General features: G+C 39.3%; 12 protein-coding genes and 1 long non-coding RNA gene across 23 annotated transcripts in view; 6 read left to right on the forward strand and 7 right to left on the reverse strand.

Annotated features, from left to right (window-relative positions):
* The window catches only part of LOC135618897 (stem-specific protein TSJT1-like), a 3,711-nt gene extending 1,312 nt beyond the window's left edge, over positions 1–2,399 (reverse strand). The window contains exon 1 of the mRNA XM_065120306.1: positions 2,114–2,399. Within this exon, the coding sequence (XP_064976378.1) occupies positions 2,114–2,316 (203 nt within the window). The 5' untranslated portion in view covers positions 2,317–2,399. The remainder of the gene's footprint in view (positions 1–2,113) is intronic.
* A 4,583-nt stretch (positions 2,400–6,982) lies between these two features.
* Positions 6,983–14,792, reverse strand: LOC103993500 (uncharacterized). Of its 3 annotated transcripts, XM_009413589.3 has the most exons (11): positions 13,970–14,790; positions 13,799–13,861; positions 13,505–13,589; positions 13,314–13,423; positions 13,159–13,224; positions 11,692–12,168; positions 11,544–11,612; positions 9,363–9,524; positions 7,992–8,202; positions 7,524–7,859; positions 6,983–7,434 (listed from the first exon to the last, which is right to left on the reverse strand). In XM_009413589.3, the coding sequence occupies exons 1-11, from the start codon at positions 14,573–14,575 to the stop codon at positions 7,334–7,336; spliced, it is 2,286 nt and encodes a 761-aa protein (XP_009411864.2). In that variant the 5' UTR covers positions 14,576–14,790; the 3' UTR covers positions 6,983–7,333. The 3 variants fall into 3 exon arrangements, with proteins under 3 accessions (XP_009411864.2, XP_064976379.1, XP_064976380.1); XM_065120307.1 differs by lacking the exon at positions 9,363–9,524 and having other exon boundaries at positions 13,970–14,791; XM_065120308.1 differs by lacking the exons at positions 6,983–7,434; positions 7,524–7,859 and having other exon boundaries at positions 7,998–8,198; positions 13,970–14,792.
* An 8,438-nt stretch (positions 14,793–23,230) lies between these two features.
* On the reverse strand, positions 23,231–25,074 carry LOC135618898 (flavonoid 3',5'-hydroxylase 1-like). The gene is made up of 2 exons (XM_065120309.1): positions 24,173–25,074; positions 23,231–24,094 (listed from the first exon to the last, which is right to left on the reverse strand). The coding sequence occupies exons 1-2, from the start codon at positions 25,055–25,057 to the stop codon at positions 23,468–23,470; spliced, it is 1,512 nt and encodes a 503-aa protein (XP_064976381.1). The 5' UTR covers positions 25,058–25,074; the 3' UTR covers positions 23,231–23,467.
* A 1,500-nt stretch (positions 25,075–26,574) lies between these two features.
* On the forward strand, positions 26,575–30,985 carry LOC135618193 (probable magnesium transporter NIPA2). The gene is made up of 9 exons (XM_065119054.1): positions 26,575–26,690; positions 26,816–26,974; positions 27,214–27,270; positions 28,305–28,395; positions 28,484–28,644; positions 28,887–29,014; positions 29,094–29,231; positions 30,078–30,170; positions 30,329–30,985. Exons 2-9 carry the CDS (start codon positions 26,848–26,850, stop codon positions 30,470–30,472), a joined length of 939 nt encoding a protein of 312 aa, XP_064975126.1. The 5' UTR covers positions 26,575–26,690; positions 26,816–26,847; the 3' UTR covers positions 30,473–30,985.
* Positions 30,986–32,114: 1,129 nt separating this feature from the next.
* LOC103993497 (GDT1-like protein 4) lies at positions 32,115–39,131 on the forward strand. Its single transcript, XM_009413584.3, has 9 exons — positions 32,115–32,335; positions 32,420–32,488; positions 32,569–32,694; positions 32,783–32,881; positions 33,028–33,100; positions 35,142–35,227; positions 36,155–36,238; positions 36,519–36,578; positions 38,779–39,131. The coding sequence occupies exons 1-9, from the start codon at positions 32,234–32,236 to the stop codon at positions 38,965–38,967; spliced, it is 888 nt and encodes a 295-aa protein (XP_009411859.2). The 5' UTR covers positions 32,115–32,233; the 3' UTR covers positions 38,968–39,131.
* A 3,747-nt stretch (positions 39,132–42,878) lies between these two features.
* On the forward strand, positions 42,879–44,474 carry LOC135618899 (uncharacterized). The gene has a single exon (XM_065120311.1). The coding sequence runs from the start codon at positions 43,231–43,233 to the stop codon at positions 44,194–44,196; it is 966 nt and encodes a 321-aa protein (XP_064976383.1). The 5' UTR covers positions 42,879–43,230; the 3' UTR covers positions 44,197–44,474.
* Positions 44,475–48,478: 4,004 nt separating this feature from the next.
* LOC103993494 (small ubiquitin-related modifier 2) lies at positions 48,479–51,525 on the reverse strand. The gene is made up of 3 exons (XM_009413582.3): positions 51,351–51,525; positions 48,776–48,925; positions 48,479–48,689 (listed from the first exon to the last, which is right to left on the reverse strand). Exons 1-3 carry the CDS (start codon positions 51,426–51,428, stop codon positions 48,618–48,620), a joined length of 300 nt encoding a protein of 99 aa, XP_009411857.1. The 5' UTR covers positions 51,429–51,525; the 3' UTR covers positions 48,479–48,617.
* A 564-nt stretch (positions 51,526–52,089) lies between these two features.
* LOC135618900 (uncharacterized) lies at positions 52,090–57,472 on the forward strand. Its single transcript, XM_065120312.1, has 5 exons — positions 52,090–52,316; positions 52,768–53,083; positions 53,523–53,601; positions 55,562–55,680; positions 57,089–57,472. Exons 2-5 carry the CDS (start codon positions 52,769–52,771, stop codon positions 57,323–57,325), a joined length of 750 nt encoding a protein of 249 aa, XP_064976384.1. The 5' UTR covers positions 52,090–52,316; position 52,768; the 3' UTR covers positions 57,326–57,472.
* A 1,406-nt stretch (positions 57,473–58,878) lies between these two features.
* LOC103993492 (oleoyl-acyl carrier protein thioesterase, chloroplastic) lies at positions 58,879–62,132 on the reverse strand. The gene is made up of 7 exons (XM_009413580.3): positions 61,757–62,132; positions 61,015–61,148; positions 60,823–60,936; positions 60,066–60,161; positions 59,733–59,820; positions 59,552–59,620; positions 58,879–59,393 (listed from the first exon to the last, which is right to left on the reverse strand). The coding sequence occupies exons 1-7, from the start codon at positions 62,081–62,083 to the stop codon at positions 59,139–59,141; spliced, it is 1,083 nt and encodes a 360-aa protein (XP_009411855.2). The 5' UTR covers positions 62,084–62,132; the 3' UTR covers positions 58,879–59,138.
* A 453-nt stretch (positions 62,133–62,585) lies between these two features.
* LOC108953535 (uncharacterized) lies at positions 62,586–67,771 on the forward strand. Of its 8 annotated transcripts, none has more exons than XR_010489209.1 (7): positions 62,586–62,756; positions 63,123–64,833; positions 64,914–65,015; positions 66,281–66,347; positions 66,461–66,518; positions 67,188–67,282; positions 67,429–67,771. It is a non-coding gene; the product is annotated as an uncharacterized LOC108953535 (long non-coding RNA). The 8 variants fall into 8 exon arrangements; XR_010489208.1 differs by having other exon boundaries at positions 62,587–62,943; XR_010489211.1 differs by adding an exon at positions 66,592–66,680 and having other exon boundaries at positions 62,589–64,833; positions 67,244–67,282.
* A 965-nt stretch (positions 67,772–68,736) lies between these two features.
* LOC135618902 (probable inactive ATP-dependent zinc metalloprotease FTSHI 5, chloroplastic) lies at positions 68,737–115,275 on the reverse strand. 2 transcript variants are annotated; one of them, XM_065120313.1, is made up of 20 exons: positions 114,132–115,273; positions 112,685–113,153; positions 105,486–105,686; positions 105,088–105,381; positions 104,691–104,960; positions 103,906–103,995; positions 103,591–103,722; positions 91,451–91,624; positions 90,640–90,761; positions 85,300–85,501; positions 84,175–84,303; positions 78,431–78,613; positions 74,603–74,722; positions 73,543–73,728; positions 73,362–73,436; positions 71,297–71,356; positions 71,058–71,165; positions 70,425–70,505; positions 69,525–69,640; positions 68,737–69,422 (listed from the first exon to the last, which is right to left on the reverse strand). In XM_065120313.1, the coding sequence occupies exons 1-19, from the start codon at positions 115,058–115,060 to the stop codon at positions 69,569–69,571; spliced, it is 3,897 nt and encodes a 1,298-aa protein (XP_064976385.1). In that variant the 5' UTR covers positions 115,061–115,273; the 3' UTR covers positions 68,737–69,422; positions 69,525–69,568. The 2 variants fall into 2 exon arrangements, with proteins under 2 accessions (XP_064976385.1, XP_064976386.1); XM_065120314.1 differs by lacking the exons at positions 68,737–69,422; positions 69,525–69,640; positions 70,425–70,505; ... (2 more) ...; positions 73,362–73,436; positions 73,543–73,728 and having other exon boundaries at positions 74,616–74,743; positions 114,132–115,275.
* Positions 95,420–96,759, forward strand: LOC135618182 (uncharacterized). Its single transcript, XM_065119042.1, has 3 exons — positions 95,420–95,758; positions 95,837–95,955; positions 96,043–96,759. The coding sequence occupies exons 1-3, from the start codon at positions 95,425–95,427 to the stop codon at positions 96,496–96,498; spliced, it is 909 nt and encodes a 302-aa protein (XP_064975114.1). The 5' UTR covers positions 95,420–95,424; the 3' UTR covers positions 96,499–96,759.
* A 1,524-nt stretch (positions 115,276–116,799) lies between the features above and the next one.
* Positions 116,800–121,775, reverse strand: LOC135618903 (stearoyl-[acyl-carrier-protein] 9-desaturase, chloroplastic-like). Its single transcript, XM_065120315.1, has 3 exons — positions 121,559–121,775; positions 118,325–118,823; positions 116,800–117,665 (listed from the first exon to the last, which is right to left on the reverse strand). The coding sequence occupies exons 1-3, from the start codon at positions 121,681–121,683 to the stop codon at positions 117,105–117,107; spliced, it is 1,185 nt and encodes a 394-aa protein (XP_064976387.1). The 5' UTR covers positions 121,684–121,775; the 3' UTR covers positions 116,800–117,104.
* Between the last annotated feature and the right edge of the window lie 2,003 nt (positions 121,776–123,778).

Below are 123,778 nucleotides of genomic sequence, written 5' to 3' on the forward strand. Positions count from 1 at the left end.
TACGCTCTAATAATTCAACTGATTAGATATGGATCATGTTACAGGACCAGTTCAGGCTGTGAGCTAAAATTCTACAATATTCTGGAACCACTTTTTTCTTTGTGTAATCTATGGATCAAAATTTAAGGTTAAACCACAAGCTCTAATCAACAAAGATTAAGAGATATGTATATATATATAATTGGCCCCCGCTAATTCCTGGCTCAAATACGGTACTACTGCATGAGGATGTAATTGGGGGAACCTTTTCTCTAGACTTCCACAAAAATAAATGATGTGATAAATATGATTGCTAGGGCTGACTTCGGATTAGCAAAAGAATATGCTTAACCTGGACCTAAGTTATTTGTCGACAGGTCAGAAAAGCTTTAAACTGTAGTTAGCCCACTCAACTATAGATGATATTTATTTCAACTGGAAAAATATTCATAATCAACTTTTTTGAAAAGAAGTAATAATATAATGCTAATAAACACAAAATGAAGCTTTTCTCGATGAGTATTATACAACAATAATAATTGCGACGTCTCAACAACCCTGTGATTAGAGAAAAAGAAATTATGTTTAGAATTCTATGTTGATTTATGGTGACCTATGAACATTAAGACAGCGATAGTTTAGTTGGTAAAGATCTCAATTCTTCTTAGGAAAGAACTTTATGTTCAAGTAAACCTGAATTTGATCTGTTCAGATTCACCCCCTCTAACTTCATACCTAATCAATTAGGATGGGTTTGGGTAGATAAAGCAAGTGTGGATCAATCATTGCCACCACCCCCTAACGTCATGGCATCAATAATGCAACGTCAAAAGTGTAGAAGATCCATGTGCAGAAAAGAGAACATCCACAGATCAGCTAAGTGACCCACGCTTGAAGCTAAATGTCATGCAAGCGACCTAACGTTGGACTGAGGGTTTCTTTAATTGGAGCCTAGTTTTAAATGAATGAAAATGACCGACAACACCATTACTATAAGTTAGAACAGGCATGAACTTCCTGTCAGCGGACATGAACATGTGAGACATCATCACTATTGCAATTTATTATTATTTTTTCTTATTATATACTATCAAGAACCATGTTGTAAGAGTCAATAATATTATAATCAAGATCTTTATAAAGTAGAACAAAACGTAGTATAAAACACCCGTAAATTTCATGTTTCATTATTACTGTTTTTTATGCTTTTGCATATATCTACCCTTGTAAATTATTATATATCACCACCAAATACAAACACTCTCCATATAGATACTCCTATTGACAACCATTCAAAGAACTCCTATAATTATTATTCTAATTATGGTTAATATTAACTAATTTGATCTAAAATTTCTATAGAAGTATAAGCAGGTACCTAAAATATTCTTTATATATATATATATATATATATATATATATATATATTACATATATATACATATATGTATATATACATACATATACATATATATACATACACACACATGTATATATATTACATATATATACATATATGTATATATACATACATATATATATATATATATATACATACACACACATATATATATATATATATATATATATATATATATATATATATATATATATATATATATATATATATATATATATATATATGATTTACTGGCTACCACAGACTTACGGGCAATCAAGTTAACAAAAGAATGAATTGCTACCAGTTCACCATCTACCAAACCACCAACCAGTCTTGTGATTGGACAAGTCAATGGCCCCCACGTGTTTCTCCTTACCCAATCATTAGCTGGCAGGTTTCAAGGGAGTGAATTAATAGCTCAACAGTTAAATCCCTCCCCTCCTTCCCCTTTCCCCTCCGCTTCAGCGTTATTCGTCCTTCCCCTTTCTCCAGCAAACAGATCAGGGACGAGGGTCTGATGCATCATCAATTAGTGCTGTCCGCAAACTAATCTCAAATAGATCTGAGCGATCTCTTCGTCACTAGTGTTGGACTTGAAGACGCGCGTCTCCAGGATGCATCGGGACGCCTTTCTTCTTTCTTTCTTTCTTTCTTTCTTTCTTTCTTCCTTTCTTGTTGAGTTAGGGAATCATGAGCATACGAGGAGGGGAAGAGAGATGGGGGAAGAAGAACCTGGGAGCGAAGGGGGACTGGTTGGCGTGGGAGTAGGCGAGGTGTCCCAAGTCCCCGATCTGGATCGACACCGCGGGAGCGAAGCTCCCGAGGAATCGGTTGATCAGCTCCGACGCCCGTGTCTTAGGGGACGGCGTCCTGCTGCCGGCGGCCACCAGCTCCGCCGGCACCTCCACCACCTCCCCGCTGAACACCCCCAACATGACGATCGTAACCGACTTACCCTCACCTGTGTGGAAGAAGATAAAGAGAAGATGAGACGATGGAGGGAAAGGTTGCCTGCCTGCCTACCTGCTTATATAGGCAGAGCACTGCAGCTGAAGCTGCAATCTGTTTGTTGCTCTTTACAATAATAAGATTTATTTTTTTTATTCATAATAATGTTAAAGAAAATAAAATTCATGCATAAAATAGAATGATTTTTTTAATTCATAAATATAAGAATTTCTTATAAAAATATCTTTATTATAAAAAATTTTCATAGAGCTCCTCTGATCAAGTGAATAGATGATTTTACTTCTACCATTGTCGAACTCACTGGTGCTTTTGTCGAATCTTCGTCATCTCTATTGGTCTCCGTTCATTGATCGCACTTATTGAAAATGAGTCTATCATCATCGTCGCTCGTAGTCCTCTACTATTTGATCACGGGCGAAAAAGAAGAAGGCGTAGCTCACCCTGGCCTATCATCTCCATTGTTGATCACGAAGGTTGCATCGTTATTACCGGATGAGTTCGACGAAGGGGGCCAATCGACGAAACGAAGGTACGACCAGGGTTGAGGGGTGATCAATAAAAGTAAAATGATCATTAAAAAAATACACTGTTAATTTTTTTTAAAATTGTGGAGTCATCTTGAAATCATCCATAATAATAATAATAATTTAATAAAAATAAAAAATAGCCAAGTGAATACAAGGAGGGGGAAGTGATTATTTAGAGAGATAGTGTCATGGAGTGCATCATGATCATTCGTGATGTGACGTGTTATCAACCTGGGCGGTGATCTCGAAGCTTAAGTGCACACATGAGGTTGTCTCCCCCTTTTTTTTTTCTGCGTACTGTTCTTCAATAGTGTAGTGTGATTTTAGTAAAATATTGGCTTTATAATGATGTATTTGTGTTACTTATCAAGATTTTAATGATTTATCAGGAACAGATTTTAACCATTGATAACAAGATTTGAGGATCAAATTCTTTGTTAACTGTTTCTTATTTAAAAAAGATAAAGGTATCAACATTTATTTTGAATATTATCGGTCCAAAAAAAAAGACTAAAGGTAAAATTTATTAAAATCCCAAATTATTGCTTTTTATGATAAAATTACCTCTAACTTTCGTCTTATGGATTGTCGCCTTCGTTTTGTCGTTCTATCACGACCACTTTCACCTTATGTCATTACCCTCCGTATGGTTGACTTTGTTCGTAACTCTTGTTCTCGCCTACTACTATATAGAATCTATTAAGATGCTACCTCTATCATGCCATTCTTGTTCTTGATCTTGATTGAGGGGAAGGAGGCAACCACGATGGGCTTTCCCTTCCCTTGCATGGCTATTGAGTTGAGCATCGCTCATGTCTCCTTTGAGTTCTTCTATTCTAATTGAGCGACTACGAGGGACATACTTTTTCAGCAGCATAAGAGACTTGAAATCTAAAAGGCAAAAGAGGAGGCCAAAGATACGATCATCGAAGATGGCATAACAAGAGATGTACGAGACGAAGGCGAGGAGGAAAATAACAATAGCGACACAAGCTATGGTGAAGACGAAAAGCAAGGGCCTCGATAGTGACCAACGTGGGGGTAATGTTTTTTTTTTTTTTAGAAAATAAAGGATGTTTTACTGGAATAAAATAAAAAGAGATGTTGTGTGGAAAAAAGAAAACTTTAAATTTTTTTTAGAATTTATCCCAAATATAAAACATAAATTTGGTGGCCCCCACAAATGGCGGCTATTACGTTGCGTCCTTCGACTAATTAGATCTGAGATGAAAAGGATGAGAACATGACAAAGACATCATGATTTTAGCATTTTGATTTCTGTGGAAAGATGCTGTTTGTACAAACATCATCGATGTGCGATGTGAATTCTGTCAGCTACTGTCACTGCCGCTGGTTAGGTCACCAAACCAAGAGAGGATAAGAACAACTTCTCAAAAAGCAATCACCATCTCAACATTGTCTTCTTTTTTTTTTTTTTTTTCTTTCTTTTCTTTTTTACCGAAATATCTCACAGATTATAAGCATTCGTATGTCGCATGCAGATATGCGTGAACAAAATTATATGAATCTCGTGTATACCAGAAATTAATTTCGACCCCTTAGATTGGCCAATTAAATCATTAAAATAATGAAAAATATTCACTTCCATTCTCTTGTGGAGGAAAACTACATGAGTGATTTTTCATTTGTGTGCTCTATCGTTTCTCGTTATCATGTGAAGGCATCCTAATTTTATTGCTTAATCTTGATTGGGATGCATCTATTTGCCAATAATATCTAACCGAGTTAGATGAGATTAGTTGCATTGTAGGGTCTGATTTTAAATTATTATCCCTATTTATTAGATATAAATCAGAGGTGTACGTTCATATATATATATATATATATATATATATATATATATATATATATATATATATATATATATATATATATATATATATATATATATATATATATATATATATATATACATATACATATATATATAATATACAAAGATATATATTTTAAAATAATAAATTATAATTATAATTATTTGTTCATTCTTAGTGTAAAATGAATTTTAAAAAACTTACAATGATTATATATATCCAATTATCCATTATCAGTAACTTGAGATCAAGCATCTTCGGTCAACATTTTAAATGGAATGTGATCAATATGTTAATCAATAGGTTAATTATCTTATCGAACCAATTATCTAGTAATCGATATAACCAGAGATTAGATATACCAATGAATAATATTAAAAAATAAATTGATAAGGGACAATTTGGTCGGTCGATCATTGGTGCGATCCATAGGCTCGTGAGGAATTATCCGCTTTGGGCGATGGTGTACCCATACGATTTTATCCTTTCATAGCACCAAAAAGCACATTTGAGGGTAAGAGAGATTTAACGGACTTATAAGCTCTTGGTTCTCATACTCCTCAACCAATGTGAGACTAAATGACCTTATCATATATCATAGTGTTAAGACCACCACTGCACACATCACTACCTTTATGTTTGTAAGACCTCAAATCCTTAAATAAGAAATTTTATAATATTTTGATTTATTCCAAAGCCAATGATTTGAATGAATTTACAAGGATTATATATATATATATATATATACCACTATCATCAACTTCAATTTAAATGTCTGGGATTAATAATTTATTTTTTTTAGAAAGAACATCAAAATATCATGTTCAGCTCGAAAACTCATTTGATATATAAAATTAAAATAAAGAATTTATCAAATCACGTAAAATATGTTAAGATCAAAAGACATCTGACGGAATTCTAAATTGTGCAGAATATTCTAGTGGTGGCCGCCACGAGACACGAAAATGAAGTGCGTTGTCATGACGTATTATTATTATTCTATTACAATCTTTGATTGTGACCCAACGCCCACGGTATTTGGCTACGGACAAACCAAGGAATCTTGGCGTGCCATGGAGGAGACGAAGAGGATTTAGTTGTCTTCATGGACTTGGATCTTTCGAGAGAGAGAACACGACTCCTTGGCGAGGTAGTCTCATGTTTGATAGTGCTTTCATCTTGGCTTCAGCACTGTTGTTGATGATGTGATGTAATGTGTTGTGATTTGATGTGATGGCTACCACCACTTCATCTCGAACCTCTTTGGTCAAATACTTCCGATTAAAGCTAATTCATAATTCATCAATATGCATATACGCATATACATAAAAGATATTCTCGTAAAATTAAAACCTAGTTTGCGTATGCTATCCACAATCTAATCCAATCCACACATCGAAAATGGAAAGAAATTTGCATCATTTAAAATTTGTGTATTTTAAGTAATATGATTTTAGAAATATCAAACTGAGGTAATTATTTCATCCAATCAAATGTTAAGCTGCTAATTGGGTAAGATCATAACACCCCTGATTTAATCATCTTGATATTTATGTTCTTCATGACAAGATACAAAAGAGATTTCAACAAATTATTATAGTTGCCTACGATACAAAGACACTTCAACAAATATGCTATCATACGTAGAAAGGTAAGGAATAACGACATCTATTAGGTGGATCACATGGTCACAACGAGGGTCTGCTGTACCGAACTGTACCGCCTGGTACGGGCGATACGTACCGGTCTGATAGGTTGTCGGTACGTGGACTGCTTGTTACCGGTCCGAGTGCACTGTAGCACTATACTGTAGCACTGTAACAGTTCTACAGTACTAGTACTCGGCACACCTGGGTGTACCGCTCGGTATATCGTACCGTACCGATACTGAGCCCAGGTCAAAATACCGGTACGATACGATATTACGAACCTCGATCACAACAGTCATAGATACTTCCAAGAATGCCATGTTCCATCAATATTTGTTTTCATGTGTTGGAACATCATGGAAGTCGATGATGTGAGAGAAACTTGCACGTAACTCTCAGGTGCAACCATGATCTGAATAAGGAACAACAACATCTGATTAATATCTTGAATCGAGGTCAAAATCAGTGAATAAAAACCACCTTATCATTTCAGCAATGAGACTGAAGCGTGGCGAAGAGAAACCTTCATGAAGTCTTTGAGTCATCCCAAACATGATGTGTGCCTTCGATTCAAACTTTCATATCTCTAGAATAATCAAATACTAAGCACCTGGTCGTGTGTTGATATCGAACAAAAGAATATAATGAATATAGCCAAGACTTGCAACCACAATATACATTTCCAATGACTAGAACTCACAAAGAGGAAAGAAAAGAAGCATCGAGCGTAAGAATGGAGAAGGACACACCAATGATTGTTTCTAAGATCATTCTTCCTCATTTGGGATCGATAATGTTGCAACGTAATACTCGGCTTCGTCTGTTACGTGAAGACTTTCTCGAGTGCTCTTGGATTTATTAGATAACACCTGCGACACTGCAGTTTCATCTAGGAAAGAGATTGTCTTGACTGGGTACCCGAGCGTGTTTAAGAATCTCCTGCTTCCAAATTCCAGATGTGTCTTGAACTAATCAAAATGTAAGTTTGGGAGGATCATGAGATATCCGATTGGCCCACAGGTTTGCAAGCTTGCCAAAATAATAGTTTCCGCTCCATAGCACCATTTTCATGTCTGTTTAATATGGAACAACAAATAAGTCCACGGGAGAGAAGTCACGATGAATAACCAGAATAAAGAGTTCAGAATCATCCAGACTGTACCTTGCAATTCTTCCGTGGTCAACAGTGATATTCTACAAATCGTTTTGTCATGATTAAAAGAATAGTGGGAGAGATCAAGGTCACCAAGATGTTTGATGGATGAAAGGAGTCGTTTGGCCAAAACGGCATATTCTACACCATTGGCATCAGAAATGGTTTTCAAAGCGTTCTCCAGACCAGAGACAGTCCATGCTTCAGCACACTTATCTAAATTTGTTAATAATTGGCTGGAGACACCCCGATTCAACAGTATCCAAGGTTTGTAAAGTTTCAAAGAGACTCTCAAGACTTCTGTGACTCGATAGATCTCCCCGATGGCAATAAAATATTTTACTTCTGCAGGGAATTAAATATTGGAAGGAGGAAAATTAAATATCTAGAAGTAACAAATTTGCAAAATTGGCTAACTCAAAAACAGAGGAAGGTTCCAATTTATGAAATATAAATTCAGTTAACATGAATGTGTACCTTGAAATAATATTTGCATCAATTTTTGTGCTCGAACCGACTCTTGCAAAATTATGGCACCATGCTGCAACTCTTGAACACAAGCCACACTTATAGCAGACCATGCATGAATATAAGCATGCTGTTCCTCTCTTGATGCTAATGCCAGAATACAAAGTACTGAGTTGGTATGTTCAAGAAATTCAATTGCTGCACATAACTCTTTCCCTGCCTATGGAAAGCAAATTAGTTTCTGAACACAGTGCATGTCTTCATGGATCATGCAAGAATATTTTAACAGACCTAATTATTGGAAAGCAAATGGTCTTTTGTTCAGATTTCCATTGCCATTATTGATAAGTTCTACAATATAGAAGAAAATTTCCACCAAAATTAACTGTAGTACAATTTGCCCTTAAGAATTCCATCTTTTTTGCCACTGTAAGGTATTTGCATTACGAGACCAAAACCAAAAATTTAGAAGGGGGTTGATCTGAATGTTCCTTTCACTAAGGCTATAATTCCATATTAAACATCAAAATATCAGAGACGTACAGAAAAAAAATTCATCAAAATTAATTGTAGTACCCTTTTACCTTAAGAATCCATCTCTTTTGCCTCTCAAAAATTTGCATTACATGATCAAAACCAAAAATCTGAGAGGGGATTGGTCTGCATGTTATCCTTTACTTTCTGAAGATCGTCCAGGGTTTCATCAATAAGAAAAACTCTTAAAACTTGACTAAGTACACTGTTTATTTTTTGGTACATTTTCCTTTCGCTTCTCAAGAATTATGTTTCCTTTGACCCCAGATCTTTGTATGTTAGCATTCTAGGTCTTTTCATTAGTTATTCGGATAAGTCTTGTCCTTTAAGTCTAATTAAGTACATTGCATAGGCCCACCTTAAAAGTTGTACTACAACAGTAATCAATCAAAAAGTGGTGAAAGTGGCTTAGATGACATGACCAATGATCGTGTCCTATGAAGTCCGGGTCACATATTTTATAAATATGATGAGGGATAGTTCTCAAGTAAACAAAATTTTAATTTTTCAAGAAAGAGCAGCAAAATTCCTGAATAATAAATATTGCCTATCATGTCACCAATGGAAACAATAGGAAAGATAATAAATTTAAAACAGATTTGGTAAACATCTTGTTACAACCATCATGATTAATTGGGAGAAGGATCATCCATGCACTAAATTGTTCATCCAATATAAAGATGTTAAACGTTCATGTAAACAGATACAATCCACTTTAGAACATATCATAATAAGTTTTAAGTCAATTTTCATATGCCAACAAATGCAGATTAGATAAGATAAATTTTGATCTGCAAATAATTAGCTGATTCTTCCATGTAAAGCATAGGTTTAAGGAGTGCTTACTGATATTATTCTTTCTGACAGGTGATATTCTTGCTCAAATGCTCGAAAGTTTGGCTCTTCTACAGCTTTAAGCAGTTGACTAATGCAAACATTTTTTGATAGGTGCTCTCCTACTTTGGTATTTTCAGTACCCTTAACTTCTTCTAGTTTCTCATAAGCTACCTAAAGAAAGGAGGGGAAAATAGTTGTAAGTGTAACTCAAACCTGTAAAGCAGAACTGACAAACTAAAATTTCTTTTAAGAAATCTTACAGTATTCATTCACCATGAAAGTAATGAGAGGTCAGAAAATATAACTTGCAAGAATATATAAGATTTAGGAACTTAAATTGTCCGTTAGTCATACTCAAAGGCAAGCAGAGGAAAAATAAATGGCAAGCATGCTATGACATGTTTTTAGATTAAATGAATAACAAAAACTACAACTTGAGTTGTATTTTCTAAATGTATTAGAAATTTTTAAAAGCAAAAGAAGTTCATTATGCATAAAATTATAAGAAGCCATGTGTAAGCTATTAAATATATTTATCTCTTCGGTTAATACGAGTAATACATGAAATTAGATCTTCAAGAAGAAAGAAATTTTCATGAAAGAAGTTTAATTTCATTATTCTTTCTCCAGAATTTGAATGATCAACGCCAACATTTTTTCAAGGATAGGCGAGCTGTTAAAGGCATGGACCTTTTTAACCATCGGCAATTTTTTGTGGAGTGGTATAGATTAACAAGGCATGGGGATATTATTAAATTATGACTCCAAAGAATTTTGGCAGTTGCTACTTGTATAATATTCATTGTTGAACTGTATCCTATAACTAGTGTAAATCAAACTTCGGTTACAAATTTAATACTTGGGCTTCTATAGGATCTCTTATGGTATAGGATATGCTATTTTGGAGTTCTATAAGGGACAGGTATATGTAGCTATAGATTCCATGAAGTTACTGGTTCCTGTATCCATGTTGGGCACTTTCCCAGCATGGCCATGCTGCATCCTAATTTTTCTTTTTCTTTTTTTTTTGCTGAAATTGATCATTGCTTGGTCATGGAGAAAACACTCACCTACATGGCTTGATGCTTATTGGACAAAGCCATTGCTATCTCATGAACTTCTCTAGATGCATTTGGTTTAATTTTTGATGAATATGTATATTGATGTGTGTAACAAATTTAATCTAATTGAACACTTCTTAGCAAGGTTCGCCGTACTGTACCGTACCGGCGTTTCGACCTGGGCTCGGTATGGTACGATACTGGTGTACCGGGCGATACATCAGGGCGTACCGAGCGGTACACCCTGATGTACCGAACAATTTTATATATTTTTCATACTGTAGCAGTGCTACAGTATAGTACTGTAGCACTGTAGCACTGTAGCGGTACCGGGCGGTCCGTATATCGGTAACCTGTCGGACCGGTACATACCGCCCGGTACGGGCGGTACGCTTCGACAGACCTTGCTTCTTAGTATGTTTCATGACTTAGCTTGAGCCATGATCATTATTGGATTACTATATTAACTTACAATTACTATATATATATTTTTAAAAATAATTTGAATTTTTATTGCTTAATATTTGATTGGTACTCAGAAAATGTATATTTTCTGGTTGTATTCATGATCATATCATATCCTGAATTTTTCAGTATCGCTGTTTAATGGTTCCGCATCACATCATGCCCACATATCGGTGTCAATTTCCGTGCCCATTAAGGGCCTGTACTTTCCCATACCAGGTGATGCAAACCCTATACCAGGCATGCTGTTTACCCTGGTTCACATATCAATAAACTGTAAATACTGCCTGCCCGTACCATACGAACTGCACCGAGTGTTATTGCAAACCTTGTTCATAATACCATATTATTAAGAAGGGCCATATATCTTTAGCATAAGAGATGAAGACTGAGGAGTAATTTGTGCTATAAGAAACATATTAGAAAGTGAGCTAAGGGCATCAAAACAACTGGTTAATGTAGAAGCAACTACAGATTTGTCCTATTGTTAATATAACTTGAAGATGACAATATACTTCATATATAATAATTTACTTAATATTATGACTCCAAAAGTAAGTTAATAAGATAAAAATTTCAAGGCAACTGACTTATTAAGTTAATGAAATGTAAAATTTTTCAACATAAAGAAATCACAGATTATAGATTAACTCATGGCCCTCACCTTAATTTCTTCATATATTTCTTTTTCTTTAACTTCTTCACCAGAAAGAGAAGCAACTTCATATGCATTCTGAAATTAAAGGCATTTTTACTTAACAAAATTAATGAACATAGCAAGAAGCAAGCATATATAGTTTTATGGCACTAACCTTGAGATCATCAAGATGGCAATTTAATAAGGAAGCAGATCCATCTTTCAATCTACAATAAAGAGCTACAAGAGAGTTGTGTGTCAAATTAGTTGAATCATTTTTATCTATTTCACATGCAGAATCCTGATTCCTGACCACTACTTCTGAAGTTTTTAAGAACTCGCATTGAGTTCTACCAAGATGATAATCTCTCTGCACTGAGCTGACCATATCTGAGTTTTGATGCTTCTTTGTGGCATCATTTGCAGCACAAACAGCATCGTCCTGATCAACCTCAATGAACATTTCCAGTGTGTTGTTAGTAAGCCTATCGGATGAGGTAAAAGTTATATCTTTAGTTGAACTCCCCACAAACATTGGCTCACAAAAATACCCATTCAGGTCATTGAGTCCTAGATCAGCTTCTTTTTTAAAATTGCTGCAAGAATGAACAGGCCAGTCAACTAGGTTACTTTTCAACACGCTTCTGGTAGCCTGCAAATTATAAAAGAAAAGAGAGAGGACTTATCAGATATAAATCCACAGAATAATTCCCCTAAATCACATTTTTTTTAACAATTAACTAAAATTTATGCTTTCTTATATGATATAAACAACTAGGGTAATGATTATAATGTTGATAAAATATAGTGGGCGAAGTTTAAGTTTGCACTAGTCATGGTTTGTCTAGATCAAGTTATCAATTGTTCGTCTTAATTTAGGAGTCATAATTCCAACTCAGAATGCTTAGTGGTATCCAGTATCAGCAGGTCTATGCAACTATTAATCAGCTGTAGTAGTTAATCTATTCAGGGGGCATTTAAATTGTGTGTTTTAAGCAAATGGTACAGCACCATTCTAGGAAACCAAAACAATTATCTGAAACATTACAGTATTTGATCCTCAACTGACTGAAAGGGGTTTGATGACACATATTTAAGCTCAGATGAACAGTAAAGTCAGATAAGCAGAAGTGTTTCTATCTGAGTGAGGCAAACCCCTTCTGCATTAACTGGTACAAGGGCCGTGTTCCACCCATTCTGACTCTATGAACCTGATTCAGAAAAATGCAGACACAGGATGACACACCATTGTGTCAAAGTTCAATGATGTTTATTACATTCAGTGAATTTTAAATACTATCATGTAAAGCAGATATGAACTTAACAAAATTAGGCCTTTCAACACGAAGGAAGCCAGTCATGGAGTATTTGGCCCAAAAATTTATTTGAGACAAGGGAGATAAGGCCATATTGATAATGAACAATACTCAAAAGAATGTTGTTTCAAAATACACAAATTATTACTAAGTCACTTATGGTTTACCAAACAAATTATATTTTTTTCAATGTAACAAAAGTCTAAGATATTAATAGGACAGGCCATAAAAAAACAAAATACTTGTACTGAGGACAGCAGAAATGGGGTTAAAAGGGAGAGGGGGAACAGAAAAGGTGTTAGCATAGCGAAAAATCACATGCCAACCTCAGTTTCAGTGCTGAGACCCAGCATCTTTGTCTCAGCATCTTGAATCATTGGTTCTTCATGGCTCTGGGAAAAGATTAGCAGACTTCATCTATTAGATAAACAAATTATACCAACTACTGATGTCAATGCTAGAGGAATAGGAGAAACACAACCTTTTGTCCCAAAGTTGATACGACTTTGTTCTCCATAACATTATCACCAAACTTCCAAAACTCCTCTTCACCTCTTTTCTCGCCATTCTCTGGGCTGGAAAACCAGTCATCTGTGTTTTGGGCATTTCTTATTTTATCATGAACAACCATAGGAAAACTAGCATCAGAAAGAAAGCCTGCTCCATCTGTACCTCCATTACTAACATCTTGTCCATCACTACCAACACTGATCCAACCATTTGCCTCTTGATGGCCTTGTGACCCAATTCGAAGAACCTTCACACAGCATAAGTGTCATATGACAAATATACATCACAAAAGCTCCGAATAAGAATGCAATTACTTACTTTTAAATAGGAGAGCAAATATGACAGATATATTCTTCGTAGAGAATGTCCATATTCTAATGCTAGTTGGAGATGCAGCTAAAAAGCGAGAACAGAAAACAATACAGCGGGCAACATGAAGAAGCTGCTTCTTCTCACCTCGACTTCACCCACAGCTGCAACGCCACGAGGCCCAGATTTCTCCTCTCGTATACCGTCTTCCTGATACAATTATACAAAGAGCGGTGAAAATTGATCAATCAGCTCCGAAGAAAAATCGATGTTGAACCATGAGACCACCATACAAAAATGCATCATCATTATCAATACCATCATCAACTTGAGCACCGAATTGGGCGACGAGGAAGAGGCGTCCTTGTATTCCCAAGAGCTCTCGCCGGTATCGTCCTCCTTTCCCTCAGCCAAACGGGAGCCGATCCTGTCAACGCCAACCGGTTGGGGGGCATGGCCATAGAGACTGGTGATCAGATCCCTCAGCTCTCCGCCCGCAACCGGTCCGTTGTGATCTGTGGCCGGACTCGAAGAAGACAAAGAAGGAGAGCAGAGGTCCAGCGGCTGGAGGGGCTGCGGTTCGTTCACCTCCTCCTCCTCCTCCCCGAAAATCGACAGCGGCAGCGCCCCTCTGGGTTTCTCCCATTCCTTGACACCCACGATCTCGTCGACGACGACGGCGGCGGAATGGGAAGGGAAGGCATCGAAGGGGGGCGGCGTAGCTGGGGATTCGAAACGCTGGGATCCGAGCGGGCCGACGACAAATTCGCCCCAGTCGTCATCGTCCTGCTGCCGATGGGGTGGGAGAGGTTGGTCGGAGGAGGCGAATATGAAGTCGCCAAAGCCGTCATCATCGTCGAAAGAGAACAGATCGGCGGGGGTGGAGAGGGTGGCAGCAGCAGCAGCAGCGGGAATCCCAGGCATGGTGGCCTCGCCGGACAAGGGAATGAGCTATTGGCGTCGGCTGCTTTGATGGGTTGGGTGGCCAAAAGGGAATTCGTGGTGCCGCCACAAAGGACGATCGGTGCGAAATGAGGTGACCGTCGACGAGGCCACAGGAGAGTGGCTGACAAGGAAAGCCCACCTTTCGCCCGCCGACGCTGAGCGGGGCTCACTGAAGCCACGCTGTCGCTCCAATGCAATGCATCAATTTGCGCGCCGTTGTTGGATCTTGTTGATCGGATCCGGGTTGGATTTGGTGTAAGTTCATTATGGACCGGTATGAGATGACGCGTAGCCCAATCAAACTTATATCATGTGTATTGATGAGGGTAATAATGGTGACATGACGCGCTACGACGTCAGTCATGACTAGACGACACTCTACCTGGAAGAGGGCAATAATGTCGACACGATGGGCGCTGATGTCACCCGCTCTCAGACGAAGACTTCATCGTTGTCTGACCCAACGCGCTCGACCGAGGCAGAGGAGAACGACCACCGAAGCACGCTCATACCCTGCGGCAGTTCGGTTCCCCACGCAACGTCAATGGCGATGTCAGACTGTCACGGACAAACTTCTAAACAAGATGTTTGATGTAATGCTCATATATGTCCGTGTCTCTTGGCATGTTCATGCCTTGTACAGAATGTAGAGGGGCGGTCGAAGGCTTAATAGTCCCATTTTAGTTGGGTTGGTGGCCTCTTTAGGCTTGTAAATAAAGGTTGTGTCATGTGGACACGTGCGAGAGATTCTCGGTCTGTAATGGACCATTTTACCCTTTGTTGTGCCACTGTTCAGAGCTTGAAAAGTCTGTTTGTAATTTGCATTTTGTCTATGAAGTGTTTTTTGGAGATGTTTGCTTGTGGATCCCGGTTGAGGCGTTCTCTCTAGCCCGTTCTCTCTTTTGTTGGTCCTAAGGGACAATGGAAGACTTCGGGGAGGCTGACCTTTGCGGACGGACACGCAAGAGTGCCGCACGACTTAGGCAAAACCAGCTAAGTCCGTGACAAGACACAATCAGAGGTACGATCCTGCCCCCCGCAGGCAGGCACGTCAGGTAACACTAAATTGCCCTATAAATACCCCCGAGTTCTAAACGAAGGGGGAGGACACTTCTTCACTAAAAAACTCCTTCCACATCATCTAACTTGATCGTCGGAGGGGTTGGGCCGAGCTTCCGACCCGACCTGTGTGCAGGTACAAGGGCGAGGTTGCATCTTCCTAGCGCCGCGGAAAAGCTTTACTCCCCACGCAACGCTCCCGCCCGGACCATCGTAACCGGCCACCCCAGCTGTCCCGAGGAACGCCGCGCAAGATCCCCGCGTATTCGGACCCGAACCAAGCCGCGTCGGCTCCGAGGCCACAGCATAAAGTTGTTTACACCAACATTTTGGCGCTAGAAGGAAGGCCCACGAATGTCGAGCGATCAGCAGATCCACTCTGGCGAACCCACAGCTATGGGGTTGCGTCCGGTCAACACCCCAGAAAAACATCCCCTGCGTGATGAACCCCGAGACGAACGCCCTGCCATGACATCGGAGCGCTACTGGCGGTTGTTCAACGACCCGGGTTTGTCGCCACCCGACGCCCCTGTCGGCCCGTTGCTTGTTTCGCCCGAAGCCTTCCACGACCTCGGTCATCAAGTCCGAGCACTGGCAGGCGTGGTGCAGACTATCATCTCGCTCATCTCCCAGCCGACGCCCCCACATGTAACCCAGCCTCTGCAACAGCTGGAGCCCCCTACCCGGACTCATGCACCACTGCCCGAGCTCCCTACTTCGCCTCGAAACCGAACAGTCCAGCCCGGGAACCGAGAGGCGGAAGACACGTCGAGTCGCCCAGAGCCTGAGGCGCTATCCGCGGACTCGACGAACGCCTTGCGAGCCCAGTTGCGCCTCGTTAGTCAACGCCTCGACGAAGTACAGCAGGAGGTTCGCAGGTCAAAAGGAGAGCTCAGAGCGGACGGACACCAAGGGTCCCCGTTCGCACCCGAAATACAAGATCAAGTGATTCCACCACACTTCCGGCTCCCTTCGCTGGACGCCTATGACGGTGCCACTGACCCTGCGGACCACGTGGCCGCATTTCGCGCCCAAATGGCGCTATATGGGACTTCTGACGCCTTGATGTGCAGGGCGTTCCCAACGACTTTGAGGGGGCCGGCCTGCGCATGGTACAACGGCTTGAAGACCGGGACCATCACTTCCTTCTATCAGCTCGCCAGAGACTTTGAGCTCAACTTCCTGGCCTACGCCCGACCGAAGCCGTCCGTGGCGTTGCTCCTCGGACTCAACCAAAGGGAGGACGAGCCCCTCTCCCATTTTGTGAACCGTTTTACGACGCAGATCCGAGGGCTCTCAGACGCTCACCCCTCTCTGTTGATGCAAGCATTCATGATAGGTCTGCGGCCTTCCAGGTTCTTCTGGTCTCTGGTGGAGTGACCCCCCGCAACGGTACCCGAGATGCTCCAGCGAGCAAGCCAGTTCATCGCCGTAGAGACATGGATGGCTGGGAGGTGCGAAGAGCACAAGAGGGTCAAGCCGGAGCCGCCTCGGCAGCAGCAATCCGCCGCGTCTCGGCGTAGGTTGGACAGATCCGACCCGTCGGCACCGAGGCCCCCTCTCCCCGCCTTGAACTCGTCCCGAACAGAAATATTTCTCCACGTAAGGGAGAAGGGACTGCTCAAAGAGCCCTACCCGATGAGGAGTCCGCGGGAGCTGGTGGACCGATCGAAGTACTGTCGCTTCCACCGGCAGCATGGGCATGACACTGAACAGTGTCGGGAGTTAAAAAGGCAGATCGAGGATCTCATTCATAGAGGACATCTCAGCCAGTACCTTCGGCCGGACAAGGAACTCTCACCGCACCCGGAGGGTCCCATCGAACGACACATCGACGTGATAGCTAACGACCCTGCATCTAGCGGGGATTCCATGACCAGAAGAAAGGCATACGCCTGAGCCGCCCCGGCCGAAGCTCCCAGGCACGGGCCCGAGCCCGAGGTTACTTTCCCGGCCGAAGCATCCGACCGATCCGAGCACGACGATGCGCTCGTGATATCAGCTAGGATCGCCAATGCGCAAGTAAGAAGGATCATGGTCGATACTGGGAGCTCGGCCGACATACTCTACTTCGACGCCTTCCAAAAGCTCGGCTTGTCCGGAGACAACATGAAGCTGATATTCTCGGCACTCACCGGATTCATCGGTGATTCGATCTCACCGCTGGGGGCAATCACTTTGCCCTTGACCCTGGGAGCCCCACCGAGGTCGAAGACAGTGATGACCACCTTCTTAGTGATCGACCTCCCCGCTGCATACAACGTCATTCTCGGCCGGCCGACCCTCAACAAAGTTAGAGCCGTCGTCTCAACTTACTACCAAACCGTGAAGTTCCCGACCCACGCCGGGACCAGAGAGGTCACGGGAAGCCCCCGAGAATCCAAGCGCTGCTACCTGACCGTCGTTTCGTTACACAAGAGAGTGAGGGTCGAACCGTCATTGGCGGACCCCCGGGAGGCGAAGAAGCCAGCCCCCCATCCTGAGCCGAGGGGGTCCACCATCGACTTGCCACTGCTAGAGGGTCGGCCAGACCAGACGGTCAAGATCGGATCGGAGCTACCTGAGCAAGTACGAAGGTAGCTCATCGGCTTCCTACAGAAAAATGCCGACGTCTTCGCTTGGTCGTCATCTGACATAACGGGCGTCGACCTGGAGGTCGCACAGCATCACCACAATATTTCACCCGACGCTGATACAAGAATTGCTACGCTTCAAGCGGGACGGGACCCTCCCTCCTGACGAGGCTACGGCTCGGCGTCTGCGTCGTATGCATGCGTGGTATACCGAGGTGAGTGGACGGCTCTATAAGCAGTCCTTTACATACCCCCTCCTACGGTGCTTGGAGCCCGATGAAACCCGGATGGTTCTAGCTGAGGTCCACGAGGGAATCTGCGGGGAACACATCGGCGGGCGGACCTTGGCACACAAAATACTTCGCCAAGGTTACTACTGGCTGACCATGTGCCAGGACGCGAAGGCTTATGTACAGCGGTGCAGTTCGTGCCAAGAACACGCCCGCACACCCCGGTAGCCCGCGGTCCTGCTCACCCCCATCGATTGCGCATGGCCATTCGCGTAGTGGGGTTTGGACCTGCTCGGACCTTTCCCCCCAGCCTCGGGACAGCGGAAGTACATCATTGTGGGTGTGGATTATTTCACAAAGTGGGTTGAGGCCGAACCACTGGCGACGATCACGGAGCGGCAAATGGAAAAATTCGTGTGGAGGAACCTGGTCACTCGGTTTGGCTTGCCCAAAACCATCATTACAGACAATGGGCCCCAGTTCGCCGGTAGAAGGTTCCGCGAGTTCTACGCGAGCCATGGAATCCAGCTAAGGTTCAGCTCGGTGGCTTACCCTCAGACGAACGGGCTAGCAGAGGTAACCAATCGGTCCATTCTAGACGGGCTCAAAAGAAGAGTGTCCGTAACCCGATCGGCTTGGATGGACGAACTCTCGAGCGTCTTGTGGTCATTACGCACCACCCTCAAAACCACGACGGGAGAGTCCACCTACAGCCTCGCGTTCAGGACCGAAGTTGTCCTACCGCCCGAGGTAACTATCCCCACCCTTCGGACAAGAAACTACGATGAGGGAACTGCAAACGAAGGGCTTCGAGCCGGCCTTGACATGCTCGAAGAACGGCGCGCCGACGCACACTTGAAAGCCCTCTCTTATAAGAGAGCTGTCACGAAGGTGTACAACCGGAAGGTGCGACCCCGGCCAATCAAGTTAAACGACCTGGTCCTTCGCAAAACCGAAGTCAGCGACCCGACCCAAGCGAGGGGGAAGCTAGCCCCTAAATGGGAAGGACCTTATCGGGTCGTCGAGGCAACCCGACCAGGTACATATCGGCTCGCGACAATGGATGGTTCTTCTATACCAAGAACATGGAACGTCCAAAACCTTAAGAAGTTTTTTCCCTAAGAGAAGAAGAAGTTTCTTCGCCTAAAGGAGAAGAGATTTTTCGTCTGAAGAAGAAGAAGCTTTTCGCTTAAGGGAAGAACAAGAAGCGGGACAAATACATGAGAGAAGAAAGATTTTTTCATTTAAAAAACTAAGATCACAGGACTTGACCCCGACTTACAGGACTCGACCTCGACTTACAAAATTGACTAGCATGTCTACCTTCTTTACAATGGGATGTCCAGGCGGTCGTCAAAGGGGACGTCCTCGGGCATGTCTACCTCTAGATCCTCGGGGTGGGGAGTGAAGGGATCTTCCTCCACCTCGAGGCCGGGGTGACGAGCGTGGAAACGGGACGTGGCGATTCGGTATCCGTATTCAAAGGACACCCGCCCCGTCCGCGTTAGCCCGAGTTCGAACCCCTTGGACATCTTATATGCCTCAAGGAGCTCCTTATCCTTGGCAGGTCGGAGGTGGGCCTCCTCCGCCAGCGCTTCCGAGGCCGCCCTCGTTTCGGTCTTCACCTCCTCCAGCTTCTTACCGAGGGCGCTCGCCTCCGTCTTCGACAGGCGGAGCTCGGTCCGCTCCACCCTTATTGTTTCTTGGAGCTCCTCGTTTGATTTCTTAGAGGCCTCGAGCTCTGACCTCAGGCGAGCCGCCTCCGCCTCAGAGTCCGCCGCGCGCTTCTCGGCGGTCGCCACAGCCTCCGGGCCGGCCCCGGCACGGGCCTCCTCGACCTGGCGGCAGAGCTCGACGTTGCGACTGACGAGACCCCCAATGATCCGGCCAGCGTCGCGTAGTGAAGGCCTTATAAGAAGAAAGACGGGTCAGGAAGAACAGCGTTGGGGAAACAACCCGAAACGGGAAGAAGGAGAAGCACTTACCCAGGTCAAGGACTTGGCAGACTTGCCAAGCAAAGCCTCCGAGGGCAGGGTATACAAATCCCAAGCCATGTCGGGATGAAGTGCGCCTCGAAGGAACGACGCGGAGGAGTCCCCTCCGGCCCACACCTTGTCCCCTCGGGACAGGCATCCCCAGTGGGCGACCAGGGAGTCGCTTGCCTCCCCGGTCGGGATCTCACCCACCAGCCGCGACAGAAACGACTCCTTGTCCCCGACAGGCAGCCGGCACAGGTCGCGCACGGAGGGAGGCCGCGGGCCCTTCCCGGTCGCCCGCCGACTAGGCCCGGCCTCGCCCCGACGAGGGCCCGCTTCAGCCCCCCTTTGAAGGTGTTGCCTTCGCCTTTTTCCGAGGATGCTCGGCCTCGACCTCCAGCGGTGCATCCTTCGAGTCGGGCTGCAAGTCGGCCGGCAGTGCTGGAAGGGGGGCCTGCGACGCCTGACCGCCTAGAAGCGATCGAAGGTTTACCATTTCTGCAAGGAATAGGAAATGCATTAGTACCAGAATTGAGCCATGCAAATGTCCGAACCTAGCGTTACTGACGAACCCGGAGGCGTCGGGCTGAGACCCGCCTCGATCAGCCATCGCTCGGTCATATTCCGGAGGGCCTGGGAGTTACGGAGAACCTCTTTAAGCCTCCCCAGATCCCGGCGCTCTGCTTCGCTCAGTCTCGGGACGGTGTTATCGACCCCCCTCGCGGACCACCGGACTCCGAAGCCCCAATCCCTCACACGGCTGATATAAAAAAACCTCCCCTTCCATCCTTTGTTGTTGGAAGGGGCCCCCCCGACTCGGAAGCCCGCCCGGGCAGATAAAAAATAACCCCCCGGCCCCTTAGAGAGACGGCAACAAGAACGGAATAGGTTGAGGGTGGGAGTGATGTTGGCATGATGGCATTCCCCCAGGAACACCACTAGGTAGCGCCAAGTGTTCGGCGCCACCTGGGATGGCGAAATCCGCCAGTGGGAGATACAGGACACAATGAGGGGGTGAAGGGGAAAACACAAACCCGCCTCCAGGGCGTCCAGAGCCAAGGCAAAACCCTTCGGGACCGGGTTATACGCCCGTTGTCCCGATTCGGGCGCGCTAAGCATATAGTCCTCCGAGATACCATAACGCTCCCGAAGTCCCCCCAGCGATGACCCACTCACGGAGGAGTCTAGGTCATGCGGCCACATCAAGGCCTCGAGGGCCCGTGCCGCTTCCCCATCAGAGGATTCAACAGGGGACGGAGGAGGACGTCCCTCCCTGGCTCCGTGGGAAGGGGTAAAAGAGGAGGAAGGAGAGGATGTCATCCTCACTAACCTTAACTGAGGGTGCTACAGGAAAGGAAGGGCGATGCAGGAGGCGAGGAGGATGACTGGAGGGAAGACGGCAAGATCCGAAGGAAGAAAACTCAGCAGCGAGAGATGGGAATGAAGCCGGGCGTTCGCTATTTAAGGGAGATATCCCGCCAGAACTAGCGCCCCTTCGCCTCCCGAGAATGGGCGGCAACCCACCCGCGCACGTGCGTGACCGTCACGTCAGAAATGCCAAAAGACGCCCCGCCTTAATAAAAACATGACGTGGCAACCCCGCTGAAGCGGCAGAACCCTGACGCCTCGATCTCGACGCCCGAAAGCATGCGACAAAAGCAACCAGCTCCCCCTCAGAAAGGAAATCAAATACGGTAGCTTTTCAACTCCCGCTACTGCTAAGAAGGCAAGGAGGGAAAGAAGCACAAGTAGCTTCTCGGGCCCGCCGGACCATGCTGTGCTCCTTGGTCGCATGGTGCCCGAGACCACACCTGCGCGGTCAACCCGCCTGCGTCGTGCTCCTCGACCGCATGGTGCCCGAGACCACACCTGCGCGGTCAGTCCGCCTACGTCGTGCTCCTCAGCCGCATGATGCCAGAGACCACACCTGCGCGGTTAGCCCGCCTGCGTCGTACTCCTCGGCTCTATGCTCCCCAAGACATACCTGCGCGGTCAGCCCGCCTGCGTCGTGCTCCTAGACTCCTTGTTCCCCGAGACCACCTCCCTCGCCGTGGCCTGCCCACCCGAGGCGAGCTCGACCTCATGTCGCCCGAGACCACTGCGGCACCAAAGGACAATAGATGCCTCAGACTCCCCCTATCGCAGTGACCGACGCATAGCTTCTTCTAGGGAGAGAATATGATGAGGGTAATAATGGCGACATGACGCGCTACGACGTCAGCCATGACTAGATGACACTCTGCCTGGAAGAGGGCAATAATGCTGACACGATGGGCGCTGACGTCACCCGCTCTTAGACGAAGACTTCATCGTTGTCTAACCCAACGCGCTCGACCGAGGCAGAGGAGAACGACCACCGAGGCACGCCCATACCCTGCGGCAATTCGGTTCCCCACGCAACGTCAATGGCGATGTCAGACGTCATCAGAGGTACGATCCTGCCCCCCGCAGGCAGGCACGTCAGGTAACACTAAATTGCCCTATAAATACCCCCGAGTTCTAAACGAAGGGGAGGACACTTCTTCACTAAAAAACTCATTCCACATAATCTAACTTGATCGTCGGAGGAGTCGGGCCGAGCTTCCGACCCGACCTGTGTGCAGGTACAAGGGCGAGGTTGCATCTTCCCAGCGCCGCGGAAAAGCTTTACTCCCCACGCAACACTCCCGCCCGGACCATCGTAACCGGCCACCCCAGCTGTCCCGAGGAACGCAGCGCAAGATCCCCACGCATTCGGACCCGAACCAAGCCGCGTTGGCCCCGAGGCCACGGCATAAAGTTGTTTACACCAACACGTATCATAAAGTATAATGAGCTCGAATTTTCTCATACATCAAAATTATATCATAGGTATCATAAAACATCATAACATAGAAGAAAAGATGCCTTCAAATCTTATAGAGTTCATATGGTAACTTCGACGCAGTGTCGCAACAGACTAGTCTTACACACCCGATCGACCACTATCTTCCAACCTTATTCTTAAAGGTGACGGACTCATCCACTGTTCTGATCATCTCCACACGTCGTCGATTACTCGTAGATGCTCGCTTCCAATCGAGGGCTCACCATGGCCGCCACCGGCACGGTCTTCTGCAACGCGATCCCAAACGTCTCGCCCATATCGAGGTTCTCCCCTTCCGGCAGATTCCAGTTGAAGGCGTGGATCAAAGAACCCAACATATACTGGACGAGCACGACCCCCATGCGCACGCCGGCGCAGATCCTTCGCCCGGCGCCGAAGGGGATGAGCTCGAAGTCGTTGCCGCGCGGGTCCATCTTGGATCCCTCCGCCGTCATGAACCGGTCGGGATTGAACTCCAGCGGGTTTTCCCACACGTCCGGGTCCCTCCCGATCGCCCATATGTTGACCAACAGCTTGGTGTTCTTGGGGATGTAGTAGCCGTTGACCTCGCACGCCTGGGTCGAGATGCGCGGCAGGTTGAGAGGGGTGGACGGGTGCTTCCGGAACGATTCCTTGCATATGGCTTGCAGGTACGGGAGGTTTGGTATGTCGGATTCCTCCAGACGCCGGTCCCGGCCGATGACTCTGTCCATCTCCGCTTGCGCCCGCTTGAGGATGTTCGGGTTCAGTAGCATCTCCGCCATCGCCCATTCGATCGTCCCTGTCGAGGTGTCCGTTCCTGCAGTGAACAGATTCTGCAACCAGGAAAACCACAACGTGATGCCGTGTCAAAGAAGCGCTTTTGTGGACGAGGAGCAGAAAGGTTTCGTTACCAAAAGCAGGGCCTTGATGTTATCGTTCGTCAGTTTCACCTCGTCCGGACCGTCCCGGTTGGTCAGCACGGTGTCCAGCAAATCGGGTCTCCCTTCACGGTCGCTTTTGGTCGCCTCGTGCTCGGCCACCATCCTACTGAGCACCGAATCGAACTTGTTGTGAAGCTTCTTCATCCGTCGCTCCAACCCCTGCAGGTCCATCCACGCCACCGCCGGGATGAAGTCGCCGATGTTCACCTGCCCCGCCAAAGTCATGAGCTCCACCACCATGTCCTTGAACTCGTTCGCCTGCGTGTCCTTCGTCTCGAACACCCGGCGACTCAGTATCACCCGCCCGATCATGTTCGCCATGGTGTAAATGAGCATCTCCCCCAGCATCACCCTCTCCCGCTTACGTCCCGACGCTTTCATGGACCGCAGCATGTGGCCGACCTCGTCGCGCCGCACGCCGCTCCATGCGTCGAGCGCCTTGTTGCCGAGCATCTCCAGGTTGCACAGTTTGCGCAGCAGCTTCCACTTGGGGCCGTATTCCGCAAAAACAAGGTCCTGGCCCTCGTAGGCGAGCCTGATGGGGGCGGCGTCGACGGGGCGGTTGGAGAAGTAGGTATCGAGGGTCTTGAGGAAGACGCGAGCCGCACTCGGAGTAGAAGCCACGACCACGCCGAACTGCCCCATTTTGAGGTGCATGACGGGGCCGTACCGCTTGGCCATGCGGGCCAACGCGACGTGCGGCGCGCTTCCCAGCAGCGGGAGCGCACCGACGACAGGGAACCCTCGCGGCCCCGGCGGTAGAGCACGACGAGGGAGGAGACGCCGAACCACGTACCGAAGAGCATAAAAGAGCGCGACGCATGGAAAGAGCTCGCGCAGGAAGACCGTCGCCATGGTGGAAGGTGGAATCAACCCTGTCTTGTGGGAGCGAGGGTGGCACAGGAGACCTATATAGATCTGTGTGTCACTTGGAGACTGGTAGCCGTGGGCAAGGGCAATCACGAGGGGCGACGGATGGGTACTCCACCCGCAAACGTGACCACCTGTCTCGGGCCACTGACTTCTGCTTCTGTTTCCTGACCTTCCTGTGGTTCCAGTAACTCCTGTGGGCCAGCGGATCAAAATATTTAGGCACAAGAAAATAATTATCTTTCTTTTCTTCCTCCATTTCTATTTAAAGGCGTCAATTAATTTAGTTGATAAAAAAATAATATTATTTTAAATACTAAACTCAAATTCTACTTTAATAAAAAAATATTTTTATTTAATATAATCCTAAGAACTTGATTGCCCAGATAAATATATTTAACATTAAAATTTATTTACAAAGGCAAATCTCATGTAGTTTGTCCATTAAATCAAATCATTAGTGGACTACCTACCGAAAGATAATAATAATATATGGACAAAGACTTCTTGTTGTTTGAGATCGATTAGAATCGTCACCAGTTATGTTGAGTACTCACCTAATAAATACTGCACAGACAATCATTTCGATGTGCCACCTCCAGCTTTGACCTTTAGTTGCTGTTCCATTAATGCATGGGAAGCACACTTGTTTGTAGAATTAGGGTTAGTGTGCTCAAAGGTGATCTACAGTTACTATGTTAGAGTTGAAAGTATAATAATACTTCATCAGGTAATTTTATTTAGGATATAACCACTCTGGTCGGTAAAACACTTTAATTATTAAAGATAAAGGTTGAGATAAAATAAAAATATAATAAATATTTATTAAATAATTTAAAAAATATACAATAATTCTACGATCTGGGCATGAAAAGTGAAACAACACATGATTTGTTATATTTGTCGTCGAACCCTTAGGTAAATTGGCTTTATGATGTCGATTGATTTCGCTTAACACCATGATTAGTTCCATATCAGAAATGGGATAAGATGATGATTAATTTGATTGATGCATTATTATTAATATTAACTTAAATATTTTAAGTTAGTAGTTTGAGCTCATTTTACTAAGATCAATAAGTTAGTTATTTCGTTCTAATAATCGATATCAAAGTCTAATATTAGAAGAGCATGATAGAAAATTCGAGTATGAAAGGTCTAATATATCAATTATCTCACTCTCAATATTTAATTATTATGATGATGAAAAAAATTATGATATATATATATATAATTAAGCCTCTATGTATTAAATTTACTTACATGCTACCGTGATTAATGTTGTAATTAAATATATCCCTAAATATATATCACGGGAATCATATTCCATATAGTTTCTTCCAAACAACCAAAGAAGGGTTTGATGCATCATGTAGCGTCGATCCCGAATCCAACGAACACGATTCGATCATGTCTAGGTTCGCCCCCCGTGTGGGAGACTCACACGGACAACTCGAACGAGTAATAGCGAGGGAATCGGGGAGAGAGCTCAAAAGGCGGAAGCGGGCCCCCTCGTTGGAGGAGGCAACGCCGAAAGAAGCTGTTGCGTCGCCTCCCGCCCCCCCTCCATGAGCTTCCTCCCATCCGTCGATCCTCCGTCGCCGCTCTGATCGTTTTGGTGGGTGTTGCTCGCGGTTCCGGTCGAAGAATCCGGCGTCGTAGCTCTCTTTTCATTCATTTATAGGAAAAATGGCGTTTGTTGAGTGTCGGCTTTTATGTTGGGGTTCACTTTTTTGGATTCAGGGATCTAGCTTGGACGATTTGTGTGTTCAACGATGGGAGTCTCGGTGGACAACATTCGGGGTCTCGTGCTGGCCCTATCGTCGAGTCTTTTCATCGGGTCAAGCTTCATCGTGAAGAAGAAAGGGCTCAAAAGGGCCGGGGCGCATGGCGTCAGAGCAGGTCTGGTCTTTCTTGGTTTTTCTTCTCTTTCGTTTCCATTTCGTTACTATTGATCTGATCACGAAGGTCGATCCGAGACGTAGTTAATTACGATCACATACCAGGAATGATGGTTTGTGCCTTATGGAATCATAATTCACTATCGAGGAGGCATGAAGTTCTATATTGGATTAAAGTTCGTTTTGTTGCGGATATGAAGAAGTGATTGAGTAAATGATGTTTTCCTTTCAACATTTCAGGTTCGGGAGGGTTCTCATACTTGTACGAGCCTCTCTGGTGGGTTGGGATGCTTACTAGTAAGTTCAATGTTTGGATTTGATATCTGTAAGAATATCCTAGTGTTCTTAGACGTGATCCATATCTATTGGAGACATATCATGTCATCATGGAACATACTTTCAATTTCCTGGTTTATTTCTTGCGAATAAAAGCACCTTCTAGAGAGCTGTGAAGACATGCACATATTCGCCTTTTTTTTTCTGTAGTTATTCACCTGGTCAACTTGTTGGTATGAGACTTGTGATCATAATTGGAGTCATGAATGTTCGGTGTTGAAACAAGTACTTGGCATGGCAAACTGAATTTATGAGCCAGGAGTTTGGGTTGTTTGGTGATGGTTTCTGAGTTTTAGGCACTTTTTTTTTTTTTTCAATTTTCTAAGAAAATAGTTTTGGCATTGTTATTGCTACAAATATATGAGCAGATGTGAATAGGTTAGCTAGTATTAGGCTCATTTAAAATCAGGGGAGACATTATTGTGGATTTTGTCATTTACAAAGATGATTTTTCTCTCAAAATTTATTAACGTAGCGAAAACTTTTTCTGTGTCAAGCCCAACGGCTAAAACCGTGTAATGCATCCTAGGAACCTGGAATGTTTCATTGAAGGATGCAGACCCTGCAGATAATGGCTCTACTTTGGTGGTTAGTAAGAGTGTCATCATTTCTGCCTAAAGGAAGTATCACTTAGGTAGGGCTGAATCGATTGGTTCAGGGCTGATATAGGCTAGAACAGATGGGGTAACCGATAGCTAACATAATTTGTGATATAGAACAAAGAACTTTTAGAAAGATTTTAGATTTCATAGCAAGCTGACTTGTTGCATGGTATGTGCTATTTGGCGTCGATTGACATAGGTCATGCACTTGGCATACATAAAGAAAAGCTTCAAGTTAATCTCTTGTGCAAGCAAGCTCCCAGATTCAAGTTCATGTATATTTTGTCTTCTAATTGACCATATAATTTTGATTTTATGCAGAGGATATTACTGTCCCAGATCTATCCTCTCAACTTTGGTTATTTATTTATGTATATGTTTTATTGTCTACAGTGATACTTGGTGAGGCAGCTAACTTTGCTGCCTATGCATTTGCTCCGGCAATTCTTGTAACTCCTTTAGGAGCACTGAGTATAATTGTCAGGTATGGTAAACATGACACTACTCTCAGGTTTAGTAAGTTCTAAAAGATCAATCTAAAGTGTGTCACTAATATGAGTTATTTGATGCAGTGCAGTGCTAGCTCATTTCTTTTTAAACGAGAAACTGCATATATTTGGCATCCTTGGGTGTGTTCTTTGTGTGGTTGGTTCTGTTAGTATTGTTTTGCATGCTCCAATAGAGAAAAATATTGAATCAGTTAAGGAAGTTTGGTACCTTGCCACTGAACCAGGTAACTCCAGTCTTAAATATTCTAGTTGTCTTGTCATGTGTGTTTGCTTAATTTTTTCATGTCCAATATTGATTCCTGTACTGAGGTTAAACTCCTTTGGGTTTGTTTAAGCATGTGTTACTTATGTATGTTCCATTTAGACCTTTCTTTATACGCTGAATTTGTAAAAACAAACTTTTCATGTTTTCAGACTCAGAACCTTCAGCCTTTAGTCGACTAACGAACTGTTTTCTCTTCAACAGGGTTTATCGTTTATTTCTGTGTGGTCATGTTCTTGGTTGTTTTTCTCATCTTCCACCTAGTTCCACGTTATGGGCAAACAAATTTGGTGGTATATGTTGGAATTTGCTCACTCATGGGTTCCCTGACGGTATGTTCAGTGTTTGTTAAAACTACGGATGTGCATTTGTGCTTTCATCGCTGAAATGCTCACTAGGTTGTTGGTGCAGGTTATGAGTGTAAAAGCAGTGGGCATTGCGTTAAAGCTAACATTATCGGGAATGAATCAATTTGTCTATGCTCAGACCTGGTTTTTTACAGTTGTTGTAGCAATCTGTTGTCTCATGCAGATGAATTATCTGAACAAGGTAACCCTGATTTTGTGGGGCATGCATATGCTAATACAGAAACTTGCTTGACAATAGCATTTACTAATTTAGCTGGTACTCAGATTCAGTGTGCAGGGATTTCAAGAAAAAAGGTTGTCTTAAGCTAAAATAACCACATGAAGTGAATACATTGCTACAGAAACATAACAAATTTGAAGCGTTCGACCTACATACTTCGCCATACAACCTTTTTTGTTGTCATATGATGAATTATAACGAAAAATTAAGACACTATGAATGGTTTTGCAAACAAGTAATATACACAATTGATTTTAGAATAATGAATATACACATTATGCAGTGCAGAAAAATTCTATGGAGGAATTCATTCCATCATTTGCCAACAGTAAGATAAATTGGTTGGGATCATCATCGATATTTCACCTACATGCTTGGATGGCACCATATAGTATAGAGCTTGTGGCTTAATGCATCCATTTTTTGTTTTCATCTAGTGATTCATGGAGTCCATATGACATGAATGATTTACCATTTACAAAAAGGTTGATATTCTATCCAGGAATATTACTTATTTTAAACATGGAGGATTTGCATAAATTTAGTGTGTTACCTACAAAGGATTCTGAACTTTGCTCTCTCTCTCTCTCTCTCTTCCTTTTCCCTTTCTTTCTCCATCTATCTTATTTATTTTCTGAAGGATACAAAGTTTGCATGTTAATAGAGTTTATCAAATCAAAATAAGTATGGCATGTTCATTGTGGTGCAGTAATCAATGAATGGATTAGTTTTTCTAATACTATCAAGTATCTTTTCTACAAACAGTTTCAGCTATGCTTATTGCAATTGTTGGATTCATCCATGCAGGCACTCGACACCTTCAATACTGCTGTGATATCCCCAGTCTACTATGTGATGTTCACTACTCTCACCATATTGGCTAGCATGATCATGTTTAAGGTGTTTTTTTTGTTGTCTTCCTTTTATGTTTGATTGTCAATGAATCTTACTTTTGTTGAACCTTCTGATTTAACTCCATTTTTCAGTTTAATTTTCAGTTTCTTCAGCAATAACTGTTTGTCTCAGAGTTATTGCTAACTTAGCTAGTTATGAACCAGGATTGGGCCTCCCAGAATGCTTCCCAGATGGTCACTGAGATATGTGGGTTCGTTACAATACTCTCTGGTACTTTCCTTCTCCACAAGACAATGGACATGGGAGAAAGTACTCCCATGGAAACAATAGCCCTGAGTGACTCCTAGAAATTCAAACAAGTAATTCATCCTTGCTTCGGTCATTGATCGATCAAGTTTCAGCATCAAATTACTCCATCAAATCAGATCGTCCCACTGAAACTCCTGTGCAACTCTTTCCTGAAAAGAACATCAAGAAAGCCTGAGGAAGATGACAGTCCCTGATCCATGCTTGGGACATACTCTGTATTCTCAATATCTTTGTTCTGGATTTTGACATGCCATAAACATGGTTGACTGACGAAGAATGCAACTTCTACCGTCCCAATTTAGTACAAGGGACTTCATCTACCTATGTGTATTCGCTGTCAACAACTTGATCTGGAGATAGAAAGCTTCGATTCTTTTCATCTTGTAACAACTGATGTATGGTCTGTATCTTTTTTCATTGTTCAGTATATTTTTGTCGCATGATTCTACTTGTATAGCTGACTTTTTCTTCTGGAAGAAGACCAGACAATTAATCAGACTTGTCAGAGAACTGATTCCCAAACCAATGTAGCTGAAATTGTTTTCAATAGCATGATTGACAAGCTCATCAGATCAAGGTTGACTCTTAAGAGTCTGAGCTCTCTTTAAAACTCTTGCAACACAATGCCAGCCATGTGACATCAGTGTGTGTATTATTTGCCATGGTTTTAGTACTATGTTTTCAGAGAGAAGTACATGTTTCAAAGTTCATTCAGCATTCTGATTCCCTTACAGTGAGTTATTATGACTGCATGAACACAATTCAATCAGTTGACTAATTGAACATTTATCTGTCTCTGTATACATTTATCAGTCAGTTGGACATGAGCTTGACTCAATCTCATGTCCAATTGATCATGAACAGGTTTGATCACTCTCACCATCTATCCAATTTAGTCGTGCTTTCCTCTGCATTTATCAGTCCCCACGTGCAGATGATCTCAAATGGTGGAGACTCGCCTGCAATCTCCCAACCCTTCCATTACACGCCCAACTTCCACAAGTCAAAATTGGATCTCACTCCGTGTTTCTGACCTAAAAGTTAATTCGTGGTTAGTTCTCAAGCCACACTTTTGACTTTTGAACCAGCTTTTATATCATGTCGGCTATAGTCTTAACAATGATTATTACAAGACTAATAATCATAATATTTATTATCTGATGTAAAATTCAATGATAAAAAAAATAGTATTATAGTTGATCATCTATAGATCTCGAATCATAAAAAATATGACATAATAAACTAATTGAATGGATTTTACTGAACACAATAATTAAAATGTTAAAGCTTTTGTCTACTTCATTATTTCCTCATTCCTTCTACTACTATTAATATTACTATATTACTATTATTATTATTGTTATTATTATTTTAAACACAAAGAGGAATTAATATGTACTATAAATAATTAGATATACAAATATCTTTTTCCCATAATAATAATAATAATAATAATAATAATAATAATAATAATAATAATAATAATAATAATAATAATAATAATAATTTTTCCTGCCATTGGCAATTGCAAAAATTAATTCTTATATTTTTTAAAATTATATTGAGATTTTTATATTTATAAAAGTACAATATTTATTTACTTATTTATAATGATTGAGATGAAACATATGTAATTACTAATTAGCCCGTATAAAAGAGCAGAGCACTCATATTAATCGTATGAGCTAAGCCATTGGTATAGATCCACGCGAGTTCTTCAAAGCCCCCCCTTCCCTATATCTCTTCTTCTCCATACCGCAGGCTTTGGATCTGAATCTAGGGTTTCAGCTCCAGTCCCGATGGATCGCTCCCGCAGGTTTCCTAGATATGGTCGTCTCTCTTCGATTGCTCTGTTCCTCCTCATCCTGCTCGCCTCTAATTCGTCTCTAGCCTTGGCGCAGGTAATCTCTTGATCCCTTTTCTTGTTCGGCTGATCGTGATGCGGGATCTTTAAGGTAGTTTTGTCGATTTTGCTTATGTTTCAGGAGTCGGAGACGGATAATGGCGAGAACGCATCGGCCGTCTTGCCTAAATCTTTGGATCGGCGCACGAAAGTGAGCGGATCTTTGGCGTTGTAGGTGATTTTGTTTTGTCTGCGTCTCCTGATGAAATGGGGGGTTTTGTTCTGCTGCAGATGTTGCTTCGCCCGTTCCGGAAAGATGAAGATGCGAGCTGGGAGGGCGTCGTTTCGTTGGACCAAACGGGGCTGGGCCTCTTTGATGCCTTCTTCGCTAGCTTTTCCATGATCATCGTCAGCGAGGTGTGATGATTTTAACGAGTTCCGGTCTTGAATCGATGTCTGTACTAATGTCAGTCGTCATGTTGTTGTGATCATCTGTTCCTGCTAGATCGGAGATGAGACCTTTATAATTGCTGCTCTTATGGCGATGCGCCATCCGAAATCAATTGTCCTGTCCGGTGCACTCGCCGCCCTTTTTGTGATGACGGTGAGTGCCTCCTTTGCGGCTTCCTTCTTGTTGAGATTCTTGGTCTTCTGCACTTCCTCTTTGATATATTTTATGTAGTGTAAATCACGCTTCTGAAGCCTTGTGCGTTTTTGAATGTTGCATATCGCAATTGCCTGTTGTTCTAGGTACTGTCAACTGGACTTGGTAGGATCGTGCCCAATTTGATATCGCGGAAGCACACCAACAGTGCAGCTACAGGTAAAGTTATCATTCAACTTTTCTCATTTATCTTTCTTTTGCTGCAATTCAAGTGCTCTCTGTTCACCTTTATCTTTATCCACATCCAGTTTTTGATTTCTTCAGTAATAGAAAGGGGATCTGCTGAGAATGTGAATACACCATAAGTGGTTTGTCATTGCCAGTTGATAATAATGCAATATATCAAATCTACTACATCCAACCTTATGTTGGAGGGGAACAAATATAACTACTATACCACAGCTACCTTTTGCTACACAACCTGACTTTGTGATCTAGTAATGAACATTGATTGACAAAGTTTGATTGAAGATCCCAAAAAGGAATAAGGTAATACTTGAAATTGATTGAGAAAGTTTTCTTATTCTACAAAGATCGAAGTCCATTAGTGAAGAATGATATCTTCTTTGAAGAAGGAAAGAATAGTTGATTAATTTGACTATATGTAATTATATACTTTTATTTCTCTATTTTGCTTTCTCTCTTTGTACTTTGAGTCTATTAGAAGAGGGAAAGAGATTGTGAATGAATGAATCAAAGCATGAAATGAATCAATGAATGAATAAGTCCATTTCTCACCTTCTATATAAGTGGTGTGAGACAATATTTATTTTTCCTAATGGTATGAATTTATTGTGCACATGTAATATGTGTGGATATGCAAGACCTTCATCCCGAGTATTACTTCTAAAACTAGAACCAGTTTAGTCGTTATTACTTTTCTATTATCTTTTGGATTAGTTACTTTCCCTTTGTATCTCTTTTCCTTCCTTTATTAAAAAGAAAAACTCTCTGCATGTCATGAATTAGTCCTACATCAGAAGCTCTTTATAGATGTGCATTTTGAGTGCCTGAAGTATTGACATATGTGTGGATATGTGAGACCTTCATCCTGAGTATTACTTCTATGACTAGAACCAGTTTAGTTGTTATCACTTGTATCTTTTTTATTATTAACTTTCCCTTTGTATCTCTTTTCCTTCCTTTATTAAAAAGAAAAACTTGCTCTGCATGTCATGAGCTAGTCCTACATCAGAAGCTCTTTCTAGATGTACATTTTGAGTGCCTGAAGTATTGCCATAGATAATGTTGCTTCAGAAATTTTCATTCCTGCATAGTTTATTGGCCTATGCATGTTTTCCTACATAATGTGTGATGAAAAGTCAACTGACATTCTCAAACAATTATCTATAACTGACACAATTATTTCTTTTACTTCAAAAACCTCCTAATCAAGATACCAAAATAGATTTTTTTATTGCAGACATATTAGCCTAATACAAATTCAGCGCATGGAAGTTCATTTTGTACTATGTTCTTCTATTCTTAGATTAAAGGTCTAATTCGGATCACATTTTGTCAAGAAAAAATGATCGTCTATCCAATGTGTTGAGAGTGATGCGAACTGGCGCACTTTTTCAAAATTTGTCATGTTCGAGATCTGAGGTTGTTTGGGGTGCTTCTCTGACTTAGATGAGTAGATTGACTCTCGATGCGATCCTTGACGAGACTTGCAAACCTTGTGTGGGGCTTACTTGACATGGTCCCTCAATGTTCAAGTTAGTAATTGTTGGAGGTTGGAAAGACCGAGGAGGTCAAAGAAGGTTTATAGAGAGTCAAAAAACTTGCATTGAATTTGAAAAGGCCCCTATTTATAGCTAGGGGTCCCTGACCACTTATGGGACATATTCTCTGGATAAGAAAATTATGATTTCTGAGAATATTTTCCCCAAGGATTATGCTGACATGGAAAACCTCACTGGCTTGTTTTGTCAATTTTTTTGGCTTAAAAAGCTCCACGTGTCAACTGCCAGTTGGCTGAGAATATTCTTCATATCACATTTCATTAGAATTTGTATTTGTTCAATCATGTCATTGTTTTCTGTTCTGTCATGTCATTACTGCTTTGTGAAGTCCACTTTATAGATTATTTCCCTACTCTTTGAATAATGTCCTAATCAGGATTGTATTTAATTTGAGTTTGTTATTTGTTGTTTGGAGCATCTCACAGTAATAACTTTCCTCTGTCTACTCCACACAGTGCTGTATGCATTCTTTGGGCTGCGATTACTATACATCGCCTGGAGATCAGATTCAAAGACATCACAGAAGAAGGAAATGGAAGAAGTATGCTTCTGTGGTTTGATTTTTTACTGTAAATATGATAAACCTATAGTGGCCAGTATGCTTCTTTGGTCTGCTTTTTCTGTAAAAATATCTGTTTCTATTATTTCTTTATTGCATTGTTCTTTGTGGTTGTATCAGGACTCTGCTTTTGTTGGCAGTCAACATAAGTTTTGGGATTTTGATTCTTGCTTAGGATGAAATTGCATATTTTGCTTGAAGTTTTTAAAACCTGTCTTTGCTTTCTGACTTCTCAACCATAATATTTTAGCATATTCCATAGATGGATGCTGCCATATTTAAATGGAACTTAGGTAACTGTGGCATTTGGCAATTATTGATGGTATGTGGCTTCAGAATGCCTTGACTTTATATATTTAGTGTGTTGAAGTGCATTAGCTATATAGTACAAGTAGTAAATCATCATGGTTGTTTTGCAATTTTTTTATTTCTTGCCGGTATAGACATAAAATTCATCATAATACAATTAAAAAGTGGTATTTGTGTATTTATATTGTCTACTTAACTTTTCAAACTTTATTGAATATAAGCTCCATCCATATTGACTTTTGTGACAGTCTTCAGCTTATCTTCTGTGGTGAAATCTTATTTCTTTTCCCCTCCTTTCCCCTCTTTTTTTGTGTCATGGTGTCACAATTTTTGAATGGAGAGCACTGATTAAAACTTCTAGAGCATTGTAGCTCAAGAATTAACAAGTGATTGAAAAAGAACTGTAATTAGATATCTGGTATTTAAGTGCACATACATCTTCGTGATATGATTCATATTTGCCTGAGCATGAGTAACTTTTTACAACTTCTTGTTAGTGTATATACATTTCAAATTGCCAGATCAGCTTAAAGTTACTGCATTATCCCAAAAGCTTATGAAAAATTTCTAGTTGTTAACTTCAGTGATCAACTAATGAAGGTAGAAGAAAAGCTTGAGTCAGGGCAAGGGAAGTCAACGTTGCGCCGCTTCTTTTCAAGATTTTGTACGCCAATATTCTTGGAGGTTTGGATCACTCATTAATTGTTTCTGGGTGATGCCCATCACTTTCTGTATGTTTCGTTTTGCGTCGGATACTATTGTATGTCTGGGATGTTTCGTGGTGTTTGAAAGCTTATAATCTTTGTTCTTTGTACGTAGATGTAGAGACTACATGGATGCCTATGAATATTCTGGAACATATTAATATTGATGCCTTATCTTTCAAATTGATCATTTTTTGCAAATTAACTCGAATATAGGAAAAAATTTGACTTTTATTGATAAAACTACCTTGTGTATGCAGTCATTTATTTTGACATTTTTGGCTGAATGGGGGGATCGCAGCCAGATAGCAACTATTGCGGTGAGCTATCTATCACCTTTTATAGAGTTTATTTCCTTATGGTTCATACAACTTTTACTTGACTTAAAATTTGTATGTAGCCTCATCTGGACATCTGAAATGCATTTTTGCTACTCTCTAATAATTGATTATGTGGATCAAGTCATTCAATTCATGGTACATATTAATTTTGCAATTTCTTGCTGCAATTGGTCTAAATTCTTCACTAAGATACTTCTGAACCTAAACTAATTTAACTGGTCTGCTCATTTATATGTTTCTATTAGCTCTTCAATCTATCTTCCATGATAATTTTGGAGGATTTGTTTTTTCTTTATGAAGTTATCACCTTTTTTGAAGTGTATATGCTTGTGAATAAGAAATGTTGGTTGCTAATTACATCTGAAACATTATTGAGTATAACTTTGTATGTGTTATGTTGCTAGCTGGGACACTGACCATGAGCTCATTCCAAACATTCTTTTGCGGTTGCCATGAATGTTGGGTGCATGTGTCCAAACATGAAGTACATGAACATTTCAGCAGAAGAATTCATGGCCTGGTTTTAGACCTGTCTCATGTCAATATCAATGCTTAGAGTAAAATCAAATAGGCAAACTAAGAAGCTGAATTGCAAAATCAGCACATCTACCCATTGGTGTTGCATGATACAGGCAAATGAATTGGTGTTAGATGCATATCCAAGTGTTTGATCTGGATATAGATGAGGACATATGGGTAGATGTAGGAGACTAACGTTGATAGAATGTGTTATATTAGAAGACGAGTTAACAAGAAACCTTGGAAGCCAAAATGTCACACCTTGAATATGTGTTTATTCCTGAGATATTTGACGGCTCCCCGTAAAATGTGAGAGTCAGATAACACTTTGCACAGTAAGATTTACTATGCAAGTCAGCAAATAGTATTTTTAACCATCTAGTGTAATAGACTTTGAAAGTTGGTAGGAATAGTATAAGAATAGGGTATGAGCCTGTGAGTGTAGGATTAAAAAAACACTAAGAAACTTGGAAAAATAAAAAAATTGAATGGCAACTAAAACAGTGTTAACTGATTTTTTGTAGATGCATGTGAAATGTTGCTTTAAAATTGTTAACTTAAAAAATGGTTTAGGTCTAATAGTCCATGGTGCTAGGGTTTTTAAGCTGTCACCAAAGAGACCTCTCAGACTCTTCCATCCTCTCTTTGCTTGCACAGACGTGCATGCACCGCATTGGCATTTCAAAACTGGGGACTCGGTGAGTTTCTTTTCTTTCCTTTGTGCTCTTCTTCTTCTTCTTCTTCATCTTCCTTATTTGTCTACAATGGGATCAAGGAAATTTGCTGGTTGCTGAGAATTGGTCCATTCCTGGCTGATTTCTGGCATCGGCTAAGAAATAGCTGACAATCAGGATTGCATGGCTTTGGCAGATCCTGATTTAGATTGGCCAATCAATGAACCATTGTTTGAAGCATGGTTTGAAATTACTATAAATTAATTGTTTAGGTATTGTTGCACTCCGAATGGCAAAACCGTAGAACTTCGTAAGACACTGCAATTTTGTGGAAGAATAGTGATTTCGAGTAAATAATGTATGTTTATTAGAACATGACATTGTTAAGAGGGTGTACCATTTAAATTTATTTAACTGGCCACCAACATAGAGTTTGCCATGCCATTATGCAGGGAGTCATAGTTACCTGATGCTCGATTTTAGAAGTGCCCAGAAAATGTATATGTATTATGCTTATTTTTTTCGTCTTTGTAAGTTGTGTAACTACCCCAAAAGCTGCAAAATTTCTCAAGCATCATGAACTGGTGATTTTCTATGGCTAGAAAGCAGGGCTTAATGTACTCAAGAACTCTCCTGGAGTATAATTGTAGCCGTGCAGCTTGTTTCCATCCCATGTTAACTTTTCTTCCATCGAAGGACTTGGGAGGTGGGCAGACACTATGATTAGTTAGGGCAAAAATGGATAATTAGTTTAATCTATCATATTTGGCCTTTGATTCTTTTGAATACCTATTCTTCTCCACCAATCTGATTGCACACCAGGTGCCAGTTACTCCTTTTTTTTTTCTGATCAAAGCACCTGTTAATGTGAACAGAACAAATAATCCTCTACTGGAATTGCAGAGGCATATTCTACCTACATGTTTATCATCCTTTAAATTTCTTTGTTTGATTAATTAGAGCATGTCGTGTTGTGGATCCTGCAGCTGGCAACTCACAAGAACGCAATTGGAGTTGCCGTAGGCGCAACTTTGGGTCACACTATATGTACAACATTAGCAGTGGTGGGAGGGAGCATGCTGGCATCCAAAATATCACAAAAGACAGTTGCTACCATTGGCGGCCTTCTGTTTCTGGGGTTTTCCTTATCATCATACTTTTACCCTCCATTGTGATACAAAATGTGCTGATAATTTTTATGATAGGCATTTGTTACAAACCAACCCGGATATATGTTTTGCTATTTTCCTTTTCTCCTCTGTATCACAGATAAAATTGATTTACATGTCTCAAGTTTTGAATCTGTAAAGAGGGCAGTAGTCAAAGTCTTGTGTTCTCAGGAATTCGTTTCAGTACATGGAATGTGGAAGACCTTTGAAGACTGACCTTTTTGAGTGTAGCACATCCACCAAGGGAAGAGGAGGGGACAGTGCGCTTCTTTGATGTGCGTCCCAGCCGCCAGCAGTGACTGAGACCGTGTCCAAAGTCAATGGCATGAAGCGTTTACTTTCATGGGTAAGTGTTAACGGCATGCAAGCAGCATCATCTTGATTACTAGATACCCTTGCGATCATTTCAGGCATGCCCATGCTTGCAAGCTTTTGTGTTTCTTTTCACGCCAGTTGTCGGATTTGAAATTAGTCCAGAGTTAATTTGGTCCCAATGTTTCGGCTCTATTTTTTTTTTCTTCTTTCCTTTGATAAATTAGTCTGGTACATCTATTATCATATCATTTTGATGAGTGAGTTTAGAACATCATCATATGAAAGAATGTTTTAGGTATTGATATGGTTATTATTTTTGATCTACTTGACATGTAAAGTCTAGTCAACTTGATGATGATGATGATGATGATGATGATGATGATGTGCCAGTTGTGTATATCACGTTAAGAAAGCATCTGAAATGAATATTTTTTTATTAAATTAACTCTATATATAATTAAGTTTTGTTTTTGTTTTTCAAATATGTTCTTATTTTGAATAAAATAGAGCTCATATAATTAAGCTAACTCTCATACTTTTTGTTTACAATATTTTTTTTCACTCGTAATGAATGAACAATTATTAACTTGACCTTGGAAGAGTATTTTTTTGGACAAACTCCTAATATCGTATTTTTTGAACAAACTTCTAATATGATGATTATGCGAGCGTTTTCTATTCTTGAATTGACACTATATAGGATAGGGATGTTCTTTACCCTTAGGTTATGTTAGGATATGACACAATGGATATTATTATTTATCCGTTAATTCTCTCACGTTTAGTTAATATTCTTTCCCTATTCCAAATGCGATAACATATGAAAAATGAGACAGGTTATATCAACTTTGTCATGCACACTATCGACGATGATTCCATAACGATCATCACTTCCGTTTCCCATCAACGAGTCCAGAATAAGTTATTATACCCGTTGAAACCTTCTTTCACTTCACCCAACAAGTCCAAACTCTGGAAACCATCATCCCTATTTTCCAACAATTGATACATCCAGTGGTAGCACATTATTTGGCTACTCATTAGCCACAAGGTGATCTCATCATTCCCTACTGGGAATAAAGAACTTAAAGATGCCAATTCGGTTCAACCTCCATCACACTTACTGGAATAAAAAAATACGGACTAATCATATATTACAATATGTAGTTAGATCTTTTTATATCATAATCTATAAATTTTAAAAAAATTATATTGAAATCTCTATAGTTATAAAAGTGAAACATCTAAGTCCATTTACCATATCATTGATTTTACTAATGAAAACACAAAAATGATAGATAAAAAAATAATTTTAACGTCCCAATTACGATTACAATAGTGATGAACAATAACGTCGTTGGAGGTCACGGGTGGTTATTGTGGATGAAGAGGAAAAGTGATGACAAAAGGTGAGACAAAGGGAGAATAGGAAAAGGATAATGCAAATGTTGACGTTCTGCATGCATCGATATTGATATAGTTGTTGAGTGACGTCGAAGCAAATGCAGAGCAATGAAAGGATCGCTCGACATCTGCATCAGTATTGACGTAGATGCAGAGCAATAAAAAGATGACAATCTACTGTGACCTAGATGCAGCCTTCCTTTTTTGGGCATACGATGAGTTCACTCATGACACCAACTTCCTTACGGTTCGCCACATCAATTAGGTCACCAATGCCGCTTGCCACTCCCTCGATGCCGGTTGATGCATCTCTGACATAGGTTTGTGACAGGTCTGCCCCCTTTCTGCTTCCTATGATCTCGATCTTGCTACCTACCCTTTGCACTCTATGGCTTCCTGGTCTTCTAACTCTAGCCTCTCTATCTTCGAGTCCACGGTGGCACCTCGAGCGAAGAAGCACATAGATCGTCGATATACAACCACGAAACAATGGTTCGAGGTGGTTGAGGAGAGGGTGGAGGCTGTCCCACTAGGTTGGAGCCGAAGGATGGGGTTGTGAAGTGGCGTTGACGCAGTTGCTAAGCAACCTTTTTGTCTCTCTACATCTGCGTCAACGTTGTTCGACAACTGTATTAGTGTCGACACAAATGTAAAGTATTGAGATTTGCTTCGTCCTCTTCCTTTGCCTCAACTCTCATCGTCGCTCTTCCTCTTTATCTACAACAGCCACTTGCGACCCTTAATGGCATCACCATCCGCCACCATCGAAAATGTAATTAGGATATTGAAATGATCTTTCTGCCCATTGTTTTCATGCTTCTATTGATAAAACCAATGATGTTAGGGCAAATGAAATTAGATGTTTCATTTTCCTACATATAAGTATTCTAGCATAAAATTTTGAAGTCTAAAGATTGATATGCTAAAGAGATCTAACTAAACGAGATAATATATAATTAGCTTAAAAAATACCTTCACTGATGAAACGATAACCTTATCCGAACTACAAGAAATAGATAAATATCTTGATGACAAGTTGATTGTATTATCAAAATATCTACTTCTTTAAGATGATCGACTAATACTCCCTCGAGTTAGTCATGTCATGATGACTACTTCACAAGTTGGTCTCATTGTCAAGACAATATACTTGGAGATAATAACTTTCTCAAGATGACCGTTTCATTGAGACATCTTAAAGTTGGTTCATCATCCAATCATCCTCAAATAAGATTTAGGTTAACCACAACTTCATGCCAGCTAGATCATGCCTTTGACGCAACCGAAGCTCCACTTGGCCAGATAAGATGACGGGAGCATGTTGGTTATAGGGGAGACAGTGAATTGCTCAAGTTGGAGCGTATCAATAGTTGCAATGAGATGATTACAAATCGACGAGGGTGACGTATAACTTGGTGTCAAAAAGATAAAAGAAACACATGTTTTGGACCAACTAAGTCTTAAGGCCTGATGTTATCCTAAACAAAAGAAAAATAACAAGTGATTTTCTTTTATAATTAAGTTTATTTTATGTATTTGTAACAATTTGAAGTGGTCCTAAGTGGCCCTCATGCATCATCAGTCCACTATTTTCTTTTTATTCCAGGCAAAAGCCTCAAGGACATGTCAATCTCTAAAATAACAAGTGATTTTCGTAAATTAAGTTTCTCATATAGCATACATATTCTTGCAAAAATTCTAGAATACTAAAAATAAAAACAATTTGTATTAGCTATAACTCTAACATATCTTAGTATCTTCTACAAACTTTTTTATGATTGTAAAAATAGTATGAATGATTTTAAGTATTTTTACGTAAAAAACTCATGTAGAACACAGTCAAACACGAAACCCATTCAATTCTCTGAGCGAGGATGACGACACCACGGATTATATGCACCTGAATACTTCTCTTAAGATCGAGCCCGATCCGAGCCGTCCATAGTTTTGCCTAATCAACTCCTGATCTCTAGGGATCATGCATCACGTGCGAAGCAGCCGCCAGTCTAACCGGTAATAACCGTCAACAGCTGGGTTGGGATGTGACGCCGTGACACTTTCCACGTTTCCCATGTCACTCCGTGGGGAACGGAACACGTCGCGGAAGACGCGTTCCCCTCCCCCGGCAACTCTGTCCTCCACCACCAGCCACAGCGGAGGAGGACGAGGAGAGAGAGACAGAGATATGACACGTATCTGTCCCGTCTCTCTGGCACACGATTCAAATCGACAAGAAAACAAAAACGACGAGAAGGCAAAGAGGTACCGACCTTTTCTCCTCCTTTTTCGCTCCGACGCTCATCTCTCCTCTGTTTCCTACCTTCCACCTTATCGTCGTCGTCGACCTGTGTGAGACGGGCCGATATTTTTGGCTGTTCTCTTCGTCTTGGAGGAAGAGGGATGTTAGGGGGCCTTTGCCCGTGGACTCAATCGGCAACGATGCACTCCTTTTAGATCCAGGCTTCTCTCCATCTCCGTTGCTCCTCCACCGCCATCAAGCCTTCTCGCTTCGGGGACGAGCCTTCTTTGTTATGAAAATCGGATCTTGGAATGGAAGGGAGCGAGCTACTGCAAAGTGTGACGTCCTTGGAGAACGTCGATTCCTCTGATCTCTGTGAACCCCTCGAGGTCCGGGAGGAGGATGACACGAAGCCATCCTGCGGCCGAGGCAGCGGCGACTTCGCGTGCGAGAAGAGGGAAGGCTCCGCCTCGGGCGGCGGAAAGAGGCTGTTTGACATCATCCAGCAGGTGCGCAACGCGGATGGGGATTCCGGCAACGGCTCCAGGTGGAGGTCGCTGACGGACAGCCTCCGCCGCGCCGGTGCGGCTTTGACGGCGGTGTCCTCCAGCCAACCGTGTCCGATCTCCGACCCCGAGGTCGCCGTTTCCATCTGCCGCAATCCCGTCGTTTCCCGCAACGTCTCCATTAGGAACCCTTACCCCATCTCGGACCCCGAGCTCGTCGTCTCGTCCCGCTCCAACACCGTCCGCTGCCGCTCCGTTTCGCTCTCGGTCTCCGTTAGGAACTCCGAGCCTCCCGTCCAAGAACCCATGGCCGTAGCCGTAGCGGCGGAGGAACCGCCCGCCGTCAGCAAAGAAATCAGCGGCGGCCATAAGACCTATCCGGGCGACACCGACGATTCCTGGGCGCCGGCTGCTGCACCATCAAAGGAAGAAGAGGAGGAGGAGGAAGAGGAAGAGGAGGAGCAGCCGGCTAAGATGTCCCTGATGGCGTTGCTGGAGCAGACGGATATGCAATGGGGCGGTAGCGAGGAGGAGTTAGAGGCGGAGGAAGAGGAGGAGGAGGAGGAGGAGGAAGTGGCGCAGGATAAGCCGGAGGGTGGCGGGGATGGGATGTTGTACGTCTGCTGCGTATGCATGGTGCGGCACAAGGGGGCGGCGTTCATCCCCTGCGGCCACACATTTTGCCGGCTCTGCTCCCGGGAGCTCTGGGTCAGCCGCGGCAACTGTCCCCTCTGCAATGGCTACATTCTCGAGATCCTCGACATCTTCTAGCTTCTCCTCCCAATTTCCAACGTCCACCACCACCACCATCACCAATTGTTCTTCTATAATGACAATGTCCCGTTTCATGTTGCTAAGACTGTTGTTGCGTGTCTTATTCAATGGTCATCGTTCCTGGATTTTCCTGATGCATGCCAAGATGGGAGAACAACATGTTAGCGAAACAAAATGTTGGATTTAGCGTCATGTTGCTAAATGCTGATGTATAATGCTGGATTTAGATATCAATGAAACAAAAAATTGTATACAGGTCTTATTGACCTTATTAATTGACTTGTTCTTATTCAGTTCATAATCAAGTGCATGCATTGTACAGAAATTGAATAGATTTAAGATGTCAAATCAGTTGCCAAAGCTTGGTGGCTGTAGTGTTAGAATCTGAAGACTAATGTTATATCTGCAAATGCAAATTTAGCTTGGAGATTATTTGAGGGAACAATAATACTAGAAGTTGTCCAAAGGAAGATTACAAAATATTTTTTATTTTTATTATAAGACCAAAGAGAAATAAAAAAATGAAAATATCAAAGATGAGATGATCCCATACACCAAAATACTGAAGATCTTCTGTACAACATTAACTTATATTTCTTTTCATACCAAACATTAAGTGCATCTACATTTTATTTACTTCTTATCTTGGCACAAGCAGTCATGGTCTGGGCCAGTGATGTGTCTTTGCTAGTTCTACGAGTGTCTCATCTGTCAATTCCATGTTTCTTTTCTCATAGAACAGTAACATAAACTGATGATTCACATAATGCATGCTTCTCAAGCTAAATACATACCTGTGCCTTGATTTGATATCTCATTCAAAAGAAGCTTGTGATGTGTCAAGGTTGCCTGAGCTTGAGCGTACTTCCAGTAATTAACAGATTCATGCCTGATGCAAATGTGAAGAACCTGATCATTGATATCCAAGTATTTCAGAAAATTATGATAGCATGAATAAAGATAATTACATCAGTTGTTGGCAGCATGTGATCCTACTTAATGTAGGTCTGGAATTGGGACCTTGAGCCTGGAATTTAAGTCATTGTCAATTTTTGTGTTTTTTAAGCATAAATATAAGAAAGATCAAATTCGGGCAACAAAGTCCAACTTAAAATCTAAATCTTTCCAGCTACTAGCTCCAGGCAATGAAGACTGTATTGAAGTAATCATTTTTCTTTTGGTTTGTACTGCAGAATAGTTCACAGTTTCTGGCATGTACTGGTATTATTACTTGGTTGATCTTTGTTCAGTACCCATACCTAGTAGCTAAGCAGTTCCATCAAAATCTAATGGTTTTCCTTTTCATTTTCCAGCACTACCCACAGAACTCCACAGGATAGCCATATAGTCTTATGCTATTCCCCATCTTAAAGCTATTTTTTCTGTTAAAATAGACTACATATTTCAGCATTGATGATTGATCACTACAAGAACAATGCATGATGAAAAAATGAACTGACAAATATCACATCAGAAAAATAAACAGTCAATTAATTGAATCACAGGAGCCATGTCTATAAGCCAGACCAAATAAATTCTTGGTCTGCAAAAAGATCCCCAAAATCAAGTTTGGCTCACCACAGCAACAACTCAGTAACCACTGTTGACAATTAGATATTTATCAAGAAAAAAAAAGAGATATTGACTTGGAGAAAAATAACATCAGGTAAGCAATTTATGTGGACAATGCATTCCACATCAAGTATTCCATAATATCACAGAGATTTGAGAAAAGAATTCTTAATGTCTTAACACAATAATTCTTACCTTATCATTTAGATTCAAGAATACAGTTGATCATGAAATAAGTCACCATTCCAGAGTGTCAAATAGTGATCGAACAATCCAGATTTGATAGTTAGGGTTCCCATGGAGGGACCAACAGAAGTACTGAAGCAAAGCCTAATAAATATGCTTTCATGAGAAGTTAGCAGTAAACCTAATCCACGCAAGAAAAGTATCATTTAGGTGGTTCTGAATTGTTATTGCACTGGAAACGAGGAAACCCAAGCTGATAATGCCATAGGGTGGGGGGGATAAAAAAGGAACTAGGATGGAGGTGTTTTACTAACATGCCGATGCCTTTAGAATAGTAGGGCATGAACCCACATATGGAATCAAAATATGCATATTATTCTTAAAGGTTAAAATGCATGTACTCTTTCAAGTCTAAGCATCAAGCAAACATCTGCAAATATGCCCTTCTTCCCTACCGGCAGCATACATCTGACTGAATTAAGCAGTGCCTGCAAAAGGGCCATAAATGCTAAAAAACGATGCTGCATAAACTCTTATTATAGTTAGGATTAATCGGCAGGCCATGAAGAATAACTGAAAAAAAATTATGATGTGTCACAAAACATGTGCTATTTGTTAACACCAGCATGTTTCACTTACAAAACTCCAATGTAACAGATTAGTTGAATGTTAAGATAACTTCTAATCCAAAATGCAAACACTGAGTTTCTACTAGACACATCATCTTCTGACTTAGCTCAATGTTAAGGCTTTGCAGAATCTGGATTAGGATTAAAGGACTCCAATATTCAAACCTCTGATTTTTCTAAGAATCACTAGGATCAGCTGCTGATCCGATTGATCATTCCATTCGGCTACTGGATCCATCTTTCCAACCAATCAGTTGTCAGCTGATCATCCGAAATGCACCAGTTTCAGATGATTGTGCTGTACCGATACAACTTCTGACCAAACCCATCGATTCAGCCTGATTTCCAACCACTCTTGGTGGACAATTTAACATTTCCAAATAAGAAAAACCATTGATCCAAATTGGGAATCTGACAGATCTGGATGCCAAGTCCTGACCTTTACCAAATTTGATCTGGTATATTACCGTCCTTATCCATGATTATATATAAACATAACTGATGCAACTATGATAGACTAATATGATACAAATAGGAAAGCTTTCAAGCGTAGGCATACACACAATAAAAAGGATCCAATGGTTTAAGATGCAACAGAGTAACTTTTTGCAAAGCATGGATACAAACATTGGATACCAAGCATCATAAAGGTCGATCATACCACCGATATTAGAAACTTGGTGTCCCTAATCTGCGCAATCTATGATGGGAATGTGCTCATCCAGCATGTTCAACAAATCATCTTGACAATGGCATAACTCATCCCAGAATATGTGAGAGAATCCTGCGGAATTTGGAAGTCCATAAAAGGCACAGCCATGACCGGGCGTGCCCTTCATACTATAATCATCCACTGCTACAAGAATAAGTAAAAGATTCAAGATGTACCATAAAATCAGTACAAATGAAAGCAAGCTTCATAGGAACTAATGGCTTTGTTGGTGAAAGCTATAAACGACATTAAAGAGGGTAAAAACTTGAACTAAAAATTAACTTCTGAAAGGAATTAAAAATGATCAGTAAAAGACGGATAAGCGAAGAAGAGAGATAAACAGAAACCGAATCAGAACATACTCCGTACATTCAAGACTCCCAAACTCGTGAAAAGGTCCTGAAGAGAAAGAGAGGGAGAGTACCCATTTCGATCTTCATTTCCGACCATGCGAAGAACACCAAGATCGGATGACGTCAAAGAAATCGCCACCGCCACCAAACGGACCACCTCAATCCAACCTTCTGTCTTGTAGGCTCCATGAAATACTACCGTCACCAAATTAGACATAAGTAACCCAAAACAAGCTAGCATCGCAGGAACTCACTCGTTACCCTTGCCATTGCGACCATCGACCCCCATCGTTCTCCGATTCGACGGCTTCAAACCACAGAAACATCACGGCTCACGTTCGCAGGAACAAATAAAAACCTAATGACGATAAAAAGCGCCAGGCAGAGCGAGTAATGTCACTCTCCGTTTGAAGGCGAGCAGTGAATAAGATAGGTTGATCTGGATTCTAGTAAATAGCATATATATATGTATATATTAAAATTGTTAAATAGCTAGCTATTTAGTAACTTTTGTTGACGACCATCTGTCCGTACTGTTTCCTTAACGACCATCTACCCTGAGTGACCGTATAAGACGTAGAAAACTGAGGCGAGCTTTTCTACGAATGACTTAAGATACTGCCTCCTATGTACCCGAATTGTTTACCCAGAGAGACGTCGCAGTTTCCAAACTCACCAATCCACGCGTCAAACAGGCAGAGAGCCGAATAGCGTATACACTGGAAGAGAACGCATCCTTCAAGGAAGCAGCTTCTCGCCTACATGATCACCAGATCGTCTGGCTTCTTGGCGGCTTCGAGGCCGTTGCATAATTGGAGAATGGAAACTAAAAACAAACGTAAACACCTCGCAACGTTAATCCATCCAAAATAGTAGTTCATACTTTAGAACAGGCCATTAAGTTCAGTAGCTGCCGGTCGTCTTTTACACGGTTCTTTACCATGGCCAAAATACAACTGATGACGTCTACGCACTTGGCAGGCCACCCCCGGTTTGGTGCAACATCGCATCAATCTCATCCCCATCTTCCATTTCAAGCTGCAGGAACATGAGACAAGATCGTTGAGCGTAAATTATGGTTAACAGTGACAAAGAATTGATTTAAAGCTGCCGCAAACGGTTACTTCATCAGGAGTCTGTTCCCCCCGTAGTCTACGGCCGTCAAACAAGAAAGCAATGGCATTGAAGTCCACGGACTGGCGATCGCAGTAGGCATTCATGAGCTTCTTCAGCTGAGTGCTGCGCTTGATCCTAAAGAAGACCTCATTTCCATCCTTACAACACAAAAGCAAGAAATTAGTAGAGCACTGATGGTGGCATATCATAATAAAACACGATCAGAAAAATGTAATTTCAAGTCCTCCAAATTTTAGCGCTGGTTGCCTCCACTATAAAAGAAAATTTAAGGCAAACGCAAATAGGATCCACCACCAACCAGCTTATTGAAGAAGTTCAGCTATGACAAGAACAATGCTGAATATTTGAAGAGGAAAACTATAATATTAAATATCAAGATATGCTGAAAAATGTTCCAGCACTAGATATTTCGAAGAAAAAAAGAATCCATAGTCACTGTTTTGTCATTTGAAGACAATAAAGCTGAACTGGGAAAGGCATATAATATGTATGATGCTGATTAGCTATGCAGCTATTATATCAGCCCAAATAGTTGTATCAGCTTTATTTTATACCTAAAAGAAGTTACATATAAATTAACTTACGGCAGATAATATCCAAAGCACAAACCACGTGTATGCCAGTATAAGGCATAGAAATAGTTAGTCTAAACACTATTCACACTTTGGACATAGATCCAGATCAACCATCCCAATTCACAGTGCTTTTCATGTCCAAATTCAAGATAATATGCAATCCAGATAGCCAAAATTGTTGACCCAGTATCATAGAACTCAAGAAAGAGGGGAAAAGATGAAGAGGCTATAAGAACTGAATCACACAATAATCGTTGGCCTTGCAACTTCCATTAATTTTAATCATGTTATCTCAATAAACAGTTATGTTTCACAATTTTCAGAAGCTTTTATGATCTTGGCTCTGGAAAATACTGTTCTGTAATTTCTGTAATTTTGACACGAACACATTGTAGTTTGTGCAATTTTCATACTTTTAACTCTATTTGTTAGTTTTAAAATTGAAGTTCTATGCTACCTTATTTCTAGTGTTTCTATAATGATGAAAAGAATGGTTTCACTACTATGTAATTCCCTGATTAATCCAACATTCATTGCACAAAGGATTCTTATATATATATATATATATATATATATAAATAAACCACTACCCTGCATAAAAGTGGACCTCATGAGTAATTTTTGGATTTTGGGCTTCGGTTGTGACAGTTAACATATCAAATAAATAGCTCACTAAAACACTGTACAAGGCAGAGAAGATAGTTAACATTAATTTACCAGTGTTACTGAAACAATCCATGCAAATAAAAATTTCTACTCATGACCAAAGTGCTGCTCCTGAGCACAACATGATTCAAAGTATGAAATAAAACAAATAAAATGCAAGATATCCTAAATCTCAGGCTCACAAAATGTCCTTCCAAAGCAAATAAAGATACAATCAGACTGACCACACCCACTTTGGCAAACTGAACTTGTGAGAACAAAGCTACTAATTATGCAAACTCCTTTTATCTTGTCTTTATTAAAGAGACACACACGTATAAAAAACAAAGACAACAATAACAAGCTATTATGTCCCAATTATTAAGGGTCAGGTAGATGAATCTTTTCCGGCCATTTGTTATCACTATGCAATGCATTTTATGTATATAACACGCAACTCATCAATTAATTGCTTGATATAAATTGATACAAAGTTGCAAAGTTCAATTTCTTGGCACAGGTTAAGAGATCACAAGGTCTGACACCAGGACACAGGATAAGAACCCCCAGTCAATGAGCTTAACTTCTTGCCAAGCTTAGTTTAACCAGGAGCAAACGCCAGTTTAATCTCAATAGATTGCAGTTCACTTGTAAATCTGTGTCTGATTCAAACCTTAGTCCCCCAAGTTTCAAAATAATCAACATAACTTGCAAACTAATTTGTGTCATGACAGAATAGTCAATTGGATCAACAAGCTTTTCTATCTAGGACCAAAAACAACACGAGAAGACGTACATCTCAGTTCTCGAGGGAAGGCTACAAGGTTCTTTTCCCACGTAGTTTTGGAAATTACGGTAGGAAATAATTCAATATACAGATGATGCATGAACAACAACATAAATATTTGACAACAGCACAAAGAGTTCAACAAAGAACTCATCATAATACCTACTAAAAATATCAATTAGATACCATGTTGTTACATCCAGCATAATCCACAACTACATAGAAAATTTCGAGTATCAATTTGTTTGTAGACCATGCATTGGCAGGAGATTTCGACTGACAGCATAGGCATCACCCCAAATACCCAAGCAAATCAGAAAAAGCTCATGTTTTTGGCAAAGATTTCAGAGGTAAGCAATCTCGAATCAAACCCCCAAAAGGAACACACTAACGAAACACCAAATCTCTAAATCGACGAGAGCTAAATCTTATAAAGCAGAGTAATCATGCTGATTGGCGACAGAAGAACATTACAGCCCACAAAGAAATCCATTTTATCGAAGAAAATAAATAAAAAAGGGAAAAGAAGGGAGGAGGCAACAGAAGGAACCAAACCTGCCCCTTGACCTTGAGATTGATGTGCGCCGACTGATCCGCCGGCTTCTTATCCTCCTCTTGCCCTGGCCCCGACATCACTCGACCGATCCCGCGCTCCCGACCCTTCCTTAGGGTTTCAATCTCACGACGCTTCGCCTGCCGTAGCCGAGCCGAGCTCCAAGCGAAGGCGAGGCGCTCCACCACGGATTTAAAGGCGGATTTCAGAGTCCGAATTCATAACCTTTCACGTCCGCCTTCGCGTGGTGGGATCCTGCGGACGGGCTGACGGCGACCGATGGCGTTCCCATTGTTTGGCCGTCCATTGTAAAATTGGACGGCCTCGATGCATCACGTGAATTCTGTTGTCACTTCTATGATTTGATTGAATTTATTAAAAATTAAAATAAATATATTATTAAACACGTGAAACAATTTTAATAAATTTAATAAATTAATTATCCAATCAAATGGATTCCCGACGAATAATCCAATTCAACGTTATAATGAATATTTTATCGAAGTAGATGCTGACTTGGTAAAGACTTTATCTGTCATCGAAAAGTTAATATCTGATTTTGACGTAACAGCTTATAAATTTACAGGAGCCGTTGGATTTGCAGACTCCCAATCCAACGATCAGTTGACATTCATGGATTGCCGTTGATTTGAAGGGAAAGTCCAGATGGACGAAATCCAGCGGTAGTGCGGTCCGCTGCACGCTCTCGTCACCAGAGACGTATGTGCTCGTCTCAGGAACTCAGGCCCAGCGGTCCGTGTCACCAGTCGTAACTTATCCGGCGATGGAGGCGGCGATCTGAGGATCCGTGCGCTGATTGAAACGAAGGGAGCGAAAAACTCGCTCCTTTTTTCGCCTTCTTCGATCCATCTCGATCGTCTCGTCAAGACCCTACACCTCCAAAGGCAAGAACTTCACGGACAGCGTCTCCGTTTCACTCGATCCGACCCCAAATTGTTTGATCCGCGGTGGGTACAATTTGTTGATGGTTTCTTTCCTGTCAATTTGCGTTTTGGGGTTCTCTGAATTTATGCTCGGATCTTCTCCTATTGCTTTGCTGATTAGGTATGGTACGTCTTTTCTTTTGTTCTTTCCATCTTCTTGTGGATTTTCGATTTACGTGTCGCAATCAAGTTCGTATTTTTTGCCGACTCGGGATAATTGGGGAAAGCTTTATCTTTTACGAAGTTCTTTTGCAGAGTATTTCGATGTCGCTCATCGGTTGTACGATTTCCTCTTTGGTTGGGTCTGTTCGTTCTCCTTATTCCATTGAGAAAAGATGAAAGAATAGGCGAAAGAATGCTTTCTTTTGCTATTTCATCTTTTGTTTATTATCGTTCTTGTGAGAGGACTTTGGATTGTCTTTTATGATGTATTGTTTTTGGGGAATTAGGGTTTTACTGTATGGCTGACGTATAGCATGAACACGCTTGGACCATCGAGGAAAGGTACAAGGAGGCACGCGAGGGAAGGTGTCAGTCGTAAGATGGTTCTGAATTTGGACCTCAACTCTCCTCCGGTGGAGTGCCAACTTCCTGAGGGGACTTCCGGTTGTAGACATCCACGGATTTCTCGAGGAACATCTATTTTCGTTGATCCTCAGTCGGGTAATCCGACCGGACGGCAGCAAGGGTCTTCTGCGCCATCAAACGATTGTTTAAATGGTGGTTTGATTGATGTAGAGCTGATAGAGGATGAGGTCGTGATTCTCTCTTCCCCGAGAGGTCTTCCCCTGGTACTTGCTAGTTCTTGGCTTCTAATATACTTGTCTTTGGAGGGGGCTATATGTCGTATGAAATTATGTTAGCTTCTTAACTGTCGTATGATCTTTTCTACTGTATTTGAATACCTCATTAGCCTATAACACTTATCTGCATTTTTGACCATGATAGAATTTTTATGCTCGATTTTAATTCCTGAATAGGCCGAGACATTAGCTTGTTTTTAGCATATATGGACATTAATTAAATATTTGAAGTTATGTATTTAAAATATTGTAGTACCTTGAATTCCTAGGTGGGCCAGAACACTTTTTGTCACATATTTGAACATCGATATAGCCTTTGAAAGTTTTGCACCATGAGTCATGTTTCTTGAATTTTAGGTAGGTGCAACACTTAATTTTAGCGGATTTGAAGACTGATCTTTATTCAAGTTTGTTCTTATTGGATTAGAGGAGGAACCACTCCAGAAGAGACCACCCTGTGACAGTGGTCCTAGATGAAGATCCAGAGACAAATTTGAGACGATCAGGTTAGTGTATGCCAGTATTGGTATTAAATGGAAACTCTGAGACCAAAGTGCTTGTAGAAATTTCTTTTTAATATGAGAATCTGCAAATTAATACTTTAGATAGTCATTTATTCTCGTAGATGAGATTTTTCCTTTTTGGCTTTTATATATTTATCGTTCTCTAGCAATCCTGAATCTCAAATCCTCATCGCACATCTAAGAAGATATTTTTTGCTTGATATTGTGAATTGAAGTTCGTACATTCTTCTTTTGTTTCATTTGCAATTAAACATGAACTTCATTAGTGGGTACATTGGCTTCATTTGACAATTGCAGTAGATGCTATATATGTTTATTGTGTAAAAAATTAAAAGAAAATGATATTTACACTCAAGGATTGATATACCTTATCTATAAAGTTATAAACTACGGATGGGATAAATGAAGTTGAAGTGTTTTCTATGCACAGGGATGGTAATTTTACTGGCTAATCCTTTTTTTTTTCTTTGTCAAGAGACCAGTGATATATGACAAAGCCATCTTATTTTTCTTACCATCCTGAGGTGTTTGATCAGTAAGAGTCTGGCTTATTCAACCATAAAATTTTTAGAAAGAAGTGCGCCAATGCCTCACACATCTTTCAAGGGTTCCTTCTTGATATATGTTGTGATATGTAACCATAGACTTACATGGATATCTTAACACTAGATGTTGTCCTTTGAATTATAACATATACAAATTGAAAAACTATAAAGTAGAGATCCAACTTAATCCATCATAGCCTAGTTCAATTTTACTGGGATCACAGTTGTGGTCCTGGATGACTCATTGATCTGAACAGTCCAATTCAACCTGGTTCATATTCATGGATAAGGCTGTGGATGATCTAATCTGGTCTGATTTATAGAGATTCACATTCCAACTAAGAATTTATGTTTGAAAAATTTTCAAACATAAGCTCACTATTTTTTTTTTAATGAAATCCATACAAAACCAAATTGAAATGTTATGGTTTGGTTTGTACTCTTAATTCATATGGCTCAATATAAAAATAACCTTTAGTATCCATGGTAAGATGTTTTCAATCTCATTCTTGTAAACTGGTAGAGATGAGAATGGTATGGATGGCAAAGACAAACAAGGGACTCACTTATGATAATAGGTGGAGTTTGGGCTAAAATATAATATGAGTTGATAATATAGATAACTTTCTTTAAATTGTTTGTCTTAAAAGCCAAGCCGAGCTTAATGACATAGTTGGTTTGATGGTTTAGAGAAAATAATGAAAGCTGCTACATGTATATAAAATGCTAGGGAGCTGAAGCCTTAATAATTTGTTCCTTTTTTGAGCTGTTGTGCATGTTTAATCTTTCGTCCTATTCTCTGTGCTCTCTCTCTCTCTCTTTCTCTAGATTTGGTGTCTTGACAGGGATCATCTTGTCCTATGTAGAGAGGATGGATGTTATGAGGTATTTTATGATGGATAACAATGGTCCATTGCACTGCACTGGCATGAAGCGAACTGGTAGTGATAATGGCACCGACCTCTATTTATAACCATGAGGACTTTTCAAAATGGGATCCTAGTTATTTATGGTTTATAAGATAGACACCAATTCTGGCATTGGCTGCAAGCTCTGGGTTGTGTTGGTCCAATTTGATTGGATCAGATTATTCTTGAAATTGGAAAGTTATTTCAAAGTGAAAAAGATAAGATTTAAGATCTATATTAAAAATTTATAAACTAAGAAATTATGAAAGGTAAGAAAACTATGAAATTGGAGCTCTAGCAACATAGTCAACGTGACATTAAAAGATGTGGAGTTGTTTATAGGAAATATCGATACATGATTTAGATTGGAATTTAATATTAATTTGTTATTACAAGTAAAATCAAATAGGGTGGTAAATGGTGGTTAAGAAATGTGCTATTGTGCATTCTGTTTCTTTGTTAGTCTGACATTTTGAGTCATTATGATAGGCGAACAAGTGGTCAGATCATCTTTGAACACCAGCAACAAACGGTATAAAAGTTCGACAAGCACGGCAGTTACTAGTTATGATCTTTATCTTGGTTTGGAAGAGGACTACAATTCCAAGGTAAATATGTTTGGTTGTCTTTTTTTTTGTGTAATGCAGTATTTTACTTTGTTTGATCTTCTGTTTAGCTATAAATAATATTATTTGAATTGTAAATGATTCTATGTTTTCATGTGTTATCTAAATGACATTCTAGGGGGGTGCTTGATTATCTTTCGGAGGGTTACTAAAGCAACTGGCTGAACTGTATTTATGAATGAGCTTAACTATCTAAAACAGTTTTGAGTTGTTGATCTACCAGTAGTCATTATTTTCAAACTCAGCTTTTTTTTTTGGTTGTTACAATGGCTATGGATCATTAGATTTATTGTATCTGGTTTAGTGATATGTATTGCTGTGCTTAGCACTTCAGCTTAGCAGGTGTCACATTTGCTTTCTCTTCCTCATTTACTTGGATTCTGAGAACCAGAGAAAGAATGAACAAATGGCCACAACCTATGAATTTGCCAAATAAGAGTTGGTGCTTTAATCATACAGCCACAAGATTGGTTGGTGAACTGCCGTCATAGGTCTTCCAACTCAACCTCTAAATGGCTGTGTTGAATGGCAATTCTATCTTTTGATTAACTAACTATATGAACATAAAGAACTAATTGCATTCAAACTAAAATTAGATACATATCAAACTATCTCAGAGCTGGCAAACTCGAAACGTAATAGGACTGTTGGTTTTTTAACTTTTTGCTTATAGTTATTGTTTCTTTATCATTTGTAACTGTTCCAATATTCTTTCTGGCAAGTGCATTTGTTGTCAAGTCTGCTCACTATATGAACTTTCCTCGTACCTAGATTTGGTCAATGTCTGTCATCTTGTTGAGGGTTAGTATGTGGGCTGGAGTTGAATCTGCAAGTGCAGTCCCATCTGTTTTCTCAAGTATAGAACTTTATAAATGTAGATTTTTGCAAGATGCTTTGTCCGGCTACTGTTTTCCTTTGGATCATTTGCAAAGCACTGCTGCTTTCTAGATCTTCCCTGTGGGAAGATGGTCAAATAGAATTGTTTGACTTCAGGATCTTTGTCATGTCTTGTGAGGTAAACAATTTAATATGTGGATTTGATGCAAGAGCATAGTCTTCATTTTAATATTTCTATGACAAGTAGATTGGACTCTTTTCACCTTTTCAGGTAATCACAAGTATGAATAGGAATTTAACTACTATGATCAGTATACTGAATATGAATAGGAATTGGACTACTAGATCAGTATACTGAAACTCTTTTTTTTTTGTCGATTCAGTTGCCTATCAGATACATTGGCTGTTTAATCATTACTTTTTAAGTTGTCCATCTTCACAACCATGAAAATCTTATTGCTCCCTCTACCGTCTTATTCTTTTGTTTTCTAGTACACACTTCTGCTACCATTCTCGTTAAATTTTAAACTCGATTTCGACTTGTAAATTGCAGAGGAAGAATATGATGAAGTCTAAACTAGAGCCTGCGGAGGTAATTAGGAAGGAACCTGCCTTCACCTGCCCTGTCTGCATGGATGCATTGGTGGAGGCAGCATCAACCATCTGTGGCCATATTTTCTGTCTAAAGTGCATAAAGGCCTCCATTCAGGCACAGAAGAAATGCCCAACCTGTAGAAGGAAACTCACTAAGAACAATTTTCATCGTGTTTATCTTCCATTTTCCGATTGACACGACACCGATTAGGTCCTTTATGTTCTTCATGATTTTACCAGTGATTCTTCCAGGTCCAAGAATGTTTTTCAATGTAGTTCAGGAACAATGTGATGAAATATGTGTTCAGGAACTACGTAAAAAATATCCATCTCATTACAAGGATGATGTGCTCTTTGTAGTGCTTGCTAAGAAGATGAAGTCTACATAGATATAGATTTTATACCCATTTTTTAAGGTCAAATATTATTTAATTTTTTGCTTGGAATGACACTAGTGAATATAGTGAACTGGCAGTAAACATAATTTGCTAGAGTAACAATTCAGATTCCCATTTCTTGTTCTTCAGGATGGATGAATTAAGAAATATTGTATTGCCTAAGAAGAACATCCCAGGAAATCTTGGTGATTTTTGTATTTTTAGTGAATCACCCAAATTTTGGGGGCCCTATCTGAAGGATCATTATGACAATTTTTTACTCATTTTGTTTAATCATGGAAAATAATCATGAAATTAATAGAAATCTGGTGTGTATCCAACAGTAATTTAAATATGAAGATCTTACAAGAAATTATTGGTGAATCACCCAGACTTTGGGACACACATGATAAGAGAAGTTATGTCTCTTGTACTTCTAATATGCCATCTGATCTTTAAATGACTGGACTTAGTAAGAATGTCAAGTTGTCAGTTCTGATCTCAGAAGCAGTCCTTTTGGTTGCTTGCAAAAATTCAGTACCGTCATATCAGTGAGAAGTTCCACCAAAGGATCATCCTGGGGAACTGGAATTGGATATGTATACTTTATAGGACTGTTATAATTTGGTAGGCATTACCTTCAGGAATATCCCCATTGAGAAGTTCCACCAAGTGTTCTGTAGGAATTACCTTGGGACAGTGACAAGGATCTTCCTTGGAAATTGATACATAATGTAATTACCTCTCACACATTATTTTGATGGGGACTAGAGATTCTAATAATTTATGTTCAATGAGTAGTGTTAGATTCAAAAAGTAGAGGATTCATAATCTGATCTAGTAAAATTTTGATGTCTTTAATCTCAATCTTTACCACTTGTTTTTCCAAAAACAAAAAAAAAGGGAAAAAGCTTGTGAAAAATGCACATTGAAAGGCAAGCTCAGAAGGCTCAAATCCTTTAATTAGCTAAAAACACAAATCAAACAATTGAATTGCTCAAGATAATGTCAGCTCAAATCAAACACAGGCAAAGATTCTTTGATAGTAGTTAGCAAGCTTACAGAAAGCAGAAGCCAAAGTTGCTGTGCAATTTGAACCTCCTAAATGCATCCACCATAAGGGAAGAAAACAGAAGGAGAGATATGTGACCACACAACCTATTTATCAGTAAACTTGTCGAACCCTCATCTTCAAAGATTCATTCTATCTGTCAAAGAGCAAGAACAGTTTGCAGTTTCTTCATAAACTAAATTAATTTCGCATACCATAATCCATTACCTTTCTGTTGTAGCCTACAGATCCAACTGGAACTACCAAATACAAAAGTTCTCAGCCCAAAAAATTAGATTCTGGATACAAATTCCCTCAGTCTTAACAAACTGAATAATTTATTGGTCTCCAAGCATACATTGGTTGCTACACCCAAATCTTACATGGCTCATTAAGAAAAGGAATCAAGATCGCTTGCTTGACAGTCCAATGTCCTCTCGGTAGAGCAATAATAAGTATGTCCAAAGCTAACGCAATATCAATGATGAAATTTACCAGGTAAACATGCAACATAATTAAAATAACTTAACCAACCAGTTCTCTTATCTGCTAGCAAAAACTGGTGTACATGAACCAAAACCTTAACGAATCAGTTTCCTCCACTCTGTCCGGCCTCGATTTATTTCAAGACCGGTGCCAGACGATTTCAAGAAATGCAAGAACTGCTGGAGCTCCTGATCATGTGGCTTTGTGGTGGCAATCCCATTTGTGCTACCATTTTCCGCAAATTCTGAACTGGTAAGTGAATCCACTGCATCGTCATGTTGGCATTCTCGCCTATAATCTAGAGTGATTGTCTGCAGCTCATGGGTGTCAATAATTTCTTGAGGCATGCTCTGTAAAAGGATAAATATAGGATCAGCTGATGAAAAAATTCACAAAATAACATTAACAAAGTGGAGAAAACTGAATAAAAATTGCTGGTACCCTAGAGTGTGTACTGTAAATATAACATTATGCATAGACATAGTTGCATTAGATAAGAAGCACATACTTCAAGGACCCATCCAATGTAAGTCACATTGTTTACATGTTGGTTCATGTCCAAATCAGCTCTTCTTGGCTGCGTTTTTCAAATGGAGAATGATTAGAGTAACAGCTCAAAAGAAAAGCAGGCATATTCTGTTAGCACAGGATTACGAACATGAGTTCAATTAACCAAATAAAAAGCATACCACAAGTCCTAATCTTGAATATTGAGCAGGATCTGCAAGCTTGGGAATTTTCTTCAGGCTGCCATTGTTTTCTTCTGGAAATGATAATCTACATGTCATAAGACAAAAGTTTTAGAAATATAACTTGCAGTTCTAAAGAGCATATACTGGGGGAAACAGCACTGCGTTTTAGGCTAAGTGCAATCACTGATGTCTTATATAACTTCATAATCCATCTTATTTCCTCCCTTTTCAAAAAATAAGATTTGATGCAATTCCATGGATTTGGCATCATCCCTCAAGAAGTTTCAATTCAAGTAAACAAATTAAAAAGAATTTCCAATATATGCTTACCTAGGAGTTCTTGGACAAAACACAAGATATTCTTCCCTGACTTCATCACTTACTCGTTGAAGCTTCCGTGTGTCTTGGTTCATCATTACCCACTTGCTGAAGCAAAGATGCATAACCAAAAGTGAGAAGCAATACACTTATTATCATCACCTACAAACATAGAGAGAACGATAGCAATACTATAAAAGTATAAATAACATAGCTATTTATGCCCAGCAGTAACTCTCTCTCCCCTCCCCACCCACCCCACCCCCCCCCCCCCCCCCGCCTCTTGCTACCTCAGCAAAATGAATACACTTCTTTTCCTCACTTGTCCACTCAATGCTTCCAAACTTTGTAATCCCTTTAGCTCCTCTTTGACTATATATCTTGATGTGCATCTCCATCCCTCCTCAAACAAAAAAGACACTCCTTGGGAACCATCTTTTCATGCCCTACTCAAAATCATTTAATAGCTTGTAGGATAGAACTATATCAGTTTTCACAATCAATTTTAAGAACACAGCTAATTTTTTGCTTAGGGAGAATTCTTTCTGAAAATCAAAAGGAGAAGCATAACTTGACCGAGTTTCTGTTCCTGATGGCACTAATCAACTGCTGAGATGTTGCCATCACCAGTTCTACTAAACAAACTGTGAACTATCATACAATTGCACTGAGAAACTTATGCATCTATGTACATCGGAGGCTGTAAAATTTTCAACATGCAAGAACGACTTTTTATCTTATTTAACGTTAGGTACAATCAACAAAGTACCTTGTAGCTCTTCCAATTACTTCACCGGTGGCCAAATCCTTGAGAATCCAATCACGCCTGGTTCCAATTCTTCCCTCCCCTTGGCACCATGTCTCTATCTCAACCACGTCACCCCTGGCAAGAACTATGACGTAAGCCCCAACCTCCGACTCAGAATTCAAGGAGATGAAATGCACATTCCTAATAACCCACCAAGCAGGATACTTGTATATCTCAATGTGCATGCGAGAAGTCACCCATATTAGGCGGAGCTTCCTCATGGTAGGCGTCGTAGCAAATCCATCAGTGGAGAACCCCACACTCTGTGCATGGTTGCATCCTACTTCCTGCAATCCGGTACAAATAAAGAACAATAGATTCTTGAATAGATCCAAAATTTCAGCTAAATTGGGGGGAAAACATAATAAAAAAGTAGAAGCATGAATTATGAAGAAATGGAAGATGAAAATTCTAGAAATTATGGAATACAATTGAATCAATAAAGAAATACAAGTCGTTTGCAAAGATCTGCGCAACCAAATCTAGCATCAACCAGAATGCATATCACAATCACAAGTTGCACAAACTCAAATCACTCGTACCGACTAAATGGAAATTTTAGTAAAGGTCAAACTAAATCAATTAAGATAAAAGCACAATCATAAAGCTAGTGAAAAAAAAAAGTTAAACTTTACAATAAAGGCGAAATTTTTGGAGAGAAGTTTCCAAACCCCAACCTCAGTCGTACCAAATTCAGCGAGAGAAATCGACATCGTAGAAGAAGGAACACAAATCGAAGTCTCTTACTGACTCCAAAATCCGAGCGGACGAAGGAAACCGGAAGGGGGGAGGACAGCAAGGTGATTCCAGATCTAGACAGAGCTCATTTTTCTAATGTCTTCGAAAAAGGGAAAAGAAGAACAAATTGCAGAAAAGGTGGGATCCGAATGAAGACCTGGAGTAGATTGGCGATCGTCTCCACGGTAGCCGTCTTGTTGATCCCCACCTCGTAGCACCGCACTACGAAGCTCTCCTTATACGACAGCCCATCCGGCACCAGACTCCCCAGGCGCAACCGCTCCGCCAGCCCCTTGCCTTCTGCCCCGCCCACCGCCCCCACCCCGGCGACTAGCCTCGACGCCGCCTCCTGCCCGGGGATCGCTCTGGAGGAGCACCGAACCGCCGCCCACCTCCTCCGGCCGCGGCATTCGGCCGCCGCCACCGCCGCCTCGCTGTACCTGATAAGGCCCGCCGCCGCGCAGAATCGCAGCATCTCCGCCATCCAACGGCTACCTCGTGATTCGCGTCACCTCCCTTACAGCACTCCACGAGGCGCGCCCTTTCCGTCGCCGCACATCAGCGCTTATAGATGACTCGTGGTCGATAGGACCGATGTGGAACCGATGTCGGCCGTCCGATTGTTGATGAGCGGCCTTAACGGGACTTATAATACGACGGAACGGGAAGCGATCGAAGCAGTGGTGTTACCAACCGAGGTGGCAGTCCGAGATCACAGGATGAGCACGAGAACGCGATGATCAACGGTCAGGATGAATTGATTGGAGATGGATGACATCCCGGCATCTGATTTAATGCCTGTCATAATAAGTACATTTAAAGTCACGTGATATGTTAGTGCAGCAATGATGATGATGGGATAGTAACGATGGGTCGAACATGGATAATTCTAGCCCGTTACTGCTAAACCGACAACCCGAATCCAATAACATAATGTCACTCGCCGTCCAATGACGATTCCGTCGCGGCCTAATGCTTAACCCATCTCGTATTGACTACGAGTTAAGTCGCAGACTCCATCAAATAAATGATTTCCCCAAATCATATACCTATAAAAGGGCGCAGCTCTCTCGACCATCCCTCCGTTCTGCAACTCCTCCAGGAGCAGACACCGACCGAGTCGGGCACAAGCATCGTTCAGAATGACGAGGGAAGAGGTCCTATCTTTATCCGATGTCTCTGATTCTTTCCAAGAAACAGCCCTATTTACATGTCATGGTTCTTCTTCTTCTTCTTCTTCTTTCTATCTTTTCCGGTCTAAGTTGAAAAGATTTCGATGTTCACGTTGGTCGTGTAAGCTTGCTTGGTGTGGAACTAGTGGCGAACTTGTTGAGACTCATAATGGTGAGAAAAGAATCGGTCGATTTTTTGGTGCAGTTCTTGATGCATTCTCTGCAGACTTGTGTTTCACATGGAAATCGGCTTGTTGGAGCCCTAAATTTTGTTTATAATTGAAATCAATAAGATATTTCTTATTTTCTAAAATCTTATTCAATAATTAGCTTATATATATAAATCCTCAGAAGAAAAGAGCAAATAAGGAAAAGAAGAAATCAACACAAAACAAGACGGCCATTTGAGATAGAGGGGTCATTATCGACAAGTGGACCAATTGGTTAGATCATAATTTAATGCAAAGCTTTCTTTTGATTTTAAATTTGAAAAAAAATAAAGTATGAGGTGCTTTCTTTTGATTCTAAATTCTGAAAGGTCCCCGGTAAATTAAATGCTGCGTCACTTCAAATTTTAGTATTTTACATATATGTCATTGCAAATTCTAACAACACCATATTTTTTCCTCGTGTTTTGGGCACTCGTTATCGAATGCATTGGTTGTTCCTTCTCTCCCTCTTTTTTTCTATTGATCTGCTATTTAAATGTCTTAGTTGTTGGATGTCTTGTTTAATTGTTTCTTTGATTCTATATACGTTTAGTCTTTTCTCTAGTGTTTCTTTTGAACTTTCTTTTTCTCTTGTGCTTTTGTTCTGCACAGAATTGCATCCGAGGAAGATGAAGCCAAACTCTATAAGCCTTTCTCATTCTTATATATGCCAGGGAATAAGTATTTGAGTTTAGGTGCTTAATAAGGGAAGTAAATATTAGATTTTAGGTGCTTTCGGCATTGAATACGAGTGTAATACCAGTTTGAGTCCTAACGCTCTTGCTTCTTCTGCTGACTGCTTTCATTCTTTGATTTGACTTGTGCTAACGAGGATAATTTGAAAGTAAGAAATGATTGTTTGACTTGCACTAATGGAGTGTAGTGGGTAGTCCGGTTATGATCTTATCTTAAATGTGCCTGGAATTCAATTGGGTAGCAACGTTCTTAAAGTTTAGTGCCTAGCTGAGTTCTTCTTGTTTAGAGGTCAGGAGTTAGCAGTTAGGTTACCACAGAGTAAGATGCCAGCAGTTGGCTACCGCTACATAAAATGTTAGCAGTTAGGTTAGGTTCCGCTGTTCTATTAGTTTTGCACTCCATTCTATTCCATAAGTGAGTTTTAGAGTAATAAGTGAGTTTGTCGGCAAAAGCCTTAGTGATTAAAGGAAGCAAAGAAGGTTGTTTGAGAATGCTTATTCAGGTCATAATATGGTTGACTTGAATTTTTCTGATGAATATAAATTCCATTTATTCAGTTTTGCTTTATTCTTTTCCTAGAAAATTACATGTGTTCATCTCCTAACAAGTCTTAACAATCTCTATTCTGATCTAAGTATTCCTTTTCTTGTATACTACTTGGTGCTGATTTCCTTAACCAGTACCAAGAAAATCTAGTCTATACAATAATTTCAATTTTCAAGGGTACAATATAAATCTTAATTGATTTATATGATATGATTAACTATGTCACCTGTTTACACATGCAAATTGTTCTACTGACGGAAGCATATAGCCTTTCTCTAACCTTAGTTGTTTTCAGGAAAAAAATGAGTTTTATCTAAGAGCTTATTGGCAGTCTCAGTTGGAATAAAACCAAAAGAAATGGTAATTGAACTTGTAAAGAAGGCACTTACAATATTGTTTACATTTTTCTTTCTTCATTTTAAAAACTCCTAGTATGAACTAATAAGTTGAAGATGACTATTTCCTCCTGGTTATGTTGTTTATTGTATCTCCTTCCTTTTCTGTAATTTCACTGTAATGCTTTTCCACTATGATGGAATTGTTGATCAATGGAGTGACTTTGAATGGAGTGACACTGCAGTACATATCTCTGCAATCAATCGAACCAAATGGTAACTCAATGCACATTCTTTTTCCACAAACCGAAATTGAGATTCTCTTCTCATGGTAAAAACCTATGTGCATGTTACAGGTGGTTTGCTAAGCATTTCTTACATCCAGATATAGTGGCTGAGTATAAACACATCTTCCTTTGGGATGAAGACATTGGAGTAGAAAATTTTCACCCTGGAAGGTTGTTTCATCATTTACATCTTTTCATGATAAAATGTTTGATATGCAAGATACGTTGCAAGACCTTAATGACCAAGTATTGATGCTCCAGTAATGAGTCAGTAACGGTCAAATTTCAACTGTTTTGTTTGGTACACAAGTTGTATCACTTGATACAACCCCCCTAGCATATACTACCTGGTACCAAGCAGTCCGCGTCTCGGTCTTCTGTCGGACTGATATGTGCTGCCCGTATCATTCCATTTCGGGTGATACATCAATCCTTGATTCAATGTAAACATTTATTTTTATTTATTTATATAAATTTTAATATGATTGAGCTACATTTGTGTCAAATGGTTCTCGTACTATTTATTTATTTATATCGCTGATACAATTATTCTCTTTGCAAGTACTATTTCCAAACCTATAGATGCCAACCGCCGGTTAATTGAGTGACTTCTAGATTCAAGTTTGGCCACCTTTAAATTACCAAAACTTGTTGTATCATATAAAGTTTAATTTGGAGAATGAAGCACCCTGGAAATAAATCTGTAGGAACTATTAATTAATCAAACAACAAATTTTTATTCACTGTTTCTTCTTATAGTCCTCGTAATGACCAAACATTTCATGTCCCTCTCAACAGCATCTAGTTATTCTTATACGGATAGTACACCTCACATTGAGGAAACAATCTCCATGAGCATTTGAAGGCATACTATGACCATAAAAACAAATTAACTTACATTCCATGAGCAACATGTCAAAATAGCTGCTATAGCCCAGGGAAATTCCCAAGCTGAAGTTAATGAAACAAGTTAAACTTTTGAAAGATCAAATTGAACTGAATGGGAGTAAAGAACAACATACATATTAAAATCATGACAATAACTTGTATATTCAAACATGGTTGAATCACATTTGATTTTCAATTTTTTAAACTGAAATGAAGCATTCAATCAAAATGAACCCAAGAAACCGAGATGAATACCTTGATTAGATTTCATTATATTATATGACCATTTCAATTGCACATTTTAGTTATACTTGTCTCAAGCATTCATAGAATGATCAAGAGTGTAGTGCATTGTAGATGATCATGATTCATATTTTCTTTGCTATCAGTTTTATCTATTTTTCTTTAATAGCCATTTAGTAATACCTTATCGTGTGTGACTCTATTAGCTTTTATTTTAAATTGTAGTGTAATTAGTTGCTCTTCTCCCTAGAGCAAACTTAAGTTTATTTTGTTTTGTTTTTGCATTGAATTGGTTTACTTTGTAGGTTTGTGGAAATGATGGTTCCAGTTTTCACAAAAGCTGCTTGGCAATGTGCATGACATATGATCCGAGTATTCTGTCAACTGCCCTTATCTTCACATCTTGATATTAATTAATAAAGTTCAAGACATTAATGTCAATACATATTTGTACTGGGTTTCATCAAATTCGTTTCTCTTTGCAGAATGACTTGCGTCATTGGTGGGGGGTTTAGACATGAAATTTGGTTACTGTCTGCTCAGGTAACATTTTGCATAACCAAATAGTACCAGTTAATAATTTGTGGCAAGATGACACCTATTTACCGCTTAATAGGGTGATCGGATTATAAATGTTGGAGTCATAGATAGTGAATACATCATTCACAAGGGGACCCCTACACTTGGTGGAGATCCTGAGAAAATGTGAGTGAAAACAAACAATCACTATCTGATTAGAGATGTCTTCTTTTATGCCTAAAAGATGAGTAGCTTATATATATATAAAGGAAACATATGATGAAGAGCTGATAGTATTCATATCAAACTCACTAGTCTGAATTTTACTTCTGGAGATCATAAAGCCATTGGAGATCATCTGTTATTTCCTTCCCTCATTTTTCTCTAGCTTTTTGGTTTCCAAGGTCAAAATGCTAGTTCCTTTGGTCATTGAATTATCTCAGAAATACTCGTGACATAACTAGGTCCTTATTTTGCTTGTTTTGATCTAGTTAGGCTCATAGTCGCTTCGTTATTGTTGATGTTCTTGTTATGATTAGCTTAATTGTTAGCCATCGATATAAGCTGTTGTATCATGTAATTGAAATCACAATTTTTCGAAATCACAATTTTTCTTGATCCTCAATAGTTTATAGTTAATTTATATTGAAGCCTCACGCATGTCTAACCTATCAAACTGCCTTCAAGTGGCAGATCTTTCTACTTCGTTGTCCATTGATCGTGCAACAATCTGACACGGATACTTGCAGGATTCTAATGGATCATCTACCACCGCTCTTAGAGCTGCTGTATGTATCACAATTCATTTATAATTCCAGAGTAGTTGTTGGTTTATGTTTGAGCATAATCTTAATCAACCATGTTGTAGTACAAACGTTTCTGGTCTCTTTTTCTCTTCACTAATATTTCCTGGGCTGAGATATCTTGGTTGCAGGTGATACATGGTTGCTACCTGAGCTGGGTATCTTTAGAAGGAGATGGCAACAAGCAGTGGAAGAAGATTAAGTGCTGGATTGACCCATACCCTCGAGCTTGAAAGATACATCAATTCATTCCACCATCTTCTCAACTTCGGTAAGAACACAACGCCAAGTACAATAGTCATCTACAACGCCAAAGACGATGTTACTCCATGTATTAAGCTTACATGAGGTTCTGCTATTCGGATATCACCAAGTATGAAAATATTTTTTTCCAGTGAAGTTGACATTTGTAGAGTCCATGACACCATAAGATGCCATTTCTTTGAGATCTATATTTAAGACTTGGATTGTACAGATCTATCTTTGTGGATGTACAGATTTAACATGTATTAGTAGATGAACTAGATAGCAAGTTAAATACATTTCCATCAAGCAGTTCGATCCGATTCTGATAACTATTCCTCTCAAACATTAGAAATGGTAGCATGTCTTAGTAGATGAACTATAGCAAATTAAATACATTTCCACAGCAGTTCGATCCAATTCTGCCCTTAAACATTAGAAATGGTAGTATGTATTTGTCGATGAACTATAGCAAGTTAAATACAATTCCATCAGGCAGTTCGATCCGATTCTGATAACTATGCTTCTCAAACATTAGAAATGGTAGTATGTATCAGTAGATGAACTATAGCGAGTTAAATACATTTCCATCAGGCAGTTCAATCCAATTCTGATAACTATGCTTCTCAAGCATTAGAAATGGTAGCATGTATTTGTAGATGAACTATAGCAAGTTAAATACATTTCCATCAGGCAGTTCGATCCGATTCTGATAACTATGCTTCTCAAACATTACAAATGGTAGTATGTATTAGTAGATGAACTATAGCAAGTTAAATACATTTCCATCAGGCAGTTCAATCCGATTCTGATAACTATGCTTCTCAAACATTAGAAGTGGTAGCATGTATTAGTAGATGAACTATAGCAAGTTAAATACATTTCCATCAGGCAGTTCGATCCGAGTCTGATAACTATGCTTCTCAAACATTGGAAATGGTAGCATGTATTAGTAGATGAACTATAGCAAGTAAAAATACATTTCCACACAGCAGGCATAAAGCAGGCCCAACATTTTGTCTGGTGATTCAGAGAGAGAGCAACACCACTCCTGACAAAGACTACATACAAGTGATGACATTTTGAAGGACCATTTATTATTAATCGAAAGGGCATTATGAAATCTCAGCCCTCTTTGTCGACCTTGTATTGTTGGTGAGCAAGTAATAGAAAAAGGCATGCACAACACATTTGAGTCGAATTAGAAGTGGGGCTTGCTGCTGATCAATCTTAATATTGAAGCCAAAATGATTGCTGATATAGTAGATGGAATACAGGGCAGCATTTCTCATCTCTTAAGGCATATTAAGCAACATAATTGGACTATGTTAGATACATGAATGATATATTATTTTGCAGTAGGCTTCTGCTTTTGGAAACGCAGAACAACATAAATCTGAGCTGTGAGACATACCACTAGTTTGGTATAGAAAATCAGTCAGCCTATTGCACAGAACTCTTGCCAATGTGATGTTTAGAAAAAATCAACATGAAACCTTATCCCTGCAGGCAGAAAAGTTCGCTTTCCATGACTTGAATTCCAGCCAAGCAAAAGAACAACCTTACTGTGGCACCAATGTTCTTGAACACAATAATTTCTCCAGCCTGCAACTTCGGCATGTTTTTAGAATATTAGTAGTACCAGTTTGTGAAAGCTGCAGTTGATACAAATTTGACACGACGGCAAAGGTGCCCCAACTCTGGTTGATCAGAAAAACTAATATTTCTTTCAAGTTGCAGACTTATTCCTTGAGATGGCTTTCAATTTGTACAAGTCATTGGCTAAGCCATGGAAAAAACACTCCCAAAGATGAAAGATTTTCAGTTCAAAAGACAAAATTCTATAGCCAGATTCAGTCACATTTTATAATCTTCCTTGTCCCTGAGACAGGAGATGAATTAGAGAATGCTGGTAAAATTAGACTAAATGAAAATATTATCAAGTGACATAAATATATACTTCAAATTTCAGTCAAACTCATACCTATTGTCCTAGAGGAATGTGCAAATTACAAAATTGCAGCCCCTTTATGTTGCAACCCCCAAAAGGTCCAATACTTCTGCATCCCCACTTTCATCAAGAGAGCTTCCAGATTTAAGCTGCAAGGTGAGAAATTTTGGTTACTTCTAGCCTTGAGCTAAAAAGCAAGATGTCTGGTTGTTGCATCCAAACTAAATTATGCTTAATTCAGGAGATCATAGGAAACAACACCAAGTAATCCACATAAATGTTGTCACTCAAAAAGTATTTTTGCACCAATTAGCAATGTTACAATCAAAGCTGGCATAGTAACAAAGCTGAAAATAGTAATTTAGTAGGGTGCTGAAATTTTTTATGTAATCTGAGTCAATCTCAGTTCATGACAACTCTGGACCTAGTCGTCTAATTATAAGGAAGCATCAAAATATGCACAAATGTATTTGTATTATTGTCCTAGGAAAAGATTTTAAAAAATTATCCGTTGCTTGAACTAAGTTTTCTGATCCTATTAGCAATGAACAAGATATATGTACATTACTACATATGTATGAAAAGCAAAAATGTACTAACCTATATCTTCATAAATTATTAGCAATAATGTGGTGCCACGTTTCTTCATATACAAGTCAAAATTTCTAATATTATGAGTTCATTCTAAATGTTAGGATTCCACAAAGCATTTGAATATGGAGAAAACAAGTAACTTATTTCTCATACAAAGCTCTTATACTAAGCTCTAAACTCGTGATGCATCCTCAAATGGATGTGTTTACATATACATATACATGTTATTCCTTCTAATGCATTTGCCGTGTCTAAATTGAATGAACAGATAGGTAATTTCTCTCATCACATTTATAAAAGAAAAACAAAAGTCGAGGCTCAATAAGATCTAAACAATACCTTCTTATAAAACTGCTTCGATAAGAAGAATGGCTCTTTTTCTGGAATCTCTCCATTATTCTTAAGGATGTTCAGCAAATCCTGGAATGAAAGGCCATATTTGCTATAAGCAGCAAATCAATCTAAGTCAAGATTGAAGCTAATTCTGACAGAGTATGCTACTAGCATGTACATGTAGCAAAGTTTTCGAACTTCCATATATACGACATTAAAAGGATTGTTCATTTCATCAGCAGCTTAAAAAACATATATAATAATTCTATGAAGATAGAAGTTTCATGCATTTTACTGTGCCACTTTGAAATATCAGTCAGATATGTGAATGATACTAGGTTAATTTAAAGAAAGAAAAAAATTACCAAGGGAAATTTTAAAGAAGCCATCTAAATTTCCTATCCTACAATCCAATTAACTTGCATATCTTTTATTACAACACATCAACATATAAAAGTACTATTATAGAATTTAAGATCTTCAATATAATTGGCTTCCTAGCTGCTTGTGGAAGGTCATGGACATCGAATGCTTCAGGTTTGGGCCACATTTCAAGATCGTATCAAAATTTTTCTAAAAAAAAATCAAGATAATAGATATCAACATTTAGCTTGAGCAAATGAATGTAGAAGCATTCACCTCTCCTGTCAAATTTTCAAAATTGAGCAATTGTTCCACAATTATTTCAAGGACTTTACGATTCTTCTGAAGCATTTCTTTAGCTTTATCATATGCCAAATCATAAATCTGCAAGGGAAAGTAATCATCAAAAATGAATCTACATGCCATATTGGTTAAGAAAATGTTTGGCATATAGCAGTCATGAAACAAATTCTACAATATTCCAAACTCAAAGGTGTGCTTTGAGACATTCATACCTTCTGAACTTTTGCTTCTATCTCAAACTCATGGCTATTCCCCATACTGAGAGCTCCAACCTAATCAAGTACAAAAAAATATAAGGAAAGCTGCACATCTGAAAATCTCATGTTTCAATTCAAAATTTAGCTACAAATTTTTAGCTGTAACTAACCTAAATTCAACCAAAGCCTTGATTTCAAGGCAATATACCCCCCAAATGAAAATGCAGATCACCCTTGAACTAAGGAGATATAAATTGGCATATCATAAATGAATTGACTTCGAAAGATAGCAACAGATTTTTACATAAATATAGTAATTTACAGTTATGGAAGAATTTTGCACATACTTTTTTGTTCATCATGAAAAAAAAAAGACAATAAGTGAAGTCAAGTTAGGCTCATGCAAAGAAAAGGAAACTATTTACAAATATAAACAAACTTACTACAGCCGGTCCACTTAGAAACTTAGAAATAAAAGCTGTGAAAGAAGATTCTGTAAGAGCAGAGTGGACGGATGACGTATGGGATGAAAATTAAGATTATTGTCTCCAAAGAAGGGGTGAAGAATGACATGCAGCTTACTCCAGATGCAGTTTTTTGGATTTTTAATCAGAAAGTAAACTGTAATTGAAATCAAGGATTACAACTTTGGGTATCAAACCCATGCTCATAGCTGGCCAGCATAGTATAGCTCTGGTATGGACTGGCATACCAACATGCAGTATGCTGGTAAGTACCATCGTACCAGGAGGAGAAAAAGAAGAAGAGAGGAGGAAGAGGAGAGGAGGTTAGGAAGCGGAGGAGAAGAGGAGGCAGCCACGGCAGAGGAGAAGAGGAATACAACAGGTGGACTGCAGGCAGTGGGGAGAATCAGAACGGACGAGCGGCAACAGATGGCACAATAAAGGGTCACAAGAGAGAGACTTGGGGTGAGAGGGAGAGAGAAGAGGTTTCCCATATCATTTTTTAGGGTTAAAAGAATAAAAAAAGAACTGGATTTATTGCCCTATCCAAGCCCCATAAACCCAGTTCACATGGCTCAGCACCAAGTAAGCCCTGTATCATATGTGGACCACCCAAAATTGTGCTGTCTTCATGCCAATTCACCCCGCAAATACCAGCCAGTTTGCATTACTTGATTACAATTATGTACCAAATTTTAGTCTTCAATTAGTAACTAAGTCATCCAAGCTTATAGCCATGAGAACCAAAACATGAACACAGACTAATTTACACATGATGCAGACGCTAATGCACCTAAAATTAAATTACAGCTACTGATTTAGGAAGATGATGCAAAACATGGATAGGTTTGAAGATTAATGACAATATAGAAAAATAAAAATCTATTTCAAGTCACCAAGTCCCAAGGCATCAAGTTCCAAATTGCCAAATTCCGCACAATCAAGTTCGAAGCTACTAAGTGAATACATGTTTGTACAAAGCCAACTAATTATGATGCATTTTTACTTCTTTTCTTTTCTCAAGCCACATGCCAATTCCGAGGTGGACCAGCCAACCAAAACAGGATAACTAAAACCAACTGAAGATAATGCTTTGTTATCTTTTTGCTGTCTATTACAACTATATAATCCTCGATCATGAAGTGATGAAGCTGAGGCTTCCTTTCCCTTCTTTCACTCTAAATGATGAGGCAGCTTTGAGACTTTCTAGAGGGATTTTGTTCCAAATTTTGCTTCAACACAAGAGACTTGCTATCTAGCTAGAGATTAAAATTTGTGAGAGTTAATAACAGCTCAAAAAAGTATCCTGCTGCTCATGTGGGAATTGACATCAATAATGATAGACAAAGCATAACCACAAAAGATGATGATACAAATATCTCTGATAATGCAGCTTACGGCCATTTCCTATATATCTATATTTTCAAAAGAATCTGACTTTGAAAAAATGTCCACCATCTTTTATATTAATAATGACTACTTCCTTTCGCCAGGAACAACTATAATAATAAAGTGATTATCACATGTTCCAGAAGAAATCCTAAAACACTTCAAAATTATAAAAGCACTAAAACACAACATAATTGAGATTTAGGCCTCATTAAATAGATAATTACTGCTTTGCTAGTGATGTAAATGGCAGGACTGTCATCAGGACTCCATCCATATTCAATCACCATCCGTGTGGCAATCTGCAATCAACAATCATTTAAAAATCATCAGGAGTGTATGAGTCATCAAGAAATTCTTGTAAATATAGCAAATTTTTTGCAGCTGCAGTTGTAACCTATAACCAACCTCTTGTGCCTGCTTAAGTTCAGATGTGGACAAGAAATTTTCTTCCCCAAAAGGAAGCAGCAACTGAGATGCAACATGTGAACCGAAACAAAATACAAGTTTCTTTTCGAGGTATGACCTTGATTCCAGATTGCCACTGACAGAACCTTCATTTTTTGCTTTTGAAATCTTTGTACATCCAATCCCCTAAGAAACAAAAGCCTAACATCAACATATGCTCATTTGCCTGAAAGTACAAAACTGAGATTGCACTGTTGTATTTGCATAATGTCACTACTCTATGATATCTTCTTTTCTATGATAATTTCTTGCAAACTTCTTTCAGTCCATAATCTTCTGTATTTGGCTCCAGATCATGTTTGAAAACTCTTGGAAAAGACAATATTATCTTCCACCCCATTCTTTCTTCCTAGAATTTCACGCCTGTCCAATCTGTTCATCTCTATCTTGATGTTATTCTTATATTTTTCAAATTACAAAAAATGGTATGCCCTCAATCTGTTGCAACAATGAGAGGTTTACAATGAGATACATGCTGAACATGTATCCAAGAAAAATAACTTGTAAGATCAAGTAATAGTGCAAGTACACCATGAGATCTCGAGGACCAGTTCTATGCAGAAAAAAGCTTGTTGATGCATCCCAATCTAAGAGTGAAGTTTTTAGTTTCTTTGATTTTAGATTCTTTTTATTTTCAAGAATTTTGAAATATTCTTATTAATTTTTAGATGTTGGATACGTTCACAACAAGTCTTATTTTATTTGATGAAATGAACCATGTTTCTTCAAGCCAGACCTTTTCCTTCCACAACTTTAACCCCCCTTATCTTTGATTCCCTTTATAAAAACTGTTTATCATAACATCAAAGTTTACATAAAAGATGTTAATCCATCATTGTAAATAGCACAAACATTCCACAGAGAACAATGATGACAAGTGAAAGAACCATTATAAAACTTTAAATAACATGTTTGTCAACTTGCGTGAACTTGGTTATCAGAGAGGAAAAAATTAGTAAAAGCTCGAGCAGAATCAAGATGATAAGATGAGGACCAATACCTCCCAAGCAGCAGGCTCAAGCCATATATTATCAACTACATCAAAATTTGGCAGAAGAAGAGCAATCAGAGCACGTCCAGCTGCCCATACAGCATGAGGGAATTTTGTTTCCCTTGTCCACTAACAAAAGCCATCAATATACTGAGTTACAAGAACAAGAACAAAATCTTTAAGTTCTGCTTCAAATGTCATCCATAATGATTCTAAGATGCCATCCGTGTGTCAATGCGTATATACTCAACAATTTAATGAAAGATATAGATCATCATTAACAAATTTAATGAACTATACAGATCAACTATATTCTTTTCTCTCAGTCATTTCTTGATCCCCATAGCACCACATCGTTAACACTTCTTAACTACCAATCACTATTTTGGATTCTATAATTCAAATTCAAAACATTAGCGTTGACTACCTACTAGAATTCGCTTAATAATATCTCAATCACATTACATTCAAGAAGAATTATTACAATTTCAAAAATAATAAGTTACCATTCATAGAGATTATAGACATCTTGGTTTTCAATCAAATTTGAATTGATACAATTGTGACCGATAAAAAATAGGTTAATCTGGTTGATCATAACAGATTGACTAAACAATGATCTCATACGCAAGCTAGTTGGATCATACCATTGTATATCATACATATTGACCTTTCACCACCAGATTCCATAGTTATCTAACTGATAAGGTGCAACAGGTCAAACTTTTGTTATTAAATTTATTATAACATGAGCATTAGACAGGACTTTTTTACTTGTATCTTCTAAGCAATAGCAGTAGTGTCAACTTGACAGAGAAATTTCCAACTGCTTTTGAGAGCTAGAGAAATGTGTCATTTGGAATCAAGCAAGAAACTGCTAATGATAGTAGTATTTTCAATACAATTAGACCGCCATTATAAGTTTTTTAAGTTAAAAAACTAGAGGATGAACAATCTTATATAAGCAGAGAGACAAAAATATTTATTATATTAACTTATTAATGCTGTTTTCATTAGTGGCTTTTAACATGACAGCATGGTGATAAAAAGGAGGCTTGTCTCACAAACAAATTTTGGCCAAAGCTATTCTGAGAAATATTTTTAAAACAAGGGTATCTCGGGAACAATTTATCTACACGAGAAAATAGTGCATCCAAAAAATGAGACGTGAAGAATACGTCACTCAAATACATGAACTAATATGTTGAAAATACTCAGGAAAACAACCTAATACTGCTGCCCTCCTGCTACAAGCCTGCCGTTGGCAAGACCATGACACCCTTTTAATGTTTGAAGCAACCGCGGTCAACTACATGAACTGGTCATCCAACCCTTCCAAATGAGAGAACTGCCCTACCACTTTCCTGTTTCAGGCAGAAGATATCGACCACTTGTTAATCCTTCATTTGAAGTCACACCCAAGTCCAATTGGAGCTGATTAAGCACATTGCAGGATAATCAAGCTCTGTTAGGGACCTTCACAAGGCCCACATCAGCCAATGCAAAGTTCAGCTACACCATGCGGACCTCAGCAACGACTGCATTACCATCTACTGTGAACAGCCATGTCTATGCTTTCGTCGACTCTTTTGGGGTCCAAGTTGGATTTAACAACGTTTAATGTATCGGCTGGGCCACCCCTTTTCAGTCAGGTGGTCCAGATATGGTTCACATTTCCGTCAGGTGGTCCAGATATGGTTCACATTTGCCTCCTGCAAACCACTCACCATTCCCACTACTACCAATTTGCCCGCTAATCCTCTCTTCTTTTTCTTTTATGCCTCCTCATCTTCTCCTTTTCCTCGTCTTCTCCTCCTATTGGTACCACGGTATGTGCCTATGTACCATGTGTTGGTATTCCTACACGAACTGGACCATATCGGACTAACAATGAACCAACACAAATCCATCACCAGATATGTAAAATCATAATATTATTGAAAGATTATTCCAATGACCTTCTGTCACAACTATTCACTAGTCTACAAATATGCTCATGAATATTACCGAATATCAATATTTATTGTGTAATTTATATCAAATCATGGGTTATTGTTTTCATTGTCTATTATACAAACACTTTATTACTTATTATACACAATTGATTCAACTTGTTATGTACTATTATACAAAATATTAATATAATATACCAATTAGTAGATATTATCTATTTCACTTGCAGTTATTTCTTTCTAATAATCCAAAAGATAGAAAGGGAATATAATAACGAAAAATCAATAAAAAAACAAAGTAGCAAAAATATTACAATTTTTAAGATTAAAGATAATATTCTTTAAAAAGTTAATCTCATTGACAAAAATTAATAAATGATAAAATTTATGTCTGCGTGAAGACTTCAATGATTGCTAAACTTTATGATAGACATGATGAGTAATATCTTTCATAGTTTTTTAAGTGTATTATTTTGAATTAAATCTTGTCTCCTCTCTTTTTTCCCTCTTCTCCTACTCTCCTCTCCTCTTCCTCCAGCGACGAAATGGGAAACAAGATCAAAACACTCTGCAAGGCACATGTCAAGATTGTCTGCTTTGTTTTCGAACTGACTGCAGAAGAGATTTGATATGTATGTATGTATTAAAATTAAAAAAAATATGTTACAATTGATAAATATGATCATAAAAATAAAAATGATGCCATATGGTTTCTACTGATGGAGACTTATGCAATTGGTTTCTAAACAGTGCTACACAATTCTAAAGAGTGGATTAATATGGTGCTAAACAATTCTAAAGAGTGGATCAATATGTGCTAAATAATTCTAACCAGAGTTATCAATATGATGCTAGATAGTTCTAACCAATACTAAACCGCTCTAAAGAGGGAACTGAGAAAAGGAGTAATTGGAGACTATGGAGGAAAGTGGGGAAAGGAGAGGGCAGCGGATGAAGCTGCAGATGAAGCTCTAGATGAAGACGGTGGCAATGGCCGAAACGCGGATGAAGGGAGTGGTGGCAAATGACAGTGATAGCAATGGACGTAGGGTTTCACTTTAGGTTTGTCTCACTAAGTGTGGGGACGAGGGGGAAGAGGGGAGGGGGGAGAGGGGTTTGTCTAATTACATTAGTTGATTCGATTGAACCAACTTGCTCGTTCAATCCGATGCTCAAATCCCAATCCAACTTCACTTGTTCAAACAAGCGGTACTTCATCGAATCACCTAGGCGAGCGCCCAAGTGCCTTTTGAAAACACTACTCTAGCATGAATATATACAAAACGTCTAACTGAAGGTGTACATCTGATTGCATATTTTTTCAAAGTCTATGTGAAAGCCATTTGGTGTAAATGGCTTATTAACAAAACTATTGCATGTCCAGACTAAGATCGACTGATCTTGTCCCAGATTTCCCTCAACCCAACAGGATTGGGCTATATCAGCCCCAGTTCTAATCAGCCAATTCATGCTATGAACAACAAATCTGAGTCAAGACCAGCTGGAATCGGCAGATCCGACCAAGCATCAGTCCAAAGAAATGCTTGATTTCCCTTCTTTACTGTCCCATTCCCTTCTGTTCTTTTGAGGGTGGAGACAGATAGATGCAGTACAGAGGAACTGATGTTGCCTAATAACATGAAAACATAACTCCAGTCTGACCAAAACCGTCAATTATGGTTTCTTAATGGATTAGATATCAATTTCTAAACATTCACAAAACAACTTTGGTAACATACAAAAACCAGCAATGCATATAAAAAGTCGAGCAATGTGTGAAATAGGACAATATTCAACAAAAAAAAGACAAAAAAATAGCCAACAAGGCAAAAAGAAGATTTCATTAGAAAAGAAAGGAAATGTATAATCTCGTAAAGTTGCTTACATCAAGTGGAGGGCTGTATAATTCAATCCCATTGCTTATCTGACCATAGGGTTCCATTAGATCAACAACTGATTCCATATCTTCCCTTGTCAATGTCAATCCAAGATGATTAACTAGAGACTTGCTAATCCTCTTGTAAATTTTGGTCCCTCTCAACCATTTGGGAACAGTTTTACTCAGACACTAAATGAGCACATAATAAAACATTGTCATGAACGAGTTAAGCTATAAGTTAAAAATGCCATGTTTCATCATAAACAGTAAATGATGACTACAAAATAAGAGAGAATTAATAAGATGAAAATGAAGCAAATATTGAATTTTATGACAACATCAACATGACTAATTTCTCTGACTCTTTACCCTTTTAACCAAAAACAAATAGTTTCTCCATAGTCCATATACTCTCTATTTACTCATTTAGCCAACATGTAATATAAAGGATAACTGGGGTAAGAAAAGCAACTTAAGTATCATTTTCTCTCATTTCATATTTACATGCTAACTGTGTAACCACAAGTACATTGGAGAGTAAATAGGAAAAAAAAAGTTCTGCCAACTTCTCTCATGATTATAAGCACAAATGCTGCTGGAAGAAACAAACAAAACATCCATAACCATACATCCAGAAGGGAAGTCACGGGTGTCATCATCAGAAGAATTCATTTAGTTGTTTAATACATTTCAAGCAACAGAGAGAAAATAAAATTGACATTTTTGCTTGCAAGGACCACAATCATAGCCGTTAGGAAGATCATAACAAATTTCACTGAGACCACATAAGCAAAAGCAACAACTCCGTGTTGTTTAAACAGAACTCGTATCAGCATAAAGGACAGTATCAATTGCTAGACAATGACCAGAAAAAACAACAAAAAGAAATATTCAATTGCTAGATTGAAATGACCAGCAAGAACAACAAAAAAGATAAAGTTTTAATAAGACTTCAAAGTCTAGCTAATTGGACAGATCTTAAACCGGAAAGCAACAAAGAGGCTAGCATGGTATGAAATACCCTAGGGAGATTATAATAACTACAAACAATAGGAGATCTCCACATTCACCTTGTTTCATCACTGAGGCAATATAAGAAGAAAAGGACCATCGATCACATGAAGGGCAGTGCCCTGTTTCTTGACGTGTCAAGACTTTCAAGCACTTGCTTGGTCTACTAAGCAAGATAGGCAATACCGAATGATACCGCCCGGTACGGGCGGTACGTACTTGTCCAACAACATACCGGTACGCGGACCGCTCGCTACCGGACGGAAAAAAATTTTTTATTTATATATATATATATATATATATATATATATATATATATATATATATATATATATATATATATATATATTAGAAAAAGGCGATGTTCGGTGACGTCGTTGGCGACATCACCTTTTTCGACGAAGTTGCCGAGGCGACGCGATGTCGCCGAGGCGCCTATTTCGAATTATATATATATATATATATATATGAGGTGACGTCGCCGAAGCATCGCCTCGCCTGGGAGAAGAGAGAGGCGACGTCGCCAAGTTATATATATATATACCGAGCGGTATACCGCTCAGTATACCATTTCGTATCGTACCGAGCGAATGTCGAAACAACGGTACGGTATTGCGAACCTTGCTACTAAGGAATGTGGCAGTCACAGCATCACGAATTTTAAAAGGAAAAGGAGCAAGCTTAGTAATTGATTGATCCTTTGGACACAATAAACAAGCAATCACTTTAGTTGAGTAACAAGACACACCCCTAGTAGTCCCTGCTTCCTGAGGTCTAGAGAGATGTCAGTGAGGTGAATCATGGTGAGGACCTATAATGATGCCGATGATGGCCAATCACTCATTCCCTATTACTTAAGAGTCAATGGATGGGTCATGAACTAAAGAACAATATTTTATTTGACACCTAAGATACAAATTACGAAGCATAAGGATCTATACGACTCTTTTATGACCACAAAGATAGGAAAGGAGAAAGGCAATGGATGACAACAAGCAGATGCAATAGAACCTATAAAGATGTTGACACTGATACGGTATTACTGTAGAAATTGTAATATGTCATATGATGGTAATTAGAGATTAAAAAAGGTCTAAGAGGGATGTGACATGATGTCACGGACTTAGCTAGTTTTGCCTAAGTCGTGCGGCACCCTTGCATGTTCGTTCGCAAAGGTCAGCCTCCTCGAAACCTCCCATGGTCCCTTGGGACCTACAAAAGATAAAACGGGTTAAAGAAAGCGCCTCACTCGAGATCCACAAGCAAACATTCCAGAAAACACTTCATAACCAATGCAAATTACAAATGGACTTTACAAGCTCTGAACGGTTGCACAACAAAGGGTCAAAATAATCCACTACAGACCGAATATCTCCCACAAATGCCCACATGACACAACCTTTATTTACAAGCTTAAAACGGCTACCAAACCCAACTAAAATGAGGCTATTAAGCCTTCGACCGTCCCTTTACATGCTGTGTAAGGCATGAATATATCAAAGGACATGGACATACATAAACATTACATCAAACATCTTATTTAGAAGCTTGTCCATGACAATAAGGGGATTACAAGTTGGAGGGAATCTAACAAGAGGACTATTGCTATAAGACATTCAAATTTTCATTTTGATTTCACAGTTAAAAGCACCACAACCATACTTACAATTATTCCGACAAAAAGGAATTCTAGAAAAGAAAAGAAAGAAAGTAAAAGAAATTGTAGTCAACTCATTTCACTTTCTTCCTTATTTCTTTATTTTTTGGTCGTCATCATCAATGTTCTATCGTATTAAGGCTGATTTGACGTTTTGTTGCCATAAAGGCCCTATTCGCGTCTGTTGTTTGCTTTGGCTTTAATTATCAAATCAAGGATTGAAATTTCATACCGTATTGAAGTTTCGAGATTCATTCGGTACGGTACTATATATTGAGCGGTACATTTCAGTATACCGCTCGGTATATGTATGTATATGTATACGTATATACGTATACGTATACGTATATACATATACGTATATACATATACATATATATATATATATATATATATATATATAAGTAAAATAAAAAAAACCATTTTCATCGAGATGACGTCTCCTCTCTTTTGCCCGCGACGCCGCCTCTCTTCTCCTCGCGCCGAGAGAAGTCGCTGACAGACGAGGAGGGAGAGCGGCACCGATCTTCAGGTTCTCTTCTTCTCCCTTTACATTTTTCCCTCGGTTGATACCACTAATCTCTCTTTCTTTTTTCTCCCTCAGTCATCGTCCGATTTAGGACAGTAACGGGATGGAAACAACCCCAATCGACAGTACCACCCGGTTGTGGGCAGTCCGTGTACGGATCTGCTGGCGAACCGCCCACAACCGGATGGTATCATTCGAAATTAAAATCCTTGAATCAAATAAATGTGCCAAAAATTTAATTTTTTGACATCTTACCCAAAAAAATAATATAATATTCAAATCTTAATTTAATTTTAAATTTTTAATAAGATTTATTATTATAAGAACTAGAAAAATAAAATAAAAACATATAACTCAAACCAAGGATTGAAATTTCGTATCGTACTGAAATTTTGAGATTTGCTCGGTACGATACGGTACTCATGGTATGCAATTTCGAATGGTACCATCCGGTACGGGCGGTACATACCGGTACGCGGACCGTGCTACAGTGCTACAATAATACACTATAGCAGTGCTACAGTAAGAGGAAATCGCTCAGTACGCCTTGGTGTACCGCTCGGTATGCTGGTACCATACCGTCAAGGTATACATACCTTGACGGTACTCTATACCGAGCGGTATATTTTGGTATACCGCTTGGTGTGTATATATATATATATATAAAAGCGGTAAACTGCTTGGTATACCTCTCTTCTCCCTATGCGGGGCGACGTCACCTTTCTTCTCGGGCAACGTCGCAGAAAAAAAAAAATTGCTAAGGCATTGCCTCTCTTCACCCCGCGACGCTGATACTCTTCTCCCCGCACGCGAATGAGAAGTCGCTGCAGACGACGAGAGTGAAGCTGATCTCAGGTTCTCCTTTTTTTTTTTTCCTATTTCTTTCTTCCCCTTTTGCCTCTTCTTTCACCTTGTCCCTCTTTCTTCTCCCTTGATCACCGTCAACAATAACGACCTCAATTGACGCTACCGCTCGGTAGCGGGCGGTCCGTGTACCAGTCTATTGATGGACCGGTACATACCACCCGGTACGGACGATATCATTCGGTATTGCAAACCTTGACTCAAACTAAACCTAGAAAATAGACAAAAGAATAAATATGAAGTATAAACCAAGGTATGCAATACTATACCGTACCGGTGTTTCGAGGTTGGCTCGGTACGGTACGGTATCGTGTACCGAGCGGTATGCCAGGGTGTACCGAGCGGTACACCTAATTTATGTGTAAAACCCTCCGAAAATACCTTATAATAAAAAAAAAGTTAGGAAATGATTTTTAAGTTAGAAATAAATATAGTAATAGCATAAGTTTAGCAAAATCAATATAAATTAGGTAAGAATAGTATCACATATCTTTTTCGGGCTTTGAAGATTATTTTGTGCAAGGTTCGTATTTCAGTCCATTACGGATTGTCTTTATGTAAATATTAAAATATCTACAGAAAAATCATTTAAATTGTTAGATTATTTTTTAAGAGAAAAAAAGAGTTTGAAATAGTTTAAGAGAGTATGAGAATGTAATGGAGTGAAATAAGGGAGAAGAATGATTTAAATACTATGAGAAAGGGCTCCAACGGTCAATTTGACAGTTGGAGCACTATAGCACTGTTACCGAGCGGTAACGGTCGAAATCGACCGTTATCGAGCTGTGCCGGGCGGTAATGGTCGAAATTTCGATTGTTACCGCCCGATATTACCCCGTATCGTCCAATACGAGGCACTTTTAAACGTTTCGTTCGGTAGCGGGCGGTCCACGTACCAGTATGCCATCGGACCGGTACGTACCGCCCGTACTGGGCGATACTATTCGAAATTGCATACGTTGGTATAAACTTACCCTAACACGTCTTAATCTAAACCCATGGAGACTCAATATTTAGATTTGCACTCAAACTGTTGCTAAGGGGCCAGGTAACAAACACATTTGGGATCCAAGACCCTATTCATATATAAATATAGACATCTATCTGAAATATTTAATTTAGAGAACCTTAAACATATCTAAAGCTCCTCACTTTGTCTTGAATATCCAACTACAGCAACCAATCCCCACTTATCTCTAAACGTCTCTTGTTTGCATCCCTTGATCTTGATCTCTCTCAATGAAGATGTCACATGTTCCTATCTCATGACATAGGATGTCACGTCTCTTGATGGCATACCAGTGTACCAACATCGATTTTCCACTTCTGATAGTGGCCAATGACTTTCTCACCTTCATTAGGTACTTCTATAGGTTTATTTCTAACCGGCATTTCTTTACCCATCTCCTTTCTCATTCTATACTTGTTTCTGGAGAAGCATATCTTCTATTATGGCAATTTTATTTTTGTCATGGAAATTTTAAATTCATCATCTACACTTGCAAATCTCTTACTGGAGTAAATAACAATATTGTGGCAACATACAACTAAACTTTTCTTCTCAAATTTCATCAAACATTAATATGTGGCAACTAAAGTTTATTGTAATTTGAACAAGCAAAGACCACTTTAACTAACAAACATATATTATAAAATATTAAAAAAATCAATTTAACAAACAATACGCACCGCAAACCAATTGCAATAGGAATTTAATTCATCTGCGTCAAGAATCCTGCTACGGAATGCACTACCCTCTAGTGCCAAAGGCACAAACTTCAATTCTATCGGCCTTAGCAAAGCTGTCTTCTCAGCAACCTGAAAATGGAAGCTAAAACATTAGAAAATACACTTGGTTCTTTCTAATAAACAGGAGAAATATCATAATGCATGGCCAAAATGATGATTAACACAATAAACAACCAACATTTCTATGAAGAAGCACATCATGACATCAGTAATTAGAACCTTGTGTAACACATTGGAAGTTTCAGCATGAAGTGCAGAAAAACATTGCAAACAAAGTAATCAATAGAGTATCACAAGAACAGAAAACACTCCTGCTTCAATGGAAAAATTGGACACCTCTAATAAGGCTAGTAGAAATTAAGGCAATACTCAAAGAGAAACAACATAATGTACCAGACACTAGTTCCAATATTAGATAATGTCATAAATACCTCAGAAAATGCAATTAAAAAATGAATAATTGAATCAATGAAAAGAAAGAAAAATTTTAACTAAATAATTTCAACATCAGAATTTGTTGATCAGTTCATCAAATTATTAAAGAAAGAAACAAATCTTAAGCATCATGATCAACACCAATCTGGGCATGTATATCAAATATAATTATCATCAAATAGACTGTGCATACAAGCTACATCAGAGGAAAAGAAAAAGATGAGTTTGACGCTTGGTTCAAGGAACAAGAGAGTCAAAGGAGAGCTGCAGTCACAGGGTGACACAATGGTCAAGTGATTAATGCTGTCAAATTAAGCTACAAATCTGCCAGGCCCAATATTCATCAGGCTTAAGTTATCAAGAATATACAACAACCATTCAGAAAATATAAGTGCTAAGACATTAAAAATGAGCATTCCAATTAATGAAAAACATCCACTATTCTTGAGACTTAAGTTCTCAAGGATATATGACCACCCCTGTACAAGATCGGGTACAAGGGTGGTCCTTAGCTTCCATAATCACATTCAGTAACTAGCATTTGTTTGTAAAAAGAAAGAGAAGAGAGACCACAGATTAAGAAAACAAAAGAAAAAAAGAAGCTTGACATTACAATTCAAGCAATTTTACCTTCTTCCAGTCAACAAAATTAATAAGCTCATCATCCATTGTTTCCTTGGCAGCTAGGTGTAATATTTTTTCCCTTTCCATCTGGGTTGGCCGTTGAAGATGCAATACCCTATCCATGCGGCCAGGTCTTCTCAAAGCCGCATCAATTTGTTTAAGAGTTCTAGTGGTAGCTATTAAAACAACCCCATCCTGCTTTTCAAAACTGCAATATTGTAGATAATGTGGTGAAGATTGTTGAGAATTTACTAGTGTTAATAATATTTAAATAAAATGTTATGATGACCAAGTCAATGAATTTTAACAGAATACTCCAGCAAATTTTTACAGAACCACTCTTTCAACAAGATTAAATGTTTCGGCGGTCCGCTAAATACATAAATGCATACCAAAATTCAAATGTATCAAAACTAATAAACGAATAATAACAATGATAGTGGCCTTACTGGGTTCCCCAGTTGGCACTTGTGGGTACATAAGATTAGACTCATTGCCTCAATAAACAATAAAAATGGATGTTAATGTTTTTTGGCAGCTCATAAATGAATATAGGAGCTACTCCATGTTCTACAACTTTCGATAAGCTTATCAGCTGGTGACAAACAATCATGAGATATGATTTGACCCTTGATAATCATGAGGTATGATCTAATATATGAATCAACTATCAGAAAAGCAAATATATTTTAACCATAACCACTAAAAATAAAGAAAACAAGCAACATCGTAATACTAAAAAAATAAGTCCAAACGAAACTAATTATACAGGGGCAAGGGCCACACCACTTGATGCAAGAGATATTTTGTTTTATATTAATCTTAGTAATATTCTGCTAATTTGGAGTTTTTGTAAATTAATAAGTTGCCACATGGCACATCAGCTACTAAGATTTTCAAAGAAGATGAGAAAGAAAGATGAGCCAAAAAGGAAGACCATTATAAAGGTGATTGATGAAAGATCAAGCTATACAAGGAACTTTGTCTCTTGAAGTAAAATTATAAAATGATGATTCCCAAGAAACGATAGATGGATGAATGATTAGTTTTAAATCAGGAAAATCAATTTCCTGAAATACATTTTCCTATGTCTTTATACACAGTGTCTATTCAAAGCGAGATAACTGTAAGCAAAACAAAAAAATGAGGTAATAAAAGTTAGATTAATGAAAGAGTTTTTCTTCAATAATGGTGTGATTCTAACATCCATGTGTGAGACTGAGAAGATTCGAGGTCTTCATCCCTATGTATGCTCACAGTGCTAGAGTGAGTTTAATATTTATCCATTTTCCTTTTTTTTTTTATATCGCTGGTGGGAGACCAAGACCGATAGTGTGATGCCTAGGTACCAAAGTGAATTTAAGGTATTTAACTTTTCCTCCTTATCTTCAAATCCTAGGATAATGAAATTTTTGTTTACTTTAATAGCCATCTGAGCGATTTTTCTATATCACCATTTACTAAATAAAACACAGTTTAACACATCAAACCGCAATCACTTCCCTACCATGCCTCCTTTTGAGTCTTAGCTTTGGGCACATGAAAATCTTAACATGCTAGCTATTTTGCACTTTTGCTGCAACTATTAACAAGCTAATGGATTACAAAAATAGAGATTTAAATGGTTAGCAACTTAAAATATGTTTGATGATCCAAGTCTAGGAACCTGCAATCATCACTGTACAATGCATGATTTGGATATCATGATCCAGGTTGGAATATTAGGTACAAGGTTCGCTGTACCGTACCGTACCAGCGTTTCGATCGGGCTCGATACGGTATGGTACCGGTGTACCGGGCGATACATTAGGGCGTACCGAGCGGTACGCTCTGGTGTACCGAATATTTTTTTTATTTTTATACTGTAGCAATGCTACAGTATAGTACTATAGCACTGTAGCGGTACCGGGCGGTCCGCGTACCGATAACCTGTCGGACCGATACGTACCGCCCGATACGGGCGATACGCTTCGGTACGGCAAACCTTGATTAGGTCTCATTGATACTGATCTAAGAATAAGATCCTAATCATAATGAGCACCATCATTCAGAAAGCATGATCCACAACATGATCCAGGTTGTGGATCATAAGGTCCTACTACCAAGTGACCAAACTCCCAAGCGCAAACACCAGCATTCTTGATACACCAAATTAAGAATGAGAAGTTGTTTCCTACTTTCCTTGAAGTCCAGTAACGTAGGTTGCTTACACTGAAGCACTAAAACTGGAGCATGCCAGTTCCTAGCCTATTTATTTAAGAGATGCCAGCACACTGTGTACCTCTCAAGTTTAATAATTTTGCAGTTATAAACCTTATGACAAGGCAAATCATAAATCTCCATGCACTATTATTACCAGCACTCTGTATAGCTCCTAAATTTGATAATTTTGTAGCTATAAACCGAATGGTATTTCCTAAACCGGGAATGAACCAGTACGTGGACTACCCTTTTCGGGAGGTCTGGATGTGGTACAGGGCTTACCACCTAGCACGTTACCGAGCATGTACTGGGTATTAAGGAAGAGGTGCGACAACAAGGGGAAGAGGGATTGGGGAAGCGTCATAAAAGAGTTTAAAATTAATTATGATAAATATTGGTGAAGATCAACTTATCAAAATGAAGGACAAGGATCGATACTATCGAATTTTAAGTGCAAACATCCTTTGAGACAATTATAGTAGATTTGTAAAAAAAAACTTTATTTATGTCGATGTTTTTATATTTTGATAATTTCATGTTCGATAATAAAAAAAAACTTTATTTATGTGGATATATTAATGCTAATTCATATTTAATTTGTGAAAAATTTTATACAACATGCACCTTAAAAAACACCTACAAAGATAAAATAATTTCCGATGAGAAGCAAACAATATTAGATATGATTAGATTTCGATCATATTATATTACCTCCAAAAAGCATGGTGTATGATGGTAGAAGAAAGCAAGAATTGAATTAACATATAGTGATAAAAATAAGAACGAGTCTTCAAGGTGTTAACAATTTAAATATAATCATCAATCATGTAAATTCTCAACTGTATCATCACTACGACGAGGCAGGTGGGACAGGGGGCTGCGATGAACGTGACAGAGGTAGAAGGGAGGAGGAGAAAGAGAGTTAAATACCAAGTGTGGAAGAAGTCACTACCTCTGCTGTTGTTATTCACCAATGGGAGGAAGTCCACCATTGTGCAAAAACACTAGGAAAGAGTCATTCTGCGTTTAGGGCACAGGTCACATGGAGGGATTCAGGGTGTTTGAGCATAAGAGAATCTGTTTCAATCAAACTAGAGATCAATTTGGTTCAACTCAGGCTAGGTAGTGTCGTTATTCACCAATGGGAGGAAGTCCACCATTGTGCAAAAACACTAGGAAAGAGTCATTCTGTGTTTAGGGCACGGGTCACATGGAGGGATTCAGGGTGTTTGAGCATAAGAATATCTGTTTCAATCAAACTAGAGATCAATTTGGTTCAACTCAGGCTCAACCTAGCCTGAGTTGAACTGCCCGACCCGCCCAGCACTCAATGATTTAAAAAGCGTTATGCACCAAAAGGTGCCAACGTTCAAAAACGCCCAAGGCGTTAGGCGCTCGCCTGAGCAAAACGAGGCACTAAAATATAAAAAATATATAATATAATTAATAAATATAAATATTTAAATAAAAATATGATATTAAATTAAGAAAATCTTATAAAATTACAATGTCACATTAACAAAAAGTCTCAAAATTCAAAACAATAACAATAATTTTAAATAAATAAAAATTAATAGTATTAAAATCAAAATAATATATTATTATTCTAACAAATAAAAGTACTGTTACTAGTATACAGTTAGTAGTATGCTGTTAATATATTGTTAATAGTATACGAAGTGAGAAGAGTGTGAGTAAGAGGAAGATCGAGGCTGCTGACTGAGAGTAGCGACAGCGGTAATAGTAGCAACGAGTAGTGGGAGCGGGAGCGAGCGACGACAATGGCAGCGACAGCAGCAGCGGGAGTGGGAGCAGCGAGTAGCGAGCAACGACAGTGGCAGCAGCAGCAATAGCAGCAAGTAGCGGGAGCAGGAGCGACGAGCGACAACAGTGGCAGCAGTAGCGGTAGCAGTGAGCAGCGACAACGGGAGTGGCGAGCGACGACAATGGCAACGACAACAGTAGAAGCGATCAGCAGTAGCGGGAGCAGCAACAGTGGCAGCGGTAGTAGCAAGCATCGGCAGCGGGAGCGGCGACAGTGGCAGCGGTAGCAACGGCAGCGAGAGCGGGAGCGGCAAGTAGGGTTAGGGTTGGGAAGTCGCAAGAGGAAGGCTGATATCGATGCTTTAGTTGGTTCGATTGAATCAACTAAAGCATCGAAGACCGAACCAGACCTAAAATGCTGGTTTGGTCGCTTGGTTTAACCCGGGTGCTCGCCCGAAGCGACCGACGCTTGGGATTAAGCGAGCACCCAGGCGGCACCTCTTTGAAGGGCGCTGCTTGGAAATGAAGTGAGGCGCTCGGGCCTCGCCTCGCCCGAGCGCCAAGGCAAGTGCCCGAGCGCCTATTGAAATCACTACCAACACTTGGGCCAAAGCGAGTGCTTAGGCTGCACATGATTGAAGTCGCCAGCCTAGCCCAATAGGCGGGCGCTAGGGCCATGCCTGGGCACCTAGGTGAGCACCCAAGCAGCCGGTGACTTCACTAGTTAGGTCGACAATTTGGCATGTGCAAACTAAAACAACTCACTTCATGTTAGTATGTGCTGAATGGTAGGATGATTCTTTTGCATATGTCAATCAGAACAGCATGAAATCTCACCATCCAAGATAGATATCAGCATTGCCCATGCCATGAAATATACTTCCTCAAGTCCCAAACTAGATATGGGTTGAAATAGCAATGAGTTGTATAATATACAACTCATTACTATTTCAAAAACATCTTCTTACGAGAGAAAAGGCACACACTTTCAAGCTTAATTTATACAAACATGCTGCCTGAAAGGAAGCACTACAAGTTAATGCTTATGGGCAGAGTCAAAAGCTGGATCACCGACATAGCACCCACACAGGATGGCAGCCTGAAGTTGCTAAATATCAATTGTATAAATAAGAAACAACTGAATAATGATAAAATATTTAAGTATCTTCATTAACAAACAATTTAATTCTTACCACCCATAAGATTTTCTGTTTCACTCTCTTATGTATTATGCTCTTATTTGTATCAAGAAAAGAGAAATTATGCAAACTATAATGATTACAGAACATGCTGGAATTGGTATCAGGTATGGAAAAATGAGTTGAACAAGATCAACAAATTGCAATAAGCAATAAATAATGGGGCAATGATGATTATTACCCATCAAGTTCGACCAGAAGTTGGTTAATAAATGCCTCATGGTCTTGCTTTTTAGTGTGAATAAATTGACCTCGAACCCCAGCAAATAGATCAAAATCCTCGACAAAAATAATCACTGGTGCCTACAGAACAAGTCATATTAGTTTCAAGAAATTGTAAAATATCAAAATGGTTTAGCAGTCAACCATCAAAAGAAATAATATGATGGTAAGTTGGTAACTAAGTAACTGTCATGCCAATGGAAGACTATGCATTGAGAAATAGGATATCCAGATGACACTAAGGTAACTAATAAAAATCACTCGCCCTTTCTGAAAGTGTCTAAGAGCTGCACTCAAAGAGCATAGCAAGTGTATGTGACATTTAACATAAGTATGATGATTTTTTGCCATCATTTGACCAGATCATAGCCTTTTGAAGATCATGTTTAGATATTTACAAAGGATTTCACTCTATCTCATGGATGTGAACAATTTATATCTCAAAATCATGAACAAACTTTGGCATGCAAACTAATATGAACAAGATTTCAAATACCAGTTCTGAACCAGTTTCAACAAATTGTTTGACTAATATGGTATCCCATATACTGAATGGTATACCAATCTGTTCCATCCGGTATCACTAAAAACTAATAAAAATGGGAAACCAACCAACAAAAAGATACATGGTCCATTATTGGTTCTTGATAGTTAATAAGTCTGTATGCAAAAGCTAATTTCTTTGATAAAATAAAAGATACACAGGTTCAATGTTCATTTAATAAAAGGAATAGAACACTTAATTAATATCAGCAAGAATAGAGGACAACCAAATCCCTTGCAGTCTGGAACAACTCCCTAACATTTGATGCACTTTGACCAACCCAGAGACCAGGTTCTAGTTGACGAGCTTCAACCTGAACAACAGGAACTCTTGCTTCTGCAGCTATGGCCAATGCAAGTGAAGTCTTCCCTGTACCTCTCTCACCAACAATTAGGACTCCCTGCAGTTCCATTAATAACCATCACCAGTAAGTCAACCACTAGAATGGTTGTTCCTTCTGTAGCATATGCCTTCAAAAATATAATATGTGCAAAGAAGAACTTTAATCTGCAAAGATTTGTTCTTTTACATGTAAGTAATATCTGGAAGAACAAATGCTCCAAACGATGTCTCACAAGTGTACCTATACTAATGATGCTTATTAAGAATAGTCAACGGATAAATTTAGTTTAACTAGTGCAAAACAGACTTGCATATAGAAAGTCTCAAATCACATAATATCATGATCTTTTCGGTCAGTAATTAGAAGAAATGAAAAACATGCTTAATTGTGGTAATAATTAATAAAGTTGTTCTTTAATATGTTTATGTGTTTGAAGTATGATTCGTCTTACCAGTCCGTACCGATATACCAACCGGCCATTGGTACGATATGTACTGAGCTGTACCGTTGTATCGACACATGATACAATGAAGCACACCAATAAACCAATACGTACTGCCTATACCGATCCCCTATTAGACTGGTATATACTGCCCGTACCAGGCAGGACGCTATGGTATGGCGAACCTTGGTTTGAAGGTTTGTGTAGCTTCAAAATAATGGTCAAGAACATATATCGTCATCTTGCCAAAACAAGGCACATCAAAGAGATTTTATGGAGAATCAAAATTTACTATCTATAAAATAATATATTTTGCATGTAGATCTCATGAACTTTTAACTATAAAACAACTACCAACTATCTTCGTTAGATCTAGAAACTAATTTTTTTAAATGTCATCCCATGTCTTATGCTAATTTGTAAGTATAAGAAGAGTTGGGAAAACATAGTCTCTTTTTGAGCGGAAGAAAAAATTACATGGGTACCAAAAGCCAATAAAAAAGATCAATGAACTGAAACTCATGCAAAAAAGCCAAAATTTCTACTAAGATCTATCAAATTAATTAATAAGAATTACTATCTTCTATAATTTGCGGTTCTAACTTCTGAATCTTGTCAAGGACTTCATTTTTTTTTTACACATTGTATCATGTCACTGATTTAGACCATTGTGAAAGAAAGCATATGCATAGACATTGTGTGTCGTCCTAGAAGAGTGCTGGTGGAAAACTATGGAACCACCATGTCCAGAATAATGTAACATAACACTTGGGTCTCAGCTATAAAATAGCAGTATTTTGCAGCAATGAACAAAATTTTGTGTACAAAACATATGGGTCTGGTCCACACGGTGTACCAACCCATGCTAAGCCAGCATATATCATGGTACCAAAAAACTCAAAAATTCTGGAAATAACAAAGACCCTAATTTAAGGTTCTTCCTCAATCATTATTGGAAACTATGATCAATAAAACAACAACAGTGATTGCAAAAGGCACTCGGGCGCTCGCCTAAGCGCTCGGGCGAGGCGAGGCGAGGCCCGAGCGCCTCGCTAATGTCCCAGGCGGCGCGCTTCAAACAGGCGCCGCCTGGGCGCTCGCCCGAGCCCAGGCGCTGGGCGCTTCGGGCGAGAGCCTGGGTAAACCAAGGCGACCGAACCAGAATTTTAGGTCTGGTTCGGTCCTGGTTCGGTTATTAGTTGGTTCAATCGAACCAACTAAACCGATATAACCCCAACCCTAACCCTAACCCAACACTAACCTTCTGCCGCTGCCGCTCTCGATCCCGATCCCGATCCCGATCGCGATCTCGTCGCTCGCTGCCACTGCTCCCGCTGCCGCTACTCGCCGGTGTCGCTGCTCGCGCCTCCCGCGAGCCTTCCCGCTGCTCGCGCCTCCCGCGAGCCCTCTCGCTGCTCGCGCCTCCTGCGAGCCCTTCCGCTGCTCGCGCCTCCCGCGAGCCCTCTCGCCTCCTGTGAGCCCTCCCGCGAGCCTTCCCGCTGCTCGCGCCTCCCTCGAGGCCTCCCGCTGCTCGCGCCTTCCTCTCCCTTTCCCTTTCCCGCTGCCGCTGCCGCCACTCGCCGCCGCTGCTGCTGCTGCTGCCGCTCGCCGCTGCTGCTGCTGCTGCCGCTGCCGCCGCTCGCCGCTGCTGCCGCCGCTCGCCGCTACTGCCGCCGCCGCTGCTGCTGCCGCTCGCCGCTGCTGCCGCTCGCCGCTGCTTCCTCCTTTCTTTATCAGGCTCAGTATACTCTTAATATTAAGTTTATTTGAATTTTAAAATGATTAATTTTCTGTTAATAGATTAATAATATATTATTTTGATTTTAATGTTATTAATTTTTATTTATTTGAAATTATTGTTAGGTTTCAACATAAATGGCAAGTGCAGAAAGCAACTCAATAGAGTCTCCAATGGTATCAAAAAAAGATCCTGCGTGGAAGTATAATTATTTGAAGGATCCGAAAGATCCTAATGCAGTGACTTGTATATTATGCGATTAGACTACCAGAGGTGGTATTTTCCGTGCAAAACAACATCTAGTAGGAAATTTCAAGAATGCAGCAGCTTGCAAAAAATGTCCACCTGAGGTAAAAGAAGAGTTGCTGAATTATATGAATGAAAAGAAGACACAAAAGAATGAATCTTATGGGAATTTACCAGAAGACAATGTTGAACATATCAGAGATGAAGAAGAAGATTATTCTACGAGTATTAACCCAAGTGAAAAAAGAGTATACGACAAAAAGGGAAAAGAAGTTATGAGTACTAAAAAAGGTAGAAAAGGACCGATGGATCTATATATGCTTCAAGGATCCCAGAAACAACAAGGGCAAGCAGGAGGCTCAAAATTGAGACAAACAAATATAAGTGATGCTTGTGATAAAGAAATAAGAGGAAGAACAATTCAGCACATTGCTCACTTCTTCTATCAGGCTGGTCTTCCCCTTAGTACAACTCGTTTAGACAGTTTTAAGGATATGATTGAAGCTATTGGAAGATATGGTGCAGGATTAAAACCTCCAAGTTATTATGAGATGCGAGTTCCATTGCTGCAAAAAGAGTTAAATTATACAAATGACTTACTAAAGGGTCATAAAGAATCATGGGCAACACATGGTTGCTCTATTATGTCAGATGTTTGGACTGACAGGAGGCGCAGGAGTATAATTAATTTTATGGTTAATTGTTCTTTAGGGAGTATGTTTGTGAAGTCAATAGATGCTTCATCTTTTGTAAAATCTGGAGACAAGATATATGATTTACTTGACAACTTCGTGGAAGAAATTGGAGAACAAAATATCGTTCAAATCATAACCGACAATGGAAGCAACTATGTTTTAGCTGGTAATATTCATCTTTTGATTTTGTTAATTATTTTATCTTCAATTAAGTGTGTTAAACTCTTAAGTCTTATCATTTTTGTTATCCTTTGTCTCAGGTAAATTGCTTGAATCAAAAAGACAACACTTGTATTAGACTCCATGTGCAGCACATTGTATTGATTTAATGTTGGAAGATATTGGAAAGATCTTAGAAATCAAGAAGACCTTAGAAAGGGCAATTTTTGTTGTTGGATTTCTTTATAATCACATTGGGGCTTTGAATATGATGAGAGAATTTACAGAGAATAAAGAATTAGTGAGACATGGTGTTACCCGATTTGCTACTTCATTCTTGACATTACAGAGCGTGTATCGTCAAAAACATACTCTGAGAAATATGTTTACCTCTGAGAAATGGGTGACAAGCAAATGGGCAAAAGAAGCAAAAGGCAAGAGGGCTGCTGATATCATCTTAATGCCATCCTTTTGGAATCATGTAGTTTATATATTAAAGGTAATGGGCCCTCTTGTTCGAGTCCTTCGATTGGTGGATAATGAAAATAAGCTTGCAATGGGATATATTTATGAGGCTATGGATAGAGCAAAGGAGACGATTAAAAGATCTTTTAATGAAAATGAAGAAAAATATGAGAAAATTTTTACAATCATTGACGAAAGATGGAATTGTCAACTTCATCGTCCCTTACATGCAGCAGGATATTATTTGAACCCTGAATTCTTTTATAAGATTAAATCTGTTGGATTTGATGCAAAAGTTTTGGGTGGGTTATATCAGTGTGTTGCAAGATTAGTTCCCAGCATTGAGGTTCAAGATAAGATTATTCATGAATTATCTTTATATAAAAATGCTGAAGGTCTTTTTGGAATTCCAATTACCGTTCGATCCAGGACAACTACCTCTCCAGGTATTAATAATTTGATATAATTAATTTCATATATATTATGTTACTATGTTATTGCTAATAATAACATAAATTTTGCAGCTGAATGGTGGAGTCTATTTGGAAATTCCACCCCGAACTTACAGAAATTTGCTGTCAAAGTACTTAGTTTGACATGTAGTGCTTCGGGTTGTGAGCGAAACTGGAGTGTCTTTGAGCATGTAAGTATTACTAAATATTTTTATTTTAATTAATTTATTTATTTAGATATATGTATTAATATATTTTTAAATTATATGACATGACAGATTCACTCGAAGAGAAGAAATCGGTTAGAACATCAACGATTGCACGATCTTGTTTACATAAAGTATAATCAAGCTTTGAAGACTCGTCATGATTTGAAAAATAGATTTGATTCAATCTCATTGCAAGATATTGATGATTCAAATGAGTGGTTAGTAGGAGAAATGGGTGCTAACTTGCAAGATGCTGAAGACGAGCTTGTATTTGAAGATGATAGATTGACGTGGGGAGATGTGGCAAGAGCTTCAGGTGCTGGAGAATTACAAACATATACAAGACAGATGTCAAAGAGAAAAATGAGTGCAAAAGCATCAAGCTCGGCTCCTACTATTGTTGAAGACATAGAGAATGAAACATATCTTGATGAAGAGGAAGGAATCGAAGAACAAGAGGAAGAAGACGAATTCAATGAAGATGATTTGTGTGAAAATAACGATAATATTGATTATGATGAATGACTTTGATGTAAAATGTTAATGTTTTGAATTTTGAAACTTTTTGTTAATGTGACATTGTGATTTTGTATCTTAGATTTTCTTAATTTAATAGCATATTTTTATTTAAAATTTTAAATAATTATATTTATTAATTATATTATATATTTTTATATTTTAGCGTCTCGCTTCGCTCGGGCGAGCACCTGGGCGAGCGCCTAGCGCCTCGGGTGTTTTTGGACCTTGGCGCCTTTTGGCGCCTAGCGCTTTTTAAATCACTGAACAACAATAAAGTGATTTTAATCTAGAAAACGATAAAATACCAAATTGAAACATATATAGGATAAGGATCGAAAGCAACATATAAAGAATATACAGAAGTTCTAAATAACATATAAGCATGATCAATTAAATGGATGAAAAATTAATACATAAATCGGCGTCTACCACCAAAATGATCAACGTGACTCAACCAGATGTATCAGATCTATGCTAAATTCATAAGGATCAAGCCATGATCCATCTGGATCTAACTAAGATCTACAATAGTAAGGCTTAATTTTGTACATCAAGCCCCACATTAGGTCTAAATAGAAGGAATCGAGGACCCTAACTAACTGCACGAAACTAGTATAGAAATTAGGTTCGGATTTACCTCGATCTAAATAGAAATAAGTCTGGATTTTGAAATTTGAAATGGAAACGTCTGTGGGGGGTGGGGGGATGGGGAGGGGGAGAGAGAGAGAGAGAGAGAGAAAGGAAGATTGGTTTAAATGGCCCAAAGAGATCCCAATAGCTCTTCACAAGATCTCAAATTAAATTTCAATGGTAGGATACCAGGTACAGAACTTGTGCATCATGAGCGGAACTCTGAGTCCTCATGTAAAATAAAATAGACCAAGGACAAAAGAGAGGGCAACAACAATGAAAAGATATGCTCTGGATAGTTAACTTAAAATGTGAAAACAATGACCTCTAGCATTATCCAGCATGTAACAAGCAATGATCGTTGTTTCGCCCAGACCAATACAAAACGGGTGGCACATGCTGGTCCAAGCGCTGACTGATACACAAATCCACCCCAGTCTAGTCCATCGTATAAAAGGGAAGTGGCAAACCCTGAATCGCACTTCGTGCCACCTCCGCTTCTCATGCTATCGCCGCAAGCCTGCAACTTCTCACCGCCACAACCTTTGATTGTCGCGATCCACATTGCACACCGCCAGGCCACCAATTTGCAGCGATCGACGCTGCACACACATAGGCAGCTACCAACAACCTCCACATGCCACAACCTCCCTGCACACCACCACGTCTCAGGTATGTATGTTCTCCTCTTCCTCCCTTCTTCCTCCTCTGTCGCTTCCTCTTCTACCTCCCTCCTTCCTCCGTCCTCCACCATCCCTTCCTCTTCTCCCTTTTTTTCTTCCTCTCCAAAAAACTAGTACTTATTGGTGTATCGTGTGTCAGTACATCGATATAGACCGGTACATATCGACCTAACAAATCTCCAAGACGGATCCAATATCCAAAATGGCAAACTCTGGTACCAAGGTTTCAAATTCCAATCAAACCAATGAGATCCTGGTACACGGGGCATGCCAACATACAACACAGTCTCATACCAAACAGCATTGACCAAAGAGAGAGCAAGAGTAGAAGAGGGAGGTGGAGGAGGAAGAAATTGGAGGCAAGGAGAGAGAGAAAGGGAAAAAAAATCAGGGAGAGGAAGGAAACGAAGGAATAGAGAACAAGAAATAAAGACTGATTGTTGTCCAACTGTCACATATATCTAAAAAAACGATATCAATACCGGAAGGTAGGCTAACTGTTGGTACCCTTCGGTATCGATCTCTTTACATGGTGAGCCTGGTAAAACAATCTTATCATGAAGTACAGATTAACCCAAAGTAGATGAGGCAAAATCACTTGTTTGCATGGCAGAACTTGTTGAATCAGCAACCATTTTCTTAAGTTATTTCCCAAATAAGGCAAAATATTGGAACTAGGCCGACACCACCTATCATGGTGTATTGTGCACAAGGATTTAAATGTCAGTCCAATAATCTATCAAACTGGTTTGGTTCCAGTAATTGGATAATATATCAACCCATGCTTCCTAATATTACCTGACAAAATAATTAAAAAATAATACCCAATCAATACTTAAGAGTCTTAAACCATATAGTCTGATAACAGTCCACTGTCGGATTGGACAATACGCCAACCAATATTTGAAACAGGAATGTGCTCATGCTACTGAGTTGTGACCATGCAAATCATATAGAGATCACATACCTAAAACTGTATACAAGCCCAGCATTGGGAATGCACTAGCACCTAATGCTAAACTCTATCAGAATGAACCAGACAGCACAGAGCAGCACAACTAGCACAAAATATTGTTTGATATGTCCTTAATTTGTTTTATACCTTTTTAGTACTTCAATGGCATCTCACAGTACTGATATTAAGAGTTAAAACCCAAAGTAGTTTAAAATTGTTTACATTAAATGACATGGTCTGAAGGATTGGTCAATCTGGATTAAATTGGTTGTTCAGGATCAAGGTGGCCCCTCGGTGATCTCATGTCCATTTGAGAAATTAAGAATCAGTTAAAAACTTGCCTTGTCCACACCAGCCAGATTCAGCTAATCAAGACCAATTTGCAAACGTTCATGGCTGATTCCGAGCAAGTACAAGTCAATCTAGGTTGATTGAAGACAACTTCAAAACTAACCTGATGTCACTTGTTTGATGTCTCCTTAACTTGTTTTAGTCCTTTTTAGTACTTTACTGGCATCTCACATACTGATATTAAGAATTAAAACTTGAAGTGGTTTAAGATTGTTTATATTAAATGACATGGTCTGAAGGATTGGTTGTTCTGGATTCAGTTGGTGGATCAGGATCAAGGTGGCCCATAGGTGATCCCATGTCCCTTTAAGAAATTAGGAACCACTTAATGAACCTGTCTTGGTCACAACAGCCAGATTCAGCTAGCCATGATAAATTTGCAACCAATCATGGCTTATTCCAAGCAAGTATGAGTCAATCTATGTTGATAGGAAACTACTTCAAAGCTAAGCTAACAAAACGATTCGACCCAACAATCCATCCAATCCAATCCTAATTAATTGCCAATCCCCAGTTCAGACTAGAACTATCAAGCATGTATGATGAGGATATGTTTATAGTTTAGGTGAGAAATTCACCTGTGTTCCACACGGAAAACGTTCAGACCACTGGTATTACACATACAGTATGTATGATGAGAGTATGTTCATAGTTTAGGTAAGTAATTATACATACGCACAGACAGATACGAGAATTTGATGCTGGCAATGCCAACCACCTGAATCAGCAAGGAGACTAAATGGAGACAGAAACATTGGAAAACAAAAAATATTTTTTTTCTATTATAATGCTGTGAGAATGTAAAGTACTGAAAGTTTCTAGACTTGAGAGTTTAGATATTATGATACATTTGATATACATGTCCGACTCGCAATTCGTGGACACATACCAGACATTGACATGTGAGTTCATGTCAAGGATTATTGTTCCATGTCTCAAGGGCACACCAATACCTTTTGTGGCACAGCATGAGTTCCAACTGGTGTTCACTTGTGTTGGCCAGCACAACCAGTGTCATATAATGGAGCCATACTGTTCTGACTCATGCAAACTTGTTATAACTAGCACGCAACCTTGGTCCACATAACACTACATATTGTATTAGTTAGCCACATTACCACACATTTAGCCTACCAGGCGCTACCTTAATTATTGATCCATGAAACATTGTAATCCTTAAATAATATGCTAACACATATCTGTCAGCTACCAACCATCATGTGGGCTGCAGAAAGAATCTCAATAAGAAGAAAAGTTTCACATCTAAACCTACTTATAGTTTCAACCAAGGATCCTCATTTCAGGTACTGGCCCCATTTCGGTGATCTAGTTAGACTGGTACATACCGGTCAGTGTCAGTATACAATGTGTCAATATACTGTTATGTACCGATGTTTCGGAGAGGAGGAAAACGAGAGAAAAGAGGAAGGGGTGGTGGAGGAACAAAGGATAAAGGATGAAGAGGAAGGAAAAAGGGGGGGCAGTGGAGAAAGAAGAGGAGGGAGAAGGAAGAAGAGAAAGCAATAGAGGAGGTGGAAAAAAAAACAAGAAGATAGAGCAATGGAGAAGCAAAAAGAAGACAAAAAAAGACGAAGCAGTCGAGGAGGAGAAGGAAGAAAGAGAAGCAATAAAGAGGAAGAAGAAAGAAAAAGACGCGATGGAGGAAGAAGGAAGAAGATAGAACAGTGGAGGAAGAAGGAAGAAGACAGAGCGACAGGGGAGAAGGAGGAAGAGGAGGAAGGCATGTACCGAAGATATAAACGACAGTGAACGGGCGGGAGACATCCAGCAACAATAGCAAACAGGCAGGCAACAGGAGAGTAGCTTCCCATGACAATAGCGAACGAGAGAGCGACGTCCTGTGGCAGCAGTGAACAGATAGACGATGTCCCACGATAGTAATGAATGGGCGGGCAACATCCTGCAGCGACAACAAACGGGCAGGCAATGTCCCGAGGTGACAAAGATGGCATCGATGGCAGTAGCGTCATGAGAAGTGGGTAGCAAGCCCTAATCAAGGCAATGTAACACTTATTTTAAGATTTATTTTTTTATATAAGATTTGGATTTTGGGCTGAGCCGCCCGAAATAGGAACACGCAGCGATTTAAAAAGCCCGAGCGCCTCGCTAATCTTCCAGGCAGCGCGCTTCAAAGAGGCGCCGCCTGGGCGCTCGCCCAAGCCCAGGCGTTGGGCGCTTCGGGCGAGCGCCTGGGTTAACCAAGGCGACCGAACCAGGATTTTAGGTCTGGTTCGCCGCTCGCCACTCCTGCTCCCGCTGCTCGCCGCTCCTGCTCCCGCTACCGCTGCTCGCCACTGTCGCTGTCGCAAACGCTACCGCTGCTCGTCGCTCCCGCTCCCGCTCCTACTCCCGCTCCCGCTTCTTCTCCCGCTGCCGCTGCTCGCCGCTGTCGCTGCTCGCAAATGCTGCCGCTGTCACCGCTCACGCCTCCCGCCGCTCGCCGCTCCCGCTCCCACTGTCGTTGCTCGCAAACACTGCCGCTGTCGCCGCTCGCGCCTCCCGCTGCTCGCCGCTCCTACTCCTGCTCCCGCCGCCGCTGTCGCCGCTCGCCACTACCGTTGCCGTCGCTCGCCGCTGCCTCCTTACACTCCGCTGCCACTGTCGCTTCCTCTTTTCTCAGTCAGTAGGCTCAGCACCCCTTACACTTCCTTCTTCTCCTTCTGTTAACAGTATACAGTATACTATATACTATTAATAGCATATTTTAATTTACAATTTTAAATAATTATATTTATTAATTATATTATATATTTTTATATTTTAGCGCTCTGATTCGCTCGGGCGATCGCCTAGGCAAGCACCTAGCACCTCGGGCGTTTTTGGACCTTGGCGCTTTTGGCGCCTAGCGCTTTTTAAATCATTGGGAACACGTACTAGTCCACACCTGAACCAGTACATACCAACCATTTCATACCATTTCGAGTGGTACGGCTTCTTGGCTTCAACAACAATACATATAGAGCATAATGGTATAGCCAAGTCTTCTAGAAAGCTTGAATTGAAACCAATCATGAGGAATCATTAAGCAATATCTTTCAGACTAATTATGTTAGATCATCAAATCATCTACAAAAATTTTTACTGTATAGAAAGTTTCATGTGTGCTCATCTCTTCATTGCATAAAAATCCAGAATCACTATAAAAGCATCCAACGACAGATCTAGTTGCTTCTACTGTAGGTCTACATGATATAGGCCAGATGTGCGAATCTCACTTAAATCTGTGCATATCGTGGTTGGATTCACATGTAACTGAGCTAGAAACTCGCTGATCTGATCTAGATTTTTCAAATTTGGCCAAGATATGCATAAATCTAGATTAGATCAACATAAGGCAGGTGAGATCCACATGGATCTAAGCTACATAATGATCGATAAGACCTAAATTTGTATGGATCTAACCAAGATCCATGTAAATATATACTAGATATGCATGGGTGTGGACAAAATATAACTAAATTTGATCTAGAACTACAAAGAACAAGGCTAGGTCCCCATGAATTCAACTTAGATCAGCATAGGGAAAGATAATCTTGACTAAGGTTTTAAACTCGGTCCAACACCGATTTTAGTAGCTACTAACCAGTACAGTACCAGAGTACTGTGTGATATACTGACTTTTATCGCCTAATACCAACATAAAAAAAAGAAATAAAACTGATCTATATCCAACCGATACATTAAACAATTAATATGGTTTGATCCAGGTCCTTTGTCGAACAGATAAATAACAAGCACTATGCACCATACAAACTAGCATTTCAAACCTTGATCTGGACCTACAGCTAAAAATTACCCCAAAGAACCACAGCATTCATTTTGGCAAAGTAGGGGCCCTTGCTAAAAAGGTATGGCATATAAACATGTAATCAGACTTATGTTGTTAATATACATTATGTTGCTAATTTATAATTTATTATGTTTTTTTAGTTTTACTCATGGAATGCAATACCAGGAGGCATGGTACAGAATCACCTGTATTTACCTACCTATTCAACCTGCCGCCAGTACCTGAAACAGGGTTGAGACAATCGCTTCAAACCCAATATAAGGCATATACCCAGTAGGACACCCTCTATACTGCCCAATTCATCGAAATTCAACCATTACTGATTGGTACAGGTCAATAATAGTCGGCTTTCGGACGGTACCAATTAAAATCCTTCAGATTTCAGATTGGTATAAGGGTAAAGACTTCAGATTTCAAGTAAAGAAACAATTTCAAGAATGTATAGCCAAAAAGGACACAAAAGTTTCAGCAACTATGCTTTGGCAACTATTGAATGTAAAGGGTGGAGAAGGCATTACATATGTTACAATTTGGTGAAATTCGTCAAAAGTGCACTTCTTGAGAATATATTGGGATGAGGTAAGCATGCAACAGAAAATCAGTCCTTTGAACAGCAAATAAAACAGAAGTATCTTAGAGAACTCAAAGAGTTTGACGAGTGATCTTACTCTGGGAGCACGTGCTCCTTTTTCCTGAAAAGCAGTGGGATTCCGTAAACATGTCACAATGTCATTAATTTCCTCTCTCATTGATTCCACACTAGCAAAATCCTGCAGTCGAATGGGTGGATTCTTCACCCTCTGCAATCGATAAAACAAGAATATGCAATGTAAGTAATGGTTAGCATAGTGAAACTAAATAATGCAAAGTCAAATACCTACAAAAGAAGGATACAAAATGAAAGAAATGGTTGGCATAGTGAAGCTCAATAATGGAAAGTCAAATAGTACCAAACTGACAGTTTTTCTTTGATTTATTCACACCTTCATCTGATCAAATGCAGACCTTATTGGATCAATGCCTTCCTTCTTCCTCCGTATCGTTCTGTATAGCTTATATTTAAAATAAAATCTCTGCAGATACAGAAAATACATTATAATTTTGAAGAATTTAAAAAAGAGAATAATTAACAAGAAGACAATTATATATGATACAGGACAACCAATTAACTATTACACCACAAAACATAAGGTAAATTATTGGGCCATCTCTAGAAACAATACTACAGCCAAATCATTAAAAAAATCAACATAAAAATATTCAAAACAATGAAAAATCTAGTGATTCATGCATTTCAATAGACTTCTATCAGTTTCTCCATCAGCATGTTAATGTTAAGTTTTACAACTATACAGTGACCAAATTTGTCCCTCATTTAAGCAAAATAAATTGAAAACAGAAAGAAAATGGATTACAGATGTGCCTGAGGTGAAATTAGTTCTCTCTATTGCCACTAGTCTCCCTTTCTGTATGCATGGCAATGCGGTCAAACAATCGGTTTTATGACATGAAATTAAGAATAAACTTATTAAAAGTAGTATAGGAATTTGAGAACTGGAATGTGAAGAGAAAAGAACTAATAACTCTAGCATCTCATTACAATAGAGGAATTATAAGTAAAGGATTGGATGCAATACAGTCATTGAGGTCTACAAAGCAGGACAAACAAAACATAAAAGCCATAATAGCAACATGAAATATCTGGCACTAGTTTGAAACGCTGCAATAAATCTGTGAAGAAGCAAAAGAATCAATGGCAAAATCATACCACTCTCCGAAATTTCCGCAAGTTCGGATCTCTACGCAATGGTCCATATCCAAGAAACCTTGGAATGTTTCTCTTTGAGAATCGAAAGACATGAAACAAAAGAAATCCAAATATGGCACTTCTCATCAAAAACCAAAAGTACCACCAGATGCTGCCTTTCTTTCTAGATCTGTGATTCAATTCAGCCACAGATTGCCATTCAAGGTACCATGTGGCGCCAACAGTTTGATATGCTTCTTCAGGCCAGGCCATGCCTAAACTCATTCTTATCTGTAATAAGAATGGAAAATATAATCTACCAACCATATTATAACACATTACGAATATTGATCACCCTAAAAGATTATTAAGGTAGAAAATTAAATAATATTTTAAATATAATCCTGTAAGCAACTACCTGCTTAGGAATGATAAACTCTACAAGAGGAAAACCAACAATGATCATTAGATCATCAATGATATCTTTTGTTTTTGAGTAAGACCATTTTCTCATATAAGATACAATGCTTGACTTCCACAGACCAACCAGAAACTGAGAAGGAGGTCTTGTTAGCACGAGAAACTGTTGGCGAATATCTAACTCTGATAATGGGATCCACATCAACTGAACAGAAGTTGGAACTCCAGATGCAAGCATTTTAACATAAAGGCCATCAAATCCTCCAAAATCTTCAAAAAGTATGTCAAACTTCTGCATTGAATTATAAATAGTTCTTCAGAGTAACAGACAAAGCATAGAAGCATGATCTTGTATAACTTTATACAGCATAGTTACTGAATAAATAAATGACTAACCTTGAGATCAACATAATATTCTTTATCTTCACCCTTAAGTGTAAGATACATGACAGCCCAGTCATGCCTAATGTGAGCTCTTCCAACTAGTCTCTTGGAAACAGCAAAAGGAACAGCCACTGGATCCATTTCCCACCTATTTCTTTCATCATTGTACCATGTCTTTGTCATCAACTTCTCCCTGTCCTTGATGATATGCCCCTGCAACAAAAATATTAGAAGATCAACACATAAATCAGTAAACGATATGCAAAGATAAAGCACAACAAAATTTACACATAATTTCAGAGTGCATCAGAAAAGATACAGCATAATGTATCCTCCACATTCCAAGGTCAGAATAATACTAATAGGTGAAATCAATCAAGTTAAATAGCAAATAACTTCAGTTTGAGGAAGAGGAGAAAGAAAAAAAGAAGAAAATCAGTTCTGAACACAGCATAATGAAACTGATAAAAAATGAGTTCATATAAGAATTATACAAGTAAAAGAAGGTTTTTATGAGGGTTGAGAAGACAAATGCTGATGAATTAAGTGGAAAAAGAAGGTTGATAAAGTGGATTGCACATGAAAATTGAATTCAGCACAAATTTGTCCTATTAGAGCCAGTACTTCAATTAGAATTAAACTGCAAAAATAGTGTTTTCACCACTTAAGTGACATTATGCCCCACAGATCCAGTTTAAAAAAACAACTACAGATTAAAAAATAAGAGAAAAAATTGACAAAAGTGACAATATGCATAACCTATTAATCTTCTTAATTTAACTACAATTGGCTAAAGTTAAAATGGCTAAGTGCCAAGGCTACCGATAATGTGCAGTCGGAAGGATCAATATATGCAATCATACTCCTACAAGAAGAGAGGCTAAAGCTAAGCTTGACTATTTTGCCCTCGAGGATAATTGTTTTTTCTTCTTTGTCTACTGCTGGCAATGATCAGTGGATGATGTTGTATGCCATAGAAACATTGTATGGGGCCTATGGGCAAAAGGAAAGTATATTTTTTTTTCCCTACTTTGGGTGATCTCCATGTTTGATGTTCTGACCGTATAGGGATTTGAGTCTTGGCTGGTTGGGATATCGGCTGATCAGCCTTATTCTGGATCACTTTAGGACCATCGCTGTTCTGAAGCTCAACCGATTTGTTTTAATGAAAAAAATCAGGACTATTGCTGAAGCCACAGGTTTTTTGGGACTTTTGCTGAAGCCACGACCTAATGTATAGATAAGCCAGCTCCATAAGCCTCCAGCCTTCCATGGTTACATGTTGTCCTCCTGGTTAGTTGATGGCATTGACAAACAAGAATTTTCATCAGATGATAAGTCATATTCAATTACTGCAGCAGGAATAGGAATAATAGATACTGTCTCAGGTTCTCAGTAAAGCTTGAGCTTTGGCACATGTACATCATAAACATGTAGATCAGCAGATAGCTATACACGATAAGAAGCTAGTCCAAGCTCTCAAACACCTGAAAGGGTCTGCAGGATGGTAGACAGCATAGGACAGATTGAAGACTATCTATAGCAAGACAATCGGAAAATCACCAAATCATTACAACCATATCGAACTTAGCCCTTGCAATCATACTACACCTTCATCTTCCTCTGTGCTACTGTCAACTTTCGCCCATGCTTCATCACATTTGATTGGCCATCCATCAAGGATGATACAATGTACTCACCTTAAATTACATCTTTCGCATGGAAATGAGCTCATGCCAAAGCATAGATGCAAATACATTATTGTTGTCACACCCCCTAGAGCAAAATATGTCACATACTCTAACCACGTGCAGGAAGGCACCAGCGCAATGGGCATATATGTCAAAGGTTCATAGCTTCCTTAGGGAATTTGGATGTCATGCCATTGCATGATTCCAAAAAGGAATTATCTTTTTCCAGAAGGGTTGTCGGTACTTCGACAAAAAATATGTAATAACCGGTAAGCCCTAGAAATCTTTGCAACTTACTAAAATAATAAAGAACCAATCCACCATCGACTTGATTTTCTTAGTCATCTGAAACTTCCAAAATATGACTTTTCCCAAACAGCTCAGTGAATAGATCCAAATATGGCTTTGCTCACTTTTTATGTACAGCCAGTGATGTCATAATACCTCCAACACACTCTTGAAAATTAATCAGGTGCTCCTTCCAACTACAATGCAAGCAAAAGCATCAAGTTCTTACTTTTTCACCAACTGCACAGAAAACAAGTTAGGATTACACGATGATCAGATGAGCCCATTCTTCAACATTTATTTAACATGCCTTCCGATCTCCATTGTCTGGTCATGAGCATACCTGTAAGGAGACAAGTCTAAGTAGTTCAATACCAAAATAAGGGTGATACATTAATCATGTCCCCTCTGAGGTGATAGTTCCTTTAGGTTCTTGGAGATACTCCAATAAAAACCCCATAAAATTTTAAGATTTAGCTCATATTTATCAGTTTAAGGATTAGGTAATATTCCAAGCAAGGAATGTCATCTCATAATGACCACAATATACCAGTGTTCAGTTCAATACGTACTAATTGGTACAGGTGTCCCAACACACCAATACATACCGAAGTCTCAAAGAGAAAGAAGAAGGAGAAGAGGAAGGAACATAGCAATGGAGGAATAGGAGGAAGGAGAAGGAGGAAGAGGAAGGAAGAAGAGAAAGGTGGAGGAGGAAGGAGGAGGAAAAGGAAGTCATAAGAGAAGGCAGTGGAGAAAGAAGCAGACGAAAAAGGAGGAAGAGGAAGGAAGAAGAGGAGGCGGTGGAGAAAGAGGAGGAAGAAGAACGAAGATGAGGAGGCAGTGGAGGAAGAGGAGAAAAGATGAAGCGGAAGGAAGAAGAGTTGACGATGGAGGAAGAGGAAAGAAAAAGAGGAGGCAGCGGAAAAAGAGGAAGAGAAGAGGAGAAAGAACCACGATCGGCGGGCAGCACTAGTCAGCAACAAGGGGCTTAAGGGTGAAGAGGGCTCACATTCGAGCAAGCAGGGCTCCAGAACACAGTGTTAAATAGTTTTCTTTTAAGAATTTGGACCAGACTGCCCAAAACAGGGGTGGTCAGCATACCAGTTCAAACTTGAACCTATATTACGTATCAGGGAAATGGCAGCCTATGATAGTTAAAAGAAGCTCATCTTCAAGTAAAACTTTGGCTCCCTCACTGTTGCTTTTGCTTTGCTGCATTCCAGGACTCAAATGAGTTCTTTCAGACGACTCAGTTGCTGCTGCAATGGGGCGGACAAGTGTTGAGAAGGCAATAGCATTGATAGAATCAAAAAACAACTAGTCACTGCTGTTCAGCCTCAAAGATGCAACAAATGGAACTGTCAGACATGCCACAGTACCAGCAGCAGCAGGTTTCTGCCGCTGTCTCTGGAGTTTGAGCTAAATGGGGTTTATGTTCAAATGTTCTGAAAGATGGATGAAACCTGGTTTAGATCAATCTGAAGTGTTGTTTTGAAACAGCAACCTGCTGCTGTTCAACGCTGAAAAGATCCCCAACAGAGCCAGTCAGCAGCAAGGACTGCTGTACCACCCAAAACGGTATAGTATGGGCGGGATGTACCGGTCCAGGTGTGCACCGGTATGCGGACAACCCCCATTTCAGGTGCCCAGTTAAAATAATAAAAATACCAGAAAAGTGGTGGAGCCCATCGAACTCAGCACTAAAAAAAAAAAAAAATAGGGCTCGTGAACACAAGCCCTCTTCTCGCATACAACGTTGTTGTTGTCGCCATTATCGCTGTCGCTGCTTCCCTGTTGCTGTTATTTCACGACGTCGTTGCTTCCCTACTCCACTGCCACCGCGAATCCTTGGTCACTCTGTTACCACCACTACCATCATCATTGCCCCATGTTCCTTCTACTTCTTCTTCCTAGGTAAGCTCCCACCTCTTCCCCTCCTCTTCTTCCTTCTTCTTCCTTCTCCTCCATCGCTTCTTCTTCTTCCTTCTTCTTCTTCCTCCTCCTCCACCGCTTCCTCTTCTTCCTTCTTCCTTCCTCCTTTTTCCTCCTCTGTTCCTCTACCACCCCTTCATCTTCTCCCTCTTTTTCTTCCTCCGCAAAACACTAGCACATACCGGTGCACCGCATGTCAGTACATTGATACTGACTGGTACATACCAATGCGAGATATCACCGAAACGGGTCTGATACCCGAAATGACGATCCTTGGTCAGCAGTACAAGAAGTGTCTATTATAGTGGCATATGGTAGTTTCAATCCGCAATTCCACTCATGGTTAATCAGGTCGGCCATCGCTTGGCAAGATATTAGCCTTGTTGCACGTTAGCGGTTGCATAATTGAGGGGGATCCTGCATTCTCTTTGCCTCCAGCCAGTTTGATTTTGATTCTGTCAATGATGATGCTCTATTGCTCTGTGATCAATAAGTGCCAATGAACATCTTTTCACATTTTCATTTTGAGAATCCCAGTTCCAACTTATCATAGAAAATTCCTTTACTCTTCCAATCAATCAAAACAGTCAATGACATCCTCCTGAAAGTAGTTGAAATCCATCATCTATTCCAATATGTTCTCTGGCCTCTTGAAGCCATCATTGACAATGTATGTGGCACAAGTAAAAGTTTCATCACCCATGGATGTCATCATAGAGATGCATCAGCATGTCACTCAGGCCTAATTCTAATCCCAAACTATTAGGATTTACGACCCTATGGTTTTTTCAAATTCCAAGAGATTTCTGGACAGACAAAAATTAAAAGTCTTAGTGCTGAAAAAAGGAACAAAAAACAAAAAACGATGATAAATTAATCTTACATGGCTTATTTGTACTCTACAAACGTTCTCAATCCTAACTACAACAGACTAAAGCTAAACTTTAACTTTATATGATCCTAAGAATACTCATATATACACTGTTACCCGTTGGCCACCACCCCTCTTAGGGTCAATGGATGATGGCACACATTACAGAAGCACAGGACACACCCATAAGAGAGATAGGTCATGTCAGATCCTTCCCTACTTTTGAGTGAATCTGCCAATCTGGTGGTCTAGTCAAATGAGGACTCTTTTAAGTACAGGCCAGTTAAGACAAGGACAGCTCAGCCTGCAGCTGAACCGGTATAGTTAGTGGAATTCTCAAGTGGGATGCTGAAGCCAACTGATCCAAAGTTAACCTATATATAAGTCATCTCCAGATCCTCCACAACAACTTTCCCCACAAAAGCTTAATATCTAACTCCTGGGGACCTGAACAATTGTAAGGATGAACTAGTAAGTTGCTTCCCCTTCGAATTAATCCATCCCTTATATCCAAGTAGAGTTCCAACCCAGTCACAGGATGATTTGATAATGTGGCAACTGTATTCCTTCTACTATTTCGACTTCCATAGACTTTTCTCAAAGCAAAATAATACTAACAAATTTACTAATTAATACCTCTGAATCATCCCTCCTGCTAATAAGTTGAACAGTTTAGAAGTAATTTTAAAGGATCATTAAGCCCAATGTCAGGAAAAGATCCATATAAACCCTTAAATAATTGGGGCCGTAGTGTATTTTATCGTTGTCTTTGTCATTGTCTTAAAGGATCACTGAGAGTAACCTAGGCAACTATCAGGAATCACCATTTGTAAATATGAATTCTTTATTTTCACAAAGAAAAACACTTCCAAAGGGTCGATCTAAAAGAAACTAAACAACTATATCATTAAACTTATAGAAAAATAATAAGGGGTGTTTGGGGCCTCACAAGTCCCCTTTGTCAATAGTATTTCATTATCTAAAATATTACTAGTCAAGAAAAAAAATCTGATTAAAATACCCTCAAAATAATGGCTCCTCTCCCCTTTTCAGCTTGGAGGAACCCTACTCTGGTTGTTTTGGACTTCAAGCCACCCTTAGGCTGCTAGTATAAGATACATTAAGAAAGCCAATTTGACCTTGTCAAATGTCTTATAACAAATTTCCCCAAATTACACTTTCTCCCCAAGAAGGTCCTTTGGTGTCACCCTTCACAACCATTATCAATCATTCCCATTGTTGCAGTAATCCAGATATCTTCAGCTAACTTCAACCATTGCATTTGATGTATAAAAAGGCTAGACAAACATCATTTGGATATAAAAATGTTAGGAGTCATCTGTGGTAGGTTTTCACTAAATCTGAGGAATAGAAAGACCTGGAAGGAATAGTTAAATGGAAATCTAAATAATCAGATTGCTTGAAATTGCAGAGAGATTGTAAAAGAATTATTATAGACTACTATGACAAGGCTTTGGGTTGCATGACCCTAAATTTACAATGTTGAAAAACTCTTAACAAGTCTAGAGAACATTAAAAAAAATCTTGATGTAATAGCTGCACTCCCTTTTTCTCTGCTAGAGTGAATACCCCAACAATGACTTCTGTACTTAAGTGAATATAAGATAGCTCTCCATAGCCATGCAATTAGAGGAAAAGGGACCCAAACACTTGAAATTTTACCAAGAATCTTAGCCGGGAAGAGTTTCTGAAACTCGATTAGTGAAGAGCTGGTTCAGCTTTGATTTGAACCGGAATGCAAGAGTTGCAAGGGATGCTTCATAAGAGCCAAATCATTGGGCATGTAACTGAAAACTGCATGCCCTCTTTGGAAAAATTCATTTCTTTTTAATTTTGTGGAAGCTCACCAATGAAACACAATGAAGCAGAAGAAAGTGACTGAAACATGACATAAAACTGACAAATCAACTGAATCAAATAAAAAAAATGTACTGGACCCTTCACGACTCAATCGAAAGTAGAAACTGGAACTCCAAACTGCTATCTAAAAATCAATTTGTGTAATTTGGATCTAAACATATTTTCTTGGTGAAGTTTAACTCCTAGATGCATTTGATGTATTAAAAAGAACTCGTAAGGATCAAAGTCAAATGTAATTGTTACTACCAATTGGACAAGAAAAAAATGCATACAGGAAAAGATATGCAGCAACATAAATACCCAAAAGCAGAGAATTCGCACGTTAAAACATCATTATTAAATGTGGACTCTCCACAAAGAACCAGTTGATTATTGCATAATAAATATGCATATCATGCAAGAAAGATATTGATTATTATATGACTTATATTGTTAGATGTAATCCACATATTCATACTCTACAGCCATTGTTCAATGCAAAATCTAAAACGTACCATAAGCATCAAGTTGCCTAAACATGGGGTTCATAATATAGGAAAATGTACCTTTCTTTGATCCATGTAATGCCTACCATGATCCATGTTCTCTAGTAATTCCTTTTTCAAATTTGCTTTTGCTTCCTCCCGCCACTTTTTCCAACCATGAAATAAATGAAGACTAACAGCTCTGGGAATAACAAATTCTTTCTGTCCAAACATCCACTTCAATTCTGCCTCTGGAAAACCCTTCAGCACCTCATCCTCTGAAGTTTTTGCAAGGAAAAGATTTTCATCACCAAACTTCTTTAGCTTTCGCCTTAACTGAGCTTCCATATTCATTTGCATCTGTTTGGATTCTTTAAGAGCTCTTCTTATATTAGAAACAAAACCTCCAGTACTGGTTTCTGAATCGATTTCAGGATCTTCAGCTTCCAAAACTTTTGGCAGCAGCATCTGCTCCCAATAATCATTTTGGGCTGTTTCTAGTTCTTTCTTGATATCATCCCTGGACAGCCTAGTTGTCACCTTCAATGGACTGCAATAAAATAAAATTATAAATCAGGAAACCTGACTCAACTGGTCATAAAAATACTGTGAGCACCAATGGCAACCAAGATGTATGATTAGGAACAAGAATCAAATGTTACAGATATAATTGTTTGCAATCACGCAGTGGGCTTCAAATTATACCTTGGTCAAATTTATATGCACTGCCAAGACAAGGTGTGATCTCAAATTCTCAATTACAAATTTTTTAAGGTTAACTTGACTAACATAATATATTGCATAACTCTATGACATTACTCATTAGTTCAAATGCACAAACCATCAGCAATTATCTTTCATTTGAAAGAAGTAAGCATGAATCAAATGCAAGCCTATTCCTAGTGACATGTAGGTAATGATCAACCATCAAAATGTGAAAAAATTTAAGAGTTGAAAAGAGTATATCATATTTCAACAGAATAATCTAAAAGCACTAAATTTCTAAACAAGGGGAGTAGGGCATTTTGATCAATTTTTAAAATTAATAGAAATAAATAATAAAATATTTGTACAGAAGCATCAAAGAATTAGATTAAACAATACAGATAAAGACTTCCTGATCTATGATTCCTGCTAAATTCCAAAAAAAATATAAACATCTAATTAAGCTTTGAGCATCCCTTTCCTTTCATTTGTATTGTGGACTCACACTAACACCTACTTTCTTTTACAGGTAAATCCAATTTATGGCTAGACATATATAGCAAGGAGCTTTTGGCTATGCCTTTTCTTTTAATACCGAAAGAAAAGAAAATACCTTATTTGCAGACGACTGAAGTCTCTTTCTAGAAGGGAAAATGTTATAGGACATTGGAAAATAATTTTTTAAAAATTACTAATAGTATGAAGTCATTATATTACCATGTCATGGCTACTATTTGGCACAACATCTTGAAAAGTTGAATGGTATCAGACACCAAAGACCAAGTTTGTCGGTCAGACATACCACAATATTCAAACTACATACCTTGCAACACTGTCCTGTTTCAACCGACGGCCAAATCTCTCCACTAAGAGTTCGGACTCCCTTTCAATAAATGAAAGCTCCCTAATGGCAATGCTGAACGTCAATGTCTCCCTCCTCAGGATCCTGTCCTCAATGTCCCCGACCTTCTCCCAGATATCACTGTATTCCTTCTCTGCAGCAACCAAGCTGTTCTCCAGAGCCTGCACATTCTTTCTCACACCATCACCATCACCCTTTTTTCTGGACAACTTGTCCTGCCGCTTCTTCATTGCCAAAGCTGAGTTCATAATATCCTCAGACCGTTTCACCAGTTGCATCTTTTCCCTTTGCAACTCCCTCAACTCCAAATTCAGCTTCCTAAGAACCTCTTCCTGAACCTCCTTCCTCTTCTTCTTCACTGCCCTCAAAGCCTCCCGAACGCCATCCATATCTCCTCTCGAGGATCTCACCTTCTCGATTCTCTGCAGGAGAACTGAAACATCAGCAAGCAGTTTCCGGGTGTACTCTGAAAACTCATGATCCATAGAGGCGTCACTGTTCCGTGTTTTTTCCTTCCTCGACTGCACGGTAGCCGCTACAGCAAGGGCACGAATTCCAGCAGTAGGAATTGGGAGGAAACCAACCGCGATGCAGAAGAACAAGAAAGATAGAGGCTTTCGAGCATTATGGAGAACAGTGGCGCACAATCCTGATAAATCTGGCGACTTTTCCGAGGACTGATGATCGGGAGGAGTTAAGGAAGCAGAAACGCGAGGATACGGATGCGGGAAGGGAGGAATGAAGGGTTTAATAGCAGCTCGAAAACGGTGGCGAGAGGGTTTGGAGCGGAAAAAAGGGGGCGAGAGGGGAAGGCAATAACGGGAGAAATGGAAGGGGAAGGGAGTGAGGAGGGAGGAGGTGAGATGGAGAGAGACAACACTGGATTCCATGAGCTAGAGAGAGATTAGGGCATGGGAATGGGCTATGCTTCCTCGGTTGAATTCTCTATTAAGGGATTTTGCAGCGATTTGGTAGTAGGAAAAAGAGAGAAGAGAGGAGGAAGCAGGAAAGAAGCGCACGTCGCGCGCTTCGTCTGCCCCCGAGTTCGTCAGTGTGGGTTCGGGGAAAGGGAAGACGGGGAGACGGGAGCGAGATGGGTTTAAGATAGGGTATAGAAAATGTTATTTTTTTATTTTCCCTTGGAATATATATATATATATATATATATATATATCATTTATATTTATTTATTTTATATTTATTTTTACATTTATATATATATATATATATATATATATCATTTTATTATATATTTATGTTTATTTTTTATATTTATATATTATTTTTATATTCTTTATATGGTTTTATATTTATATATATTATTTTATATGTATTAATTTTTATATTTTTATTTTTATTTTTTATATTATTTTAATATTTTTATATCAAAGAAAGATTTGATTTTTGAGGCTTCTAACCTATTTTCCTAATACTCATAGAGTTATTATCTTTTTAAAAAAAGAATCAAAATGTCCTCACTCGAAAAAATAATTATTTCCTCATCTTAACACCAAATCAATTGTAATATTTTTTTAAATTAAAAAAAAATATTTTATATTAAATCTGAGCAGAACAGAACAGAGTTGAAAGGAAGTGGAATCACCTCTCCAAAAAGCAGAACTACAAGGAGGTGGGACACCTCTATAAACAGATGAGCAACACCTTTCCAAACAAAAAACATAAAGAGTTTTGTCTATCAAAATTGGCTAAGTTGTGATCAGGAGTGTTGAAAGTTATAATATTTTAATTTATCAAACCAACTACCAGTATTCCTAAATAGAATTTATTATTTTAAAATTTTAATTCAATCATATGGAAGCAATTTAATTAAGAATATAGAGAAATATCAAGAGCAATACATTTGCTTTCTGGAAAAAAAAAAAGAGTGAATAACTCATGTTAGAATGAGTGGAAAATATAAAAATTTTGTATTTCCACTTCACTATTCCAACACAGATCATCTGGGTTGAGAAATTAAATTTTATCATGAAGTTTTCAAAGAAAAAAATATATATCAGTGATAATGAGGCTGAAATTGATTATCCTTTGTGTTAGATAAAAGTGAATTTCAAGTAATCAAGAGCTAAGATATCATCCATCACAGGTTTAAAAGCCTGCTCTCAAAAGGATCAACCCACTCTTATAATCTCTTGTAGTCTTGCAAAATCTACACACAAAATATATTAGTCCGTATCAAAGCATAAACTTGAGATTATACAAGTATAACAAAACAACATTTTATTGAGACTGAAATTGAATACCTTGACAGAACCCTACGGCACAAGATAACGATGTATCGATACAGGATAACTAAGGATGCTTGTGATATTTCCTGTTTTATTTTCCCTGATAGAATCACACAGCAGAGCAAACAATTCAGAAGTCAAAAGCTTCTCACCATGGCATAGCTTCTTATATATTGCATAGAAATCCACAGGAAATAGTCAAATGGTGAAGACATCTTTACAAGCATATTAGGAGTCAAAGCACAGATATGTGGACTAATAATTTTCCTAGGGATGTTGGAAGTTGCACGTGACCAGCCCTGCACACGCACATAAAAAGCATCTCATCTGTATGCATATAGACAGAGAAACTAGTGGCAAAATGTAGGTTCCACAACACGAGAGAAGAGCGAAGGCTAAGTTCTCATATGCATCCATTATTCCACTCAGACAAACAGAACTTGTCCCATGAAAAAGACAAAAAGAAAACATAAAAATAAGAGGCTTTCTAGCTCTGAAAACCAAATTATGATAGCTTGAAGAGTATGTACAGTCCCCCATCCCAACTCATCCATTACTTGAATAGAAGACAAAATGAAGCACGGACATGATGCTACAACTTCTTTTAGAACCCCATGAACCGCATACTTGCAGCAAAGGGAGAACGATTGCTTGCATGGACAACCAAAACCGTTGTCTTGTTTGACACTCATAGCTGCACTTTCCTGTCGAAGATCCAACTAAAAGGTATGGTAGGTGCTTTCTTGGCCATTCCATGGGCTCTTTCCTCAAGCCTCCTGATCCTTGGAGCTAAATTGCAGATGAAGTCCCGGGATTTATTCCCTTTTTCAGAGAGGCCTGTTAGGTCACCAACTTTCCACCTCGTAACAAGGAACTCCAGTATGTCGGCATAGTCCTTGGCTGTGTAGACACCTAACCGCTGGGCAACCACTGAGAAGTGCTCGAAGAGCTTATCATCACGACCATCATACATCAGATGAGCAGGCATTGAGATTTTCTTCTTCATCATGTCAGCAAATGCAATAACAGTGTCGTCCGGATCTATCTCAAACAATTTCTCCACTATCTTAGTGTATGCAGTCTCATGGCGCTTCTCATCAGATGCAATTATCCCACATATCTGTGCCAATGTGAGGTCCCCATGTTCCTTGGCAAGCCGAGCAGTGTTCCCATGGGATATGAAGGTTGCCCTCTCCTGAAACGAGGTATAAATAAAACCGAGATATGGATTGTTCTCTGTCCTGGGATCCTGCAAATTCCATAGCCGTTTAAATTAGCTGAATGCAGAACGAGTAGACAATGAAAGGACATGCCATTTTAATGCAACTATTCATTGACTCGGAGAATAGTACTTATCAACATAAAAAATCAGTTTATGAGCAAGATTAAAAAGGAAGAGACAAAAAACTAATTCTAAGATCAGAGACAAAATATATGAGCCATAATGTTTTTAAGACAGATCACTGATACTGAAAATAATAGAAAAAACAGTTATATACCATAAAGGATTTTGATCAGCAAAGGCCTGATTTCCCACCCATGTGCACTAAGATGTGCTTTCTATTTTTTATTTTCTGATTTCCTGTAGTCACTAATGCGGAAGGCCCCCCATCCACATTGAAAAGTGGTCTCATCTTGATACATGCAAAACTCAAATTGGTTTGATGTTTACTGATTTATTGCTCATATTGTATACGACGAAACTCATGTGCAATGTGACTGCACAGCCAAGGCTTTTGATCCACATGCAGCTGACAAAAGGCATGTAATGCGGTAGATGACAATCTAAATTCACATCCACAGGAAGGTTCTATGATATGACAACTTGACCCTTTTGAGGTGAACCCTAAATAAGAACCTTAAAAGATCAGTCAAGCATAAGCAACACAGCACATCAAGAAATCTCACCATTCCTGAACCAATAAGATATTGAATTGTCTTCTCAATCTGTTTCATGTCCACTCTTCCAGATAGGTATAGATACTTGTTAAGGAGATCTCCATGTCTGTTCTCTTCAGCAGTCCATGCCCTAGTCCAGATAGCCCAAGAAGTAAGACTTGCTCCTGTCTCATCTCTGATGCCATCAAGAGTGTTTAGCATTGTTTGGTATGTAGGAAGAGCTTCTTCAGTAATCATGTCTCCAACCAAGCAAACAAAATAATCATCAGGGATCTCCTTCGACCGCACTCTCAGTTCCTTAACCTCATCATAGAAAGCCTCTGATGAAGAATCTGGAAGAAAATCCTGTGGCTGCCAACATTTCTCGACCGGTTTCAGATGCACCAATATATTATTTTCTGCCCAATCTTCTAATGATTTGAAAATCTCGATCTTTTGACGTGGCATGGAATGAGTGACTTGAACATGTAACTCATGAGGAGTGAAGGGCTTTTTTGGAGTCTCAACCCTAGAGCAAAATAAATGACTATAACATTAAAAATACATAAATCGGTGATTTGAGATCATAATGCCTAAAATATTAGATTAAGTTCAACATTACAAAGATAGGAAAGCATCATTAACATTCTCGAGGCATATCTATAATGTATAATGCATTTTCAGTTTCAAAATAGAGTAAGTGATACATATAAAGCTCGAGAAAATGAGATAGTTCCAACTATCAAAGAACTGAATGAACATAGCACTTGGAAGAAGACGATTATGTCAGTAATATTTTGGTCGGTAGAAGATATAAATGTGAATAATCTATATAACAATCATCATGTTCTTAAAATAACAATCATATACAAGGAAGCAAAGAGTTTGAACACAAATTTACCACTGAAGAGACTTTCTACATAGCTAGAAATAACAGTATACAAATTCTTGCTATATCATATTTTCTTTGAACCAATTGTAACTTCTATAAAATGATTCCGATATGATTTTTAGGATATATACAAGCTTTCTTGCATCACAACTTCTATCAATAACTCAATCAGACATATCTGAGTAGGCATCCCAAAAGGTATCAGCAAGAGTATCATTACCATGGAGAATATAAACACATGTTATGTACTTTCAAACTGAACCGATGACAAGATGCACATAAGGATTATATGAACCAAAACTACATTAGCTTCACAAAAGCAAAAAAAAAGGTTTCTAATTTCTCCAATTACATATAGGATGAGACGTTACTATGGCCATTCAAAACAAATAAGACTAATGCCTCGATGATAATGGCTTCATTGTTTCAAGATAGAAAGCACGTTAAGCCAAAATATAAATTAATAACTTATCGACTATGGCACAACATGATAAAAATTCAATTTGAATTGATAATTTATCTACAATTTATGATACCCAAACACTCAATTTAAACCTTTTCCCTTCAAACCTAAATTGAAATACGATTAATCAACATTTTATACATCATGTTGGTAGTATGTGGTGATATTGTAGTGATTTAGTGAGGGCTAGTTGATATATTGTTCAGTTCAGGAGTTACAAAGGACTTGGTGTCTGATTTCATGGGAGACTTATCTAGTTACTGTGAAAGAAACAGGTTTTTGCTGCCATATACATTGTTGAAAGAAAGATAACCTTTTCAGACAACAAGCCCATTCTCTTAATTTTTCTCTATTTCTATAGCAGATTACTACTCATGCTTCCTTCTTTCTTACTCTCTTCTGATAATTTTTCTTTTTTTATTTATGTTTAATCTCTAAAGCCTATTGTATGATTGTCATATCACCAAGAGATGCATCAGTTGGCATCAGAACCTTTTCATCTTCATATTTGCAACCCCTATGCTGATTCAGATATGGCCACCAGTCCTCTAAAGGTTGTAGTAACTTGAAATGAAAAAAGATAATAACAGTATAATGGTATCAATAATTTATATATGGTAGAAAGTGGAAACAACACCATAGTCTGTCTACCCAAAATGTAGAATGTCAAAGCGATCACTAGGGAAGAGCAGAAGCTAGTTCAAAAAACCTTTGATCTAAATCCAATCGCCACAATATTCCAAGTCAGAAAAATGCTTTCTAATGCAGATTCAGATGACAGAGCGGAAGTAGAAGATCGAACCATCCCTTGTGAAGATATGTACCATCATCAAAGATATGACAGTCCAAGGCAAATTATTGTTGAGTGGTCCTAGAAGGTAAACACGAGGCCACTGTATGCAGTCTTATTTGCAAGTAAGGGGATCAATGTATGTATTTCCAGAGAGACGAAACTAATTTTATACAAAATTCAAGATATCATATGTTCTACTGCAAAACCTAAAAATTTTCACAAATTCCAATCACAAAAATCAACTGTCCCTTATTGATCAGCCGAAACACAATTTTTTCCTCTCACAAGTTCCGTCAGTTCTAACATCTCTTTAAACTCTACTTGTCTTCCTCTAATAATTTTTTTTTCCTTGCTCTTAGTTGGATATAGACATTCAGTACAAAGTAAAGCTCAAAGCGCTTAAGTTGGTGCAAAACTAGACAATTGAGAACAATGAAACATAAAGGGGATCGAGTAAGCCTCCCATCTACCACAGTGGAGGAATAGAATAGAAGGATGGGGACCGAGAAGGTATATTTGGATATTCTGAGAAGTAAGAACTAACATAACATATCATTTATATGCAAGTAGTTGAAAGCTAAAGTTAAGATACTTAAATGAAAGCACTGCCTAACAACAGAAGGACAACACGTCATTCTAGCGAAAACCAAAATGCCGCCCAACGACAACAAGAAGAAAAAGTATCCACCATAGAATCTTCGAATGCAAGACAACGCTAAAATCTGCTAAACCAAAGCCATGAACTCAACATGACGACATGAATTTAGTGTCAATAACTCATCGAAAAAGATAAATCCCAAACAACCAAGTAATATACAGAAAGCGACCATCGATAGGTTAACTAAAAAAGGCATCTTGACATCACCGAAGGCACAAAGTTGCCAACTTTCGGCCAACTCCAAATTGAAACAGCAAAAAGAAGTAACCCGAATAAAAAAGAATCGTACACTGAAACTCCGTGAAGAACAAAAAAGGTAAAAGACTAACGCATCCAAATCGCCCGAGCCCAAAAATTTTCGCAAGAGGAACCAAGAAAGCAGATCGGAGAACGGCATCAAGAAAGGTAAATCGGATAATCCAATGCGCGAAGAGATAACACGAACGAAAGGATATTACTTGGTGGCGGAGGAGGACCGAATGGCGGATGCCATGGAGACCCTGGGAGATCTGCCATTCCTCTTGCTCCTCACGGGAGAGAAGCAGAGGAAAGACTCCGGCCGCAACGCCACTCGATAAGCCATCGAAGCCCTTCAAACCTCTTCTTTCCCCCTCTTATTTCTCTCCTCCTTTGCTCTACCTCTTCTTTGAGCTTGGCGAGAGACGGCGAGGGAGGCGGCGTCTAGAGAGAGAGGAGCGGAAATTAATAGGAGCTAGATACAAGAATTTACTACTTTACCCTTGATGTGATACACAGTAAATGAAACTTTTAGTGAAATTTTCAAGATTAATGATATAATTAATTATTTTCTTTGCACTGGAAAAAAAAAATTATGTTTGAATGCATATATTTATTTATAGATAAGTTTACATTTGATGAATGAGAATTTAGTTGGAATATGACAAAAATTAAAGGGTCAAATATTTATTTATATATAGGAATAAAGGATGATTTGGGTAAAGAAAACCATAGAATTTTATGTGATCGGGGCATGATCTTTAGATTAAGAACTACGAAGCTTTGAGCAGTGAAGAAAGCATGTTCCAAAATTTAATATCGAGATAAATATCAAAGGTAAGAGAGGAGAACAATGTAATACGACGAGACATTATAATGAGATAAAAAAAAACTATGAGTTGGAAGCAATAAACATGAGACCTCACATTAGGGCAAAGGTATGTATATAGTGTCCTTAGATCGATCATTCACAAGACTCGTATTATAACATATTATTAGTCTCACATCTAAAGTGGATAATGTATATGATTAACTTATATGGACCCGATGAGTATATTATATTAACTCATGTTTAAGTATTTTGATCCGTGATTAAAGGAATAAAATGAAGTTATTGACAGTTGAGTCATCAGACTCGAGTCGTGACAGGTATCAAGAAGTTTGTTATTTTGTCATCATATGTATTATGATTAACATCAATTCAACGACAGAGAGTATAAAATGGGACAACCAAAAATCAATGAATGAAACAATTAAGAACAGAGTGGTTACATGTGAATCACAACAAGAAAAGGATGCAGGAAATAAATATCATGATCTGGCGAGCTCAGTTGCAAATTACACTCAGGCAAACAACTACAAACACTCTTTGTATTTGTGCGGCCGTATAAACTAAGATGCTATTTTAATTATTATTTGAGATCGATAAAGTATTATTGTTATTTGTTATATTTATGGAGTCAGTATTAATATAAGCGTGAAAGAAATAAAATATTATAAATTAGAATTTGATTATTGTATAAATAAATAAATAAATATTATGTTTGGACGGAGGAGGGAGGATGTTAAAAAATAATTGTATAAAAAATCTTGGCGTGTTTAATCGAAAGAAGAAAAAAAATTGAAAGGAATTCTATAAAATTATGTGAGTATTCGTAGATATTTGATTGTTCTGAAAAAGTGTTGTTAGCTACTCAGGCAACTGAAGAACATGAATTTAAGAAAGGAGAAGTTAGTACAGGAAACTTGTCCTTGTGATGAGAGTAGCTGAGACATCTATTTCTGCTTCACGCCTGACACCAAAATGAATCATCATTTGAAAAGATATAGAAACAAAAAGTAACCACCGATTTACGTGCAAAAGCGATGAGACGAAGGACGAAGAGAGACTTTGAAATGCCTTGGAGAGAGAGAGAGAGAGATGAAACAGTGTCCACATTGATGAGAATTAAAGCAGAACGAGAGAAGTCAAAACAACTCACTTTTGAAGGTGAGCCAACCTCCGCAAAGCAATTGCTGGTCTCCGTCTTAAACCCACTGAGATATATAGGTAGATGTTAAATAAAGATGGTGGTGACTACTCTCAGCTCGGGTTGGCATCGATCACCATAATGTTGATGCTGAAGCTGCACCTAACTTGTTTCGATTGTTTAGGAAGAACCGCTCAGCTTTAGATGGCCACACCAACTGCTACCTGAAGATGATGTCTATTTATGATGGCTTTAACTGCGAACATATCAGACGACCCATAGTCAGATGGATTTGAAAGCATTCTCCACAATTATCCTACCACTGTTATATATATATATATATATATATATATATGTTTATTAGTGAAGATTTCTTGGAAATTCCAAGCTTTATAAACATGATCCATCCTGCATTATGTGTTTATCAATGATTTCAGGATATTTTTGAAATAGCCATGAAATCGTCATTAA

Source organism: Musa acuminata, chromosome BXJ2-8 (assembly GCF_036884655.1).
Source record: "Musa acuminata AAA Group cultivar baxijiao chromosome BXJ2-8, Cavendish_Baxijiao_AAA, whole genome shotgun sequence".
Taxonomy (NCBI): domain Eukaryota; kingdom Viridiplantae; phylum Streptophyta; class Magnoliopsida; order Zingiberales; family Musaceae; genus Musa; species Musa acuminata.

Bases quoted from the DNA above. Each gene is read 5' to 3' on its own strand.
- LOC103993494 (XM_009413582.3), bottom strand. From the start codon at position 51,428: ATGTCGGGGCCAGGGCAAGAGGAGGATAAGAAGCCGGCGGATCAGTCG. The intron at 48,926-51,350 runs GTTTGGTTCCTT...TTGTGTTGTAAG, and splicing joins ATCTCAAGGTCAAGGGGCAG to GATGGAAATGAGGTCTTCTT. The intron at 48,690-48,775 runs GTAACCGTTTGC...ATGTTCCTGCAG, and splicing joins GGGAACAGACTCCTGATGAA to CTTGAAATGGAAGATGGGGA.
- LOC135618902 (XM_065120313.1), bottom strand. From the start codon at position 115,060: ATGGAATCCAGTGTTGTCTCTCTCCATCTCACCTCCTCCCTCCTCACT. The intron at 105,382-105,485 runs GTTAGTCATTTA...AATTCAATGCAG, and splicing joins AATATTATGTTGATCTCAAG to AAGTTTGACATACTTTTTGA. The intron at 73,437-73,542 runs GTTGGTTATAGG...TGTTGATTGCAG, and splicing joins AACTTAAGCAGGCACAAGAG to ATTGCCACACGGATGGTGAT.
- LOC135618903 (XM_065120315.1), bottom strand. From the start codon at position 121,683: ATGGCTTATCGAGTGGCGTTGCGGCCGGAGTCTTTCCTCTGCTTCTCT. The intron at 118,824-121,558 runs GTAATATCCTTT...ATTTTGCTCTAG, and splicing joins CGGTCCTCCTCCGCCACCAA to GGTTGAGACTCCAAAAAAGC. The intron at 117,666-118,324 runs GTGAGATTTCTT...TGGAATTTGCAG, and splicing joins ATCTTATTGGTTCAGGAATG to GATCCCAGGACAGAGAACAA.
- LOC135618898 (XM_065120309.1), bottom strand. From the start codon at position 25,057: ATGGCGACGGTCTTCCTGCGCGAGCTCTTTCCATGCGTCGCGCTCTTT. The intron at 24,095-24,172 runs GTAACGAAACCT...TCCTGGTTGCAG, and splicing joins ACATCAAGGCCCTGCTTTTG to AATCTGTTCACTGCAGGAAC.
- LOC135618900 (XM_065120312.1), top strand. From the start codon at position 52,769: ATGAACACGCTTGGACCATCGAGGAAAGGTACAAGGAGGCACGCGAGG. The intron at 53,602-55,561 runs GTTAGTGTATGC...TCATTATGATAG, and splicing joins GACAAATTTGAGACGATCAG to GCGAACAAGTGGTCAGATCA. The intron at 55,681-57,088 runs GTAAATATGTTT...TGTAAATTGCAG, and splicing joins AAGAGGACTACAATTCCAAG to AGGAAGAATATGATGAAGTC.
- LOC135618193 (XM_065119054.1), top strand. From the start codon at position 26,848: ATGGGAGTCTCGGTGGACAACATTCGGGGTCTCGTGCTGGCCCTATCG. The intron at 27,271-28,304 runs GTAAGTTCAATG...TATTGTCTACAG, and splicing joins GTGGGTTGGGATGCTTACTA to TGATACTTGGTGAGGCAGCT. The intron at 29,232-30,077 runs GTAACCCTGATT...TCATCCATGCAG, and splicing joins AGATGAATTATCTGAACAAG to GCACTCGACACCTTCAATAC.
- LOC103993492 (XM_009413580.3), bottom strand. From the start codon at position 62,083: ATGGCGGAGATGCTGCGATTCTGCGCGGCGGCGGGCCTTATCAGGTAC. The intron at 60,162-60,822 runs GTACTTTGTTGA...TCTTTGCTTCAG, and splicing joins GTAATTGGAAGAGCTACAAG to CAAGTGGGTAATGATGAACC. The intron at 59,394-59,551 runs GTATGTGCTTCT...ATCCTTTTACAG, and splicing joins ACATTGGATGGGTCCTTGAA to AGCATGCCTCAAGAAATTAT.
- LOC135618899 (XM_065120311.1), top strand. From the start codon at position 43,231: ATGGAAGGGAGCGAGCTACTGCAAAGTGTGACGTCCTTGGAGAACGTC.
- LOC103993497 (XM_009413584.3), top strand. From the start codon at position 32,234: ATGGATCGCTCCCGCAGGTTTCCTAGATATGGTCGTCTCTCTTCGATT. The intron at 32,695-32,782 runs GTGTGATGATTT...TGTTCCTGCTAG, and splicing joins CCATGATCATCGTCAGCGAG to ATCGGAGATGAGACCTTTAT. The intron at 35,228-36,154 runs GTATGCTTCTGT...CAACTAATGAAG, and splicing joins AGAAGAAGGAAATGGAAGAA to GTAGAAGAAAAGCTTGAGTC.
- LOC103993500 (XM_009413589.3), bottom strand. From the start codon at position 14,575: ATGCCTGGGATTCCCGCTGCTGCTGCTGCTGCCACCCTCTCCACCCCC. The intron at 13,590-13,798 runs GTGAGAAGAAGC...TGCTGTGTGAAG, and splicing joins CAGCTGTGGGTGAAGTCGAG to GTTCTTCGAATTGGGTCACA. The intron at 13,424-13,504 runs GTACAGATGGAG...CCCAAAACACAG, and splicing joins ACAAGATGTTAGTAATGGAG to ATGACTGGTTTTCCAGCCCA.
- LOC135618182 (XM_065119042.1), top strand. From the start codon at position 95,425: ATGGATAGAGCAAAGGAGACGATTAAAAGATCTTTTAATGAAAATGAA. The intron at 95,759-95,836 runs GTATTAATAATT...TAAATTTTGCAG, and splicing joins CAGGACAACTACCTCTCCAG to CTGAATGGTGGAGTCTATTT. The intron at 95,956-96,042 runs GTAAGTATTACT...ATGACATGACAG, and splicing joins ACTGGAGTGTCTTTGAGCAT to ATTCACTCGAAGAGAAGAAA.